A 120,427-nucleotide genomic window follows, 5' to 3' on the forward strand; every position below is an offset into this window, starting at 1 on the left:
ACCAGGCCTAGTGATTCCAACACCCCAAGTCGGTTTTCCCTCACTGTGGAATTTTTCCGAATAAACGCTGAAATTGCAGGCTTATGTGGATACGCTTACCCCAGCGTGATGCGACGCATTCAAGCGCGGCTTAGCCTTTCTTCTCTTCTATCGACTGCGCTCTGGCTCGTCTGAATTTCAAATAGGTTTTGTGGGTGAAAAACGTGTGCGTTCAGTCAGGCACTCCCAAATCTGTTTGGCTAAGGTTATGTAACAACAGAGCTGAGACATGCCCGGAGGAGAGGTAAATCGCGCACGATGCGTTCACACGCATTGCCTCTCAATGCAAATGCTAAGAAGAGAGGCGCATCAGTGATACACATGACTGCTTTGACAGCAGAATGCTGGAGCTGCCATGTGTGTGTGCCGGGGTGTCTTTGCATATTTCAGACATGTGCACTGCTTGTGTCAGGGCTTTTTAGGCTTTAGAGGTGGTTATGGCCGGGTTGGTATGAGAGATAGGTAACACTTTACAATAAGGTGTCATTTGGTAACGCTAGGTAATGCATTAACTAACATGAACGAACAATGAACAATACATTTATTGCACTGTTTATTCTGTTTAGTCATTAAATGTTTGTTCATGGTATTTCACAGTATATTAATGTTAACAAACACAACTTGTAATTTTAATAATGCATTGGTAAATGCTAAAATTAACATTAACTAAGAAAAATAAATGCTGTTGAAGTATTGTTTATTCTTAGTTCATGTTAACTAATGTAGTTAACTAATATTAACTAATGAACCCAGGGTTCGTACAAGGTGCTTAAAGTACTTGAATTAGACTTTTTGAAATTGAAGGCCTGGAGAACCCTTGAAAACTAATTAATTGATTAATTAATATTGAAAAAATAATATTGAAAGGCAATGTATCTCCAAAATAAATATTTTAATTTTGCCAATTAGCACTTAGCACTAATCTTTTCACTCAAAGTACACTCAATTCAAAAAACTTTAATAAACAACTTGTTTTTTTGCTTATTTTAGCCAATGTCAGAAAACAATCGAGATCGAGACTTTAAATCGCATATCATGAATCATTTGATGCAAATTGGAACTTTGCGTATTGCAAAACATTTGTTGCAGATTGGGACTTCAATTTGCGTATCGAAAATCATTTGATTTAGTTCAGAACAATTTGTGAGTCATTTCGCGTATTGAATGATTCAAATTAAATGATTCGTGATTTGAAGTTCCGATCTAAATCAAATAATTTCGCGATACGCAACGTAAGTCAAATGATTCGCGATCCGCACTCCGAGTCCTGATCTGAAATGATGGTTTGCGAATGATTGTTCAGATCAGGACTTCAAAACGTGGATTGCAAATCATTTGATTTTTTATCAGTATATTTTTATTTATCTATTTGTCTTTTTTTTGAATTTGAAATAGAAGGCATAAGTGAGATCTCTGAATGAAGTCCTTGAAAAGTAGTACTTGAAAAGTATTTGAAAGTCCTGGAATTTAATTTTACAGTATCTGTATGAACACTGTGAACCTCATTGTGAAGTGTTACCAAGAGATCTGTAATGTCAGTGCTGTTTGACACTATATGGAAACACAATATGTGACCCTGGACCACAAAACCAGTCGCTGGGGTATATTTGTAGCAATAGCCAAAAATACATTGTATGGGTCAAAACTATAGATTTTTCTTTTATGCAAAAAAATATATATATCAAAACTTTTTGATTAGTAATATGCATTAGTAAGAGCTTCATTTGGACAACTTCAAAGGTGATTTTCTCAATATTTTGATTTTTTTGCACCCTCAGATTCCATATATTCAAATAGTCATATCTCGGCCAAATATTGTCCTATACTAACGAACCATGCATCAGTGGAAAGCTTGTTTATTCAACTTTCAGATGATGTATAAAGCTCAATTTCAACAAATTGATCCTTATGACTGGTTTTGTGGTCCTTATTATTTTCACAATAATAAGTACAGTTACAATAAATACAATGAGATATACATTGCATTAAAATGATGATTGCTTTGCAGTAGACAAATATGTATATCAAAATATTTTCATATACAGTATACAGACCTATTTATAATGTGTGAATGAAATAAAAATAATTGTGTTCAGACAACATGTTGTTTGTAATATTAATTTGTCATTAATTTGTCATTGTAGATTCAAAAAAGTAGATTAACTGGGAAAAATGTATTATTAATCCTTTTTAATATTCACAAAAAGTTTTTATTTTATTTTATTTTAATTTGTATACAGATGAAAAGCAATGGCTTAAGAGCTTAATTAAGAACTTACTTTACTTTAGTAAGCTCTAGTACTTTGGCCTTGGACCTCACTTTAAAAATATTTCATTTAAATGCATATTCAATGTGTATTCTGATGTTTAAAGTGCATGGAATATATGAATCTAAATGTTAGTCTTTTTAAATGTGCTGCAGTCTTCTGATTTACATATTATAGTGTAAATTAAGTCCTTTATAGATTCTATACTACTCTACAATGTGCCACTTAGATGCTACTAAAATGAATAATTCAAGTGATTTCAATAGCAACAGTAATTAAAGTTGTAATGTGCACTATGGTTTCCACTCTTAAAACCTCACATGTGCAGTAAAGGTCATTTGTGTGGTAACTATGTTGGAAATTAGCCATCATGTAACTTAAACCTAATATTTTCTGCCTTAGAGAAACTTCATAAGCCATGGCTTTTAAAGAAAAGATTGACTGGTGGGGATTTACAGAGCTGCCGAGCAACTCTTGCTTAATTACAATGCTTGTCTTGGGCAAATACTCCTGTATGGCACATTGAATGTCAGACTGCTAATTTGACATTCTGTCATGAGGGTTTGTCCACTAATGTCTGTTCTGCAGGTTAAGCTGAATGGAAAGTTCGGCAGAGCGGATCAGTCAGGTCCAGACAACCGCCCTGTTTTTTTGTGTTGTAGGTTGTGTATATCACAAAGTACAAGGTACTGATAAATAGCTGCAACCTGACGGTGATGTATGCATTTAATATCTCACTGTTGTCATGGTGTTTTTTTCAGTCCAGACTATTTACGAGAGCGTGTAGTGTTGAAGAACGCTTACCCAGCGGGCCGAGTGTGCCCACGTTGTGTTTTATGCGTGTGCTGTGTATGCAAGTATATGCCAGCACACAGTGTAGTGAATGTTTGTGTTTGTGTGGGTGTCTCTTCTCTGTTTTGCCCACACATCTTTGCAGACAGACAGCCCAGTGCAGCGCAGCCGTCTTTGACAGACTCATAAATACGGGCTCAGGGAGAAGGCAGCAAACTCAATTTGTTTTCCGAGCAGAAACCTTCAAACCACCTTTCGCTGTCACCACACTGAGAGGGATTATGAGTTTCCTTCAGCGTTCCCTCCCTCACCCAGGCTCTGTCGTCCTGGAGCCTGCATCCACTGATATGTGATCAGGATGATTTACCAGACATCTACAGCAAAAACGCTGTTTTCCTGAGTCAGTTTGCATAATTTATGAAAATCTATGGTGGACAGAAGTAAAGGTGGGTGCTGTGTTTTAATGTGTGACTGTATAATGTGAACCTTAGGATTATAGGTGCCTGTGAGTCTAACAACTACACAATGGAGTATTTGGTCATATTTTTATTTATTGTGTAAGTTCATCTGTACCATGTAACCACACCATTAAAGGATTAATTTACTTCCAGGATAAAAATGTCCTGATAATTTACTCACCTGATGTCATCCAAGATGTTCATGTCTTTCTTCAGTCGAAAAGAAATTAAGGTTTTTGAGGAAAACATTCCAGGATTTTTCGCCATATAGTGGACTTGAGTTGGGATCAGCGGGATGAAAGTCCAAATTGCAATTTTAGTGCAGCTTCAAAGGGCTCTACATGATCCCAGCTCCAGAATAACGGCGTTCTCTAGCGAAACAATCAGTAATTTTCTAAAAAAACAAATAAAATGTACAAACTTTTTTTAACCACAAATGATCGTCTTGCACCAGCTTGACTTTGCGCATTACGTAATAATGTTGGAAAGGTCACACATGACGTAGGCAGAAGCACCGAACCCAGTGTTTATAAGCAAAAAAGGTAAAACAATGATGTCAGATGATTTTGAAGTTGGAAGAAAAAAATGAGATGGAATTTTTCACTCTACCATACATTTTTGAATCGAAGTACACAGACAAATAACTAACCGTGTAGCATGACCTTTCCAGTGTGCTTATGAAATGTATGAAGTCGCAGACATGCATTGCAGCTAGCTTGTGGTTAAAAAGTATATAAATGTTTAATTTTTTAGAAAACGACCAATCGTTTTTAAGATAAGACCCTTATTTCTCAGCTGGGATCGTGTAGAGCACTTTGAAGCTGCATTAAAACTGCAGTTTGGACTTTCAACCCATTGATCCCCATTGAAGTCCGCTATATGGAGAAACATCCTGGAATGTTTTCCTCAATAACCTTAATTTCTTTTTGACTGAAGAAAGAAAGACATGAACATCTTGGAAGACATGGGGTTGAGTAGATTACCAGGAAATCTTAATTCTGGAGTTATCTAATACTAACTAAATATGTTTAATGCTGTTGTTTTTGTAAAGCATGATTCACCCAAAAATTAAAAGATGTAAATTAATTTGCTTCTTTATCAGAACAGATTTGCAGAATTTAGTGCCATGTCACTTGCTCACTAATGGATCATCTGCAATGAATGGATGCAATGAATGACAGTCCAAACAGTTGATAAAAACATTACAATAATCCATAAGTAATGAAGAAACAAATCCATGATTGAGGAGTTTTAACTTTAAACCATTGCGTCAGGCCAAAATACAAGTCTGTCCATAATGATGATTCTTCCTGTGAAAAAGTCCATCTTCTGGACTTTTTCTGTTGTCCTCTCACATCAACATCACCAACATATTTGTTTAGAACTGTTTTGGACTGTTTTCACATTTTTTTGATTGGTGCATATATTTCTCTCCTGTTGCAGATGAAACACCTTTTTCACTGGAGAAAGCAATATTATGGATAGAGAACTTGTATTTTTTGGCCAAAAGCAATGGTTTAAAGTTAAAGATGACTTAATAATGGATTTGTTTGTCAAATGCAGCTTCACAACACATTAATTCAATTAGAGTCGTGTTGATTACTTGTGGATTATTGTGATCTTTTTATCAGCTGTTTGGACTCTCATTCTGATGGCAAACATTCACTAGAGCAGGGGTCACCAAACTTGTTCCTGGAGGGCTGGTGTCCTGCAGAGTTTACCTCCAACTTTCCTCAACACACTTGCCTTCAAGTATACCTAGTAAGACCTTGATTAGCTGGTTCAGGTGTGTTTGATTAGGGTTGGAGCTAAACTCTGCAGGGACACCGGCCCTCCAGGACCGGATCTGGTGACCCCTGCACTAGAGGGTCCATTGGTGAGCAAGTGATGTAATGCTAAATTTCTCCAAATCTATTCTGATGAACAAACAAACTCCTCTATATCTTGGATGGCCTGAGGGTGGGTACAGCTATTCATGAAAAGAACTGGCTTATAGGAGTCATTTGTTTCTGGACTGAACTATTGTACACTGGTTGTGCTGTGTATTTTTAATGCCTTAAGAAGCACAGACTCTTATGAATTATTTGGTCATGAAAATACTAGTTGAGCTGTATGAGGACCACTGGAAATATGATTCTTGGTGTTGTTTTTCAGTACACGTTTTCATGCAGCCACTGAAAATCAATTTTGGGATTATAACTGGATTGGCTATTTTCCAACAGTAAAGCCATTTGCATTTTTTATGGTAGAATTTAACAGTCATTGAAGCTCAGTAAGTGAAATGCTGTCATTCATAAAAAGGTTAATGTTAGCATTCCAACCAATGGTCCATCCATCATAGTCAGTCAAACAAGGCCACATGAAGTTGGTGATGGCATCAGATGTCTGGATCCATAGCCTTTGTCAGTGACAATATCATTCAGTCTTTAGAATTGAGAGGCTCGATAGAGATCTGAAGCCGTGAGTAACCATTCTAGATCATATAACAAAGGGTAAATGAGATCACAAGACTTATCTACAATGTCATCTGGGCTGTTCAAGAAATATTCCCAGCCTTTTCATGCTACAGTTACATAATCTTTCAGAGTACGTGTGAGGAAACAAAAGATGGAGTTTTCCCTGAAAGTAAAGTTAAATGTGCTATGAAGTCACAGGGCTGGTTGATCCAGAAGGACAGGAACAGAGCATACTGTATGCAGAAAATAGGACATACATCCATGTTCATTTTGAAAGATGATTATGAGCTGTATACACCACTGTCCAAAAGATTTTTTTTTTGTAAAAGAAATGTATACTTCAATTCAGCAGGGATGCATTCATTTATTCAGAAGTGACAGTAAAACAAAAATTATAAAGATTTATATTCGAGAAAAATTTCTGATCATGTGGCACTGATGACTGGAGTAATGTCTTCTGAAAATTCAGCTTTGCATTACAGGAATTAATTACATTTTGAAAACATAATAAAATAATAATAAAAAACATTTATTGTAAATTGTTAAAATATTTAACAATATTACTGATTTGACTATTTTTTTTGTCAAATAAATGTAGTGAGCATAAAATATTTTTTTTCCCCCAAAACATCTAAAATTTGTATATTTTGTACAGTGTTTAAATATTTTCTGTCAACAATAGGGCTGCCCTTTAGTAGAGGCTTGGTCGACCAAAATTTCATTAGTTGCTTAGTCCACAGGAAGGGGCGAAGTCACACATCGACCTCAAATGTGGTTTTTCATGTGACAGATGCATGTAGTAGCAACTTTACATGGCCACTCAATCTGATGTTAACCTAGAAAAATGTGCACTATAGAAGCTTCTGTGCAGAGTGTAGAAGCTGAATAGTACTGCATGACAGAAGGAGGTGCCATTGCGGTCTCTTGTCCTTAAAATACTCCGTCATTTTTGGTCATACAGATAAGAGTAATACATCTTTTGAATCTGTAAAGACTCTATGTTTATTTGTGTGCACTCTCAATAACAACAAAACGTTGGGCTTTCTGCCATCTCGATCTCTGTAAACTTGAGCACGAAACATCGGAACTCTGTATATACTTGCCTTACAGACATGAAAAATATATCTATAGAGAGTGAAATGTCTACTTTTAAATGTACCGAATTCTAATAGAAAACAAATATTCTTATGTAATTCGTATGAAACGTCCATACAGGCTCATCACTACTGCAGAGATGACGAGTCAGTGTCACCGACTTCATCTTTTAAACCGAAAACAAAGAAAGTCACACAAAAAGGAAAAAGAAAAAAAATAAACATTTTGCTTCTTAAATGAATTTATCTAATTTTATGTTTCACAAATAAATAAATAACTACTCATTTAGAAAAATGCAACGATGTTTTTTGAAACACCAGCTCAGTATTAGATTATAACATACTGTACTGTATCTCAATCTGAACAGAGGGTCTGTCGAAGGAGGGTAATTCTGTGCCTGAATAGATGCTTCAGGCTATTCACGTGTACCGTGATATCCAGAGAGAATCCGTAACGTCACGCTCTCATTATCAAATCGCATTCCGTCCGCAGCGTATCACCTGCGGTCACACTGGGCCTTTAGAATAAATCAAAGACAAAAAGAGAGAAAGTGCTAGCGAGAATGAAAAGGAGGTAACAGGTACTGTCATCAAAGAGTCCCCCCGGGCTCCTCTGGGGAAATCAGAGTCCAGATCCCACTGTGGAAGATGGTACAGTGTGTCTTGACTGGGTTTGTCTCTAATGAGGTGCCACAGGCCTGACTCCACCTGTGCCTACAGTAAGAAGGGGGGCTTCATTACTAGGGTTAAGCGTTAGCTAGTAAGAAGTCCATTTCTGAGTTAACCTCCTCTTACAGACACCTCTTTGATATGCCACCCAGAGGCAAAGAATTCGGCAAGCGCAGCGGTGCTCTTTGGTGTCTGGCATCGCAATGCGGGGCGCATGCAGATCCAATGGAATATTAAGTTTGCTTGCAGAGGTGCCACGTCATAAGGATGCTAATATAGATGCTAATGCAGGAGAGATTGTCCTTAAGGGCTTTGAGATGAACCTTTCTTGTGTCTGAAATAAAATGATGAATTATGCAGTGGCTATTAGGAGTCATTTTAATGGACCTCCATTTTAATGAAGCCCCTTCAGTGCAGCAATGTGGTATGCAAAATTATGACTTACGACTCATTTGTGTTTTTAGCGTTTGAGTACAAATGTACTGGGATATGGGGATTGTCTTGGATCTCTCAATCCTACTCACTACTGTACCATATTCTCACACTCTCATAACATGGGTGGGAGCGCAAGTGGCCAAGACTTGCTTTGAACCAGCTGATCAAACATGGCTTATAAGAGTAAGTCTGTAATTTAGGTGGGGGATTTGTTGAAGTGGCCTGAAGCACAGCCGTCTGAGCACCTCTGAAGTCTCTGCAGTCATCTGATGGTCTCTCTAAACCAACACGGGCAGTCTGGTCTACACCACTTTTAAGGGGAAAGACGTGTTTCACATGCCAGTTTTAATCTTTGGTCTGGTCTTTCCCATGGACAATTTTCAGGGTTTCTGTTGGTCTTAATGAGTTGTCGTTCCAAACCCGCAAGACCTTTGTTCACCTTCAGAACACAAATTAATATTTTTGATGAAATTCGAGAGCTTTCTGACCGTGCATAGACAGCAACACAAATGACATGTTCAAGGCACAGAAAGGTAGTAAGGACATTGTTAAAACAGTCCATGTGACATCAGTGGTTCAGCTGTAATTTTATGAAGCTACGAGAATACCTTTTATGTGCAAATAAAACAAAAATAATGACTTTATTAAACAATTCTTCTATTTCATGTCAGTCTTAACACAATGCATATGTGCGGTGCTGCTAATGCAGGAGCCAAATCTCTTAATTTATGTTCCAAAGATAAACAAAGGTCTTACATGTTTGAAACTAGATTTTTGGGTGAACTATCCCTTTAAGGTCTTACGTTGGAGCAGAATGTCTTAAAAGTAATAGAATAAAATGTTCCAAATATCATCTATAAATATCCTTAAATCATGAGATATTTACTTGAGATGGAAATGACAAAGTTTTATTTTATTTTATTTATTTATTTTAGATCAATTGAATTAAGTGATTTTAACCCTCTGGAGTCTGAGGGTTTTTTGGGGGCCTGGAGAAGTTTTGACATGCCCTGATATATTTGCTTTTTTAAGGCCTTTTTAAAGCTTAAAACAAATATCTGTCAATGGGGTATAAAAACGTGATCTCACTTTGAATCACGTTCTTGGTTTAATCATAAACTCACTTTATTTCAAGTATCTTTATTCAAGAATTTTTAGACATTTGCACTAGAAAACATAACTTTTTTTGTGTCACCAGAAGGTACAATAAAAGTTAATTCATTCTAGTGGTTGGAAGCAAAGCTACCCAAGCTATAAGCTATTTTTTAAATGGATAAAAGCTGTATTTTCAAGCTATTAAAAAATGTTAATAAAAGAAGTACATTTGGAGACCAGATCATATTAACGTTTTGGGTTGCATTTAATTTATTCATTTTTTCCTTTATATTTGGTCTTAAAAAGCTGCAGATACCCTGTTATGTTATATATATATGTGTGTGTGTGTGTGTGTATATACATACATACTCTCACATAAAATCTTTATTGTATTTTTACATTAACAAAGTGAATAATAAGCTATTCTGTGTATAAATCTCATCAGTTTAGTGTTTTAACTGTTTTACATTAATTCCAAAATAATAACTCAAGGCAGTAACAATTTAAACAATATATTTTATTTATAAACTGATACTCAGCTGTTCTTTTTCATAATAAACTTATTTTTTGGTTCAGAAAGTCATCAGAGCTTGGTAAACACTATCCACAAATGTACTTTTCATTTCAACAAGCTGATTGCTCAACAAAAGAAACCCCACAAATTGTTTTCAGGCCATTTGAAGTCTGATTTTGACTTGACAAAGTGGTGATATGTATGTCAGTTGTTTGCTTCCTTTTTTAAAATTAGTCTTCCCATTATAATGTTGATTCAGACTGATTCGCGAATGTGGAACGCACACGAGAGGTGGGATTTTTTTGCATCAACCAATCACAGCCGAGCATAACATATCACATCCAATCAAAGTCCCTTTAAGGCAAGTCATTTCACTCGGTGGCCATCCTTGAAAGGCCTCTCGGGCAGGCAAGTGCAGCCCATATCTCTTTGAATGGGGAAACATCAAATTCTCCAAAACCGTTCACCAAGCTTACAATTAAATTTCATATTTGAAATCCCCAATGAAATCTGACATGAACTGCCTCATAAATATTGTTCCTTACGCTCCAATAGCATTAAAAAAGCTTATTTTTCAGGCGAGATCAGCCAGTGCGCATGCGCTGAGTGCACGTCTCAGAATGCTGACTGTTTCTATAGCAACCAGGACTTCTAACGGCAACTGCAGTGATGCGCTGACTTTACTTATCAACGATTGGCTCTTTCATTAAGAAGGCAGGGCTTCACAGCCATAATGAGCGTTGCATCTTTTTCCATTCAAAACTATACGAGTGACAAGCGTTGGGTATTCTGTAGTCTTTGATCCAATCATATTGAGTGTCTCTTCTTTTCCCCATTCATTCTCAATTACTCCCCACCAAACTCAACGCACGCTTTAGGGGTCTGTTAAAACTTAAAGGAGAAGTCCACTTCCAAAACAAAGATTCACATATAATGTACTCACCCCCTTGTCATCCAAGATGTTCATGTCTTTCTTTCTTCAGTAGTAAAGAAATTATGTTTTTTGAGGAATACATTTAAGCTTTTTTTCTTCACATAATGGACTCCAAAATGCAATTTAAATGCGGCTTTAAACAATCTCTAATGCGGTTGTAAACGATCCCAGCTGAGAAGGAATCTAGCGTTATCTAGTGTAACAATTGGTTATTTTCATAAAAATAATACAATTTATATATATGAATCTTTGTTTTGGAAGTGGACTTCTCCTTTAAGGGGCTTAGGGGAGGCAAAAGAGATCTGAATGAAATAAGAGAGAGATTAAATAACTTAATGTTATTGTACTTACTGAATTTCTTTCTAATTTACAGAGAAAATGTATATTACATTTAACAAGGCAATATCAAGGGTTTAAGTTTATTTATTTGGCACATACATTTACATACATCTGATGTAATGCAGTGAAATGTTTTTTTTTTTTTTTTTTCAGTAGTTCCTCGTCCCACAGTGAAACAACAAACAGAAACTGTAGACTTTTATAGTAATACAGTGTGAGTAACTTTAATATATGACTCTATGCATAAACAATTATGTTTGTTTGGCTTTTATTTGTTTAGCTTATTGAATTGTTTTATATTGCAATTTATGGTATCTAATGTTTACCTTTTATTGTTTACCAGTGTTTTCAACAGGGTTATTTAATCAAAGCGCATTCATAGCATGCATGTAAAAAATTATGGTAGGAGTTATTAACTTTTCGAATCTACGATTTTTTACAGCATCTCCACGTGCCGTAATTTTGTTTGTCTCATCTCCCACTGATTTGTGGCCATTTTATCTTCCCTCTTTTCCCCCTCCTGTTTGTTTTCCCTCTCCTGCTCACTTTGTTTTGCCTGAGCTTCCGTGTGTTAAATATCCCCCATGGATTAAACCTCCCAGTATGTGTGTGTGTCTGCTTGGATAACTGGATGTGGGTGTATGCTGTAGGCCTTTATAGATGGCTCTCCTGGGAGTCTTTATACCCTACCAATGTGGTTTAGTGGGAGGTGTGTAGCCCGTCGCAGCGCTATAGTGGAATAGAGGTTTCGGGAACGGGTGAGTCACTAGCACAACATTACTCCAGTGTCTATACAATCCATCACAAGACACTGCCGCCCCCCTGGAGCAACAGCCACAGTCATGATACCTGAGTCACTGAGACGAGGGAAAGCGGGAGATGGAAATGACAGGACTGGGAATGAGAAACTGTTGCTGTTCGTCATTCATCTGACTGGCTCGAGGAATTTAGCTGGCCTTGTGTATATGCGGATGATTTGATGCAGAGAGGCTAGTAAACAAGAGAGATGCTAGACAAGATCGCAATTACATGCCAGATGATGTGAATGTGTGTGATGTGCATTGAACTGGTGCATTGATCTTCTTTGTGATGTTTCAGAAGCTTGAAGCCTTGTAGTATCCCAACTCAATTACTTTCACAGCCTTAGTCCTCTTTGTTGTGTGCAGCCACATCTGCGGGACAGTGTTTGTGTGTGCAGTGCTGTTACTGAGGTCTGGGCTGCTTGAGCTGCTGTAGGGGGTCACAGAAGCCCACTCTAGTGCTGCACCCCATCTGCAGCAGATGCTACAACACAGACGCTTTTGTTTCATACACACAAACACATACACTAACAGTTTGCATTTTTGCAGCACATGCTTTCTTTAGTCCTCTTTTAGTTGCATTGTCCTCTGATATCATAACAAAATAGCACAAAAATAATTTAGATTAATTTTTTATTTTAGTAGAATAAATTTAGAATATTTGACATCAGTATGAGTATTGGCTAGAGTTTGAATATATAGTACGTCCCCATTACTACTAAAAAATTGTATCAAAATGTAAGCTTTTCTTAAGTTAGTTTAGTTGATAGTAGAAAAAATTCATAATATTGGACACTGGCTAGATTGTTGAATATAGGTGCTTCCATATAATGTAATATTAAAAAAGTGTATCAAAATGTGAGATTCTTAATTTATTTGTTTGCATTCATTTTTGTTCATTTTTATTTATTTTATCAATATTAGCTGGATTTTGATTATAGGTGCTTCCGTATTATATACTAGTATAAAAATAATGTGTCAGAATGTGAGATTCTTACATTTATTTGTTTTCATTCATTTTTATTTTATTTTATTTTTATTTATTTAATCACGATTGGCTAGAGTTTGAATATGGGGCCTCCAAAGCGATATACTAGTATCAGAAAATGTGTCAAAGTGTGAGATTCTTACATTTGTTTGTCTTAATTTTTTTATTTTAGTTTATTTTTATTTTTTTTATTAATATTGGCTAGATTTTGAATGTAGGTGCTTCCATGTTTACATTTCGTAATTTAGCAGATGCTTTCATCCAAAGCAATAAAATCATGTAAAAATAAGAGATTTGTTTATTTTAGTTTCTTTTTTATTTATTTTATCAATATTGGCTAGTTTACTTCCTTATTATATGCCAATATCACAAAATTGTGTAATTTATTTCATTTATTTGTTTGTTTTTATTCATTTTTGTTTATTTTAGTTTATTTTTATTTATTTTATCGATGTTGGCTTGATTTTGAATGTATTATATATATTATTTATTTATTATTTTGCTTATAGGTGCTTTCATATTACATAATAGTATTAAATTTTTGGTCAAATTTTTGTCAACTTTTGACAAAGTTCTTACATTTTTGTTTGTTTGCATTCATTTTTGGTCATTTTATTTATTTATTTTTTTATTTGATCAATATTGGCTAGATTTTAAATATAGGTGCTTCCATTTTATATACTAGTATCAAACGTGTATTAAAATGTGAGGTTCTTGCATTTATTTAATTGTCTGTTTTTATTCATCTTTGTTTATTTTTATTTATTTTATTAATATTGGCTAGATTTTGACTTGGTGCCGTCCTCACATTTACCGCTAACAAAAAATGACAAAATGCATTCATTCATTCATTCATTTATTTGAGTTTATTGTATTATAATGCATTTGAAATATTGTCCATATAGGTGCATTCCTGTTATAAACCTGTATACCACTATCAAAATAGTACCAAAACATGAGATTCTTACCCTATTTATTTATTTATTCTTGTAGAATAGAATATGTAAATATGTAAGTATGTAATATTGGCCATTATAGTCGTATAGTATAGTATTGGCCAGAATTTGAATGTCCATGATGTTTCCATTTAATACTATGACTATGACTATTTCCTTTTAATATAATGATTGTATTTTTCCATACAGGATTGCATTAAAAAGCAAATATCGAAGCAGATCCCTTTTAATTTGAATTAGATTTTATTTTAAAATAACAGCCTACATCAAGCATTATATTCTGGTATTGTCACAGGATTTTTGTGTAAATGTCTTGTAGGAGGGGGGCTGATTTTTCTGCAGTTAACACACCAGTGGATTCAGTTCATGAAAGAATCTCCATTGAGAGACTTTTAGGTACCCGTGACCACCCTCACAGATGGGGCCCATAAATATCAACCTCCACACACCGAGCTGCTTGCCAACAAGTCACTTGTTAAGTAAATGCATAAGCAGCCAATCAGTGCACATGTTCACATATGCTGCATTGAAATAAACCAAAGGCCACAAGCTCAATGATTTATGTACATAAATATCACATTGCTGCACAGTTAGAATAGATCCATGAGGAAAGATTCAGTGGCTTTTGACCTCAACAGGTCAAGTTCAGAGGTGCTAGAGATGCTGCACTCCAATTATTTCCATGCCTGCAGGGAACATGAAAACACACGCACCTGTTTTCAGCAGGACGCCATCAGTCCTTCCATTTTCCTGTTTAGTAACAGTGGGCGGCTAGTGGATTGTTTTCCTGCGCCCACCTACTACCTTCATCCGCCTTTTCCCAGCATCCCTGGGAGGCCACCGTTGATGAAGTCATGTGGAATGAGTGAGTCACTGTCTGCATGTGCGTGTAGGTACACAATGCCATTTAGTCTGGAGGGGGTTGTATCAATGCACACTATACAGTTTACTTTTTACAACAAAGATCTTTACTGCATGTTCATCCTACTTGCTGTGACCAAGTTACATCACAATGTTTTGTGTGTGTGTATGTGATATTTTTTTTAGAAAGGATGTTTTAAGGAAGTGTTTTTCAATCCCAACACTACACGTTTTGAATGTCTTCTTTGTCAGATGTACATATTTCATGTCCTGGAGTTTATTCTGAGCTGAGGAGTTGAGTCAGGTGTGTTTAATGAGGAAGACATACAAAATGTACACTATTGGGGGTCCTCCAGAACCAGGGTTGAGAAACGTTGTTTTAAGGTATTGATGTAATTCCTTATTCTTGATGTAATGCCTTGTGTTCTACTAAGGTCAAAATTCATGTAAGTGTACTTACCAAATACTTATTTCTTTTCCTTGAAATTATTAGCGATGCATAATATGTGACCCTGGACCACAAAACCAGTCGTAAGCCCTGCTGAAAAAAAAACAGCATATGCTGGTAGGTATGTTTTGATGCTGGTTTAAGCTGGTCCTTTGCTGGTTTATGCTGGTCCTTGACCAGCAACATGACCAGGTAAGACCAGCATAAACCAGCAAAAGACCAGCTTCAAAACATACTTAACCAGCTTCCCAGCATCAAAACATACCTACCAGAATATGCTGTTTTTTTCACCAGGGAGGTTCTGAATCATCTGAAAGCTGAATAAATAAGCTTTTGTTAGGATAGGACAATATTTAGTCGAGATACAATTAACTAGATAAAAAAGTTCATCAAGACAAACTTTCGGTTGGCTTGAGAAAGCCCAGCTTAAAAGTTTAAAGCAGTTGTAAAAGCCTGAAGTGTGAAAATTTAGATAGATGGATTACATATATTGTTGCTAGCATGTTTTTAGAACGATTAACAAGTTGTTAGCATGTTGCTAGCGTGTTTTTAGCATGATTAGCAGGTTGCTAGCATGATCAGTGACCTCTATTTATAGTACATTGAAGAATGATCATATTACTTTTTACATACGCCATATGACCTGTAAATGCGAAAAAGCTGTTTCCATTTCAGTTTTGTGAAATATTCCTTTTTCGAATTGCCTGAAAAACCACCTCATGGTAAAGTAAGTAAAAACTTGTTTGCGATATATGGGAGTTTTTGTGAAATTGACTCATTTCCATTAGGCATATTTTCAATTCGCAATTACATTTGCGCATCTTGAAGGGTAATGGAAATGCAGCTAATGACACAGTCTAGAACTTCATTAAAAATAAAGTTCATCCACTCTTTATGACTCCTTATGTTGGGATCAGAAGGAAAGCAATGCGAAGACTGTTTTTTCACAACTTGGCACTGCACAGCGTCTTGTTGTCTTCGGAGCCATTTTTAATGTTATGCATTCTGCACAGACCTGCGTTTGCCATTCTTGTTGTTTATTCGTGAATTGGTGGGCGGGGCGAAACAGTGATGTAGAAGCAGGCGTTGATCTTCAGTGGAGGCGGTGTTTAGCCACACTATTATGTCATAAAGTGGCACATTCCACAACCTAACATTTTGGCAGATTGGCTTCAATATTAGCCTTTCTTTAGACTAACAAGAAAGTTTTGAGCTCTGAAACTTGCATGATGTTTTTATAGTACAGCGACCTCTTATGTGCCAAAAAATCATTGATTTCTTAATTCATGACCCCTTTAAATGCATTACACGTTTGCTTGTAAACATACCCAGTGCAATAGGAAACAGAGCAAAATGGTAGTCAAGTGAAAGACTCTTGGTGTGTTTGAGCGGATTCCTTGTGTAATGGGCCATACTTGTGGTCTGTAGGCTGTTGAGCCGTTGTAGGGTCTCCCTTGGGTCTGATGATTGGCTGCTGTAGTTTCTCCTGTATGGTGCTGTCAATATAGCAGAAAGGGAAGCTTTGACATTGATGGGTGCGTAGTCGGCCCAATCAGGGGTAATTGCAGTTTTTGTGCATCCGTGGGCAACCCGTATGGAGTCTTTGAGCACTGTGAGTCACTATGTGCAGCGTGCAGGAAGCACAATATACAGGAAATCATTTTGTTGCTTCTGAGAGACCAATCACTCTAAAAATAGACAATTAATTACCAGTGTGAAATGGAATTGTGTTTATTGTTCACAGTGATTATGCCACTGATTAGGCCACGTGGTTATTAGCATTTTTGCATGAGTACAATACATTGAAATTGAATATCAGCCAGAAAGTATTTTTTGCAATGTTCATTCTTAATGGCAGGATTCTCTGTTTTTGTGTGTGGCGGGCGGCTCATCAGTCTGTCTTTGTCAGAGGCACACTGGAGTGAGTTGAGATCTGCGGAGCACACGTTTAGCGAGGCTCATGGAAGAGGGGTTTCTCTTTGAAGAACACAGGATTTGGAGCATTTAGATGACTGTTGTGATGGCAGAGGAATATCAAAAACAAGGGAAGAGAGAAGGAAGTGAATAAGTGAAGCTGCATGACAACAGGCTCAGGGGGAGTGGGCCTTTTCGGGAACACGTAGTGCTTTGAGAAAGCTCTTGTCTGTCAGTAGTGAAGAGAGAAGGGAGAAGAGGGAAAAGAGAGAGGGAAGTTTATGTGCCTTGAATTACTTAATGCAATAAACCAGGACTAGAAAGCCTTTCTGCCTCCATTGCTTTCAGACTCTGGTAAAGCAATGATGCATTCAGAAGGCATCCTATCTAACTTTGATTTAATGGAGATTGTCAGAGTTCATCACTTTAGTTTCCTCCATCCTCATATCCCATTCCTCTCTGTCTCCTTCTCATAAACTTACTCATGCTTGTTGAGAAGACCTGCATATATTCGGTTTTAGATGCTGGTTTGCTGGTGCTTCAATAGCTGCATTAATATTACCCTTCAAATTGCGCAAATTGAAATTGCAAATGGAAAACATACCCAATGGAAAAGCATCAAATTTCACAAAAACTCCAATGTATCGCAAAAACAGTTTTAATGCTTGCATGAGGCAGTTTGAAAAAGGAATATTTTGCGAAACTGCAATAGAAAGGTTTGGGGTTTTTTTACATTTATAGCTCACTTGGCATATGTAAAAGTGACATGATGTTTCTTTAATGTACTATAACCTCCAAAAAATGGATATATACGTGGCCGCTTATAAGTATAAAGGGCTTTCCTTGCCAGTAATGCTTGAATAACCCTTTATTTACACTGCACACATGTGTGGTGCATTATGCCTCCGACACAGCCACCAGACCTGATTGTGGCCACTCTAGTCAATTCTTCAGCTTTCCAGCATATTTTGCATGTTTAAACCCTTTCCAGCAATGACTGTATGATGTTGAGATCCATCTTTTCACACTGAAGACAATTGTGGGACTCAAACACAGCCATTAAGAAAGGTTAAAACATTTACTGATACTCCAGAAGGAAACACAATGCAGGTAATTTACTACCATGAGAACCGAAGCAGTAGCTCAACACAGGCTGCGGATGCAGCAACCGGTTGATAAGCCTGTTCTTTTGTCAAAGATAAACTCCAGAACACCTACATTAACCTGTGTTGTGGCCTAAGAGCTGCCCAAGAAACACACTCATATCTATGCTTCACACACCGACTGCATGACTGGACGCAGAGATACAGCGCTCGGCATCTTTATCTGTGTAAAAGAGCTACTATGCAACCTATAACACAGCATTTACTGTATGGCTATTGCCAATTTCACTGCCAGCTCTATAAAATGTATATAGTCCAAACAGTTCCGTTCAGACTGATCTATCTGTCAGTTATAGTATACAGTTTATAGCATACACTAATGTTTGAATGTGTGGTGTCAGATTATATTTATTTGTACTGAAAGAAATACATACTTCTTTTCAGCAAGGGTGCATTAAATTGATCAAAAATGACAGTAAGGACATTTATAATGTTATAGAAACTTTCCGTTTCAAATAAAAGCTGTTCTTTCCTAAAATTCTGAAAAAAGAGTGATACCGAATTGTGAAGCTTTTCATTGGCCAACTTAGTGTTTCTAAAAGGACCTAAATCTGATTTACTGTTTGCTAAAAAACTTTGTTACTTCACCATTCTCATATTTCTAGTTTACCATGAAAAAGATTCACAGACTGAGTGGAAAATGCTGCATTTCTTCACTAGGAAGTGCCAACAAACTACTGCTATAGTAGCCAAGTTAACTAGTGTTTTTACAGTACATTTCCGAGTTGTAATTTCATGGCACATTTAATAGCTCTACTCCCACCTGCTAAATTCAACATTATTCCAGCTTTAGTATCACTTCATTTATCTCTCACTTTATCACAGGGTCTCTATTCTCATATCTGTCAAAAGTGTTCACACTGTATGAGCATAGAATAGAATAGAATAGAATGATCTGGTATTCACAGAAGGCTCCTCTGCATTATTGGCACATATAGTAAGTGAATGAACCCCTGCTGTGTATCTGAGTGACATGAACATTGCTGGAAATAAATGGATGTGGACTATAAAAATAGTCACTTACATGCATTTTTCTTCAATTCCCATGCTGCCTCTGCACATTTGTATCCACATCGCTGAATAAAATATTATCTGTCTTCTCATGGGATTCACCTTGCAACAGGCCAGTAGTTCTGTCTGGTTCAGAGGCGACTTGGTTATAGAGAAGACTAGGGGTACGGACAATCAGACAGTAATGAGATGCTGTGGGACAATCTTGCTTACATTGTGGACTGATTAGGGCAGTGTTGAATACTAACAAGGGAGTCAAATAACATAATTAATGTCACTGCAGCATAGGAGAATCCGTCAGGTTTAAATTAGACCTTGGGTTATGATGTTGTGACATACTAAAATACAGACTACAGTAGCCAATGACAAATGTTTACTCGTTCTGGTCCGACTGAGTCCTCTGGCCTTGGTGAGCTGAGTATATGTACTGTAGCCTCTTTGAAGTGGCTGAGCAGGTCTGTGTGACTGTTATTTGCCTTGAGTGGTGTCTTATTACTGACTCAGAGCCTCTCATCTGCTGCTCAGGAATCATGCCTGCTTACTGGACACAAATTACACAGCCATACAAACACTTTTGAAGGAGAGAGTTTTCTGGTTAGAATTAGATGGAAAGTAAGTAAAGAGAAACTTGGAACTTAGTCAAAACTGTAGTTTATAAGTCAAGTTCATGCAACTAGGGCTAATTAAAAAGTTAATTTAAAGGGTACCTTTTATGCAAAATTCACTTTTACATGTACGTGTGTTGGCAGTGTGTGTACATCACCACCCTATAAAGATTAAAGTCCACCCACCCCCTTTTTTCCCTTAAATCATAAGCGCTGTCTCAGAAGCAGATACAGATACAGATTACAGCTATAGACCTTATTCAGTCCAGAGCAGAGAGTGATTTTCTGCCTTTATTTTATTCTTTAGGTCATATCAACAGCACTGACAGCAGTAGAGGTACTGTATTTTACGCTGCTGTCACTTAATACACAGATCTAATGTAAACATGCAATTTCTTTTCCGGCTGTTTAGCTTCACAGACATAACCAACTGTGTTTTTGTAACTTATGTGTGTTTTTAACATAAGCTTATGTGTATTTGACAGTTTAAGTACAATACGACATTAAAAAGAGCTTAATTTAGTACTTACATGCCGTGTGACAGCCACTTTCTGCAGAAAACCGTGTATAAGAAGTTGAAACTGATATGGCTTTAAGCTAGCAATCAAATTAATTATGATGTTTTGATTAATTATTCTAAAACAGCTGTTCAACAATATTCAATCAGCAGTCTTTAACATACCTTATTTTACGTTTCACAAAAGAAAGGTTTGAAACATTGAAACACACCAAACATTGCACCCTGCACCAACACCAACCATCAAGCCAGGAAGGAGGAATCTACGGAGGGAGTGGCGTGCCGGCAGTGCTGGGTATAGAAAGCACCAGGGAGGAACCGTGCAACCTCCCCAGGGTTACCCAGGCTGGTACCGACTTCCACCTCTCTGCAATGGTTCCCCACTTCCTTCCAGCAAACTAGGGCCTGCATGGGAGTGCCTAGTTTTAGCTAATTTATTTCAAAGACATTTTAAGTTACACTTTAAAGAGGATACCCATTTTATGGACAACGGATGACAGTGCTCTTAAGAGACTAGTTTCTCTTCCCCGACATGCCGTAGGCGAAGGGGGAGAGACTATGTGTCACACAAGAGGCATATTTTACCGCTCTATTTATTGCAATGATTGTATGGATAATAGAGTTTTAACTGGTTTACATGTTTTCGTAAGTCCATTTTATTGGTGCAACATAATGGTGAGTAATGATGACAGAATACCTTTTTTTTTTTTGGGTGAACTATTCCTTTACTCTTATTTTTATTATTTTTATCTTTTTTTTTTTTTTTTGTTAAATGATACTGTAAATAAGAAACTAAATCTGCCACCAGGTGGCGATAATTGTTTTTGAGTCATTCATTCAATCATTTGATTCGTTCAAATGGCTGATTCATTTAGGAATGAAGTATATGGCTCTCTTTACAAATGGGCCTTTGAATCATTGATTCACATGATTCGTTCAAAACGCAGATTCTTTCAGAAAGTAAACACCATTGTGTTGCTCTGAGATGTGCAACAATTCTGCAATGGCTTCAAAGGTAATATGTTCTCAGCAAAATTGAGCAAAAACACATAAAATAAAAATAAAACAATATCAGCTTGTGATAGATCGGGACAAAATCAGCACTTGTGTCATATTGCTCTTGCTGCCCGTGTGATATGTGATATACATAAATATGAGACAAAACACATACAAGGCATTTTTTGTACCAATATCTAGTCAACTATATGAAATTGCATTAAAATATTTTAATCATGTTATTTTTTCATAACTAATTAATTAACACGTTAACCTGACAGCCCTAGTTTAAACACATGATTTCAGAGTGATAGTCATGATAATCAAAACCAAACAGATGTTTTTTGACAGAGTATCTGATGTACGAGCTATAAAGGCATGGCCTTGTTTTGGAAAAGGGGGTGGGGAGCAGCAACTCATTTGCATTTAAAGAGCCATGCACGAAAACAGCGTGTTTCTGCTTTCACACAAAATTGGCATTTATAAAAAAGATATAATAAATAATCTGTGGGGTATTTTGAGCTGAAACTTCACAGACTCACTCTGAGGACACCTGAGACTTATATTACATATTGTACAAAGCAGCATAATAGGTGCACTTTAATATTTCTTCGAATATTATTTATATAATAAATATTTTAAATAAAATGCTTGTTAATTAATTAAATGGTTCACAATAAATAATATTTGAATAAATAATATTTTCTAAAAAGACCTAAAATATAAGATGATTTAAAATATTACATTATTTTGGAAGGCATGTAAATCATTGAATAGACATGTCAATATATTGCTTTTTTATTTTTTTAATTATTGCCTTTAAATTATCTATCACAGGCTTATATATATATATACCCTGGACCCTGGACCACAAAACCAGTCTTAAGTCGCTGGGGTATATTTGTAGCAATAGCCAAAAATACATTGTATGGGTCAAAATTATTGATTTTTCTATTATGCCAAAAATCATTGGGATATTAAGTAAAGATTATGTTCCATGAAGATATTTTGTAAAATTCCTACTGTAAATATATCAAAACGTAATTTTTGATTAGTAATATGCATTGTTAAGAACTTCATTTGGACAACTTTAAAGGTGATTTTCTCAGTATTTAGATTTTTTTGCACCCTCCGATTTCAGATTTTCAAATAGTTGTATCTCTTCCAATTATTGTCCTATTTATGACCAGTTTTGTGGTCCAGGGTCACACACACACACACATATATATATATATAGTGTCACATGATTATTGCAATACAATAATTTGGTGCTCAAGATTTTCTTGACATGTCCTATTATTATCAATGTTGAAAACAGTTGTGCTACTTAATCTTTTTGTGAAAAAAAGCAAAATGTTTTTAGGATTCTTTGAGTAAAAAGTTTAAAAAAACAGAAATTAAATAGAAATGTTTTATACCAATGTAAAAGTCGTTACTGTCACTTTAAAAATTAAACTAATTCATTCATTAACATGATTCACAGGTCTGATTTTAATATTCTTCTGCTATAATTTTCTCTTTCTTCACCTGACACATGGTGCAACCTTCTGGCTTTAGTGAAGAAAAAAAAGCCGAATGTGAAAACAGCATTCAGCATGAATCATAAAATTCTCATCCTTTACATTTCAATCAGCACAAACATCACACACAGTCCGGAAGCATTAGAATCAGGCTCCCTGCTGCTCCCTCCACGGAGCTAGAGTTTATTTCACTCTAGTTCTGTGAATGTAGGAGAAAGAGGGGGTCGAAAGGCACGCAGACGGAGAGATGGCAGGTGCTTCTCCTCACCCCTGGCCCCTCTCCTGCAGGGCTCTGCTCTTTGAGGATTCCGTCACTTAAAAGAGCAGCTGTCTCATTCCCCTCGTGCGCCCCACTGCATGATCTCACTAACAATCTCTGCTGATCATTCCTTATCGCATCCACCTTTTAAGCTTTTTTGTCAAGACCTTCCTGTGTTTATTCAGAATTAAATCATATCAGCCTAATTTAAGGTTGTGAACAGCTCCCATCACTGTTACGTTACTGTTTCTCTTCCTCCATTCAAGGAGCTCAGAATACCAGAGACGGCAATCACATTCCATTTTCGGAAGTAAATAATAAAATCTAATCAGCCAAGAGACAATAAGTGCTAAGTAGTACCATGGCAAGATGGTCTTTTTACTTTAATAGAAATCATTATCCCATTTCCATGTCCGAGTGAAAAATATAAAAAGGTGATTCGCAACATTGTAATATTGTATTACGTGATTTTATTTTTTAATTCTGCAAGTGTGAATAAATGGCTGTTCATGAAGTACATTAGCTAAATAGTTTGGAGAATGTGTGTAAGACAAGCATTCCACAGCACATTAAACACTCATAAATACACATTTGACTCTCATGAATCCCCACCCATGACTAAGTCATGTCAGCTGTTATTGATCAGTTTTCATATAGTTTCACAGTGTGACTACACAGATAAAAGCCTGAGCAACTCTTTCACATCCCACTCCCTGCATTGTTTATTTGATTTTGCATGAGTGAGTTCAAATACAATTAGATTAGAGTCTAGACTGATAGACATATTAAGTCCTTTGATGGTCAACTGACTGTGTCGCCGCCAAACAAAACATATTTAGCATATCTAATTCAATTTGATGGGCCTTTTGCTCCACTGAGTGAGTTTAATCAGAGCAGGTGCCTCACTGAAATAATGAAGGCATTTCTTCATCAAACATTTACCAGGAAGTTTGCAATAGAGTTACATGGACAAAGAACAAAGAAACTAAAGAACACGGAACAGATGTTGCAGGTCCTAATTCTATCATTCTGCATCGCTTCTGCCCCAAACTCATTTTTGTTTTTCTCATACTTTTTAAACACGTTTTATTCATGATAGTAGACAAGTGATCAGAATTGCACTGCTGTTATCTTTCAATTCATGTGTATTATTATTAATAATTAATAATAAATAATAAATAAATAAATATTTGTAATACATTGTGATTGTGTTTTCTTGATCTTTATTATTCTTAACAACAACAATAAAATTATTATTGTGTTGTTGTTGTTATTAGGATTTATTATCATTTATTATTAGATTCATTTACTAAAATAGTAATTAATAGTAAATAATTTACTACTCCTACTAGTACTACAGATACTACTACTAATTATTATTGCTATTATTATTATTATTATTATTATTATTATTGTTTTTATATAGGAAAGTAAAATGTACTTTATTTATATCATATGCATATTATTAATTAATAATAAATTATTATTATAGCAATAATTATTATGATTAATTACTTTAATAATAAATCAGTAAATATTTTAATATATTGTTTTTATTTATTTACTTATGTTTTTATTTATGCATTATTTCTAACACCAAAAGTGTTATTATTGTGTTGTAATTAGGATTTATTATATTAATTTATTAGTACTACTTTAATACTAAAAAGTAAATAGTAATTAATAGTAAAAATTTAACTGCTATTACTACTAATTATTAATATTAATTATTGTTGTTGTTAATATATAGGAAAATAAAATGTATAAAATTATATTATAAAATTATAAATTTAATTATAAAATTATAAATGTATAAAATAATAATTAATTATATATGATAATAATAATTATTATTATAATAATGGTGATGATTAATTACTTTAGTAACAATAAAATGTAGCTTTTGTAGTTTTAATATGTAGCTTTTTATTTATGTATTTAATATATTGTGTTTTTTATTTATTTATTATTTTTAACAACAAAATTATTATTGTTTTTGTTATTACGATAAGTTATAATAATTTATTAGTAGTACTTTACAACTAAAAAGTAAATAGTAATTAATAGTAATTTTTTTCACAATTACTACTACTATTAATTATTATTAATAGTTATTATTATTATTATTATTATATAGGAAAATAAAATGCATGTTATTTATATTGTGCATATTTTTAATTAAAAATATATGATTATAATAATAATTATAAAAAATAATTATGATAATGAATTACTTTAGTTATAATAAATCAGTAAATATATTGTTTTTTATTTATGTAGATTTTATTTAATATATAATGTTTTATTTATTCATTGTTTCTAACAACAAAATAAGTAATTGTAATAAGTGATTTGTACTACTTTACTACTAAAAAGTAAATAGTAATTAATTATTAATAGTTAATAATTATTGTTATTATTGTTATTGTGTAGCAAAATAAAATATATCATATGCACACTGGCAAAGCCACGTTGGCCATTTGTCTGATCACTGGCAGACACAGAGTGGGAAACCTGTATAAAAAAATGCTATATTTTTACAATTAAGTTTGATTATGCTAGTAGTGTGCTTTCACTTAAAATCATGATTTAAAGACCTAAACAGAGTCCTTCTCACATTCCACCAGTTGGTGTTAAAGTCCGCCATTTTAACCACTCCCCAGTGGAGACTCATCAGTCATTCTTACAAACGCACATGCTTGATACATGGCAGCAATCAATGTCTTCTCGTTTTTACGGTGAATCAGTGCCGGGTTGTGGACCTATAGGGGGCCAGTCAGGGCGCAGACACAGTGCTGTTGGCCTGCAATATTGGCATTGTGAGCGCTCCTGAATAGGGCCATCTGCCCGGTGCCTGCTGATGGCTGTCTTGGCTGGTTGTTCTTGAACAATAAGGACATGAGGACTGGCTTTGTGGCCAGGCGTCAGGCTGGACAATAGGGGAGCGGGGAGGAATAGAGGCAAGCTAGCAGAGGCCCAGTCTGCAGGCACACTCTGTAAACACTCATTCTAATAAGCCCCTCATAGACAGATTATCACGGCAGGCGAGAACAATGTCAACAATGCTAATTATCCGAAGATGTATGCACCAAACATTCACAGTTGTCTTCCTGGAGACGTACGTACATACAGCACACACAGACAGAGCGCAAACTATCTCCAGCTAATTACTACACCCACATTAATGGATGCCATAAATTTGCACAGACGCAAAACAGAAAGGTCATTTATCAATCATAGAACAATTGTTTGTCAGATACTGGGGATCAGATGGTGATCTGACGTCAGGTTCAGTTGTCTTTACACAAGTGGTTAGCAGTGACATCAGGGTCCAAAATTAACCATTCATATACTGTATATATAGGAACATGTCTTCTAAAATCCTGTTGGGAATATGCTTTATACTTTAAACTGGGGGTACTGGGACTGGAGTGTCAACTGCCTGAATCTGCGTGCTGGCTATGGCTGTATGTCTTTGCTGCTGAATTATGAATGTGTAAGAGATTAATTTTTCATCGATCTCTTAGCGGGAGCCTTAGGCGGCAGGGGAGGAGTCACAGTCATGTGACAGTGGTGACAGTGGTTGACTCATTTCTAATTGATGTGGGTGTTTGGCAGCTCCTATAGACAGATAGCAGGGTCATTGAGTAGGTGGGGTTTGGATTTCAAACCATTTGGAACGTGGAATTATTACCATTTGGAATTTGAATTTGTGGTTGGAACATAGAATTAGTGGTTGCCACAATTAACTAATTATAAGAAGTTGAACTGTTTACACTTCAATCATTATAATTGGCTATGATGATTATAATGATTACAACCAAGCAGACAAGACTTTGGAATATGTAGTGACATTATTTAGTGATTTTTCTTTTCATTTCTTGAGGAAATTAAAAGCTTGAAGAAAAAATGCTTGAAGAAAAAAAAAAATGCAAAAATTGTACCTCATTGAAGCAGTACCCTGAAACCAAATAATCACATTGATGGCTCAATCGGAATTAACCGTTTAACTGTCACTCCCATTTTTGAACACAGACATAAAAATTCACTATCCAGACTTAAATTGCAATAATTTATGAATGAAAACATTTTGTAGTATGATTTTGATGTACATTTTCCATGGTAATGCAATGTCTGATTTTAAAATGGCTGTCAAAGGATGAATTTTTAGATTTTAAGTTTTTAACTGATATATAATTTCTTATGATTTCTAAATTGTGATAGGGAAAAAGGCAAAGGTCAGAACTCTTCTCTTTCTTAAGTTGCACTCTTGACATATATTAATCTATTACTTTTCGTACATAATTTGTAACACAAAAATATGGTAAAATATCTATTTAGGAGACCCTTTCAACGATGTATGGTTTGTCATGATTAGATTAGGATTTATTTGTAATATGGTGGAGTAAACTTAGGCATCCCACAGAGGGGACGGTGACAGTTAAAGGGTTAAAAAAAAACATTCATGTAAACACTTTAATCAACTAAGCGTGATCCAAATTAAATTTTGATCAGATTACACTCAAAAAAAATTTGCTGAGTCAACTTAAAATAATTTGTTACCCTGCTGCCTTAACATTTTACGTTTTTTGAACTCAAAAAAGTTTAGTCAACATGAAATGTTAAGTTGTACTAAGTGACAACTTAGACATTTATGTTGACTAAACTTAAAATTTTAAGGCAGCGGGGTAACAAATTATTTTAAGTTGAAACCATCAATCAGAATAATTTTGTTCTGATTAAAACAAATGGTGTCCAGGTAAACTAACTATAGGGACACCTTTGTACCTAATTAGAGGGATAGAATTCTGTCATTAATTACTCAACCTCATGTCGTTCCAAACCCATAAGGCTGTTGTTCATCTTCAGAACACAAATTATGATATTTTTTATAAAATCCAAGAGCTTTCTGACCTTGCATAGACAGCAACACAACTGCCACGTTCAAGGCCCAGAAAGGCAGTAAGGACATCGTTAAAAATAGCCTATGTGATATCAGTGGTTCGATCTTAATTTGAAGAGGTTACGAGAATACTTTTTGTGCACAAAGAAAACAAAAATAATGACTTTGCCTCAATCTTTGCCTCCCGTTCACGAGCACACACATGCGTCACAACGCTCTTGTGAATGTGCATTTCGAAGACTGACACGGAAGAGAAGAAATTGTTAAATAAAGTTATTTTTGTTGTCTTTGCGCACAAAAAGTATTCTCGTAGCTTCATAACATATTTTAATGATGTCCTTACTACCTTTCTGGGCCTTGAATGTGTCAGTTGTGCTGCTGTCTATGCAAGGATAGCTCTTGGATTTTATCAAAAAAAATAATAATTCTGAAGATGAATGAAGGTCTTACAGGTTTGGAACGACATAAGGGTGAGTAATTAATAACAGAATTTTCATTTTTGGATGAAGTAACCCTTTGATTATATATGTTAATTTTCATGATTTTCCTCTTTGCACCTATTTGATTTATTCAGAACAATAAAGTCAGTTCAATTGATTTTAAAACTTTAATTTAATTAAAAGTCAATCAGGGAGTGTTCAACTTGTTTGGAATGTGTAGGTTGCATAAAAAATGGCATGCAGTACCCACAAAAGATATTTTTATTTCAGAAATAAGTGTCGGGGGAAATTATGGACTATAATGATTTTCGTCATAGTCATTGTGCCAGTTTAAGGTGACAATCACCGGCACAAATCCTGTAGTAAATTGTATATAAATCCCATTTGTTCCTCTCTGGGGGGCCCGGCCTGCTTGACTCTTAGGAGTGTGCTTGTTATGCAGAATATAGAAAGCATATTTGTAAAAAGAAGAATAAAATGAAAACATTACAGTCTATTTTAAAGGGAACTCCAGGTAATAAGACTTGCATGGCTTAATATAATGTAAATGATGTAGTAGAAAACCTGTGAAAGACAAAAATTCATTGTTTTATACATATTTTGGACTATGGGGGGCGCCATTATTTCGATGACGTCAAATGGTTGCACTTGGTGAGCTACTGGCGCTACCTGTTGCTATTTTTAACTTTGAAAATAATATAGTGATACAATGCCACATTGTGTGGCTTTTGGTTGTAATTGTCAGTTAACGGGCAACAAGAGAAGCTATGTAAATCTTCACTGCTTTCCTAGTTATAAGAAAAGGAGAAAAGAATGGGAAGATGCCTGTGGACGAATAAAACTTCCTAAAGACCCACGTCTTTGTTCTCTCCACTTTAGCCCTGATACCTTTCAGACTTTTAGTAGCTACTACACAGCTACTGAAAGAGCTTACAAATGGCAGAGACAAGAAACGCTAGATGCCATCCTGGCAGGATCTAAACATGCCGACACTCGTCATGACACCGCAACCACTAAAGGAGTTTCTCAGCGCAGATTCTACTCGATATCAGGGGGCGTTTAGACTCCTTGTGGGGAAAAATCAATGGTACGGCATTTGGTGTAAGTCTACGCTTATGTTAATCGCCACCTGTAAGCTCTTTCAGTAGCTGTGGTCACTGCATCAGTATTTTATTTTATTTTAGTTGCGTTGTAGTAAAAATAGTGACAGGTAGCGCCAGTAGCTCATCGAGTGCCACCATTTTACATCATCGAAATAATGGCGCCCCCTATAGTCCAAAATATGTATATTTTGTGAAGGGTTCTTGGGGAGAATAATTTACAGTCACTGACCAAACTCACCAACCACAAACATTATTCCTTGCCCACTCACACAAAAACATACACACATATTTTGTAAGCACCTTGTTCTCCAGTGGCTAATAACCAGACATCAAGCAACATCAAGTGCAATTAGGATGACTGACAGATGCCAATAGCCTCTTGTCTGGCATTTCAGTTTAATTAATTCCATTGTTTAATCAAGCACAAGATTTAATCTTTGGACTTCAGTTGTACTTTTAATGAAAGGTGGAGGTCCAGAACGGCCACATGCTTTAGAGAGGCTTGTTGCTTTGATTAGATCATGATTACAGCCCATCGAGCACAAAGAAAAAAATCACGCCAAGAGAACAAACTTTAATGGCACTTTGTAAACAGCGTGCAGGTCTGGCCTGCTTTGACTATTGACGAGTTGACTGTGTTGTCATTATGTTGTCAAGCTGCCATGGTGAAAAAGCATGTCCCCTTTTAGTGGTGTGTAAGTGAGCAAAATGTGTATTCCCAGAATAGACATGAACCTCCAACGTATATAGAGCCGTTTGCTCACACTGTGACTCTAATTATTGCCATTTGCTGAAACTATGAGGTTCTGACCAATGCATGTGTGCCTTTTTCTCCTCCGCTGACCCAAAATGCTTTTAACATACAATCGCTTTTATTGTACTTCTGGCACATTTTTTATTTTATTTTATTTTATTTTATTGTATTTTATTTTATTTTATTTTATTTTATTTTATTTTATTTTATTTTATTTTATCCACTTTAAAATTGTTGTTTAAAATGGCTGAATGAGTGTTTTGAAGTTACAGAGAATAAATAAATTCATTAATTACATAATCTTTCTTTGTTGTTGTTGAAGTACAGTAAACTTACTAACCACATCTTTTAGATGTTAAAGAAGATGGTAAACAGTAAAATCAAGTATTATAGAAATATGAAAATAATAATAATAATAATAATTATTATTATTATTATTATTATTATTATATTTAATCATATATATATATATATATATATATATATAAAAATTATTATTATTATTATTATTATTATAGCATGGTATAATAATAATTATTTTTATTTTTATTGTTAGATCATGCAATAATAATAATAATAATAATAATTGTAACTGTATTATTATTATTATGGCATAACAACATCAATAATAATAACAAGTATTATTATTATTTTATCATATAATAATATATAGTATAAATAATAATAATAGTTATTATTATTATTCTTGTTGTTGTTGTTAGATCATGCCATAATAATAATAATAATAATAATAATAATAATAATAATAATAATAATACAGTTACAATTATTCTTTATAACACAGTTACAAATAATAATTATTAATACAGTTACTTGATTTTACTGGTAAACAGTAAAATCAAGTATTATAGAAATATGAAAATAATAATAATAATAATTATTATAATTATATTTAATTATATATAATGTATATATAATTATAATTATTATTATAATAGCAAGGTATAATAATAATAATTATTATTTTTATTGTTAGATCATGCAATAATAATAATAATAAGAATAATAATTAATTAATTAATAATAATAATAATAATAATAATTATTATTATTATTATTATTATTATTAAATCATGGTTTAAATAATAACAACAACAACAATAATAATAATAATAATAATTGTAACTGTATTATTATTATTATTATTATTATTATTATTATTATGGCATAACAACAACAACAACAATAATAAGTATTATTATTATTTTATCATATAATAATATATGGTATAAATAATAATAATAGTTATTATTATTATTATTCTTGTTGTTGTTGTTGTTAGATCATGCCATAATAATAATAATAATAATAATAATAATAATAATACAGTTACAATTATTATTATTAATATTATTATTATTATTTCATATTTAGAACATGGCATAAGAACTATTATCATATTTCATATTTACTTCATGATATAATAATAATAATAATAATTATTATTATTATTATTATTATTATTATTATTATTATTTTATATTTAGAGCATGGCATAACAATTATATATATATATATATATTATTATTATTATTATTATTATTTGTTTTTATTCATATTTAGAACATGGCATAATAATAGTTTTTAGTGTTCTTTAGTTTTGTTCATGCTTTCATTATTTATTTTTGGGCATCTTTTCAAATGCCTTAAATCTGTAGATATTTTATCCACGTTTCGTAAATATGAATGATTATGTATAAAACGATGATCTAATAACCATTACAATATTTAGGTATTTAGGTATTTACTGTTAAACATAATAAATGATTTGAGATGTGTTGGAAATGACGATGTGGTGAGACCATAATAAGTCCAGTCAGTTTATCCAGTACAAAAGCGTGCACTTGAATCACATTTGATAGTGTCAGTGTTGTCATAGTGCGGCTGTGTACAGTATCGTCTGCAGCAAGCACAAGCCCTTGTCTCTGTATATAGGACATCTCTGATCCCAGTGTGATTTGCAGACAGCAGAGGGGAGCAATGGCACTGTAACTGTGGTAAAGGGAGCGCTGGCTCTCTGTTTCTCAGCTGGAGTGATCTCCCACTGCGGAGCGCTGGAGGAGGCCTGAGAGGCAGGCAGCAGCGGCCCACTGTGAGGCTGCCTTACAAGGAAACATTCACTAAAAAGGCCTGTCAGTCTCCACTTTAACAGAATAACTTAGAGAATGTCACAGTGTGTGAACGGATGTTAGCTTTATAATTTTGTAGATACATTCCACCCACACATACTGACATTTTGTCGTTTTTAAAATCACAAGACGCAAAAACTGACAACACGAACAGCACAATGGCAGTTGGTAAAATCAGATTTGTTGGAAACTTACTGAAAGAAGATGGTTTTATTTTGGGCTATTCATATATACGTTCATACGTGTGGGTGATCCATAAACTATTATCATTATGCCCCTGAGCAAGGCATTTAACCTCTGGTTTCTCCTAGTGGATTGTCGCTGTAATAACTGTACTGTAAATTGCTTTTGATTAAAATGTCAGTTAAATAACAGTGTTCTCGCTAAAATACATTAATGCACAGAAGCCATCTTCTCTAGGGCACCACACATACCTGACACTCTGAAGATACTTAACGTTTCAGGATTCAGAAACGACTACAGAGGGATTTACTGCTGCTTTATGACATGGAAAATGAAATTTTAAAATGGGAGAGGAAAATAATTTTTGCAGAACGGGCGGTTTCATAGCTGCTGACCTAGATAAGCTCTTATTTTTGACATCTGAGGAAGTTTGTGCATAGGCAACAAAATTAGACCCTGTGAAGTTTTACTGTAGAGAAACAACGCCACCTTGTGGTCACAATGAATTGTTAAACGTTTATGTACTGGAAACATCATACTGTAATTTTGTCAAAAATATTGTTTTTTATGTGTGAAAACCAATGATGTTTTTCAACTGAGGGACTGGTGAGCTCTGTTTGTGTGAGTTTGTGTCTGCATGCGTGAGCATGTTTCGTTTTACACCACTCTCCATCTGTTTTATTGTAGCTGTCTTGTCCTGTTTTGCAGCATCTTCTGCTGATCTGGAAGATAATTATGCCCTGAGGAATGATTGAGGTAAATCTTTGTTATACCCATGCTTCCCTGAGGATCTTTGCTGTTACAAAACACACGCCATCCAAAATCCACACAGGTAACAATGTCCCGATGTGCAGATATGTACTCAGTGTTTTTTCTCATTAAGAAAGCTGCAAACATGAAATCAGCAGTACTCCTGAGAAAAAGTTTAAAGTCAAGATTTTCAAAACAGGGGTGGCCCTTGATAAAATTTTTATTTGGCCTTCTATGCCATAACACAAGAGGAGAGGGAAAACAGAAGGGAAAATAACATGCCATTGAAGCTATCTTCAATTATAATTTAGATTTTTTTTTTTTACATTTTTTATTTTTACATTAAAAAAAAAAAAAAAAACAATGTTTAATTTCATGAAAAAAAATAAAATAAGAAAAATTCATTTAAATGTATGGAATCCCGTTTCCGCCACTGAATAAAAAAATAAAAAAGTTAATTGCCACTTTTTAATTCAGACTTTATTTCTTGCAATGTTTTAATTTACACTTAGGAATTCTGACTCTTTTTCTTAGAATTGTGAGATATCAACTCGCAATAGCGAGTTATAAAGTAAGAATTGTCAAATATAAACTCACCATTATGAGAAATAAAGACAATTCTGGTAAATAAAGTCAGAATTGCGAGATATAAACTTACAATTCTACCTTTTTTTCTCAGAGTTGTGAGTTTATGTCTCACAAGTCTGACTTTATAACATGTAATTGCAAGTCAGAATTACAAAAGATCAGAATTGTGAGAAAAAAAGCCAGAATTGTGGGATACAAACTAGCATTTGTGAGGAAAAAAACTATTTCTCGCAATTGTAATATCGTGCAATTCTGAGAAAAAAAGTCTAAATTGTGAGTTTATGTCTCGCAATTCTAACTTCATTTCTCACAGTTGCGAGTTTTTATTTCACAATTCTGAGAAAAAGTCACTTTTTTTAATTCAGTGAAGTGGGCCTCCATGTAAATTTAATTTAAATATGAAAATTGATTTAATGTTTTGTTCGATAATTTCATTTTTAAAATATTGAATCTGTTTAATATAATATAATAATTTTGTTTGACTTTTGTCTCTTCATATTAAAAAGCTTGGGCACCTCAGGTTTAAAGATACCAGTCATATCAGTAGCCTAATTTAAAAAAAAAAAATAATAATTATAATGAATCATGATCCATTTTGTGAGAGATGGGGGGGGGATGGGCGGTTACTATGATTTATGTGTTTTTTAGCATTTTAATTTAGATAAGAGATAAGAGTTTAATTATTTTGACATGTTATTAATTTAGAATGTCATACGCCCCTTAGAAATTTGCTGAGGCCCCTTAGTGTGCCCTGGCCCCCTGGATGAGAACCACTGGAATAGGTTGTATAGTTTTACGTTGTAGATTTATTAATTTTTGTTACACTCTTTAAAAATGCTGGGCTAAAAACAACCCAGTGCTGGGTGAAATTTGGACAAACCCAACGATTAGGCTATTTTGGTTCAGCGTTTGGGTTAAATGTTTAACCCCGCCTCCAGGGTAGTTTTAACTCAACTATTACATAAAATGACTATATCTCTTGCTTAAAATGAACCCAAAATAGGCTGGAAATGAACCTTTATTAATATGTTCAATAAATTAACTTTTATGAAACATTTTTAAATTACTTATGAATGTTCACCTTTTAAATATTGCTGATGCTTCTAGTAATTATGTGTCTGATTTTTAATTTACAGCCTATTTTGGGTTCACTGTAAGCCAGCCATATAGTAATTTTTAATTAAAACTACCCAGAAGGTTGGGTTTAAGGAAAACTTCAATTCCAGAACAACAATTTACAAATAATTTACTCACCCCCAAGATGTTCATGTAAGAAATTGTGTTTTTTGAGAAAAGCATTTCAGGATTTTTCTCCATATAATGGACTTTATTGGTGCCCCGATTTTGAACTTCCAAAATATAGTTTAAATGCAGCTTCAAAGGGCTCTAAATGATCCCAGCCAAGGAAGAAGGGCCTTATCCGCGGAACGTAGGAAGAACTACAGACCCAGTGTTTACAAAGCGAACACGCAAAGACTAAGGAAGTGCAAGTAAGTCAAACGCTGTTTACAAACAAAAAGGTACAACGATGTCGGACGATTCCGAAGTTGTAGGAGAAAATAAGATGGAGTTTTTCGCCATACTCGACCTTTTTGAGCCAGAGTACACAGACGATGAACTTAGACGTGATTCGTTGCGTCATGGACGCGCATCCCAGAGCCTGTGCTACACAAGCTTTTGTGCTTAAAAATTATTTTTTGAAAAAAAAGACAGATCGTTTCGCTAGATAAGACCCTTCTTCCTCAGCTGGGATCATTTAGAACCCTTTGAAGCTGCATTTAAACTGCATTTTGGAAGTTCAAAATTGGGGCACCAATGAAGTCCATTATATGGAGAAAAATCCTAACATGCTTTCCTCAAAACCATAATTTCTTTACGACTGAAGACAGAAAGACATGAACATCTTGGATGACAAGGCAGTGAGTACATTTTTTGTTAATTGTTGTTTTGGAAGTGAACTTCTCCTTTAAACATTTAACCCAACTGCTGGGTCAAAACAACCCAATCACTGGGTTGGATGCAGGGATATATTTAACTGCTGAATACACCTTTAAGTGCACAAAAATATGTTTTAGTAGAGACTGTTGTGGTGTTTTAATTGGGGATAAAGCTGTGAGTAACCTGCGGGATGTTACTGAAGAAAACAAGAAGAAAGCATAGTTGGTGGTAGATTTTTACCGTTACCATAGACTCTGAACCCCGAAGCCTTCAAAAGCCCAAAGCACCGCTGAGAACCAAGCTCTTCTGCTGCTTATTAATATAAACACATGATTCATCTGTGTGAAGGAAATGTAAAACAGGTCGAAGAGCTATTTACTGAACGTGTCTTCGTGAACAGTCATATTTTATAGAAGCAACTTCAAAGAGTTATATTTTTCAGGTCATCAGCAAGATCGAAACATTGAACAAGGCTGTGTGTCCTTCAGGCAGATCAGAATGTGCTGGAGAGGCACTAATTGAGCAAAATAATACAATTAAGGCTAAATCCACCATTAACAAGGTGTTCAAGGTTGCTTACTCTGTGCAGAATTGACTCTTGGCTGGAGACCGTTATCATGCTGATTTAAAAGGAGCAGCATGTTAACGAGCAATCAATTATTACCCTCAAAGTGAGGATGTGTGTGTTTGGCAGGGGTGCAGGCATGGTGAAGGGTTAATGCATTTAAATTTACTAGAACCCACTGGGGTGCCAATGCAGGAAATGTCAGTGGGCGCAACAGAATTCGCAGATTTGTCGCCTTCGTTTAGATGATTTTATTGAGCTAACCTAGCCTGTACAGTCATGTACACAGAACATCCAGTTCTGCCTGGAGGTTTTTTAGACAACTAGTGTAACACAGTTGTTTGTTGGTTTACCAGGTAGCCTAATTTTGACTCATTCTTTACTGTGGTTTCTTTCAGCCTAGGTTTTTAGCCAGCAGGTGTCACCCTGCAGCATTTCTTGAGACCTCACGGTTGAAGAGATATTTCACCCAAAAATCTTTCTAATCTGTCTCTGATCTGTCATAATTTACCCTTATGTCATTCCAAAACTTTGAGTTTCTTCTGTGGAACAAACATCAAAAACAAATTAAATTCACACACGAAAAATAGGCCAAACTGCTCACATGAATTTATTGTCCAGAGGCCACTAACAAAGTGCAATGGTGCAAAGTGTGCAAAATGTTTTCGGGCTTGACCCATCATCAGTGCCATGTTTCCAAACACAACTTTAATATCCATTCAGTGAAGTGGTTCTAAACAAGGCGTCTGGGGCCCTGTAACATCTATGGGGGCCTCAAGATGACATAAAATGAGTTCACTTCCAGAACGAAAATTTACAGATATTGTACTTACCTCCTTGTCATCCAAGATGTTCATGTCTTTCTTTCTTCAGTCGATAAGAAATTATGTTTCTTGAGGAAAACATCTAAGAAATTATCTCCATATAGTGGATTTCAATGGTGCCCACGAATTTGAACTTCCAAAATGCAGTTCAAATGCAGCTTCAAAGGGCTCTAAACAATCCCAGCCGAGGAAGAAGCGTCTTATCTAGTAAAAACGATTGGTCATTTTGTAAACAAATTGACAGTTTATATACTTTTTAACTTCAAACGCTTATCTTGTCTAGGTCTGCGTGAACTGTTTTTTTTCCGGTTCAAGACAGTTAGGGTATGTCGAAAAACTCTAATCTAGTTTTCTTCCCCAACTTCAAAATCATCCTATATCGCTTCAAGAAGTACCGACTCAGTGTTTACAAAGTAAACATGCAAAGAAGATCAAACGCCCTTTACAAAAAAAAGGTAAAACAGTGATGTAGGATGATTTTAAAGTTGAGTTTTTTGACATATCCTAACTCTCTTAACCCAGATTACACAGACTACACATGTGCACCGCAGAGACGAGACAAGACGAGCATTTGAGGTTGAAAAGTATATAAATTGTCAGTTTGTTCCAATCGTTTCGCTAGATAAGACAATTCTTCCTCGACTGGGATCGTTTAGAGCCCTTTAAAGCTGCATTTAAACTGCATTTTGGAAGCTCAAACTTGGGGGCACCATACATATCCATTATATGGAGAAAAATCCTGACATGTTTTCCTCAAAAAACACAATATCTTTACAACTGAAGAAATAAAGACATGAACATCTTGGATGACAAGGGGGTGAGTACATTATCTGTTAAAAAAAATCTGGAAGTGAACTACTCCTTTAAGGCAAAACAAGCATTACATCTTATTTTAATTCATTCCCTTAACAACTCTTTCTTTTTCTGTATAGAATTATAAAAATGTCATTTCTAGACCTGGAAAAGCCATAAAAGTTAATAAAAATATAAAAACGGTTTTATGAATGTGCAGTTTTCTAGTTATGCCATGATCTAAAATGTTTAGGTGAGTAGAAAATACTTAAAGGAGAAGTCCACTTCCAGAACAACAATTTACAAATAATTCACTCACCCCCTTGTCATCCAAGATGTTCATGTCTTTCTTTCTTCATTCGTAAAGAAATAATGTTTTTTGAGGAAAACATTTCAGCATTTTTCTCCGTAAAATGGACTGATATGGTGCCCCGATTTTGAACTTCCAAAATGCAGTTTAAATACGGTTTCAAACGATCCCAAATGCGGTTGTAAACAATCCCAGCCGAGGAATAAGGGTCTTATCTAGCAAAACGATCGGTTAATTTCATTTTAAAAAATACAATTTTTATACTTTTTGATGTCAAACACTATGAGAAAAAGAAAAAAGTCTATTTATTAAAGCAAGTATGAATCTCATCAAGTTTGTATTTTTAAGCATTTTAGATTTATTCTGGAATAATAACTCAAGGCAGTAACAATTTAAACATTGTGTTTAAACACAATATGTTTTTTCTTTGTGAACTTATGTTCATCTATTCTTTTAGTAGTTAACTTATTACTATTTTTCAAATTTTTCAGATCATCAGTCATCAAAGCCGGTAAATACTGGCCACAGAAACAGAGATTTATTTTAAATTTTACCAAGCTGATTACTCATTAAAAACTCCCACAGATGTTTTCATGCCATTTTAAGTCTTACTTTGATGTAACAAAGTGGCTACATCTAAGTGTGAGTTGTTTACATACTTTTTAAAAAAGAGTCTTCCCATTAACACCATTATATTGTTCATTGTTCATGGATGAATGCAGAATCCACAAAAACACAAGAGGCGGAAGTTATTCCTATCACAGCCAATCATAACCAGTCATATCCATTCATATCGTGATGGACACATTATCACCTCTCACATGACTTTCCCCCATTCATTCTCAATTACCCCCCAACAAACTCACTGCATGCCTTTAAGGGGTCTGTTAAAACTCAGGAGAGGAGAGAGATGCGGACTCCGGCTGTAACTTTACCTGCTGGTGTTATTGTTGGACAAGGTGTCACTGTTTAATGTATTAATCTAATATTTGCGTTATTTTTGTACTACAAATTTTTCTCTCATCCAGTATTTTGAGGAGACACTGCCTCCCTTGTCTTCTCAGAGGAAACACCCTTGCCTTAATTAATATCTGTAAAAGTAATAGGACCTTTGAATGTTGAACCACTTCTTTAGTGAACTATTCCTTTCTAATGCAATGTAATTACTTGGCACAAGCACGAAATTAGAAATGGTTCAAAGTAAGGATCGGAGGATTGGGGTGCCTGTGATAATGAGGAGGAATGACATTTGGTAGATGTAGGGTTTAGGTTAATGACTGTAGTCAGGATTCTTCTTCTGCTATTCATCATTTTAATGGTTTCTCTGTAGCCAGTTATGATCAGATCCATTATAAGCAGACGCGTTAATAAATAACAATGAAATCAGATTTGTGTGTGAAAGTAGATAAACCGGCTTGAGAAAATAGTGAATAGTGGGTTAAAAGACACTGAAAGTCACTAGAGCTACAATGGGAGTAGTTCTTTTTTTTAGTTTATCACATTTATCTTGCAGAAGCTGTTCAGAAGATTTGGTTTCTGCTGATCATAAAGCGCATTTTGAACCCTGAGACTCGTTTGCATTGCAGGACAGTGAACACTTTTGTCAAGAGAAATCTATCCTGCTGTGCTCTTTGCTTTTTTGATTACTTGTTTGCATTCATTTTTAAAGAAGTGAATGCTTAAGTGCAGTATCCAGCTACACCTCTGTCTGTTATCTCTGCAATCACAGTAATGCCCTCCCTCTCGAAGCAGCAAAATGCATCACTAAGAAAGACAGTCTTTTGCCCTTTCAGTTCTTTGTAAGTGTCTACACAAAAAGAGTGTGAGAGAAAGAAAGCGAGTCAGTGGATCAGAAAGAAGTTGAGGCTGGTGTATTATTTCACTCGTGACACTTCAAATGAATGCAGATGGAGGTTGGGTAAAATTACAACAAAGTGTGGGTGTCCCTTTTTTCTCAGGTCTGTGACTGATATGTGGATAAGATGTATAACAATGAGCCTGCTGGTCCTGACATTCTCTTTCTTTCTAAAAAAAATGGTCTTTGTCAATCAAATGCGTGCTGGTCAGAGCCATGGCACAGTGGTAGTGCACATGCTCAGGGTTATAGTGCTCCTGTGGGGATGCAGCTCTGGAAGATGCTATCTAAAAAAAATAAAAAATAGAACCATTTTCAATGTTATCTTGTGCTTCCATGTTCCAAAAGTGTGATCAGGTAGCAACCTGCCATGCGCATCCTTAAAGGAGAAGTCCACTTCCAAAACAAAGATTCACATATAATGTACTCACCCACTTGTCATCCAAGATGTTCATGTCTTTCTTTCTTCAGTCAGAAAGAAATTATATTTTTTTGAGGAAAACGTTTCTGCATTTTTCTCCATATAATGGACTGCTATGGTGCCCCGATTTTGAACTTCCAAAATGCAGTTTAAATGCGGCTTCAAACGATCCCAAATACGGTTGTAAACGATCCCAGCCGAGAGTCTTATCTAGCAAAGCGATCAGTTATTTTCATTAAAAAAAAAAAACAATTTAAATACTTTTTAATGTCAAACCTTCATCTTGCTTTTCTCTCCCTGAACTCTGTGTATTCTGACTCAAGACAGTTAGGGTATGTCGAAAAAGTCCAATCGTATTTTCTCCGTCAACTTCAGAAATCAGTTCAAAATCATCCTACATCACTGCAGAAGTACCGACCCAGTTTTTGCAAAGTGAACAAAGAAGATCAAACAGCGATATAGACGATTTTGAAGTTGAAGGAGAACATGAGATGGGAGTTTTTCGACAAACCCTAACTGTCATGAAGCGGAAAAAACAGGCCAGGCAGAGCAAGACAAGACAAGCGTTTGGCATTAAAAAGTATATAAATTGTATTATTTTTTGAATGTAAATGTTACACTAGATAAGACCCTTCTTTCTCGCCTGGCATCCTTTACAACCGTATTTGGGATGGTTTATGGGTTAAAGCTGTATTTAAACTGCATTTTGGAAGTTCAAAATCGGGCACCATATCAGTCCATTATATGGAGAAAAATGCTGAAATGTTTTAGTGAACAATTCATTTCAGTGTATACATTTTTAAACCAAGCAAAAATGCAAAAAAGTGACCAGAACATATCAAAAAGTATATAAAAGGTTTGTATAAAAAAGGTAAAACTTAAACATGGTAATGTGTAGATTCTGACTTTTAACTTTTTCTAAATACAATTTTAATGTTATGATAGCGATACTTTTTGGAAATTGCATTCATAGTGCACTCATCTCAGAACGGTCTGTGTTTACGAATCATCTGCACACTTCTTTGTTCACTCTCAAGGGGATGCTGGTAAAAAGATGGAGATGGGTGTGACTGGGTTCCCATGATTCCATTTATTCTAGCTGGTATATAGAAGAGCCTCAGGCATCTACTGCATTCATGAATTGCTGCTCGGTAGACAGCCTCTGATTCTTATTGATGTCATGAAAGAAGCGTGAGAGCATCAGCCGTCCATTAATGTCTCTTTAACACAGCCTGTGAACATGAGTGAATGCGTCAGACAAGTAATACCATTGATCTGCTCTCATACACTTGAGGTCCAGCAACAACCCAACAACCACCCTACTCAGGCATCTGACTTTGTACCTCATGAGAAATAATTGTATGTCATTACTATTTTTAAGTATTTTGTATTTTATTTATTTCATCGTTTAGAAACTAAATCTGTATTTTTTTCAGGGTGGACCCAAATTATCCAGAAACCACCACATAGAAACACACCTAAATCCCTTAGAACCCACAACACTGTGATGATGACTTTTGCATGAGCAAGCACTGCACTGTTCTTCAAATGTAAAAATGCACTATCAGGTTATTGTGTTTTAAAGTCTGGGTGTCTAAATGTGCACTTAAAGAAATTTGATAGGCCAGTCTCATGCACTGCATCGGGTGCTAATGTGACTTCCTGTATAATGATATGGGAAACCAATATATAAGACCATTTTGTGTAATCTCAGATCTCTATTTGGTCATGTTTGATATTAGGGCTGCATCAGAATGACTTTGTGAAAACAGTTTTCTTTAATGGCATAAATCTGTTGATGTGAATTTGAATGTATAAATCATCTTTTAATTCTGGCTAATTTTTGTGTGAGTGTATGTGTACCTGGTATTTATCACGTTATGGGGACCAAATGTCCCCACAAGGAAAAGTAATACCAGTAAATTTTGACCTTGTGGTGACATTTTTTAGGTCCCCATGAGGAAACAAGTTTATAAATCATACAGAATATATATATTTTTTTTTTTTTCAGAAAGTGAAAGTGTGCACAGTCCCCTGTGACGGGTAGGTTTAGGTGTAGGGTAGGTGTAGGGTGATATAAAATACAGTTTGTACAGTATAAAAACCATTACGCCTATGGAATGTCCCCATAAAACATGGAAACACAACATGTGTGTGTGTGTGTATGTGGTGACTCTGGTCTTGTTTTTATATCCTGGTGAGGACCTAAACCTGAATACACACAGACTCATGAGGACTAAATTGAGGTCCCCATAGGGAAACAAGCTTATAAATCATATAGAATGAGTTTTTTTTTTTTTAAGGGGATAGAAAATACAGTGTGGACAGTATAAAAACCATTGCGCTTATCGAGAGTCCCCACAAGAATAATAAACCAGACGTGTATGTGTCTGTGTCACTATTGCAATTTTTTTTTCAGATAATTTGATAAAAAAATAAAAAAATTCAAGTCGTTATATGTAAAAAATATAATAATGTTTTTGAAATCAGTTTTAAAATTAGATCTAATTTTTAATTTTTTATAAGAATTTATTTTTAATTGATATAATATATATATATATATATATATATATATATACAGTAGTCAACATTTGAAGTGGATCAAAACCTTTCATCAAAGTTGTTCTTAAACCAAAACTATACCCGTTCTTGTCTTAGGACAACTTTAACTTTAACTTTTTTGATCCACATCAAATGTTGACTACTATATATATAATCTAGCAGAAAAAAATACCTTATTGTTAAGATCTAGTTGGTAGAGTAATGTGAAAACTTGATCAATTATTCACTTAATAAATGAAAACCATAGGAGTGACGTGAACCGCCAGATGGCGCTGTTGCCAAACGAAATAAATGTCTTCTTTCCTCCCATTTGCAGGCAGCTTTCACCTTGGATTCTCTCTGTGTAAATTAAAATATACATCATATGAGCATTCAAAACTTCCTCAGTCTTCACAAAAGCTGTGAGTGATACTGTAACGCGATAATGTAGCCGAGGTCTACATTAATGACAATTGTTGACTGTGTTGATAATTACTTTTTAAGGTACACACTTGCTTCTTATATGAATATATAGATAGACATATGAAGAGTTCAGATGCAAAACCAGCTAAAAGCCATCTCGGTCAAAAATGAGATAATGATACTAAGTGAATGCTCCTGATACATATTATACGTCCATCAAATACTTTTACTTCAAACTCACTAAATTCCAGCTTCAGCCCAATCAGAAGTACCAGTACTTCCATAGAAACCTATACAAAGTAGCCAGAAAGAAATGCTAATTGTAAAGAAATACGTCAGATGGATTTAGAGGCTTTTGCATCTGAACTCTTCATATATTATCTTTATTTTATAATCGGTGTTGTTATTACTTTCTTCTAAGTTGTCTCGGTGTGATTTTGTGTAAATTATGAACCTGCCATCTGTGCAGGTGTTCCAAGGTATAGACTGTATATCATTTGTGGTTATTACTGTGAACCTTAAATCTAACAAGTTAACATTATGCCCTATAGCAGAGGTTCACAGCTTCATCCAAGCTCACATCAAAGTCTAAGTAAATATAGAGATGTGGTCATATCACTCCATCTTCCCATAATCAGTATATATAATCTCCCACCACACAAAAGCCATATCAGTGTATAACTATATCATGTTAATCTTATAATTTAGATTTTTACCTATCATAAGTACTTGTATTTGATAATAAAATGTGTTTTGTTAAACTATAGTTAATTTGTTTTACCTGTTCAAATCTCTTTAATAACTAGTCGGGTAAATGTAAAATGTAAATGTAGTTGCAGTTGCAATTCTCAACATTGTCATCAAAAAACTTGAATTTAACTTAATAGTTCAAAACATGTTCAATCTAAACCTGTTCAGTCAAATCCACTCGAGGGATTTCCAAACTGGGGTCAGCGGAAAATTTCAGGAAGTTTACAATATTTATTGTAAAACATATTGATTTGAAATATTAAAAGGATAGTTCACCCAAAAATGAGAGAGTGGCATTCAAGCGGATGATGTAGGATGTAGGCGTAGTGTAAGCTCTGATGAGAATATACTAGTCTCATAAGATCCAAGTTTTGTTTACAGCAAAGGAAAACAAGTCCCCTCTTGACTTTTTCCTCTGACCTTTTTTTTTGTTAACAAATCCTCATTTTACACTTTACACACTATTCCTGACTGGTGTTTTGTTTAGTTCTCTCCTCTGTGCTTCTGCGTATTCGCCAGCATATCACTGTATTCGCCTACATACTACATCATCCGCTGGAACGCTGTTGTAAAGTTGTAAATATGGATATTCTTCTTATACAAATGTATTACTTTGTTCCAGAAGGCCTGGAGCCATGTGGAGACTTTTTATTATGGATGGATGCACTTTATTGGACTTCAAAATCTCAACACCCCATTCACTGCCATTATAAAGCTTGAAAGAGTCAGGACATTTTTTTATATCACTCCAACTGTGTTCATCTGAGAGAAGAAAGTCATATACACCTAGAATGGCTTAAAGGGTGAGTAAATCATGGGGTAAGTTTCATTTCTGGGGGAACTATCCCTTTAAAAATTATTTGTGATTATTAATAACATTTCCAGAAAATTATTTTAATAATTTGGCTTTAGAATTATACAATTTTTTTTTTTATTTATTAATTCTTTCTTTCTGTAAAACATACCTGACAAAAACGTACCTGTGGGAACTTTTTCGCAAGACACGAAATACATACCAATAAGTACATTTCACTGCAGGTAAAACAGCAAGAAGTTGTAATCATTTTCATACACAGTTATGATTACAGCTCCATATGTTTTGTTTTCCGGGCATAACATGGTTGCTTGATAGCTCAGCCGGCACTGAATTGGACTTTGGATGCGGAATCCTTGGGTATGAATCCTGTGAAAAACATGATTCACTAAATCGGCAATTGCGTTATTACTTATGTTTATATTATCGGGTAGGTTTAGGTGTAGTGCAGATAGTATGTTATTTTAAAATGTCACAGAGCATTAGAGTTATAGTGCCACTCAACGGACAAAACCAACATCACATAAAAACTATTTTAGCGTCACTCAGTGGACATTTCACATTGAATATGTCACAAAACGTACATGGTGGTGCTTATTTTGTGTCTTGTGAAAAAGTTCCCACAGGTATGTTTTCGTCATGAAATCAGGTTGTTTTTTCCCCACACAGTGCACATTAATTTTACAATATATTAACTGCCTAATAGCTTAGGAAGTCAGTTCTAAAGAGAATAATTATATTTGGGGGTCCTTCCTTGGCAACAAAAAGTTTGCAAAGCCCTGCCATGTAAGTGGGATTTACATAAGGCACCTCAAATAACCTTCACCAGCAGCCTTCCATCTATTCTCCATGTGTAAGCATTGTTGTGATTGACACGTGTTTGTTAATGATTATTCCATGTTTCCATTGCTGTACCTTGGTGAGCTAATAATAATAATTCTCGGAACGTGCCACAGTAGCCTATATAGGCCTGTTTGCTCCCTTAAGCTAATCCCTCCTGAAAAAGAGTTCCGCTCTACAGCAAACTGCGCGCCTGCCTCCCTCCCTCCTTCTCTCTTGCAACAGGACTGACATGAGGGAACACATCCCATTAGCCGCCTACGCTCGCTCTTCTCCTCATGGATAAACCAGCTGCACACCACCTTCAGTGCACCCCCAAACAATGGCACTCAGAAGGCACATTCTTCTCTATTCATATGTTCTGTAGCCTCCTAACACCGGCCGTACGTTTTTCCATTCTCCGCATAATCATTATTCAATATTGCCGGGCTTCCTCCGGACTGCACGGGCAAAGCCTAAACAAGTCCTGTCATATGACGGCTTAAGTCCCGCTTATCATACACTTTCCCTCAGACTGTCATGGTTGGAGGAACTGAGACTAAAGCCAAACACCATTTCCAGTAAAGCCAATAGATCCCGGAGAGAGTAGGAGGACGTTATAATTGAGCTAAGGCTGAGCAGAAATATGATCTCCGCTGTAACACTATCTTCCTAAAGTACAATGCGGCGATATAAGAGATTGTTGTCATCAGAGGAGGCAATTAAACATAAAGAGAAGAAAAGAAATAGGTGAATTGAACTACGGTATACAGTATATACCACTTCAATGTCAGTCGGCGGAATCGGTGGAATCAAAGCTCCCCTGGGAGGAAGCCGACTCCACTTCAAATGCCGGTTTCGGCTGGTACAGTATATGGGCCTGGCATTAGGTCCCTCTTAAAGGAGTAGTTCATTTAAAAATAAACATGGCGCAAACCTGTATGAAATTCTTTCTTGTGCAAAACATAAAATCAGCTGTTTTTATTTCTTTGTTTTGATACGATGAAAGTCAATATGGTCCAAAACTGTCAAGCTCCAAAAAGGGCTTACATGGCAGTTTAAATATGTGACCTGGGACCACAAGTATATTTGTAACAATAGCCAACAAAACATTGTATAGGTCAAAATTGTTGATTTTTCTTTTGTGAGGATATTAAGTAAAGATCATGTTGCATAAAGATATTTTCCTACCATAAATATATCAAAACCTAATTTTTTATTAGTAATATGCACGACTAAGAACTTCATTTGGACAACTCTAAAGGCATTTTTCTCATATTTTTGATTTTTTTTTTTTTTTTTGGCACCCTCAGATTCCAGATTTTCAAATAGTTGTATCTCAGCCAAATATTCTCCTATCCTAACAATACATATTACATCAATTGAAAGCTTATTCAGCTTTCAGATCATGTATAAATCTCAGTTTCAAAAAATTGACCCTTATGACTAGTTTTGTGGTCCAGGGTCACATATTTGGGTTTGGTAAGCTTGATTGATTAATTGATTTAAATGTTTTTGAATATTGCTCACCAAGGCTGCATTTTTTTTCATTTCATCAAATCAGTTTTGGCGAATGCAAACAACATAAATATTGATAAGAAGCGCAACATCCAGCTAGGCAAAAAAAGTTTATTTTAACGTCCAATTCTCGCTATTAACAACCCATTAACTATGGCTTTTGCCTCAATAAACTCCTAATTTGCTGCTTATTAATAGCTAGTAAGGTAGTTGTTAAGTTTAGGTATTGGGTAGGATTAGGAATGTAGAATATGGCCATGCAGAACATGTGCTTTATGATTACTAATAAACAACCAATATGTTAACCCTTTGAGCGGTACGGTCCCACATATGGGATTCTATTTTCTGTGCCCCTGGGAGTACGGTCCCACATATGGGATTTAGAACGTTCGGTGACGTCACGCAACTGCCAAATTCAAACTGTGTTTTCGCGCGTTGGCTGGCGCTGAGCCTGAGAGAGACGCTTGCTGCACTTGTCATATAATCACAATTGAGCAGTGTTTTCAACGACTTAACGTTTATTTTAGGTTTCAGGAATTTAAATACACATAAGTACTAGTAAAACAATACATTTAGAGTTTGTAAAATACACAAGGATGTCTATGGAAGCAGCAATAACAATCCATTTAAGTATAATTTGCCGACGTGTTTGATTTATATCAGATACACATAATGTAAGTAATGATATAATTCACTCCAGTCCTTTTCCAGTTCACCAGCTACTTACTTGCATGTATTTCGGGAGAAACTTGTGAATTTACGTGCTGTAAATCCGGCTGACAGAACTCTCTGAACGGCAGCGCAAACCAACATGGCGGCGCCCATCTCACGTTATAGATCACGATCCAGATCATTTATAAAGGTTTTAAAATGGCAAAATACACTCACTTACAAGTATTCGTGAATCGGAATATCAGATAGTTGAAGACATGGTAAGCAAGTGTGTGAATATTTTGAATAAAAAAGGAAAAACGAAATAAAAACGATACATCTGTCATACAGCGCTATAGTGGCTGCGGTGTCAATCATGACGCGTTGCCATGGAAACAATAAAGTGAACGTTCTAAAATAACGGTCGCCTAAAAAAAACCTAACTCTGGGGGGTCAGATAGAATATTTTAAACTCACCAGTGATTAATAATAGACCAATTATATGCTTGTAAACATTCAGAATGTGGGCGCATCATGGTTGCAGAAAACCCAGGAGAGAATTACACAGATATGGTAAAAAATAGCTTGATTTAAATATCTTGATTATAGATTATATTGATTAGATGTAATTTTCAAAAATGTTCTCCGCGTATTACAAGAGCTTGTCACCCAGCAATAAGCACTGTTATTCAACAAAACTGACGTTAGATAGTGGGATAGTCTTACAGATCTGAAACAGGGATGAAGTTTTTTTTTTTTTGTGGTGGCAAAAAATGATGGTTTTCAAGTAGTGGTCTATTGATAGTACGTCCGTTTAAACGTCTGCGTTTATCGTCTTTGATGACAGTATTCTATAAAAGTTAATTGCATTCTGATTTTGACATCAAAAGGCACACATATTTTTTTTTTCTCGTTTTACATGGACTTGTACCCAGTTACCTCTACTTGTTTCCAGTGTTTTTCTGCAACCATTAAGCAGCTGCAAGTAACGTAACTGTGACGTCTACTCCAAATTGGTCTATAGGCATGCTAATAAGCAACTAGTTACGTGTTAAAATTGGTCTCTTTACTTAAGTGTTACCGAAAAACATGCTATCTACTTGAGGGAAGACATCTTTCTGTATTGTAAAGGTAATGTTAATTAAAAAAAAGTTGGCCTACACATTTTTTAAATTTTAATTTAGTGTAAATCTAGTGTATTTTTAAACTTACAAATTATTGTACAAAAATTGGTTAACCAGGACACCTTTTATGCACACATTTAACTGCAGAAATTACATACACTGTGGTGCAGTACAAATATTTTGAGACTGGCCCTTATTTCTGTCCTTTATTTTCCTTCCAAGGAAGTTGGCAACCCTAGCTGTGAGTTTTGTGTCAGTAGGCCGTAGCAACTGGTCAAATGTCCTTGTTATTGTGAAACACTACGTTCTTATGTGTTGTTATTTAAATCAAATTATCAGGATCCAAGCTTTTAAGCAGGCACACATGCTCCATAGAAACCAAAAACAGGAGTGTATTATGATTTAGGCCGATCCCTTCTTTACAAAGTCTTTTTTTCAGGATTACCAAAGCCGTGGCCTGATTGAGAGAAAAATGCTAACATGTATGGGCAGGCGGTCTGACCCCTCCGCTGATTTCTGGGCACACACAGGTGTGGTGATATACAGGAAACTATCCAACGCTGAACAAAAGACCCAAATGCAACCCCAAGGCACAAATGCATTGGCATTCAGGAGCACATTGTTGTCGTTCACCGTCCGTGGCTGACAAACCTGCAATGTAGCTTTCAAATAACTTAAGTGTTGCACTATTTACCCCCCGTGTTTATACAGAACGAATGCATAATTCTTAATTATTATTAATAAGTTGTTCCCTGGTGGTCTTAAACGGCAAACAATGCAACAATGAAAGGCACGTACAGGATATCAGCCGTTTTAAAGCACCGTACAATTACGATTATCACGATGGGAAACAATCAAACTTGTCGAGAGCTTTTAATACCCCGTTCTTTGTTGACGCTTCCTGCTGGTCACCCAGTCCCATTGCTGGGACACGTTTGCATAGAGCGCCACCCTTATCGGGGCCTATCTACCAAAGGCGGCCTGAGCCCAGCGAGTGACAGCAGGAGCACGTACAGTGGAGGGCAGATAAAGGCGGTGCTGTTTAAATAAAGAACGGCGGCAGTAAAGTGGGCTCGGAGGAAGGCCGCATTCTACCTCTAGTACAATGGAATCATTCTTCAGACCTGGGGACAGAATAATATTGCCCTTCTGAAGCGGGTGGCACAGGAAAAGAGGGAGCCTCGAGGGAGTTACCCAAAACTTTCTGGCTTTATTTACAGCCGTCCGGTCACTGACGTACCGCTGGCACCCATGGGAGCGCTGCAGAATCAAAAGCGCTGCACGACAAAACACCCTGGCTTCAGATAATGGGCCTTGACTCTGGAATTCATTTCTCAAGGCCTTGCAAGTGTGGCTGCCTCGACCGAGGAATTGTTGTGCTGCAACAGGAACTTTTGATGGATTTACGGCTATGTGACGTGTGTTAGCTTAATGATTGATTTAGAGTTTTATTGAGGAGCACAATGGCTAAGCTGAAGATGTCCTTGTAGGCTTGTGTGAATTCATTTTAACACAATAAATCTGGTTTTCAGGGGTGACGATGGCAGTTCTGGACTCTGACCAATGGATGGCGCTTATCCCTCAGAAAGTTACTTATCACTTCACTAGCTGAAAAGTAAGTAGCTGTGTGATAAATTTCTAACCATAGATGAGAATCAGCTTGGGGGGGCGTATACATTATACATATTAGTGTGTATGAGTGTGTGCCATATGTGATTAATAGTTTACTGTAAGACTGTGACTAATCAATTTACAATAAACGTTAATGCACAAACCTACAGAAAGAGATAAGCAGCAAATAGACAAGAATCTTTCCATGTAAATCCATGTTGTCATTTTGGTCAACATTCTGAACTGTATTTGTCATGATTTTTACCAGATCGTTACCACCCTTTCCTGTTCCAAAAAAGGCAAGTCTAAGTTCTAAGTCTCTCCGTTTTTTTGAATTATGGAGATTGTATTTTTTTTTTTTTTTTTTACCACCTCAGGTGTCTTGCTCTCTCCGAGCCAGAGGTGAAAATGAATGCTGGTAGTTCAGTGGGGGTGTGAAACTGTTTCCTCACACTGATAATGAATTCTGCCCCATAGTGATTAAAAGAGCTTCTGAATACCCAGATGATTTCTGCATGTGTTTTACACTCAGTTTCGATAATGAATGTGATGATCTAAGGCTGCCTTTCCAAGGCTTTTTCCCCCCCAAGAACAAGATTCATAATATTTGAGTACTGCTGTATCTGCTGTTCTACATTTCATTGTAGCCTCAGATGATTCTGGGCTCAGATTCAGCCTGTTTCGGACTATATTAAACCTTTAGGCAACATTTTACAATAAAGTTGCATTCATCAGTGTTACTTAATTATTAGGTATCAGTAAGTATGACCTAACAATGAACATCAACATTTAAATGGATAGTTCACCCAAAAATGATCAGTCATTAAATACTCACCCTCATGTTGTTCCAAAACCGTAAGCCCTTCGATCATCTTCAGAGGACAAATTAAGATATCCTGATGAAATCTGACAGCTTTCTGACCCTGCATAGACACAGAAGACTGACACAAAGAAGAAATTGTTGAAAAAGGTTGTTATTTTTGTTTTCTTTGCACACAAAAAGTATTCTTGTAGCTTCATAACATTACGTTGAACCAGTGATGTCACATGGACTATTTTAACAATGTCGACTACTAGTCGACTATTAGTCCTCCATTTATTAATAAACCATATAAACCATAATGATACCTTTAATTGCCTACATAGTCTAATAAGCACTAAAGTGCACGCAAAAAAGCCACAGCATGCCAGCAGATATAAAAATTATGAATGTGTCAGGGAAAAACAGCAAGGAGACGTTTTACGCATTAACGTTTTAATAACCTATTGATAAACTAGTGCTTTCTTTGTTTTCGGTGACTGACTCATTATTTTTTCAGTAGTGGATGCGCCTGTATGCATATTTCATATGGATTACATGAACTGAGAATGTTTGTCTTCTATTTAAATTGGTTCATTAAAAGTAGACATTTCACTCTCTATAGACATGGTTTTCATGTCTGTAATTGAGAGTTTCGAAGCACTCAAGTTCACAGAGACCAAAACGGCAGAAAGCGTATCCTGTTTGCTTTAATTATTTTACAAAAGCACAATGTTTAGTTGTTATTGCAAATGTACACAAATAAACATAGATTCTTTACAGATTCAAAAGATGTATTACTTTAATTGTATGACTAAAATGACAGAGAATTTTAAGTGAAAGTAACCGCACTGGCGCCTCCATCTGTCATGCACTGAGCGTGCTACTGTTCAGCTTCCACACTCCGCACAGACACTTCAATAGCGCACATTTTTCAAGGTTAACATTAGACCGAGCTGCCATGTAAAGTTGCTACTACATACAGTCATGTGAAAAAGTTAGGACACCCTATTGAATTTCATAGTTTTCTGTATCAGGACATAATAAAAAATTATCTGGTCCTTGGCAGGTCTTAAAATTTGAAAAATAAATCCTCAGATCAACATCATCACATGACATATCACACAGTGTCATTATTTATTTAACAAAAATACAGCCAATAGGGAAAGGCCATGTGTGACAAAGTTAGGACACACTATGAGTCAGTTGCCTGCAGAACCACTTTAAGCAGCAATAACTTGAAGCATTCATTTTCTGTGTGACTTTATCAGTCTCTCACACCGTTCCGGAGGAATTTGGACCACTCTACTTTTCAGCGTTGCGCCAGTTTATTGAGGTTTGTGGCCATTTGCTTATGCACAGCTCTCACCACAGCATTTGAGTCAGAATGAGCTTTGGACATGGACTGGGCTATTGCTACACCTTGATTCTTTTCTTTTCAGCCATTCTGTTGTAGATTTGCTGGTGTGCTTGGGATCATTGTCCTGCTGCATGACCCAATTTTGGCCCAACTTTAGATGTCGGACAGATGCCCTCGCATTTGACTCTAGAATACTTTGACATATAGAGGAGTTCATGGCCAACTCAATGACTGTGAGGTGCCCAGGTCCTGTGGCTACAAAACAAGCCCAAAATGATCAGCCCTCCTCCAGCATGTTTGTCTTTTGGTATGAGGTGTTTGTGTTGACATGCTCTTTAGGTTTTCACCAAACTTGGCGCTGTGCATTATGGCCAAACATCTCCACATCGGTCTCGTCTGTTCAAAGGATATTATTCTAGAAGACTTGTGTTTTGTTCAGATGCAACTTTGCAGACCTAAACTGTGCAGCAATGTTTTAGATAGAAGATGCTTTCTTCTGCCAAGCCTTCCAAACATGCCATTTTGTCCCATATTTTTCTAATGGTATTGTCATGAACTTTATCATTTAACATGTTAACTGAGGCCTGTAGAGTCTGAGGTGTAGTTCTTGGGTTGTCTGCCATTTTCTCTGAACTTTACATGGTCTGATCTTGGGGTGAATTTTCTGGGACGTCCACTTCTGGAAGGAGAGGTGTCTGTTTTAAATGTCTTCCACTTGTGAATAAACTTCAAATTGTTTGGAAATGGCCGTATTACTCTTCTCAGATTGATGGCAGCAACAATTGCTTCTCTAAGATGATTGCTGATGTCTTACCTTCTTGGCATTGTGTTAACACACACCTGAAGGCTCCAGACCAGCAAACTGTCAAAGCTTATGCTTTTATAGAGGCGCTCAGACTTGCTGATGATCAGTTAATCAAAAGTATTTGATTAGCAGTGCTTGACTGTTATTTACCCTCTTAATTCCAATGTTAACAGTAAGGGCGTCCTAACTTTGTCACACATGGCTTTTCCATTTTGGATTTATTTTGGTTCAGTAAATAATGACAGGGTGTAATTTGTCATGTGTTGTTGTTCATCTGAGGTTTTATTTTCAAAATTTTAAGACCAGCCAAGGACCAGTTTTTTTTAATGACGTCCTGATACATGAAACCATGGAATTCAATCGGGTGTCCTAACTTTTTCACATGACTGTATAGCTTTCAGATGAAAAGCCATATTTGAGGTAGATGAATGATAGGTGAGCGTTTGGATGTCCTGCCCGATGTATACTGTGTTACCACATTTAGTCAACTATTAGGGGGCAGCCCTAGTCCTTACTACCTTTCTGGGCCTTGAAAATTTCAGTTGCATTACTGTCTATGCAGGGTCAAAAATCTCTTGGATTTCATAAAAAATATCTTAATTTGTGTTCTGAGGCTGAACGAAGGTCTTATGAGTTTGGAACGTGAAAGTGAGTAATTAATGACAGAATTTTTATGTCTTTAACTATAATTGTTCATTGATAAACCATATTGCTGTAAGGCTAGACCACAGCAGATGTAGCAATAAAGCATGTTAGCTATATAATCTTTGGAAGAGGCAGACTATTCCTGGTAGTAACCAGGCTCTAGTTTTGTTCAGGGACTGTTAATCACCTCTTGTACGTTTTTTTTTTAGCCAAGCTTCCTTGACGCAACATCATGTGCAGTTGATGTAGCTTCAGTCCCTCTCCATGCATCCATTTCTGCAGTTACTACAGCGCAGCATGCCATTAACATACCACTGCCATGACAAAGCACTAATTATTATTCTTAGACTACAGTTAATGAACCCAGCTGCAACCCACTATAGCGCCTAACCCACCTATCACCACCAAATAACTTCATCCAGCACCGATCTTTCCACATAATGGTCTGTGGAATTAGAGACAGAACTGCGTTTGCACAGTTGGTTTAATGTGTTACACTGTGTTTCTCTCCGGTCACCTTTTCCACTACAGCCCCTCGCCGCCACTGCCGCCGCCCTCCGTAACCCCTTTACTCCATATACAGGCTGCACCTTCTGTGGAGCGTCTCAGGTTTTTGAGATCAGGTTACGTGTCATTAACAGTGTCTCTGTGGGCCAATTCAAGCAAGTAATTAGCAAGGGAACGTGCATTCCCATGGTGATGAGGCACAAGCCATCTCGCAAACACACTCGGCCCGGAGCCCTGCATCTGAGGCTGATCTTGAGTGTGTGTAAGCCTCAAATAAAAACAATAGGAATTGAATTTCGAAGCATTTAAAATAGTCCCCCCTACAGGAGAGGGGGTGCTCAGCTGTTCCCTAGTAAATTGAGAGAGAGAGAGAGAGAGAGAGAGAGATCAAGGTTCAGTTGGCTTGTCAGGCCTGTGGCCCTGTAATCCCCAAAGACGACTGCCACTTTTGTCCACTTCTATAAATACTTCCTCAGGCACCCCTTTATCACTTTACCATCACTTTTCTCAACACATCAGAATCACAAACTGCCTCCTTCACCATCTCTTTTCTGTTTGCGTCTCTTGGTTTGTTCATCCGAGTATGCCGGTCATGTTTTTGCGCAAAATGAAGAGTAGGACGCGGGAATTCTGTCTGGGTAACACATCCAGGGCCGAGAACAATAATAGCCCTGCCTGAAAATACAAGAGGCAAAATAACAGCAGTGGTTTCCATTACAAAGGCCATGGATGGAAGAGAGGCCTGCTGCTTTGAAGGACTATTCAGGAGAGGCGAGTTCCACACAGATCGGGTTGCCTTAATTTAGGCCCTACCTGGAAAGGGAGGAGGGTCGAAGTCTCGTTTGATGTGACAGGCAATGGCCATTCTTGTCCCACCCAAAGCCACACATCACACCTGCCCGCATGGCATCACGTAGGACCACTTTATTTTCCAGCCCAGCTTTCTGACTTGTGATGGTCACGGTGCATTCATTACATTGCTGTAGTGGAACTCAGCATCACTTAACTTTTTCTATTTTGAGTAATATTCTAAAAATATTAAAAAATAGAATATGAAAAAATAGAATTGTGAGATACAAAGACGGAATTGTGAGAAGAAAAACAATTGCAATATAAACTAAAATTGTGAGAAAAACGTCAGAATTGCGAGATACAAACTGGAACTGTGAGAAAAAAGTCAGATTTGGAAGATACGACCTGGAATTGTGAGAAAAAAGTCAGAATTGCAAGATAAAAACAAGGAATTGTGAGAAAAAAATAGTCAGAATTGCAAGATACAAACACTGAACTGTGAGGGGAAAAAAGTCAGAACTGAGAGATACAAACTCGGAATTGTGAGAAAAAAGTCAGAATTGCCAGATACAAGCATGGAATTTTGAGGGAAAAAAAGTCAGAATTGCGAGATATAAACTCGAATTGTGAGAAAAAAAGTCAGAATTGTGAAATACAAACTCGGAATTGCAAGAAAAAAGTCAGAATTGCGAGATACAAACTCGGAATTGTGAGAAAACTAGTCAGAACTGAGAGATAAAAACAAGGAATTGTGAGAAAAAAGTGAGAATTGCGAGATAAAAACAAGAAATTGTGAGGAAAAAAAAGTCAGAATTGTGAGATGCAAACTCTGAATTGTGACGAAAAAATAGTCAGAATTGTGAGATACAAACACTGAACTGTGAGGAAAAATTAGAATTGTAAAATATAAACACAGAACTGTAAAAAAAAAGAAAGAAAAAAAAGTCACAATAAAAGTTCCGATACAAAATCGGAATTGTAAAAAAAATTGTCAGAACTGAGAGATACAAACTCGGAATTTCAAGAAAAAAAGTTGGAATTGTGAGAAAAAAGTGAGAATTGCGAGATAAAAACAAGGAATTGTGAGGAAAAAAAGTCAGAATTGCGAGATGCAAACTCTGAATTGTGACGAAAAAATAGTCAGAATTGCGAGATACAAACACTGAACTGTGAGGAAAAATTAGAATTGTAAAATATAAACACAGAACTGTAAAAAAAAAAAAAAAGAAAAAAAAAAGTCACAATAAAAGTTCCGATACAAAATCGGAAATGTAAAAAAAATTGTCAGAACTGAGAGATACAAACTCGGAATTTCAAGAAAAAAAGTTGGAATTGTGAGAAAAAAGTCAGAATTGCAACATACAAACATGGAATTGTGAGAAAAAAGTAAAAATTGCAAGATACAAACTCAAAAAAATACTCTGAATTGTGAGATACAAACACGTATTTTGTGAGAAATTGTGAGAAAAAGTCATTTTTATTCAGTGGCAGAAACAGGCTTCCATAATATACAAATTACATTTTCAGAATCATTAAACTGGTATCAAAGTTCTTTAAAACCCTTTGAAACCAATATCAATACTAAGAATACATTTCTGAAAACTTTCCATGTATTTTGAAAAGATCCTATTATTGGACACTCTTATATGTCATTGACCCATATGCAACTGACCTTGGAGACCACAATCTATACGGGATGTCGTGTCTGGCCCGACACCCTGTGAATGCTAACAGAAGGGTAGCAGGCACCTCAGTTAAGTGCATTCCCAGAAGTCTGACCTTTGTCATCTCCGGCAACAACAAATCCCAGCTTGACCTTTGCTGATAAAGTGACTGTGCCTAGACTACAAGAGGAGACAGAGAGAAAGCTAGAAATATGAAAAGGAGTGTGTGAGGCTCCTTGACCCTGTATTCCATGGAGCCAACAGTGGCCTGGCTTGTGTTGCAGCACCAAAGAGTGTAATTCAGAGTGAAGGGACGGTCCAAACCACAGCGACGCCCTGAGGTGCACGCAGGGGTGCGGGATTAGCACTCTGTTGGGGCTCCCGAGCCAAAAAGATGGTCTGATAAGATACAGGGGGTCTTGCAAGGGGCCTCACGTTGAATAAAAGGAAGACGGGGCTATCCAGTATCCGTTTTCCATTCAGCTTTAAGAGATAGACTGTGTAATGAGCCATGTCTCATCTTGAGTTATCTTGTGTTCTTAGACTTTCACTACTTCAGCTACTTATTTGGATACAGTGCACAGTTCACAACAAGGGCAGTTCACACGAAAGCTCTGCCGCAGAACACAGGGCTATATTTACAATGGCTCATATAAATAGCTTCCAAATCCTGTGGATGTTTAATCTCTTTTGATATAAAGCATTTTACTTTGTGCTAGAAATAGAACTTGGAGAATAAGACATAAATCAAGTGTAATCTGATTCCTGATTTAAAGGATTAGTTCACTTCCAAAATAAAAATTTACTGATAATTTACTCACCCCCATCTCATCCAAGATGTTCATGTCTTTCTTTCTTTTAAGGTTTTAAGGAAATTAAGGTTTTTGAGGAAAACATTCCAGGATTTTTCTTCATATAGTGGACTTCAATGGGGATTGCACTAGCTATGCGATGTGCGTCTGCAACTTCACGCATTGCATCATCCGTAATCATGTTGGAAAGGTCATGCGCGGTTAGTTCTTCATCTGTGTACCCCAGTTTAAAAAGGTAGGGTAGGGCGAAAAACAAATTTTCTCAAAAACTTCAAAATCATCCAACATCATTGTTTTACCTTTTTTTTGGAAAGGGCTATTAACTTTCCACCTACATCTCCCATGACCTTTCCAACATGACTATGTGCGTGAAGTCGAGCTAGTGTAAGACGAGCATTTGTGGTTAAAAAGTATACACATTTTTAATAATGACCTTCATTTCTTTTTGACTGAAGAAAGAAAGACACATCTTGGATGACATGGGGGTGAGTAAATTAGCAGGAATGTTTTATTCTGGAAGTGAACTAATCCTTTAATGACTCTTATGAGTCAGATCTCAAGAGATAGTTCAAAACCACAAGTTACCGGTTTGAATCAATGTGACAAATCCTTCACTGAATTGAATCCATCAGAGCAGTTGCTAAATCAACATCCAATTCACCTACTGAACTGCATGTCATTATTATTTTTAGTGCTGTCTATCAAAAAGAACAAATATCAGAGTTTTTTGTTATCAATATGCATGCGTACATATGAATACACATATTCAAAGGTCCCTTCAACTTTCTGTGAACCACTACTTCAGTTCTGAAAGCCACGACTGTGAAACTCCAGTACTGCTTATCATAAACTGCAGCCTTGTTCAATCGGCTCATATCAATTGGCCGGGTGGAGAAAAAAGGGCTGCGTTTCCATTCCAGTCGCACATTGTTTTGTCTGGCAATGTTTATTTAGATGTAAATCAGCCAGCAAAAGTGTTACATCCTGCCAGTGTATGGAGGGTGGGACTGCTGGCCCTCCAAGGAGGAAACTGGCTTGAAGAGATTGGGACCCTCGGAATGTCCGAGACGGAGTGCCATATTGCAGCTGAGGTGACATCACTCTTTCTCTCTGAGTTTAGCATCAAAGTCAGGGCATCCTGGGTGTTGCACGGTTTCAGCTCCTCTCAACACCTCCTGGCCCGGGCCAGTATGGTGCTTTTGTGATTGCGCTGATTATTGTATTTTTGTAAGCAACCACAATCACTGTACCACACAGTACTGCGTCTAAAGATGTTTGGAAAGGTGCACACCCCAGGGTCCATAAGGAACATGCTGAATTTCCTTGCCGCCTTATCAACTGACTTCCACCCAGCCTTCATCAAAAGATCTAATTTAGATCAAATTAGAACTTGTTTTTTTCCAGTCAAACTCAGAAGATTGGAAGGGCGGGAAAGAGGAATCGAGGGGCGGAAACTGTTCGTGTGGGAGAGTTCTGAGAACTATGATTAGAGGTATGAGAAATATGATTGAAAGAACAGGGTGTGGAGTATATTGTGGATTGAACTGCCATCACATTAATCACTGTGGCTGTACAGAAAAACCCATGACCACATGAGAAATGAAACACTTGGGTCTTTGTTCTTGGTGTCTTTGTTTATAATATTTGTTTGATTTCTTACAGGAGAAGACAAAAGGCTTAAAGATATTGCTATTCCCAGGAAAGTGGAAAATAACGTACATAATTCTCGAACTGCAAGCTGATTTTACGTTCTTTATGTCTGTAACCTTGACCTGACAGTTATATAGGCCCCTGGGTGATTTCCTCAGTGTAATTAGCAATTTGCTCCACTTCTGCTGTTGCTGAAATCATGTCAAGCCATCAGTAGACATATTATCCACCTGTTTATGACAAACCAACTAGATGATGTCATTTCTATATGTGAGAGCTGTGATCACAAACATCTAAAGCAGACACAGAAAGACTGTCACCCTACATATAGAGGTGACAGTTTTGCACTTTGTGCGCATGTAAAAAAAGATGGTGACAAACAAGCATCCTCCTCTCTCATCTCATCACTGCTTTTATATTACTATTGACTCGTAAAAAATTTTACATTTTGAGCCTACTTTCAGTGGTTCCTCAGAGAGTCGGACAACAGTGTGTTTTGATGCTTTAGTGCTGGGACCCCCAAATACGTCACCTTAAGACTGAACCATTGAAGAACATGAAAGTAAAGATATTTAAAGGAAGAGAGGATAAACTTCTTCATCTGGTTTTGATGAGATGTTAGCAGAGGTATAAGGTCAGATAAGAAACCTGCACCCATCATGATACGCACAGATTACCTCTGTCATTTTTAAGACATCCATGTCAAATGCAGTATTCTGTTTCCTCAAACCTTATTGAAACCACATGCTTAGATGTTCCCTCGTAGGTTACTGATGTTTTAAGGCCATCAGATAAGCAGAAAGATTTACTGCTATTTTTAGTGTTTTTGTCTAGAATGGAATACTGCTGCTTATAAAGGTATAAAAGAACTTTTCAGATAGTGTGCTACATTGTTGTCACATGACCTCATTAGCTCGCAAAAATTCATATCCTCCTGACTACCAGGGAAAAAATTTTGGTGAATATAGTATGTTTCAAAGTCATTAAATTGTTTAGTGCATAAGAAAAAAATGGAAAAATAACATTTTTGAAAAATATTTTATTCATATGTTATGTCCTCTGTAGAGGACACCAGGACTTTAAAAAGTCCTGTTTTTTTTTTAAAGACATGAAAAGGCAAAAACTGTGGGATTTTTGTTTTATTCACAAATCAATTTTTTATTTTTTACACATAGATAAAGATGATTCCTAACTATGTGATATAACAGAATGGTTTGATATATGCAAAATGTGTAAAATGCCCATTATATTCAATGTATCTATAAAGTGTATCTAATGTGTTTTTGGGGCAAGATATAATAAAAAAATAAGTGCAATAATGGGAGTAATAATTGGCAAGATTTTCACAATATCTAATATTTCATAAGATTATTGATATATAATTTCTTTTACCTATATTCACTTGTTGTGTCTCCCAAAATGTATAATAAACATGCTTTAAGTCCTGGTGTCCTCTACAGCGGACATATGTGATCCTGGACCACAAAACCAGTCATAAGTCGCACGGGTATATTTGTAGCAATAGCCAACAATATATTGTATGGGTCAAAATGATCGATTTTTCTTTTATGCCAAAAATTGGAAAATGTTCTATGAAGATATTTTGTAAATTTCCTACCATGAATATATTAAAACTTAATTTTTAATTTGTAATATGCATTGCTAAGAACTTTATTTGGACAACTTTAAAGACGATTTTCTAAATATTTTACAAACCATACATCAATGGAAAGCTTATTTATTCATCTTTCAGATGATGTATAAATCTCAATTTCAAAAAATTGACCCTTATAACTGGTTTTGTGGTCCAGGGTCACATATATAAAAAATTGATGTCCTGTTTCATAACAGAAAGTCATATTTTGATTTAAAACCTCATAACATTATCCTGAGATGTTGATTCATGACAAACAACTTGAAAATTAGTCAGATTTTAATGATTAAATATTATCATTTATAAACATTTCCATAAGGGTGTTACATTTAAGCACTAAATTAATGTCAGCCTTTTTTAAAGACCAAGGAGAGGGAATGATCATGAAATGATCACGAAACTTTCAAACATTTGGTATCTCTGAAAAGCCCTGAATGTGCTCTTTACAGGACAGTCAGATTTAAAACTGTCATGTAAGGTCTGAAAAAATAAGGACAAAACTGTTTAGCTGGTAGTCAGGAGGACGTATGTGACCCTGGACCACAAAACCAGTCATAAGGGTCAGTTTTTTGAAATTGAGATTTATACATCATCTGAAAGCTGAAATATGTAAGCTTTCCATTGATGTATGGTTTGTTAGGATAGGACAATATATGGCTGAGATACAACTATTTGAAAATCTGGAATCTGAGGGTGCAAAAAAAAAAAAAATCAAAATATTGAGAAAATCACCTTTAAAGTTGTCCTCATGAAGTTCTTAGCTATGCATATTAGTGATCAAAAATAAAGTCTTTTATATACTATTTTACTTAATATCCTAATAATTTTTGGCATAAAAGAAAAATCAATAATTTTGACCCATACAATGTATTTTTGGCTATTGCTACAAATCTACCTGTGCTACCTATGACTGGTTTTATGGTCCAGGGTCACATTTAAACGTTATTAATACAAAATAATTTTCTTATTTCAAAGTTATGACTCAATAATGTGTGAAAAAGAAAAACTATAGTTTGGCAGACGAACAAAATAAGTGGGTCAAGAACATTTTTCCACAATTATACTACTACTAAAGCCTAACATATTAATTTCCCAAAAGCTAATATGATATTGAATACCTTCTTTGTCCTGTCACGAAAGTAAGGGGTCAAATGAATCATTCAGGCATTTGGGCATTGTAGGTTTCTTGAAAGATTTACAGAAAATGATTGAGTGGAGTTTTGGCGGTTTATTTAACGAATCACGCGCTTCCTGAAGTTGGCGCTAAGTGTGAGGTAATGCCTGCACGAGCCAAGCACACCTGCATTCGCGCGTCAGGCGCGCGCGCGGTAAAGGTGAAAGAGGAAGTGCTGAGGCGACAGAGTCCGTGGTTTAACCTTTAAAAAAATAATAAATGAATGAATGACATCATCCACCCGCAACTATCGCTGACTGGCAGCTTCCTGCACCGCACAGTCGCCTCTACAGAACGAGCATTACCACAACGCAAAGACTAACAGCGTTCTTATTCTGCCCTTCACAGGCTTCCGTAGACATTTCCCCCTATTCTCCAGTAGTCTGCGGCTCTGCCATCTGTGGTGAGAAGTACCCGTGGGCAGCTATATTATCAAAGCCATGGAGCAGATCAATAATATTCAGGTGGTTCCGTGCACCAGCTCGAACTATCTGAGACCGTTTAGGGTGCATTATAACCAGGTGAGTCGCTATAGTTTAATCGCACGTTATCTTCTGTCAGTGATGCGGTCACACCTCATCATTTTCCTGTCAGCAGCCCAACCCCCATTCATTCTGTCATTGCTTTTATCGACCAACATTCCGTCTAATGTTTCACAATGACAATAATGTACATTGCGTCATTTACGATGACAAACGATGTATTTCAGGGAAAATGCTGATTTCGTGTATTGTCATCTTAGCTTGACTAGCAAGACGCTATTAAGCTATAGACAGGAAAGCAGCCACTTTCCCTCGAGCACATGCTTTACATTACAAGCAGCACAGCTGGCTTAGCAAAGCTTTATTAAAAGCCTGATGCACACAATATTGTACGGTTAGAGGAAACGCGATCTTGGACTAAACATAATAGAAACATGCTAAAACATATGTTACTGTATCTATCTTATCATCTATCTATCTATCTATCTATCTAAACATTTATATATGTATGTGTCTATGTATGTGTGTGAATATATATATTTTTTTAAATATAAAGTTTTAAAATAAATATTTTTATTATATATATATATATATATATATAATATAAAGCAAGACACAATTTTGTTTTTGATAGTCATGGATAAAGTCTAAAATGGATTTTTTTAAAAATAAGGTAATATAAATACTTATTTGCTTATTTAAAAAAAAAAAAAAAACTTAAAATGAAAGGTGTTGTGTATATTAGCAAGGCACATTTTTTTCATAGTCATGGGTTAAGGCAATTACTAGGGAAAACTCTCTATTAAAACATTTTTCAAGAAAATTCATTAAGTGGCATCCTTCAGCTAGAATTTTTTTTTTTTTTTTTTTGGCATAGCACAATGTTGATAGCAAAACAGTCCTCTGTGGTAGCTGTGCAGTCGGGTGGTGAACAGGTGTTTTGTATCATAGCTGTTACTCTCTCTATTTCATTGTTGATTTTAGCATAGCTAGAATGCTACAGTATCAACCAATCAGGCGGCAACAATGAAATTGTTTTTTTTGCATTATCCAAAAGCTAAACATTCAACACGTCATCACAACACGTCAGGAAAAAATACAAAAACGCCATACAAGGTCATTTTTTGTGCATACATTTGAATTATAATTTTAATGTAATCTTTTAAACACTCTCTGTGTTTACTTTGTGACCCTGACCCTGGTTTTATCTCCTAACATGTTTGGGAATTGCATTCCTTTTTTTATTTCTATGAACAGAGTGATAGCAAAAAACCCACGCCAGCACATTTGTAGACCTTGCAATTATATTCCGATAGCCTGCGGGTATGGTTTAATCTTTTAACCTGTTGATACTGACTTTTTAGCGTGCATCCCCGTCCTTTTCTGTGGAACTCTGGTAGCAAATATGTCAACACATCCATAGTGTTTTCCTGAGTTGATGTCATTTTTCCTTCTGTTGTATTGGCATGCATTAAATCCTTTGTGTTTTTTTGCAGGGCACCTGTGGGTGTTTCCTCTTTGATTGTTCTCCTCAAGCTGTGTGTTGCATTTTTCAGTGTAATACTTCCTCTTGCAATAGTTTGACAAGCAGACCCTGGGTCCAAATCATGCATGAGGTGTCTTAGTCATCCACATCCGCTGCTCTGTGCGGGCATGGATGGAATGTACGGTACTTTCTGTCCAGATTCTCTTGCTGTTAGATTAAGTCTTGTAATGTAAAAGGTAAATTAAAGCACATTTAGAGGCCCTGCTCAGCAGCTTATTTAATTTTAATCATGCTGTTTTAACATTTTAACGTGATTTCTAGGTTGGCGTGGTGCTGGCATATTTATGTTATCTAAATCTGGTTTTGGTCTAGATTTCGATTAAACTTTTTTCCAGTCTCTGTTTTAAAAATAAAGGTTCCAGAAGGAGGGTTTCACGGTGGTGCCATTTAGGAATTATTCAGGGTTCTTCAAAGAACCTTTCAGAGAGAGAACTTTTTTTTTTTCTTAGTGTAAAGAACATTTTAATAATAAAATAATAATAAATCTAAATTTTTCCATTATAACATTACATTACAGTGATGCCAATAAAAAAAAGTCAGGTCTCAGCTTGTACTTGGACTCAGCTGAGCTGGTCTTGACAACACTGTTTGGCACCCTAAAGTATCCTGTAATTTTGTACATGCTTTTCCAGTTAAGTAATTTCAAGTCCAACTTGTAAATAAATATATATTGTATAATAAATTATAATTATATTAAAATTATATTTGTGTTAATGTTTACCAAGTAATATGCAGTAGGCATGTACTTGATAATAGTTTCGGCTTGTCATTTGTGACCCTGTACCATATAACCGGTCATAAGTTTTGCCAAAAATCATTAGGATATTAATTAAAAAGGATATTTTGTAAATTTCCTAACGTTAATATATCAAAACATAATTTTTGATTAGTAATATGCATTGCTAAGAACTTCATTTGGACAATTTTAAGGTGATTTATTTTTTATTTTATTTTATTTTATTTTTTTGCACCCTCAGATTCCAGATTTTCAAATACAGTAGGTCAAATTTGTGTGGCGTATAAATCTCAATTTCACAAAATTGACCCTTATGACTTTGTGGTCACATTTTTGTTTTGTTTTGATTTTTTACAGTCCAGACAGTACTTTCCCTGATTATTGGTAAAACTTTCCCAGTTTGGTTAGATTTATACGCGCAAGCACATTTGTATGCCCAAAATACATGCCACTTACTTCAAACCAATTTCTTTGTTGGAGTTGCTGAGGAGTACTCTACCCTGTAAAAATCTGATAATGTTTGGCGAGCTCTCTTTGGAAGGATTTTATTCACCGAGTGTTGATAAAACACTTAAGCATGTCTATTTGTTGTAAAAAGGCAGGATTCCGCTATGAAATTGATGCTGTGGTAGGTCATACTAATGCATGCCATTTGAATAGATTTGCTTTGTGCTAGAAATACTGCATAGGTCGATTAGAGTGAGGAAGAAAATGTTTAGGCCAGTCAGTTCATGGATGTAATTCATGTTAATAATTAGAAAGTGTTGTTAGGATTGCAAGTGTATGAATTCAGGCTAGCAGAATAGAGTAATTAGGCCTTAATTGTCCCGCTTTTCCATTACGAATGATCGTAGGAGGTCTTAAATGCATTAAAAGTGAGCATTTTAAAGTGCAGGTCAGAAAACAGCAGACACTTTTTCAGGTGCAACTGAAGATAAGTGCAATCTATGCACCCACACCTCCAGCCTTTGCCTCTGTGAAGGAAGTTGAGTTTTTTCAGCACCAGCCGCATCACTGAGTCACAGCGCTTTGCCACCCACACAGCCCTGCTGCCATGTAGCAGTAGATGAATGCTGCCAATCCATCCCGCCACCTGTACTTTCAAATATTGCCACCGCCCAGCACACATCTCACCTTGGCACCACCCCTTTTGTTAATTTTTCAGTGACTGTCAGTACAGTACATTATGCCACTTTCTGTCCTGAAAAGTTTGTTCTGCATCGACTTAAAGGGTTAGGTCACTCAAAAATGAAAATTCTGTCATTAATTAATCAACCTGATGTAGTTATAGACTAGGGGTGTGCGATATTGGCCAAAAGTGAAATCTCGATATTTTCTGGGATTTTATCGATAATGATAATTAGATGATATTTTGCTGAGTCTGTTATTGTGCTGGTATCTTAAGGACTACAGTGGACAGCTGACTCCTGATTTTTTAATAATCTTCATATTCTATGTGGTCAGTTCACAGCAGTGATAGAAATTAATCTTTTCCAATAAGTTTTATGGTCATTTTTACCTTTATAAAACCTTTTTTTTTTTTTTTTTTTTTTTCTAAAAGTGTGCATCATCTTTAAAATCAAATTTCTACATTTGAGCTGATATTTTAAACATAAAACATTAAAAACTGAGGTTTGAAATTATTTAAAAAATGAAAAGATACTTTAAATGTGAAATTGAAACTGGCAGTAGGTGGCAGCAAGTCACTGTTAAGTGAAGTCATTGCGATTGAACCAAATTAATTAAATGGTTGATTCATTCAGGAAGAAACAGTCATGTTGCTCAGAGATGCACATCAGTGCTGTGGCTGTGATTTTTGTTGGCGAAATAGAGCAAAAACATGAAAAATGTTTCTGTCTAAAACGTAGGTCTCTTAATATTAACTTAGTTATTGAACTGTTATATCATAACATCAATATCATATTTGCAATCATGCTGACTTTTGGAGAAAAAAACAGCCCTCTTAGTGTGATATTGATTACCTGTATGAAATGATATAAATATATACAATTTATTCCCCCATATCTCACAGAAGCACAACAGGAGCATTTAAAAGCTGCGTCTGTCAGCTGCGGATCCTTAATATATCTGCTCATAGAACTCATCCGCTGACAGGCGCAGCTTTCACGCGCTCCCGTTGTGCTTCTGTGTGAACGCTCGGTGAGGAGCGTGAAGCACTGATCATTGTAGCCAATCACAGTCATATCTGTTGAGCCTGTGAACACTATGGCCAATCAACGATGTTTAAAATATAGCACTCAAATGTGAGCAGGAAATGGATGTTTTTAAATTTTCAGTACCGAAGTCGGTACTTTAATTGTGCAGAATGCACTCTAAATGCGTACATGCATTGGTTTAATTTAACTTACTAGACTTCATCACGTAATGAATGTATGCACTTTGTAGGTGTGTTTTGTTAGGTTTTCACGATATACTCGATAATGTCAAATCGCACAATGTTAAAACATCAATTGCGATGTTATCGCAGACGATACATATCGCACACCCCTATTAGACCCAAAAGACCTTCATTCATCTTCAGAACACAAATAAGAGAATTTTGATGAAATCCAAGAGCTTTCTAACCCTGCATAGACAACAATGCAACTGAAACATTGAAACCGCCCAGAAAGGTAGTAAGACATTGTTAAAAGTCCATGTGACATCAGTGGTTAAACCATAATTTTATGAAGCTATGAGAATACTCAAATGAAAACAAAAATGACGACTTCACACAACAATTTCTTCTCTTCCATGTCAGTCTTGATGCACATTCATGACAGTACCACGACGCAGTGAAAGCTGACACAGAAAAGAAGTTGTTGTTTTCTGTTTCTTTGTGCACAAATAGAATTCTTGTAGCTACATAAAATTGCAGTTGAACCACTGATGTCACATGGACAATTTTAACGATGTTCTTACTACCTTTCTAGGCCTTGAACGTGTCCATTGTGTTGCTGTCTATGCAAGGTCAGAAAGCTCTGGGATTTCATCAAAAATATCTTGATTTGTGTTTCGAAGATGAACTTAGGTCTTACAGGTTTGGAACGACATGAGGGTGAGTAATTAATGACAATATTCATTTTGGGGTGAACTATCCGTTAAATATATTGATATCAGTGGTTCCATGAAGAACCTCTTACATCCATGGAAGCTTTCGTTCCACAAAAGGTTCTTTATAGTGGAAAGAGTTCTTTAGATTATTAAAATATTCTTTACACTAAGAAAAGTTGTTTTAGTTGTTTCTGAGTCAAAACAGAGCACAGAAGAGGGTTGAGTCTAAGACAAGACTAATACTGGAAGAGGGTCTAACCGAGTCCAAATACTCCATGAGTCCATGATAAAACCAAGACTGTGAAAATGTGGTCTGGTCTCAAGGACTACAACACTGGCACCAAATGATTTTGTTACTGTCCCTTACACATAATCTGTTATGGCAGCTTCTTATATCTCAGGTACATTAGTCATCGAGTGCTCTCCCGTTGGATTCACCTCCAGCAGATTAAGCCTTAATTAATTAGTAGAGTGGTTGGATAATGAAATTTAGCCTGAGCCGGTTTCCAGTGTTGTTCTCGTGCGAAGCACAGAGTCCCGAGAACCAGCAGCTGAGCCAACATGGTCAACTGCTCCAGCTGCCAGGCTACTGCTTTAGCAGCAGGGGTCTTGGCTAGGAAAGGGGGGTATCAAAGGAGAGTGTATTGGGGAGAGGGGGGGTGTTGGATTAAAGCAGGGGTTGGTGGGCAGACAACAGTGTGCACTGGGTGGGGAAGAACAGATGAGGAACAATAGGGGCAGGAACGCTGGAGTGAGCAGAAGGGTGAGGAGGCCATGGGAAACGTGTGGCGGCCATCGCCCCAGCACCAGGCCACTGGGCGCGCTCAATAGACACAGGAAATGGGATTTACGTGAGGCAGATGTGCGCGAGAGAGGTAATGAATGCATTAGAGCCCAATGAGCAAGAAAAAGGTGAGAGCGACCGATGTGCGCTTCCCATGAAAGCCGTTAGCCCTAGCCTCTGTATAGACCACCTCTCTTTAGACCGCTTTACAGAAACACTCTAAAACAATGAGAGCGCAAGCAGATGAAAAGAGAAAGAAAGGCTCTTGAGGCTTAAGTACTCTTTGTCGCCCAAGGCTGGCCTGTCATCTTGCATTGCGTGGTAAGTGTGTCGCAGTGTAGCTTAGTACTTATCGACTGTTTCCAAACCCATAACACAACTGATGACAGGACACTGTCACTTTCCCAAGACTGCGTGGCCCCTATATCACCATTGACATCCTCTCTTTGACAGATGTTGGTTTTGTATGGTGAGAATCTGGAAGTGACTGCACCGAAGAACATTTTCCCACTGCATGGCACAGCCGCAATCTTGTGGCTAGAGGTTTTCAGCCGCAATTCAGGGCATTGTATTTATGTCCTGTATATCATTTCCCTGTGAGATTGTGGATTGTTCATAGGAACAATGATGTGTGCTTTGAAAAGTTCATAAATCAGTTGCATAGTGGAGGATATAATGTATGCTGCTGTCTTCGCTTACATGTTGGAGTTGTTTTCTGATGCTTGTTTTTTCCCTAGTGAAAGTTACGAGTTTTTTTTTTTTTTTTTTTTTTTAATATAAAAATTAATTAACTCAATTAATACAGACAATGAATATACTTCTTTTATTAAAGCATGTCTTGGATTTCTGAATTAAATTTTTATTTGAATTTCTAAATGTCCTACTAATAACCAAGTCATCTTTTTTTAACAAAAAAAATAAATAAATAAAAATAAAAAATTGGTGTTTTAAGAAAAAAAGTCATAAATTATTGCAACCATCATGCAAAGGGAAAACAACATAAAACAGGAAATTACATAATAGAGAGGATTCCAGTTCACTTCTAGAATAAAAAATTCTCAATACTTTACTATTAAAACTGTTTATTTATTAACTATTAAAAAACTTTAAAACACTGAAAGAGATTTTATGTAATAATAATTTAAAAACTTAATATATATATATGTATTTGTTCAATTTGAGGTCAAGATTTTACATATACCTTGCAGATTCTGCAAATTGTTATTAATTTTACCAAAATAAGAGGGATCATACAAAATTCATGTTTTTTTTTTTATATTTATATTGCCCTGAATAAGAGATTTCACATAAAATACGTTTACATATAGTCCACAAGAGAAAATAATAGAATTTATAAAAATGACCCTGTTCAAAAGTTTATATATGCTTGAGTCTGTGTTTGTCAGGCACTGTGTTGTTACCTGAATGATCCAAAGCTGTGTTTTTGTTTGTTTGTTTATTTGTTTGTTTGTTTTTTTAATGATAGCTTTTCAAGAGTCTCATTTGTCAGTTAAACTGCCCGGTGTTCTTCAGAAAAATACTTCCGGTCCCACAGATTCTTTGGTTTTTCAGCATTTTCATGTATTTGAACCCTTTCCAACATTGACTGTATGATTTTGACACTGAGTGCAACTAAGGGACTCATATGCAACTGTTAATCAGAAGGTTCAAAAGCTCACTGATGTTCCAGAAGGAAACACATTGTATTAAGACACGGGGGGTGAAAACTTTTAGAATTTGAAGATCAGGGTAAATTTAACTTATTTTGTCTTCTGGGAAACATGTAAGTATCTTCTGTAGCTTCTGAAGGGCAGTACTAAATGAAAAAAAATATGATATTTAGGCAAAATAAAAAATAAAAAAGTACACATCTTCTGTTCAAATGTTTTCGTCCCCCGCTCTTAATGCATCGTTTTGAGTCCCTCAGTGTCGAATGATCTCAAAATCATACAGTCATTTTTGAAAGGGTTCGAATACACAAAAATGCTGAAAACCCAAAGAGTGCTTTTTTTGTATGATTCCTCTTATTTTGGTAAAATAATGAACATTTTGCAGATTCTGCAAGGTGTATATAAACTTTTGACTTCAACTGTATTTATGTATTTTTAAACATTGTATATTTCTTTTTTTCTAAACCATACAAAACCACTATGAGTATATTTCCACTATTATTATGATTTTGCATTTAACCAGTTTTTCCCTTATACTTTTTTGTGGACACAAATATTGATATTAGCTGCGTTTCCATCACAGATTTACACAAAATTTTGGCAATATTTTATAAATGTTTATAAAAAGTATTGTGAATGACGGCATTTCCATTAACCAATGTTATGCAACTAAAACGTAATTTCCTCCTGTCACAATAAGTTGTGGCAATGGATTTTGATTGATTTTGATTATATTAAATCGAAGGAGGCATACGCGTATATATCTTTACAGAAGCAGCACAGAGAGCCACTTCAAATGTCTTTGGCACAGCTGGTATCAACAGAGGTACTGACTAGAGTGGCCGTGATCAGCTCCAGCAGCCACATTGAAGCCGTAACGCGCCACAAATGTGTGCAGCTTAAATGGTCTAAACATTAAAGGAGAAGTCCACTTCCAAAACAAAAGATTCACATATACTGTACTCACCCCCTTGACATCCAAGATGTTCATGTCTTTCTTTCTTCAGTCGTAAAGAAATTATGTTTTTTGAGGAAAACATTTCAGCATTTTTCTCCATATAATGGACTGATATGGTGCCCAGATTTTAAACTTCCAAAATGCAGTTTAAATGCAGCTTCAAACGATCCCAAATGCGGTTGTAAATGATCCCAGCCGAGAAAGAAGGGTCTTATCTAGCGTTACGATTGGTTATTTTCATAAAATTAATACAATTTATATACTTTTTAATGCCAAACGCTCATCTTGTTTTACTCTGTCTGGACTTTTTTTTTTTCCGGTTCATGACAGTTAGGGTATGTCGAAAATCTCATGTTCTCCCTCAAATTCAAAATCATCCTATATCACTGTTTTACCTTTTTTTTGTTAAGGGTGTTTGATCTTCTTTGCATGTTCACTTTGCAAAGACTAGGTCAGAGCTTCTGCAGTGATTTTGATTTTGAAATGATTTTTGAAGTTGAGGGAGAAAATACAATCTGAGACCCTAACTGTCTTGAGCCAGAATACACAGTTCAGAGAGAGCAAGCAAGACTAGCGTTTGAGAAAAAAAGTATATAAATTCCATTATTTTTATGAAAATAACCAATCGTTTCGCTACATAAGACCCTTCTTCCTCACCTGGGATCGTTTACAGCCGCATTTGGGATTGTTTGAAGCTCCATTTAAACTGCATTTTGGAAGTTCAAAATCAGGGCACCATTTCAGTCCATTATATGGAGAAAAATGCTGAAATGTTTTCCTCAAGAAACATAATTTCTTTATGACTGAAGAAAGAAAGACATGAACATCTTGGATGACAAGGGGGTGAGTACATTATATGTGAATCTTTGTTTTGGAAGTGGACTTCTCCTTAAGGCAAGGAAAGCCCCTTATACTTGAGAACAGTGTGAAAAACCACCTCATGAGAGCATAAAAACCTTTTTGCAATATATGGGAGTTTTTGCGCAATTGACGCAATTCCATTAGGCATAATTTCAATTCGCCATTTCATTTTGCACAATTTGAAGGGTAATGGAAACGCAGCTACAGACATTAAATTTAGAAAAGCCTTTCTTAGTCTTCCATATCGTAAGAACCAAACAAGTTTATTTTATCCTCAGTCAACTGGCAGTGTAATCAAGGACCTTTATTTGCCTCCCCAACAGTAGGTATTTGTAATTTAATGGTTGCAGGAACTTGTAGCCCCAGGCTCAGAGGCATGAGCGCTACTTAAGCCCAGCATGGGGCTTGAAGGGGGTTGGAGGGGGCAATTTGGGGAGGTAAGCTCACACCTGTGGGATGGAGGGGCAGAAGGAGAGTGGGGTCGATGAGGGGTGGAGGGCGCGGAGAAAGCAGATGGAGACACAGAGGTTGAGCTCCCTCTGTTCTCCCATCTCTTTCATCCCTACCCCTGTGCTCTGAAGCGCAAGAACTGGAAAAAGAAGCAGCAACACAAAGCCTTTTCAATTGGGTTTAAACACTGGACACGTCTGAATTTGCTCTTAAAGTGAGAAAGATGACAGACGAAGATGAGCAAGAGATGATGGTTACATCTGAGAGGCTGGAGAAAAGAATCTTCCATAAAATGTTTTAAAATGCTTGTTTTGTCACTTGTGTTTTTTTTTGTAGTAATTTATGGTCGTCCCAGTGAGCTGTGAGGGTAATCAGCATGTGTCCACGTCAGAGGGTGTGGTTTTGTTGTTTACACAGAAAGCGTTTTGTTTTGGTGGGTTTGTTTACTTTGTTTGTTTCGATGTAATGACGTCTTGGTGTTTACCTTTGAGATCTGAAGTATGGTTGAGGACTCAATTAACCTTTGTACCCTTTGCGGGCTGGTGGCGCATAATTGCTTTCCCAAAGAAACGTAGCTTTCATTTTAAGCACCAGTAGTAAATATCGAATCATGTTTGGCTGGTGTTCAGGTTTTAGAAGAAAATGAATGGGCAAGTGCGGTAAACAAGCACGTGATTTAAAAATAATGACTCCTTTTGCTCATTATCCTTTGTATTTCACACCAACACACCCTACCGGATCCAGACAGCATCTTTCTTACTATGAATATCAGCAGGGCTTGGCATATGATATCCTGGTGGGAATAATGTGCGATGAGGGCTTTAAATCTTGGGAAGTTGAACAGCACATGGTGGGAATTAAAGGCCTTGATTGTAAATGGCAGCGTGACGGCAATTGAATTCTCAGCAGCTGTCGGGGTCACAGCATTATAAACTGCAAGCTGATGATAATTAGACTTTAAGCATGCAAAAGAACAAGACCCGTCGCTCCTCCCTATTCAACTCATAAGCCTTTATTGCGAGTAGGACCGAGGGGGCACAATAATTTCAAGGCCCTGCATCTCCTTCCATTCCCTGTAATCTGTGTTGTAATCCATGTCGCTTGTGATTCCCAGGGTCCCAAAAGGCTTTTCTTGTTGACCTAGAGAGTGGCCCTGATAATGAAGGACCCCCACCATCTGTGTGCAAGACCAGGGACCCTAAACACCCTCGGCCACACAAAATAGACCTGTAGGGGGCAAACCATAAAAGCAGCAAGAACCTCACCAGGGCTTCTGGAGGCAATAAAATTGAATGATGAATTATTAATATTTCTAGTGGACACTTTGGTTTTTGCTATCTTTTTAAAGGATTAGTTCACTGCCAGAATAAAACTTACTTTACTCACCCCCGTCATTCTTCAATTGAAAAGAAATTATGGTTTTTAAGGAAAGCATTTCAGGACTTTTCTCCATGTAGTGGATTAATGAGTTGAAGGTACAAATTGCAGTTTTAATGCAGCTTGAAGGGGCTCTACACAATCCAAGTCAAGGAATAAGGGTCTTATCTGGAGAAACGAGTGCTCATTTTCTAAAAAAAAATACAAATTTATATAATTTTTAGCCACAAATGCTTGTCTAGCCTGATTTACCAAAGTTCATGCATAATGTAGGCAGAAATACCAGCTCAGTGTTTACAAAGCGAATGTGCAATGAAAGTCAAACGCACTTTACAAAAAAGGTTAAACAACGTCAGACAATTTTGAAGTTGGAAGAGAAAACAAGATGGAGTTTTTGGCCCTGCCCTACCTTTTTGAACCAAGTACACAGATGAAGAACTAACCACACATGTAACCTTTCCAACGTGATTACGTAATGTGTGAAGTCATAAACGTGCATCAAAGAGCTAGTGCAAGATGAGCATTTGTGGTTATATGTATATACGTTTTTATTTTATAAAATTTTTATTTTTTTTAATTACCGATCATTTTGCTAGATAAGACCCTTATTCTTCAGCTGGGATCATGTAGAGCTGCATAGAAACTGCGATTTAGACCTTTAGCTCATTGATCCCCATTAAAGTACATGAAGAAAAGTCCTGGAATGTTTTCCTCAAAAAGGTTGTTTGATTGTTCTGTTGCAACTTCACACAAATCTCATTTATCATCTAATTTTTTCATTGGTTCTTTGCAAGTTTGAATTTTGCAATCCTTTAGGGCTGCCCCTAATAGTCGACTAACTGTTAGTACATGAGAAGAGGCTTGGTCGACCAAAATTATATTAGTCGCAGAAAAAAAATTCCACAGGAAGTGCCAAAGTCACGCAGTCTGTGACAGACTGATTGTTAACGGCTAGACTTTGTGGTAGTATAGTACATTGAGCTGGACATCCAAACACTCACTTATCATTCATGGACCTGAAATGTGGCTTTTCATCTGAAAGATGTATATAGCAACTTTACATGGCAGCTCAGTCTAATGTTAACCTGGAAAAATGTGTGCTACTGAAGCATCTGTGCGGAGTGTGGAAGCTGAACAGTAGTGCGCTCACTGTATGACAGATGGACACTTGTAGACACTTAATCTTAAAATACTCTGTCATTTTTGGTCATACAGATAATAGTAATACATCTTTTGAATCTGTAAAGGCTCTACATTTATTTGTGTGCACACACAATAACAATGAAACATTGCGCTTTTGTAAAATAATTAAAGCAAACAGAATACGCTTTCTGCTGTCTCGGTCTTTGTGAGCTTGAACTTGAGCACGAAACTTTGAAACTCTATATACTTGCTGCACAGACATGAAAAATACATTTATAGAGAGTGAAATGTCTAATTTCAACCAAATCAAATGGAAAACAAATATTCAATAAAAAATAAGATTATGTCATCTGTATGAAACTTGCATACAGGCACATCACTACTGCAGAGATGACGAGTCGGTGTTGTCGACTTCATCTTTTAAGCCACAAACAAAGAAAATGCTACTTTAACAATAAATTATTAAAACGTTAATGCTGTTGCTGTTTTTCCGTGACATATTAATAATCATCATATTTGGCGGTGTGCTGTGGCAAGCTTTTTTTTTGCGTCGACTTGAGAGCTTATTAGGCTATGTAGGCAATTAAAGACTCATTATTATGATTTATGTGGTTTATTAATAAACGAGCGAATAATAGTCAACTGATGCTTAAAATGAACGACTACTAGTTGACCAGAAAAATCTTTAGTTGAGGGCAGCCCCAGAATCTATGTACTCCTGTAACCTTTTAGCCCTGGCGAAGGCCTGTGTGCTGAAACATGTTGGCAAAATAAAATTCCCTTTTTTAAATTACATCCTTTCTTTGTTCTGACCCCTTGACATCACATCTGTTGCTGGTATTGTCCAAATATACATGGTTTCCTCAAAAACCTAATTTCTTTTCGACTGAAGAAAGAAAGATGTTGAGATGACATGGGGTTGAGTCAGTTAACAGGGAATTTTTATTCTGGAAGTGAACTAATCCTTTAAAGTGATAGTTCACCCAAAATTAAATTTTAGTCATTATTTACTCAGTCTGTGTTTTAATGCAGTATGACCCATGTCTTTTTCAGACCACAAAAGGAGAAAGTCGGAAAAACAGTTCTGCTCACACTTGTCCGTGTAATTGCAGTGAATAGCCACCAGCTTCAAGCTTTAAAAACAAAAGATAGTTGATTCAAATTCTGGCAAGAACACAGACAGATGTTGACTTAATGTTGTGCGTTATAATGTACTTCCTTGTACTACAACATGCTGTACCATAAAAACCAAGTGGTGCAGTCAAACATGTACCACATTTCTCTAGTGAATTGAAGCCTATAGCCATCCACTAAACCAGAATTACTTGTACCTCACAATCATTTATTCAACACAGTCATTTGACCTTGGGTTTAACAGTATACATTATGAGCCAGTAGCATTATCTCTTTATGTACCTGGATTTAACTTGCAGATAATATACAGTATTATACATACTATTATATGCTAATAAATGTTATATACTCATATAAATGCTGTAAAAGTAGATTGCTAAATGAAAGTTTATAGCTAATTCAATCTCTCATGTTAAAAGACCTTGTTGTGGTGTTTTATGCTGTGTTGTACTATTAAAATAAATAAATAAATACATTTTATTTAAAAGAAAAAAAAAAACTTCCTTTAATTCCTTTAACAGCCATAAGTTTAGTAGTTATTGAGTTTGGATGTTGTCTGGCTCTCTAAAATCTCTTATTTCCCTACCTCTGTTTAAATGAGATGCTTTGCATAATCTCAGAAAGCAAGATCAAGAACTTACAGTCGAAAATAAATAACTCTTAAAAAGTCTTTTATTGCGAAATATTGTTCTTTCCCATTCCAATGGCATATTACTCCCAGTGCCTGTATGTTTACAGTAAATGCATTTTCTCAACAGATGTTAGCATCTGTTTACCTGCTTCAATCTGTTGCTTATATCTCACATGGTATGTAAAGGCTTGTGGTGTTTGCATACTATTTATTCAACTGCAGAGTTTATCTGCAGATGAGATTGTGAGCATTTGGTTCACCACTTTGAAATCAAGGCCATTTCTAGCGGAATGAATTGAAGAAACTGTACTGAAATTGAAACATGTTATGAATTAGTCCATTACAGATTTCATCTTTTTGACCCTTTAGACTTATTATACTCATCTCACACATGTGATATCAGTCTTTCATTATTTTATTTTTTTTTACTTTGTTGGAATTGAATGGATTTGTGAAATTAGTAGCCAGCCATTACCAATAAAGTGTCATCTAGAAGAAACAGCCCTCATAAAAGACTTCATGATGATGCAGCATGTGGGCTTCATGAGCTTAGCCACGTTTATAGTTGACCGTTGACTGGCCCAACTGGCTTATCTGTTATTTCAAGTTTTTTTTAACACATTTATCTCAGAAATAGTTAGTATTTCTATGACAGCACTAGTATTACAAAGAGGCTGAAATTCCTGCTCAATTTTTTTTAATATATTTTAGGATGTTATGGCAGTTATTTTGTAGACAATAGACCTGGTGTTTGTGGTATGTGCATCATTGTCTGTAGAGCAACAAACATCTTAAAGCTCTTACTCTTTGCTCTTGTGTCTTTTTCTCCCCTGAAGGAGCTCAATTTGAAGCACTTTCGGTTTTTTGGGCTTGTCTTCGAGGTGCATGAACTTGTATAGCCTCTCCCTTTCTGTGCTCTCTCGAGTTGCTGGTGATGGTTGGTTTAATATTGGTGTTCAGACAAACACTAAGGGTTTGCGTTCATGGAATGTAAATGTTCAAGCTTCTCAGTAAACTGCGGGTCGTCTCTTCTTCAGAAACTGTAGATGGCATCATTCCTTATGACCCAAAGAATGCTCAGTTAATAGTAGCGTAAAGATTTTCGTTTGACAATCTAAAACTCAGCACGTCTCCCTCCACTCATTAACATACCCACTTTCGCCTCCACAAGTATGCACTCAAGTATACACTTGTCATGAAAAGGCACTTTTTATCCCCACTTGTCTGACCCTGCGGGATAGATTGAAGAATTTAGCACCTACACAAAAATGCTTGGTTCACCGTGACGTGATTAGGGAAGCGGGCACACACCTCTTTCCTGACCTGGGTGTTTTTCTTTTTGAAAGGTGAGCAGCATCTCTTTTGCAGTGTAGAAGTCCAAAGTTTTCAAATATTGTTTTAGTTTTAAGTGAAACTTTAATTTTGTTCTTTGCTGAAAAGTCTTGGTCATGGAAAACATGGAATAATTGGAAATTTATTAAAAATTGCTTCAACTTTCAGTTTTTAACATAGCTGCAATCTTTTTCAAGCGCTTTAAGGCATGTAAGCACAAATGAAAAAAGACATTATTTAGCAAGCCTGTAACTACCTAAATTACTGGTTCAAAAAAAAGGCATTTTTAGCAGATCCACTTAATTTACCATAGAAATATGATGTTTTTTTAACATTTATGACTGTTATAATGCCAGTTGTGGTCTGATCTTCATAAAACTTTGCATGCTTGTTTTGAATCACCTGTCGCGTATGCTCACCAGGTTTCGTGAAGTTTTGAGTTTTCCTTTAGGCTTTATAGGATTTTTTTTTTTTTTTTTTTTAGAGGACTTTTCTAAACGAGCCCGTTATAGCTTTCCAAAGGGTAAAGGGGTCTGCATTGTGTTTTTTTTTCCAGGACTAGTTCGCAAAAGTAGGTTTTTAACCTTCTCAGTCGGTCAACAAACGATTTAATTGACAGCAGTGGTTCTAGAGGCATAGTTGTCTGAAATGAGGAGTTCTATCATATGATACGAATATCGCATGTATGTGTGAAAAACTGTGCAATGTGTAATCATTTACTCCTTTTAAAAATTCTATATCGCCCCCAGTAATCAATTTCTTTTTAATTTCTCACAGACCTTTAAGGCCGTGAGTCAAATAGGCCCACAGAGTTTCATTCCGATCGGCCCTCGTTAACCTTGTCTAATAGGTGCTCAAAGTTCATCAGCCAATGGCAGCCATGTTTTTTTAAGATACTTCAATGCACTTTGGACCAAGACTTTCATGATTTTCATGTTGATGGGACAATTGGTTACATAGGTATAGCCATTTTAGCCATTTATTTTTGGGTTTATGTTATAGCCATTTATTTTTACATTTTCCCCCCTCTTACAGCACCACCAAATGGCAAAGTTCCATGATTTTTGTCCTGTGACCTGAGATTGAGCTCTTACATAAGTGTTCTGAGTTTGGCGATGCTATCTCATTCCGTTCAGAAATTATAGGCATTTTACTAAAAGTGGCCATGTCCCTTTTGAACGTTTTGGCGACGATGAGTCAAAAGTTCAACTTTTTTTTTGATAATTTTTGATATTCACTCTCCAGAGAATCTTTCTGCATTGTTCGGATTCCAATCGGGCAAAAAAAAAAAAACTAGGACTAGTTAGCAAAAATAGGTTTTTCAAAAAAAAATAAAAAATACCCGAAAATTTCACCAGGCTCATGATTGAATTTGAGGCATGTGTTTTTGTCTGGTGTGAACCAAGGATTCCAACGACATAAGACTCTTGAGCCTGCGACTGATGGTTTAGGAGTTGTGAGTGATTTCGTACAATTACGTACTTTTGATTGCTGTAGCGCCCCCGTCAGGCCGATTGGGGCGAGCCTTGGTGACGTTGTAGACAGTGTGAGTACTACCATCCCTCCAAGTTTCAAGTCTCTACGACTTAAAGAAACACTCCACTTTTTTTGAAAATAGGCTCATTTTCCAACTCCCCTACGTGAAACTGATTGTGCAGACCAAACCTTAAAAGAAACGTTCATTGTCCAACTCCCCTAGAGTTAAACAGTTGAGTTTTACCGTTTTCGAATCCATTCAGCCGATCTCCGGGTCTAGCGGTAGCACTTTTAGCATAGCTTAGCATAGGTCATTGAATCTGATTAGACCATTAGCATCTCACTTAAAAAATGACAAAGAGTTTTAATATTTTTCCTATTTAAAACTTGACCCTTCTGTAGTTACATTGTGTACAAAGACGGACAAAAAACAAAAAGGTGCGATTTTCTGGGTTGATATGGCTAAGAACTATACTCTCATTTTGGCGTAATAATCAAGGAACTTTGCTGCCGTACCATGGGTGCAGCAGGCGCAATGATATTATGCAGGCGTCAACTCTGCATCTACACGAACTTAGTGCCGGTCACTTTCAGGCACTGCGTAATATCATTGCGCCTGCTGCACCCATGGTACGGCGGCAAAGTTCCTTGATTATTTAGCCGGAATGAGAGTATAGTTCCTAGCTATATCGACCTAGAAAATCGCCACTTTTCATTTTTACAGAAGAGTCAAGTTTTAAATAGGAAAAATATCGAAACTCTTTCATCATTTTTAAGCAAGATGCTAACAGTCTAATCGGATTCAATGATCAATGCTAAGCTATGCTAAAAGTGCTACCGCCAGACCCGGAGATTGGCTGAATGGATTCGAAAACTGTAAAACTCAACTGTTTAACTCTAGGGGAGTTGGACAATGAGCGTTCCTTTAAGGTTTGGTCTGCACAATCAGTTTCACGTAGAGATTGCTGATCCTTGGCCATCCTAACAATGGCTACGTGCTTGAAACCCTAAATATACAGTTTGCTCCAAAATATTTCAGCAGCTAGATATCTTGCTTGCAAGTATCATCTGATTTGTGAGTGAATCGCAGATCAGTGTAAATCATTCATTATAGCAAATCTTTAAAGTTATTTTTCAAATCTTTAAACAAATCACAAATGACTGGAAATTCATTAGCCAAAAGGATGCAGTCATTTCTGAACACTGACATTTCTTTCATGTCACAAAGCAGCAGATGCTTGAGTATGAAGATGAAGGACCCTTTCAAGCATTTAACTAACTGCTCTTGGATTAATGGAGCAGCTCTGACACCATACCGAGCTACAAGACTGAAGTTTGTTCCGCTCTCTCAGTCTTCCCTCCAAAATAGCCACGTTTTGGAGCCAAAAGATACAGGTCATTAGCACGAAAAGCGGCATTGCCCAAAGCAAACATGACCCCGTCGGATCCACTGACCGTGCTTGGTATGCAGGTTCACTTTCCACACTCTCGTTTTACACTGGTGCCTCAGGTAACTGATGACTGTTTCCATTAATGGAGCTTTGCTTCTTATTAACAGATCAGACCTGCAACCATGATTAGGTAGGTCACGCTTAAGCTGTTCAACTGGAAAAAGGTGCTGCATTTTTTAAATAGCACAGTGTCTGTTCATTGAGAGGTGTAATGAAGACTTTGATGATTTCTGGCTTTGTGCTTGTGACCGTACATCTAGTTTATACAACAACCAGGCAGACGGCACTTAGATATTGAATATTAAAGGGATAGTTCACCCCAAAATTCTGTCACTAATTACTGTCATTAATTACTCACTCTAATGTCGTTCCACAGCTATAAGACCTTTGTTCATCTTCAGAACAAAAAGTATTCTCGTAACTTCATAACATTAAGGTTGAAACACTAATGTCACATAGGCTGTTTTAATGATGTTCTTACTACTTTTCTTGAAAGTGATAGTTGCGTTGCTGTCTATGCAAGGTCAGAAGGCTCTCAGATTTTTATAAAAATGTCTTAATTTGTGTTCTGAAGAAGAACCAAGGTCTTACTGGTTTGAAATGACATGAGTGTGAGTGATTAATGATAGAATTTTCATTTTTGGTTGAACTATCCCTGTAAAAACTCAATTCCACATAAAAAAAGTGACTGTCACTTTAAAGGTTTAACTAGGCCACAGTGAAATTACACATGAAAGTGAGTAAATACAAAAAAAAGTTATGATTTTAAAATCATTTATTGTATAACAATATATTTTCACTTGCATACATTTTATTTATTTGATTATTCAATAAATTGTTTATAATGAGCATCACTACAAATTGTGAATGTTGTCTCATGATTCTGCCTGTTATCATGAGCCTTTAGCTGTTGAAGGATCTCATAGCAGCCCTACAAGATGCCGCTTTTGCTGAGCTATGCTTAATTTTTCAAAGTTCGAGTGATGTGCTAATTCACTCTTTTATGGCGAATGAATAGTTACTGTGGGTGTTAGCATAAAAAGAGGCCATGAAAAGAAAATTACTCATTTCCAAAATCTTCTCCTTATTATAAAGGCTGTAGGCTACTTGTTCACAATTATGACACATGATCTAGTATGTGTTGAGACAAATATCGGCGGTAAAGTCTCTGAGTTAAGCATGTTCTGAATATTATCCGAGTGGTTCTGTTTGGTAAAAAATATGATAGAGGATCTGCAGAGAACAGAATTCTGTGATGCCAAGCATCTTACAGGGCGTATAACATTAGATCACCTTGATGCACAACTGTGGGTTGAGTGTTTAGTCAGTTTCCATCCCAAACTACAAGCTGAACTGCTGGTATAAAGAAAAGACAATATGTTTTACAAGTCTACATAGATTAAACATGAGGTGATGCCCCTTTAAATAGAGTACAAGCACACACACTAGACCAGTCCCCCATCGTCTTGAGTAACACCAAGAACCTTTTTGACAAACATGTCCGTTCTTGTGCAATTCACGTCTCTCAGAATCCCTGTCTTCAGGCACTGTGATGATCAAAAGTGCTAGAGGTTTATAAAAGGGTGAGTGAGACACTTAGTACTGTACATGCACTGTACACAAAACATAAGCCTGGGCTGTTACTACTAACCTTTTAAGAGCTACACACCCTTTCCCATTATTGCTGTGGTGTTTTGACAACTCAGATACACAAACCTACTTGTCTAGCTTGAATCCAAAAGTTGAGGTTTAATGTTTAAGTTTAAATGACATCTCATTAATCTTGGTAGATTTTATTAAATGAGATCTTTGATGTCAACATGTTCTTTGTTATAGCAATCCAGAATGTTTTTTTCTTTTGGCTTAAAACTACAACAGCAGTTATTAGTGTTATTAGTATTAAACGACTTTTTATGCCTTTCACTAAACTTTTCATGCATGAGAGATCTGTGACTAATTGCTTTTTTTTATATCATTTTGGGATGGATGACATATCTGGTTGCCTAGCAACTACTCTTACAAACCTGGGAAATTCTAACTTTCACATGATAGAAGTTACCACATGAAAAAAAAATCAGTATTTAACATTTTAAATGAAACTTTCAGAAATCTTCTCATGAGCCACTTTTCCAGTGGAACTGAGATTTCTTTACAAGTCATCTTTGGACATTGATTTTAAAAGTTTGCAATAGTTGAATTCAGATTTCTTCTTAAATATTCAGGTTGTCTGTCTGTTTTTGTTTGTTTGCTCATTTTACATATTTACCTTAATTATATTGTTAGAGAAATTATATAATATTTTAATTGTGCTTTTTTCACAGAATGGAACAAAGAAGTCCTGGGACTTTATGCAAACCCATGATAGGTGAGGATGTCTTACTGTTTCTTTAAGCAGCAATATAATTTTAGAAGTAAACATTCTCTGTCTTATTTTGAATATGGTTTATTTAGTTACTGTCTTTGACTGTATCTCTTTCCTTTTGGAGTGTACCTAACAAGGCTCTATGCTTACTTTTCTTTTTAGAAGCACTTGTGCTCCTAACTTAATACATTTAGGAGCACAGTCAAAATTTTAGGAGCACCTTCTAATCAATAATCAAAAAATCTGATCAACAATTAGCCTTGCCATTACGAGGTAATATTTAACTCCCTAAAGTGATTTACAGGGGAATTGTTTTTACCTTTGCAATGGCATTTTTCTAGCTTTATTAAAAGTTTGTCATCTTTTATGTCAAATTTAAAAAATAAATTATGTTCTATAAGTGTTTTAAATATAATAAGAACAAGAATAAGAACTAGTCGAATAAGAATAAGTTACCAATCATGTTAACAAAATTTATTTGTACTACAGAGGTGGCACAGAAGAACACAAAAGTGTCTTGTAGGTGTATTTTCATGTTTAATGAGGCTCAGAGGTGGCATGAGTGCAATCAAATTCATAAATTCATGTTGAGATTAATGTTTTTAATATAAAATTTTGAATATAGAAATATTGCATCATTTAAATTACTGAAAAGATACTTTAAAAATTAAACTAAAACTGCCAGTAGGTGGTGGCAATTCACTGATTTAATTACGGAATCATTCATTCATTTGATTCATTTTAACAGCTGATTCGTTCAGGAATAAAGCAAGTGACTGTCTTTTATGAATGGGAAATTGAATCACTGGCTCACTAGATTCATTTAAAAATGCATGTTCATTCATAAACGAAACACAACTGTGTTTGAATGAAGATGTGCGGTGGCTCAGTTGTGACTTGTTTCAAACTATTTTTGATGACAAAATATTAACTTGTTTATTTAACTGTTGTATTAAATCAAAATCTCATTTATAAACTCCCTTAAAAATCATTCAAATCTGTCACTCATCTTAGTTCATTGCAATCTCACAAAGTTCCATTATAATCAACAAAGCTCTCTACACTGCACAATGAATCTCTTATTTACACTGTCTGTACACTTTATGAAAGGATTTGTGAGATATGTCTGTGATACATTACTCAACGTTGCAAAAACATGTAGAAACCTTTGAAGCTCCCCTCAGCACAAACACAAATATGCTGATCAGGTCAGTCGCACTGCGGCTCCTAAATATTTTTTCATAGTCGCGCACAGTAATTTTCAGTCGCAAATCGTCTCCTTAGACTTATAATGTTCTGTCTGCATTCTGAGCACTTTTGAGTTATTGATCGTCAAAGTTTTCACTTCTTTTCACAACAAAGAACCATTTTTGTTTTCTAAAAAAAAGGCCTAAAATGTACAAAGCTTACCAAAGAAACATCACATAATGTAAGTTGTCCCCAAATAAATTCTGAGGTGACGAAATGTGTCTAAAATGGTCGCATTGTAGAGCCGTGCCTAACTGGTACATTCTGCCTTTTGAGAAATGAAGATTTTGTTTTCCTGTTGGTCTATCTAACCATATTCATATATCAGAAAGATGTCCGCTGCATTTTTTAAACATAATACTTCAAGGTGGCTGTAAACCTGGAAGAATTAGAGGTTTTTGAGGCTGGAATGTCTCACCAAGTGCAACGATAGGAAATTCTCCCCTGCCAGAGAAGTCTTTGTGTGCACATCTTGATCTCCATTCAGTTCTGTTTTTAGTAGGTTCAGGTAGGCGTTTGCGCCCCTCCACCTGTCTTCAGTGCACTCGCTGATCCCTGACCAGGTTTGAAGTGTCCAAAAGAGAGGCAAAAGCAGTTAAACTTCAGATCTGTTTCCCACACAACCTCTTCCCACCGACCCAAAGCAGTTTTTGGGTCATTACACACCTAAGAGCAGCCTCTTTGTACCTCTCCAGTTGTCAACTGCTGCCCTGAGATCACGGGTGACCTTTCATACAGGGTTCATTAAAGCTATCGGTGAGGATTGAGTACCTCTGTGGACCGTGTGTCAATACTGCCAGATGCTTTTATTTTCTCATGGACATGTATGGAGATTCAATCATTCTCAGCAAGAAGAACAAAGCAGCTACAAAGTCTCTGGCCAATAGTATAGAAAGAGTTACAGCACATTCCTATATTTGGTTTCTTAAGAAGGCCTTTGTTCTTCGGTGAGGAGCGTCTGGACCACGTCTGTGAACCAAAACATGATTTCTGTGGGCCTGTAACAGGACAAGTCATTTATCTGACCTTAGTAAATTGAGGAAATGACGGTCAATCAGAATGGCTATGTGGACCTGGATTTTGGACCACTAGCAGAACTTGAATGGCAACGGGAAGAACAAAAACTCAAATGAAAAGATTGTCACAATATCATACCACAATATCCAGTCTGTTCTGGACAAGGTGCATGGACAAAACAGAGTGGGAGCTGAAGAAGACTCCCACTCCCCACTCTAACCAAGGAGGTTTCGTTGTATCCTGGGTGATTCATATTGTCAAAGTTGAAAAATTATTTGAATGTGTGTTTGTGGTTTTATTTCGTAGTGACAAACATTACCATTCAAAAGTTTGAGGCCAGTAAGATGCTTTTGTTCAGCAAGGACACATTAAAATGATTTCCAAGTAGTGCTGCAAAATGATTAGTCTCAATTAATCGATTCAAAATAAAAGTTTGTTAACATACTATATGTGTGTTGTGTATATTTATTGTTTATATAAATACACACACACACACACACACACATATATATAGATTAATCACAACTAACTGTTTTGTAGCTAGATGTATTTCCATTACAGATTTGTGCAAAACTTTTGTGATATTTTATTAATGTTGATTTAAAAAAAAAACTATTGCGAAATGAGTTTCCATTAACCAATGTTATGTGACTAAAACGCAATTTTTTCGGTAGGTTTACGTATATAACAGTCATCACTCTAGCCATAATTTTATTTGAAGGAGACATTGGCATCTACACTACCGTTCAAAAGTTTGGGGTTTTTACAATATAAAATAATGTTTTTTTATTTTAACATACTTTAAAATAGAATTTATTCCTGTGATGAAAAGCTGAATTTTTATCAGCTGTTACTCCAGTCTTAAGTGTCACATGATCCTTCAGAAATCATTCTAATATGCGGATTTATTATTAGAATGATCAATGTTGGATAATATCAACAGTTGTGCTGACAAATATTTTTTGGAACCTGTGATTTTTTTTTTTTTTTTTTTTTTTCAGGATTCTTTCATGAATAACAAGTTTAAAAAGTACAGTGTTTATTCAAAATATAAATATTTTATAACAATGTAAATTATTTATTATTAACTTTTAATAAACTTTTAATTATTAACTTAATACATCCTTGGTGAATAAGAGTATTAATTTCTTAAAAAAAAAAAAAGAAAAGAAACAATAAAAACGTACTGACCCCAAACTTTTGAATGGTAGTGTATCTTTAGTGACATTGTCATAAAGAATGACCATGTGATATTTTACATACACCAGAAGACCTGTATTGCCTAAGAAACCACCTCATTGGAGTGTAAAAAACATTCTTGTGATATATTTGAGTTTTTTACGTGTTTCCGTTGGCCGTATTTTCAGTTCGCGATTTTAATTTGCGTAATTTGAAGGGTAATGGAAATGCAGCCAGTAAAGACATTTATTACGCTTCAAAAGATTTCTGTTTCAAACAAATGCTAATTTAAACTTTCTGTTCATCTAAAAATCCCTAAGAAATCAGTTTTCCCAAAAGCGATAAAAAAAAAATTAAACACTGATAGTATAATAATAATAATAATAATAATAATAATAATAATAAAATGTTTCTTGAGCAGCAAATCAGCATATTAGAATGATTTCTGAAGAAGCATGAAGACTGGAGTAATGCCGTTACAGGAGTAAATTCAACTGTGCAGATATTTTCAAATAGAAAATTATTTTTTCACATTTTAATAATATTTTACAATATTACTGTCTTTACTGTATTTTGATGTAGTAAATGCTGCCTTGGTGAGCATAAACATCTTACCAAATCTTACCAACCTCAAACTTTGTGTATGTGCATGCACTTGTTAAAATATTTGATGCTGCCATTTGACTTACTCATTGTTTTGTTGCACTGTTTGGTGGATTGATGAATGAGGTGATTTGCAGTTGAAAGGTAAAGCCATTAAAAGCAGCATCTGTTCAGGTCATTAGTGCCACTGCTACAGTCTATTGAGAGCTCTGCTGAGAGATAACGAGTTGGTGGCCATTGTCTTTGTGAGGACTTTAAAAAGTGCTGATGAGTGTTAATATTGTTTGTGTATGTGATGTGATGTGCATCAGTGTATGGGATGTGAGTAATTCTTACAGTGTCCAGCACCGGTCCTCTGTTTTCGTTCCTGCTGTTCCCGTTGCATCGCATTCTGCGGCGAGAGCAAAACACCCTAATGGACAGCATGCTTAACGGTGTGTGACACGTCCTTCGTGACTTCGTCAGTATTTTCAGGGTGGAGAGGTGAAGCGGCGAGGAGCGCGCCATTCAGACATGCCTCGGCTCGCCAGGGCACTGGCCTGTCAGCTGCACAGTTTTGAAGGGTTGACCCAGACTGCACTCTTCATTCAGGACAGTCCACAGCTCATCATCACTGAAGATAAAGGGAGGATCTTAACTTTTTTTTTTTTTTCGAACTGGTTGAATATACGTTTCCAGATGATAGCGCTTCCTACCAGAAGTCTGTGTATGATCAGAGTCATATCAATTCAGGAGCTTCTTCATATTTGAAGAAGCTCTAACAGTTTTGGTTAATGATTTTGCCCTCCAAAACAATTTTGGCCGAAACCAGAAATGATATTTTTCTTGTTTTTCTGTTCTTGTCTGAATATTTCATTACGGACATTTTGCCGCATCACTTTGAAGATTAACTGTAAGCAACAAAGGTGATCTAAGTATAAAATACGGAAAATTAGCATCCAGAATTGATAAGTTGAACCAAAATGCTACCAAAATACCTTATTGTACATGCCTTCACTAAGACTCTATTATTTCTATGTATAGCCATGTAAAAAACTATTTCAGAAGAGAACAAATGCTTGTATGTGAATGCATATTGTGGGTAAGATTCAGAAGTGTGTGCACGTTTACATTCAGGCAGTGTGGTAATCTCTGGCACGCATTCACCATGGGAAAGGCAGGGCAGGGCTTCCTGCCTCTACAGACATATCCGTTTTCCCCACTCAAAGAGCCGTCTCTCTCCATTGCCATCGAAACAATCACACTAATACAAAGTATTATAGCATATAATGATCTGAGGCCTGTGACAATCAACAAATCTTGCACTCTAAAGGTGCGGTCACATTTACGGCCATTTGCTGAATTTTCCAGGTGAAATCTAGTCATTTCAATAGGGCGCTGTTGAACAATTGGGAATTTCACGTGAAGGGCGAAAGATTTGCCCAAACAGATTTTCGCTCCTGGTTCAGGTTGCCCACGCATTTTCCATGTTGACCAGTATGAAGGTGCTTGTTTTTAAAGTGACTTCTGTGATTCATATATTGCCTTACATTTGCTATACACAATATTTTGCCGAAATTTCATTAATGTGTCCGCACCTTACAGGAATAGATCACCCCAAAAAGATACAGATCACTTGATCACCAATGGATCCTCCGCAGTGAATTGGTGCCGTCAGAATGAGAGTCCAAAGAACTGATGAAAACATCACAGTAATCCACAAGTAATCCATACAACTCCAGTCCATCAGTTAAAGAGAAAAGCATTGTGTTTACAGGAAATGAATCCAGTATTATGACATTTTTAACTTCAAACTGTTGTTTCCAGCTAAAATATGAGTCCTCCATCCATAATATTGCTTTTCTCCAAGAAAAATATTGTTTAAGAGAAGTATGCATAAATTAAGCTTCAAGCGAAAACAGTGCGAAGACAATAGGGGATAATATTGAGGAATTGTTATTATAGATTATGGACTCGGGAAATCGGTTCAACACTGCAGCTGGAATTGCTTGCCAGGTCAATGCCGACCAGGTTGTACCTACTACTAAGATCCATCACTAGAAGTTCAATTAATACAGCCGATTGACTAAATAAATTTGACTTTCAGCCTATTATCAATGCACAACAAGATGGGATGATGCGGAGACTCTCAATGTGAAATCGGTTCAACACTGCAGCTGGAATTGCTTGCCAGTTCAATGCTGAACAGTGTTATATGTATTATCAAGATCCATCTCTAGAAGTTCAGTTAATACAACCAGTTGACTAAATTTGATTTTCAGCCTGTTATCAATGCACAACAAGATAGGATAATGCGGAGACTGTCAATAAGGAATCGGTTCAGCACTGCAGCTGGAATTGCTTGATCCATCTCCAGAAGTTTAATTAATACAGCCGATTAACTAAATAAATCTGACTTTGAGCCTATTATCAATGTGGAATGGGTTCAACACTGTGGCTGGAATAGCTTGCCAGTTCAGTGCTGAACAGGGTTATACTTAAAACCTAAGTTCAATTAATATAAGTAAATTTGACTTTCAGCTTATTATCAATGATTTGTCTATTTAAAATCTCTCATAAATGCTTGAGACAGATGTTATGTCAGGTACGTGTTGGCTTGTTTGAAGAGTGGGGGAAGATGTTGCTTGTGTGAGTGTGAATATGCTGTACAGAAACAATCTGTCCTCTGACCTCATGCCATGCTGAGCTATTAGCTTGCTTTCAGCCCACTGAGGCCTGGCTATCCCAGTATGCTTCAGTGGATAAATCCTATTATACAGAGATCTCTAAGACACAGGGATTTATTCTCTTCTTCTTAGGGCATTATGTTCAGTCTCAAACTGAGATAAAGTGAAAAGCCAAGACCACATCCAAGGTGTTAATCCAGGGTGATTTGTTGGGGCTTGATGGAGCAAGGGTGTCCATGTGCCTCGCTCTCTCTCACACACATGCTCACATTCACTTTCTCTCTTTATGGCTAAGCTTAGATGAGTTGTTGGATCAGTTGTGTTGTTGCTCCGGCACGACTGGATGCATTATCAGGAAGCAAAGATATCCATTGTTGAGTACTGATCAAACTGGAACCGCTTCTCTAAATGCCATCTCAACTTCTAAATGCCTTGTTCTTCCCTCTTTCCTTTCCAGTGTCTCTGTGCTGATTTTCAACACCACCTCACACTGTTTCATCCTGGTCAAGCAGTTCCGCCCAGGTAACGCCCTGCAGTCCTTAATAATTCCTGATGTTTTTCCATACTTGAGTCTTTGAGTTTGATGGATTTTAGTTGTAATCTTTTTTTCCACCAATTTAATGACTGTTTTGTACAGCTTGTTTTTCCTACACTACCGGTCAAAAGTTTTTGAACAGTAAAGCCTGCATTTATTTGACGCAAAGTACATTTGGATACTTTGGATTGAATAAATTCAGGCTTGGTGAGCAAAGACACTTCTTTTAAAAAACATGAAAAATCTTACTGTTCAAAACTTTTGACTGGTAGTAAACTTCCCTTAGACCTTTAGAAGGTTTAAGGCTGTAAGGTTTTTCAGTTAGATATCAGAGTTGTGACTCACTTTTACTTAACGAGTTGGAATTTGAATTGCATTTCAGTAAATTCCACTCCCTGCATTCTATTTAAAAGAAACCACACCACTAATGAAATTCTGCTTCTTTAAATTTGAATTCCAATGCTGCAACTGTTTATTCTGATTTTGAATTTAAAAACAATTCTCAATTCAATTGTGAATTTTACACTTCCTTGTTAGAAAAGCCCTCAAAAAAAAACATTTTTCAAGAAAGCTAATGTGTGAGGCATTTTACACTAAACTAATATTTCCTGTTTGTTTTGTATCTGTCTGAATTGTCTTGCTAACCTATACTCCCCCTCACCCTACACAACCCAGGCGCCTGTGTGGGACAGATACATTCAATACTTCCCGAAAATCTTCTTTTAATGTTATTCTTACTTTGGATTTGTAGCATGATTTGACAGCAGAACAACAGCTTGACACACATATTGATTTCACAAAAACTCACATTCAAGCATTCTCTCACATACTTCATTAATAAAGTATCTTGTTACAAAGTGACGTACAACACGCAGATCCCTCTATTATTTCTACTTGAAAGAGATGATGAAATATCTTTTGTTGTGCTGCAGATTTTACAAACATCTGATACGCAACAGATATCGGGTGCCGTTTTATAACTGCTGTTAGAGAGTGTTGCTATGTTGAAATGTTTGCTTAAGAATAACATGGATGATAGACATTTCTTTTCTGGTAAAACAAACAGTTTTGAACCTTGCCACATCCACTCAGGTAATTTCTTCTTAAACGTGTTGCACTTTCTATGACTTTTCAAGCTTTTTTTATCTGGTCTAGTGACCTTGTATCATATAGTGATTTCTAAATGAAACGTTTAATGTTTAGATTACACAACAAAGGCACATATTGACATAATTCAATGTAGAAAGCCCTAAAAGACTCGGCATCTAAAACAATAACAATGTCATAATGGAACATTTTTCATGTCGATGGTCGTCGTGCAAACAGAGCATTTTTCAGTGCTCTCTGAGAAGCTTTGGCCCCGCGCTACACTGTTACACTATTGTTCTATACATGCTCGCCAGGGACGGCGCCCTGCTTCTCAGAATGGAAGGAAAGCCTTGCATTGAAAGAGAGACGTCTTTCTACAGGTTTTTTTTTTCCTTTTCTGTAGTCTTCAAACAATGCTTGAAATGAAAAGGCAGGCCTTGTGCAGGGAAACATAAGAACAAGTCTTCTCAAGGATGGCTTTTCTTTAAGTGAGCTCTCAGTCGGTCCCAAACGTACAGTACAGTACATTCGTCTGAAGGGCGTAGTACTTAAAGATCTGGGTGTAGATATCTGGAAGGTTGTAGGTTCAAACCCATGTGTGGTGAACCATAGGTTCATCTCAGGGTTATTAGCTTTAACTAAAGCTAAAACCATTTTTAAAAAAGTCATTAACTAAAATAAAATATAAAAACTTTTACTTATTTACTATAGAAGTTTTTCTCACATTTTTTTCTAAACCATATAAAAGCAACTTGAACACAAATATTTATATTTATACATTTCTGGGAGCTTTTGGGTGCCCTCGTTGACCCCTCTGCAACTTGTTCTCAAACACATACTTGTACCTACATGATGTTTGAGACCTCATCAATCAAAGTGCTTATGTACTCAGATGTTTCCTCATTTATCTTTGTGTTTGAAAGCACTCTTGAACGATGAGTGACACGTCTCATTTCTCCGCAGCTGTATACATGAGCGAATGGGAGCGGAGCAAACCGAAACCCCTGCAACCTGCGGAGGAAGAGTCAGCGGAAGCCGCACCAGCAGAACCTAAAGTCCCGGAAGAGGACAAAGCAGGAGAGACGAGCGAAGATACATCAAGCCACCAACCTCCTGCTTCGGCGGGTGTGACCTACGAGCTGTGCGCAGGATTGGTGGACAAACCCAACCTCTCTCTGGAAGAGATTGCCAGGCAGGAAGTACTGGAAGAGTGCGGCTATGATGTGCCAGTCACCAAGCTGAGAAAGATCACATCCTACAGGTGAGAACCTATGTGAAATTTCTGATCCTATGGTAAGTTCATGGGTGCAATTTATAGAAAGTATTTACATATCAGCTCATGTGACTCAAAGTCAAAATCTATTAGCGTGATGTAGTGATAGTTCACCCAAAAATGAAAATGACCCCATGATTTTTTCACCCTCAAGCCATCCTAGGTGTATATGACTTTCTTCTTTGAGACAAATACAATCAGAGTTATTTAAAAAAAAAATGTCCTGGCTCTTCCAAGCTTTATAATGGTAGTGAATGGGTGTTGAGATTTTGAAGTCCAATCAAGTGCATCCATCCATTATAAAATATGCTCCACATGGCTCCAGGGAGTTATGAAGTAAAACTTGTGTTTTTGTGAAATATCCATATTTAAAACTTGATAAACCATAATCTCTAGCTTCCACTAACTATCATACACGTTCACGAGAGAGTGGCGTTCCAGCTGATGACGTAGGCCTATCGTAAACTCATGTTAATCTCATGAGAACCAAGTTTTGTTTACAAGTGCACAGAAAGCAAAGTTTCCTTTGTTTAGCAAAGGAAAACCAGTCTACTCTTGGCTTATATCGACACCATTTTTCTTCACAGATCCTGGTTTTGTACTTCTAATTCGCGACCGGTGTTTTGTTTTGCTTTCTCCTCTGTGCTTCCGCATTTGTCACTTCTCACTGGAGTTTACACTACATCTACGTCCTGGAAACACCACTCTCTTGTGAACAACAGTCAGTGGAAGCTAGAGATTATGGTTTACAAAGTTTTAAATATGGGTATTTTTCTTACAAAAATCCATCGATTTGCTTCAGAAGGCCTTTATTAACTGTCTGGAGTACTTTTATGATTAATGGACTCACTTGATTGGACTTCTATTGGAATACTGAGCAATACCACCCATTCACTTCCATTATAAAGCTTGGAAGAGCCAGAACATTTATTAATATAACTCTGATTGTATTTGTCTGAAAGAAGAAAGGCATATACACCTAGTTTTTATTTTTGGGTGAACTATCCCTTTAAGAAATTACATTTTAGTAAGTTTGGTTAAAGGTTATTTCTTGCTTTGGTGTCAGGTGTCATGTATCTTGGTGATGTCAGTGGGTATAAAACACTGAAAGCTGCTGCTTGTGCTAATAATGGATGTGGGAATGTTATTCTGGAAATTTAGCAGCTTTCAAGTGTGAAAGTGGCTAATAATAATACAAGCAGGCTTGTCAGTGATACGCTGATAATGAAACAAGTCATGAGGTTTATACAGACTTGTTTATTTTCTTTATTTCTGGAATACTTGATTCTGATTAGTCAATCTTAGCTTTCTAGAGTAAATTAGTTTTGTAAAGTGACCCAGTCATTAACACAAAATAAACCCCTTCAGGATGATTTATTTTGCGATTAATGACAGGCAGACTATATATATTTATCGTTTACATATATTACATATATTACATAGTAGTACTTATTATACTACTGTTACTATAAGTACGCTGGGTTTTTTATGTTTTTATTCAGCAAAGAGGCTTTGATTTTCATCAGTCAGAGAGGAGACTGACAGTAAAGATATTTATAATGTTACAAAAGATTTTTTTTAAATAAATGCTGTTTCTTTATTTTCTATTTGAATTTCCTCATTTTTTTCTACCCTGAACTTATTTCACAGAAATAAGAACAACCATTTTTAACATTATTACAGGGATAGTTCACCCAAAAATGTATAATAACTCACCCTCATGTTGTTTTAAACCCGTAAGACCTTTATTCATCTTCAGAACACAAATTAAGATATTTTTTTTATGAAGTCTGAGAGCTTTCTGACCCTGCATAGACCGCTACCATGTTCAAGGCCCAGAAATGTTGTCAGGACATTGTTAAAATAGTCACTGCGACATCAGTGGTTCAACCGTAATTTTATGAAGCAACAAGAATACTTTTGTGCGCAAAGACAACAAAAATAGCAACTTTATTCAACAATTTCTCATAGTTTCATAAAATTACATTTGAACCACAGATGTCATATGGACTATTTTAATGATGTCCTTACTACTTTTCTGGGCCTTGAACATGTCAGTTGTGTTGCTGTCTAAGCAGGGTCAGAAAGCTCTCGGATTTCATCAAAAATATCTTAATTTGTGTTCTGAAGATGAATAAAGTTCTTATGGGTTTGGAACAACATGAGGGTGACGAATGAATTTTAATTTTTTGGTGAACCTCTTTAATTTAAAAAAAGCACCAAATCGGCATATTAGAATGATTTGTGAAGGATCATGTGACACTAAAGACTAGAGTAATGGCTGCTGAAAATGCAGCTTTGCGTTTTATAATATATATTAAAATAAAAATCTTATTTGAAATTGTAATAATATTTCACAATATTATTGTTTTTATTGTATGTTTGATCAAATAAATGCAGCCTTGGATGCCATAAGACTTCTATCAAAATCATGTAAAAAACTAAAAAAAAAACACACATTTTTGACGGGTGGTGTATGGAGTGTGTTATAGAGGAATGTCACGTCTGGTAGTGACACATCATGACTGACATACGTGTTTTATCTTAACTGTTTTTTTGTTTCCCAATTTAATATTTAACCATCATCTCCATCATTATTACCCCTAAACCCCCCAGAGTAAAGAACCTCAGATAAAGCATTCAGGGGAATACTTGTCCCAATCTCCTCTGTAAAGGAAGAAGAAACAGTGCCGCATTATGCTCTTATCAGTCTTCATTGACGAGACTGTCGTAAACCCCTGCCCCCTCACACCTGCCAGAGTCACACACCTGCCTGTCTGTGTGTGTGTGAGTCTGCAACATCTGCCTGTTGCTGTTTATTGTGATCCGTGCCACAGTTTTCCCTGATTAGCTAAAATACCATCCTCCTCCCAAATGCACATGCTGACTGCACCATAATAAACACCTGTGGACCTCACACTGCACCTGTTGCTTTTATGGACTGGGTAGACATAAAGGAATGCAGAGAGATGATGGCCTTCTTCGGTTTGATTGTGTCACACAGTGAAATTGTCCTTTTTCCAGTTTTAGTAATTAGAAGCAAGAGGATGAGAAAATTGTCCATATGTGCATTTATGTGAACCACTAGACCACAGCACCAACCAGTTTGTTTTTAGAAATAAGACTTTTATGGCATAATATAACATAGGTGTCTTGAAATATGTAGTAGAAAACCCATGAAAGATTTATGTTATTTAAAAAATCCACATTGTTTTATACATATATTGGACTATGGGGGGCGCCATTATTTCGGTGACGTGAAATGGTTGCACTCTGTGATTTACTGGCGCTACCTGGCGCTATTTTTACATCAGAATACACAACTCGGAAAATATTTTTTTCCATATTTACAATTAGATGGACTAACTGTTTCCTAAACTTTCTCTTAAAGAGAGTTTAAAACCATATTCTTCTGTGTTGAGACATTTTTAAATGGGAATTTCTTGCAGATTTAATAGAAGACCGTATCTTCTGGGCCCTTAATAGCTCTAGGCGGGTTTCAGAATTGTTCATTTGTCATATCTTGTCTGTGTTCTTCATGAGTGGGTGTCAGCATAGACCCCATTCTTTATTGGTGACAGACACAGAGGAGTCCTGGAGATTCTCTTGAAATTCGTCCGCTCAGATGTAGTTTTTGCAAGGCACCCATTGTGGTTAGTTTAAACTCATTCTAGAAACGGATTGCTGGGGCTTGTTCCATTTTTACCTCCTCGGGCCATCATCCATCACTTCGATGGTGCATCACGGCCTTGTAATTTTCTTCCATATTTCATGAGCTCATTTCAAAAAATCTGTTTCAGACTATAAAATACTAGGACAAGAAAGGGCTTTTGGAAGCTTCCCATCTCTAATGCTCTGAGGGTGTCAGGGGAGATCTCCATGGTGACGTCTCCATGACAGAGTCTCAGGTGAGGTAACGCCTCAGTCACAGTGGCGCTTACCAGATGCTGCTGCATTGTGTTGTTGTCCATTAAGGTATGAGAGGTCTTTCTCCATGCCTTCAGGTCCTTATAGTAGACCTCTGTGCCCCTGCCTAATCTAGCCATTTCACAATAAAGCCAGTGAGCTGCTTGAGTGGTGGATATTTCCACATCTATAAATCCCTGATTTTTTTTTTTTTCATTCATTACTTAATGGATGGGATTTTTTTCATAAGTAAGTGCTTTGAATGGCAGTTAGTGCACTTGCTGCCATCTGGGTACCACCCTTAGGCAGCTAGTTTATAGGTTGGTAATAAACATACAAGTACAGTACAGTTCCTATCGAGCTGAATTGGGAAAGACAGAAATTCACTAAGCTGTTTGCAGAAGTTACATTTCAGTGACATTTCAAAACAGGAGTACAATTTGACAACAACAGTAACAGACAACTAGTAACAGTTTGGCAAGAAAATGTAGCTTCTTAGCTCAAATTATATTAGAAATGTTAGCTGTTTGTAAAGGTTATATTTCAAGTTGGAAATGAAAGCCAATAACAGTGTATTTAGCATTAGCATTTAGCAAAAATGTGGCTTCTTTGGCTTAAATCATGTGACAATGTACTACCCTGGTGAAAAAAACAGCATATGCTGGTAGGTATGTTTTGATGATGGAATGCTGGTTAGGTAGGTTTTGATGATGGTTTATGCTGGTCCTTTGCTGGTCATGTTGCTGGTCAAGGACCAGCATAAACCAGCATCAAAACCTACCAAACCAGCATTCCAGCATCAAAGCATGCCTACCAGCATATGCTGTTTTTTCACCAGGGTAAGCTACCCTTAAGAAAATTAACCATGGTTTTACTAATGGTTACAAATAAAACCAAAAAAACATGGATACTTTAGTTAAACCATGGTAACCACAAATCAAGCATGGTTTACATTAACTGTAGTTTAACCATGGTATTTGTAGTAAAACTGTGGTTATACAAATGGTTATCAATATGCCAGAAAAACATGGTTATTACACTTTTACTATGATAAAACCATAGTTAATTTTTATATATTTGTCAAGGTAATATTCCAATAATTAATCTAGCAAAAATTCGTCTTTGGCTTAAATCATGTGAAAATGTACTATTTATCAAGGTTATATTCCAATAACATTTTAAGTCAGAAATAAAAGCTAATAACAGTGAATTTAGCATTTGTATTTAGCAAAAATGTGGGTTCTTTAGCTTAAATCATGTTAAAATGTGCTAAGCTATTTATCAAAGTTTTCAATAATATCACAAATCAGGAATACACTCTAAAATAGTGTATTTGACATTAATATTTGACAAAACTAAAGCTTCTTTAGGTTAAATGATGTTAAAAATGTGCTATTTGTCAAGGTTACATTTAAGATCAGGAATAAAATAAACTACAGTTGTATTTAGCATTAGCATTTAGCAACAGTTTGGCTTCTTTAGCTCAGATAATGTTAAAGGTTCATGAAACCCCAGACTACTTTTTCTGAGATTTGAGCAGAGGTGTTTGTGTTGCACATCATATATGACACTGTTAGCGTCCATTAATTTTAATTGTTGGAGAAAACTGGTTAATTTTGAGCTTTTTTGCTCTATTTTCATCTTCCGGGTTTAAAATCTACATTGTGCTGACATCACAGTTTGTGACGTGGCAACGGGCTATAGGGCTATAGGGTTTCATGACCCCTTAAAAATGTAACGTTACTAAGCTGTTTGTCAAGCTTACATTTCAAGTCAGAAAGAAAAGCTAACTTCAGTGTATTCAGTATCATTTGAAGTCAGAAATGAAAGCTAATAACATTGTATTTAGCATTAGCATTTAGCAAAAATGTGACTTCTTTGGCTTAAATCGTGTGAAACTGTACTAAATTATTTGTCAAGGTTACATTCCAATAACATTTGAAGTCAGGGATACACTCTAGCAACAACTGTATTTGACATTAATATTTAACAATGTGACTTCTTTAGCTTAAATCATGCTAAAACTGTGCTGTTTGTCAAGCTTACATTTCATGTCAGAAATAAAATCTTAATTAAAGTTGTATTTAGCATTAGCATTTAACAGTTTGGCTTCTTTAGCTCAAATCATGCTAAAAAGTACTAAGCTCTTTGTCAGGGTTGCAGATTGATAACATTTGAAATCAGAAATAAATCTAACAGTTGTGTTTAGCATTACAATTTTGCTCAAAATGTTCAAAACAGAACATTCATAGTTCATATCTGCATCTCTAGGTTTCTGTATTCTCATGTTGCTCTTTTTGGCTTGTCATTATCGAGCGTCCTGAGTCCATTGTGCTTTCCTCCCCCACAGGTCAGGAGTCGGAGTGACCGGATCGAAGCAGACCATGTTCTACGCGGAGGTGTCCGATGAGAATCGCGTCGGAGAGGGAGGAGGTAAACCCCAAGAGGGCGAATTGATCGAGGTGGTCAAAGTTCCCCTTCACGAAGCCATGACCTTCGCCTTTGATGAAAGCATCCCGAAAACGATGGGTGTCATTTTTAGCTTCATCTGGTTCCACAGCAACATGTCTCCGAAGTACAAGATCTCCACCAACGTGTAACGTAACGGTTCCAAGCCATCCAGACATACAAGTCATTGCGTACATTTTTATATATAGTAATCAAAATGGTCACTAACTGTTAATTATTTTGCTATTTCTTACACTTCGATCTGTTTGTTGTGGTTCTAGCTATTGTCTTATTTCAAACTGAAGCAGCACTTGGTGTGCCAGAGGTTTATTGTGAGTTTGTTTTGTGTAACTGAATGCTTTGTTTTTAACATGCCAGGAATTTCAGCCAGCCATTTGAAATCACACCACGGCCCTTAAAGACTTTGTAATGCTGATCTGTTCCACTCTGATTTGAGAGGGTAAGATCTGAAACAGCGTGTTGATATACCATCAGAGAGAGAATCTCAGTCCCGGATCGTTCGTGATTGAAGCTGTACTTTGGTCAGAAAGTGAGACCTCTAGCCATATTCCCGCCAATTTTGCAGGCAGGCCGTTTAGAAGAATGACATACATTTTTAAATATAACTAAGCAAGTAAATAATCATAAAATTAAAGGGATAGTTCACCCAAAAATATCACATTGTGATACTCTTGTAAACGCACGGCGAAGACTGACACGGAAAAGAAGAAATTGTTGAATAAAGTTATTTTTGTTCTCGCAGCTTCATAATATTAAAGGAGAAGTCCACTTCCAGAACAACAATTTACAAATAATTTACTCACCCCCTTGTCATTCAAGATGTTCATGTCTTTCTGTCTTCAGTCGTGAAGAAATTGTTTTTTGAGGAAAACATTTCAGGATTTTTTTCCATATAATGGACTTCATTGGTGCCTCGATTTTGAACTTCCAAAATGCAGTTTAAATGCAGCTTCAAATCTAGCAAAACGATTGGTAATTTTTTTCGGCACAGGCTCTGGGGTGCGTGTTTACGTACTATTGAATCACGTCGAAAGGTCATGCGGAACTACAGACCCAGTGTTTACAAAGCGAACGCACAAAGACTAAGAAAGCACAAGTAAGGTACAACAAAAAGGTACAATAATGTCAGACAATTGTGAATTTGTTGGGGAAAATAAAATGGAGTTTTTCGACATACTCTTCTTTTTTTAGCCAGAGTACACAGACGATGAACTCAGACATGATTCGTAGTAGTGATGGGAAGTTCGGATCATTTTACCGACTCTGACCATTGAGTCTCGTTCAGCAAAATGAATGAATCTCGAGTCATTTTGTTCATTTTAGCAAAATCAGCATCACTAATTCCAGTACAGAACCTAATAGGATGTTGCGCATGCACGACTGAACGAATCACTCCCCGAGTCACATTAAAGATTTGTTCAAAATGAAAGAATCGTTCAAGAACAACCCGTGAATGTGCATCCCAGAGCCTGTGCAACATGAGCTTTTGTGCTTAAAAAGTACACAAATTTTTATTTTTCGAAAACAATGACCGATCGTTTCGCTAGATAAGACCCTCCTTCCTCAGCTGCGATCATTTAGAGCCCTTTGAAGCCACATTTAAACTACATTTTGGAAGTTCAAAATAGGGGCACCAATGAAGTCCATTATATGGAAAAAAAATCCTGAAATGCTTTCCTCAAAAAACAATTTCTTCACGACTGAAGACAGAAAGACATGAACATCTTGGATGACAAGGGGTTGAGTAAAGTATTTCTAAATTGTTGTTCTGGAAGTGGACTTCTCCTTTAAGGTTGAACCACTGGTGTCACATGGACTATTTTAACGATGTCCTTGCTACTTTTCTGAGCCTTGAACATGTCAGTGCTGTCTATGAAGGGTCAGAAAGCTCTCGGATAACATCAGAAATATCTTGATTTGTGTTCTGACGAAGAACGAAGGTCTCACGGGTTTGGAACGACGTGAGGGTGAGTAGTTAATGACAAAATTGTCATTTTTGTGCGAACTATCCCTTTAATGTGAATTATGTGAACAACACACAGGCAGCTACACTAATGAGAAAACTTAAGAGCCACTTCTTATAAAACAATCATTGACAAAGAAAAACAATTTCATATATCTCAGGTCCAAAGCTGACTTTGGCACATTCAGGGTTAGTGATGATGCTGAAAAATACTGAGATGTTTTTTATTGCCGCTTAACGTTAAGTTGATCTTCTGAGTGTGTGTTTTGCACAGAATTTATTTATGAAATATCTACTACAAAAACCTAAAGTGTGAGTACAGTGCTAGTGCTACAGGTTTAAAGCTGCTTTGCCATAATCATAATCATAACTCTAATGTCGTTCTGAATTCTTTCAGAACTTACGGAATAGACTACATTAGGGGTGCATGAGCTTGCCTGCTGAAGTTAAAATAGAAATTAATATTTTCCAAATACCACGTAGTGTCAGAGGACTGGTACCTCCTAAAGTCACAGCAACAAAAACTAGTGGCTTTCTGAAATCCCTTAAATACGATACTTGAAAATCATTTGTAATACCTGTGCGGTTTACTGTATGAATATATAGGGTGATGACTATAAATGCTTGAATATAATCAGTATACCTTCAGTTTTCTCCAAGATACCTCCAAAACTTTGAGAGGCTGCTTGCAACTTTTTATTAAGGTGAGCTGAAGCTTTCTGAATCAGATTGTCGCTCTGTTGTAGTTTAGTTCAGATTCTCTAATGCACAAAGCGTTCACTAGTTTCATTTCAATCGATCAATTAATCAGTCGATAGTTTTTTCTATATCTTGCTTAATTATTTTGTGAAGGATATTGAAGTGCACAAACGTGTTCTTGTCATGACGACTATCACTACAATGTTAAATAATATTGTCAGCTGATTGGAGCATTTTCCTTTGTCCTATCACTGTACTCTGTAGTCTATATTCTATTGTGATTGAGTGTTATAACTTTATCGCTACATATGCTCAATGTGCAAATTCACAAATTACCATGTTCGTATAATCAGTCGAAACGAGTGGAAAAAGACAAAGAGGTTTGGTTTGGTCCACAATGGGAGTGTTTTTAACTTCAAGCACTCCTTTTAAAGTATGCAAATGAGACATTTAAGAATTATGCATTTGTTTTGGAAGTATTATTTCATATCACAATGCCTCATATATAATTTCCTCATTTTCGTAATCTCTTCTTATGAAATAAACTTTGAACTTGTTTGAGTGTTTTGTACGTTTATCTCAGGATAGGGCTTGATTTCTTTTCAAAATGAATAAATTGTTGATTTCTTGTCATGTGCCACTGTTACTAATGCTTGATTTTCAGACTCAGTATTTCAAGAGAGGTGTTCACTACTGTATTTATATCTCTTTTTTTTTTTTTTTTTTTTTGATCTCACAACATTTGTTTACTGATTGTTTTCATTTATGGCACCTCGAATGAATATATATATATTTCAAATATATATATATATATATACAATTAAGTATCTTTTGACATTTGAAAATATATATATATATTTCAAAAATGAAATATTGCATGTGCACTCTGTATTACATTGATCTGCATTCAGTTTAAATGAATAAAAAGGTTACTGCCTTAGGTCACAGAGTCTCTACTTGTGTTAATTTTAGTAGGCATCCATCCAAAATTATTATTCATATGCAAAATTGTAAAGTGGTGTAATGACGTTGCTTTGCATTATATTTGTTGAATGAAGTCCAGAACTTGTTTCTTACTAACTTTGGGGTGCTGATTCTAAAAATAGTGCATGTTTTGCTTTAGCATGTCACACTTTCTCACAAAATATGTGCATTTTGAAGAAATTAACCATTTTTAATAGGGGTGTAGCGGTTCAAATTACTTACGGATCAGTTTGTATCGCGGTTATAGAGTCACTGTTTCAGTATAGTTTGGAATGTGCTGTGTTTACGGAAAAAGGACTATACTATCAAAAATAAAGAAAATAAGAACGGGCAATCTAATATCAAGCAAAAGCATAAATAAAAGTAATAGAGTAAAGATACAAATAAAATGAACAGTGCTTTTCAGGTAGGTCTAATATTTTTGAAAGCCCGTTTCTGCTGCTGAATAAAAAAAAATAAAAAAGGTAATTGTGACTTTTTTGGTCACAATTCTTTTTTTCTCGCAATTGCGAGTTTAGATCTCAATCTGATATAAACTCACAATTCTGACTTTTTTTCTCAAAATTGTGGTATTGTGGGAAATAAAGTCAGACTTGCATGATATAAACTCACGATAGTGAGTTATAGTCAGAATTCCAAGATATAAACTTACAGTTGAGACTTTTTTTCTCAGAACTGTTTATATCTCAAAATTGAGAATTTTTCTCAGAATTGCAAGTTAAGTCAAAATTTTGAGATGTAAACTTGCAATTCTGAGAACATATCAGTCTTTTTTCTCCTCAAAATTGGACGTTATTACTCACAACTGCGAGTTTATATCTCACAACTCGGAGAAGAAAAGTCAGAATTGCAAGATCTACGGTAAAATTGCAATTGCAAGAAATAAAGTCAAAATTGGGACTCTTTCTCGCAGTTATTATGCATGCTATTAACACTTGTGTAATGACGGGATAAATGACTGGTCATATTTGAGCATACGGCAATCGCATTGAACAAAGTTTGCAAAGAGTGACTGGTTTTTTCAAGTACAACTTCATTTTTAGTGCCACATAAAAATACAAGATTATGAAATTAATGTCGTAATATTTTGAGAAAAAAAGTCAAAATTACAAGAATAATGTTGAAATATTTTGAGAATAATCACAAGAATACAGTCAAAAGCACAAAACTTATTGCTATTGGGTGGCTGGTGCACTACAAATAATGAATGTATTCGAAAATGTGAAATATTATTTCCAAGCATATTGTCCATGCGTGTATATGACACATGGTATGATTTCTGCTAGTAATCCCACATATATTCAAATCAGTTGCCAGGCCACCAGAAGTTCTCCCGGTGCGTCTAATTCTGGTCATTTGCATGTGCAGTATAGGCTATGTTATAACTTAAATCTCGTAATTGCTTAACTTAATTCTCATGATTTTGACTTTATTCTCAAAATATTTTGACTTTATTCTCGTGTTGCTACGACTTTATTCTCGTAATTTTTACTTTTTTTCTCAAAATGTTTTGACTTTATTCTCGTGTTGCTACGACTTTATTCTCGTAATTTTTACTTTTTTTCTCAAAATGTTTTGACTTTATTCTTGTGTTGCTACGACTTTATTCTCGTAATTTTGACTTTTTTTCTAGAAATATTTTGACTTTATTCTTGTGTTGCTATGACTTTTCTTGTAATTTTTACTTTTTTCTCAAAATATTTTGACTTTATTCTCGTGTTGCTACAATGTTATTCTCATAATTTTGACTTTTTTTCTAGAAATATTTTGACTTTATTCTCATATTGCTACGACTTTATTCTCATAATTTTCCTTTTTTTCTCAAAATATTGTGACTTTATTCCTGTATTGCTACTTTATTCTGGTAATTGACTTTTTTTCTCAAAATATTTTGACTTTATTCTCATATTGCTACAACTTTATTTTCGTAATTTTGACTTTATTCTCAAAATATTGACTTTATCATCATAATACTGACTTTATCCTCATAATGCTGAATTTACTCTCAAAATATTTTGACTTTATTCTTGTAGTGATATGACTGTATTCTCATAACTAATTTTTTTCTCAAAATATTTTGACTATTCTCGTAGTGATATGACTTTATTCTCATAACTGTAATTTTTTTCTCAAAATATTTTGACTTCTCGGAGTGATAGGATTTTATTCTCATAACTGTAATTTTTTTCTCAAAATATTTTGAGTATTCTCATAGTGATATGACTTTATTCTCATAACTGTAATTTTTTTCTCAAAATATTTTGACTATTCTCGGAGTGATAGGATTTTATTCTCATAACTGTAATTTTTTTCTCAAAATATTTTGACTATTCTCGGAGTGATATGACTTTATTCTCATAACTTTAATTTTTTCTCAAAATATTTTGTCTATTCTCGTAGTGATATGACTGTATTCTCATAACTGTAATTTTTTCTCAAAATATGTTGACTTTATTCTTGTGTTGCTAAGACTTTATTCTTGTAATTTTGACTTTATTCTCAGAATATTTAATTTACTTGTAATTTTTTAGAAACCATATCACAGATGCCTTCTCAGATTTAAGTTGAGTCATGGTGCAAGTGCATGCCAAACTGTGGGTGGAGAACGGTACAGTTTTTTTAGGTGATCCAGTATTATCTTTTAATCATCAGAAAATCTGCCACAATACCTAATTCCTGTCTTCCTTTCAACTAGGTTACAACTGTTTGTTCAATTCAGCCAATTGTTTTCTTGATTTTTCTTTTTTTCTTTTATCTTGAATACTTCTTTTTATCATTAAAACCTACATTTTTGACATTTTGACTGCTTGTTATTTTGGAAGTGCATTCAATAAATTAAAAAAATAAAAAAAAATCATTCTTATTTTGAAAAAAACAGAACAAAACAAAACAAAAAACCTATGTGATGGAAAGCTGGCAGAGTTATTTTTGATTTTGCATTGTAAAATTAGATAACATTAGGCCTTTGTTGCAATTTTATTTTATTTATTAATTTATTTTTTAAGATGCAGGGCTGTAATACATTGAAAGAGTGGGGAGATCCACTCCACTTGCCCTCGTGTCACTCTCCTTTCTCTGGTCCCCCGCATTACCACACCTTTTGGTTGCAATGTGGCTTTCACGTGCCAAACGAGCGTGATGTTTTCATTCAAGCTGAGGGACAATTCGTCAAGTCCTTCTCATCCAGAGCTCTCTAGGGATCAGAGTGAGCTCTTCGTTATGTAGAGCTTCGAGAGGAGTTGAGTTGTCAAGGTAATGTTTGTTTTCGTCTCTGCTCTTTTTAGGCACATTGGTAATCATTAGACAGCCTTACTGACGGATGTCCGGGCCGAGGGATTGTGGAGGAGGGACAGGTGGTTGGGTGAGGGGGGTCACAAATAATAGCATTAAGTAACTGAGTGCAACTACCACGACTTTGCTATAGCAACCGCACGCCTCACAACAAGACACACAATGAGTGTGATCTGTGAGGCAGGGGAGAGGAGAAGACATGGCAAGGGCACTTAAGCATGTTTTCTATGCTTCTTGATTTACTGATGGCTTTGTTCAGATGACCCAGAAAAGGGCTTGTGCACTGTACGCAGACGGAATACATTATCAATACAAAACAATCGCTCATTTGTCAGCTGTACTAAGCCCCCTTTTTTTTGGCTTTTCTTGTCATGCGTTTAATGTAATGAACCGGCAGCCGCTCTAGAGATGCGATGATTATTATTTTATAGCACACCCTAAAGGGATTAGCTTGCTAATAGAAATTAATAGCGGGGGCGGGACAAATTTACATGAAGATTTTGCCTCGGTTGTGTTTCTTTTAGGTGAATTTTTTCATCATTAACCCTGTGATGCCTGACATGAAATAAAAGATAAATGTAATTAGTTTAAAATGGTACCATTTTTGAAATTTTATACAAAATATTAAAAAGTTAGAATGTCTGTTTTTGTTGACTTTTGTTGACATATTTGATATATCAGTCTTTTATGGCATATACAGTTGTCAAATCTCAAATGTTTACATATACTTTGCAGAATTTGCAAAATGTTAAAGGATGCAAACTTCACTTTTTCATGTTGTTTGAACATTAATGTGTGTTGGCGGAGTATGTAAAAATCTACCCTATAATGATAAAAATCCATGCAATGATTTTTAATTAATCTGTAAAAATAATATCCCCTTTTTCAAATCGAGCCGTTCTCAGATGCCTGTCGGTGTTACGTCACACAGACAGAGGCCGCTCCCACGATAGTTGATTGACATGAGCGTCTTACCTCAGATCAGCTGTAACAGTCCGACCTCCATTTTTTCAATGCCGGACCAGGGATGTAAGTTAGACAAGAATTGAGCAATTGAGGTGTTGTGTTGATGGATGTAATAATGAACATAGTGGTCGTCATTTACTCCCGACATCTGAGGCTCTGAAGATGCAGTAGATTATGTTTGTTTGTGAAGGGAATGCGCCTCCCGATCTAAATAAATGCGTCTATGTTCACGCAAATCATTCATGATCCAGCTTCACCTACACCAGAAGTGAGTATAAGGTTTTTTTTTATGAATCTCTGCAATCACCTTTCCTCATAACGTGCTAGTTAGCAAGTTTCGTGGCTAAATGCGCGGGGCGAGTAGAGCTCATTTGCATTTAAAGGAACAGTCCCTCAGAAAGGGATGATTTTTGCAGAGCTGATTTTGACAAGGTAAAAAAGGTGTTGTTTTACACAACCATTGAGAATTTTTAACCAAAGTATATTATAGACTATTCATTAAGACCCTAAAGAATCACATCAACTTGTGGAAAATGGGCATCCGATGACCCCTTTAATTATTTTACCATAATATATACAATATACAAAATGCATGTTATTTTTTATTTAGTACTGACCCAAATAAGATATTTTACATAATAGATGTTTACATATAGTCCACAAGAAAAAAAAAAATAGTTGAATTTATAAAAATAACCACGTTCAAAAGTTTAGATACACTTGATTATTAATACTGTGTTGTTGTTATTGTTGTTGTTTAGTGATAGTTGTTCATTAGTCCCTTGTTTGTCCTGAGAAGATTCAAACACTCACTGATGCTCCAGAAGGAAAAACAATGCATTAAGAGTCGGGGGGTGAAAACTTTTGAACAGAATGAAGATGTGTACAATTTTCTTATTTTGTCTACATATCTTTTTTTTTTCACCCCCTTAATGCATTGTGTTTTCATCAGTGAGTGTTTGAACCTTCCGTAATAGTTGCATTTGAATCCCTCAGTTGTCCTCAGTGTCAAAAGATGGATCTTATAATCATACAGTCATTGTTGGAAAGGGTTAAAATACACAAAAATACTAAAAAAACAGAATTTGTCGGACTTGAAGGATTTTTTTCTGAAGAACAGCAGTTTAACTGTTCAGGACAAATAAGGGACTCATGAACAACTATCACTAAACCAAAAAAATAAATAAATAAATAAATAAAACAGCTGTGGATCATTCAGGTAACAACACTGTATTAAGAATCAAGCATATGTAAACTTTTGAACTGTAATTTTTATTAATTCAACTATGATGTCTTGTGAATTATATGTAAATGTCTTTCATGTGAAATATCTTATTCAGGCAAGTACTAAATAAAAAATAACATGCATTTTGTATGATCCCTCCAATTTTGGTAAAATAATCAACATTCTGCAGATTCTTCAAGGTGTATGTAAACTTTTGACCTCATCTGTATATAGGCCTAGTATGATATAGTGAGTGTGGAGCTTATACTTGAGGGGAAAAAAACAACAACTCATTTTTATTTAATGGACCAAACTGAGCAAAAATATGCATTCTGGTGTAGTTGCTGATATTTATATTGCCAAAAAGGTGAAATTCTGAAATTCTGTAGCTTGTAATGTCAATCAGTGAGATATTTATAACAGCATTGCAAACTGTTTTCATAAAAAGCATATAAATGTCAATTACCATCACTCTATATCTCCCAATAATAAGACTACATCTTATGATTGTTAAATGCTTAGATGTATAATTAAAGCTCTATAGATTTTTATTACAGGGGGCAAAACGTACTGTGTACTGTGTACAATGTACTGTACTCGCGTTTTACCATGACTTTTCTAAAAAAAAAAAAACTGTTGTATAAATATTCAAGTAAACTTAAAGTCCAGTTTAGGTTCAGTCCAGTTAATAATGATCTTGAAATATGAACAACAACCTGAAGGTGGTTTAAAATAAAAGTCTATTTACTTGATTAAAATAAATAAATAAATATGATCAGATGACAGAAGGCATGGAGAACAACATTTTTTTCAGTTTTAATAATGTTGATCATTTAGAGCACTTTGAAGTTTGCATTTCAAATCTGATATGATAAGGCAACCATATTGACATAACATGACCAGTTAAATCCCATTCAGTTTGTCTAAGTGGGCCTTTTGGTACCGAAAACCGTCCCTCACAGAATAAGTAAACATGGTTGTCTGCATTTAGAGTATTTGTACCGGCTATTTATGAGCGAATTATTCTTATTAATTTCAATGAGTCATTTTCCTTCACTAAAGTCTCTTTTTCCCTTTTGAAGCATGTGATTACTTTGGTGGCTTTTCTTTCATTTAAAAACCCACTGAATGATTCACTGAGTCCAAAAAAGACAACAAATGAGACATTTAATTCCTGAATGAAATAGGCATCTAGTTCCTGAATTATCTAATAATCATTTGACCTCTGTGTCTCCATGCAAGGTGGTTTTAAAGAAACAGTTCACCTAAAAATGAACATTCTGATATCATTTACTCACCCTCATATTGTATGGCTTTATTTTTGTTTGGAGATTGTATAACATTCTCCAAGATATCTTCTTTTGTGTAATGGGGGGGAGGGGTGGGATGTGGAATCATACTGGTTAGGAACAACATAAGGGTGAGTAACCTAAATAATGACAGAATTTTTATTTTTGGCTGAATTATCCCTTTAACGCTAGTCTATGCTTAATGGATTCTGAATATTCCAGATGTTGTCTTTTTTTTCCCGCAGCGAGAGACTCACTTTACAATAAAAATGATGTGTGGGAGGCAGAGTTGTGCTGCTTTGTGTTTTGTGCTGACCTCATCATTTTTTCTATTTGTCAAGTATAAAATACAACTCTGATTTTATGTCAATTTATTGTAATTGTGTAATTGTTTCTCATCATTTTGACTTTATTTCTCAGTGTAACTCAAACATCATTAGACAATTACAGTACTTTTTTTTTTATCTTTTTGCTGTAAGGCAGAAACAGACTTCCATAGAAACCTGTGTTGTGAGCAAACATCACTAGCGGATTCAGTCAGTTATGCATTTTATATTTTCATATAATTTGAGTATATAACTTTGACTCTAGTTCACCTGTTAATATAGGCCTATCTGCTGAGCTTTCAGTAATAGTATGTGGAAATGTGTAGAAAAGCTCAGTTACTTGGGGCAAGCTCTTTGCACAATTCTCTTATCTAGGAAGCTCTGGGTTTTGTTTTCCATTACAACCAGTTACAAAATCTTTCTATTATTCCATATCTTAACTTAAGGGCTGACTTGTAAGGAGTTGTTCACTTTTATTGTTATTCTTCACTGTCAGTACATTCATAAATCATCTACATGAAGGAAAATGTAACAACACAATGTTCTCGATGAGGAGGTGAGGTCAGCTTTTCAGCTCACGCTGAGCGGCAGCTTCTAAATTTCATGCAGGTTCCGATGTTTCCCTCCCCTGAAGGAAAGGGCACTTCCATTTCCCTGAAGTCCTGATCTGTCATCACTCCCCCATCCTGCTCCACACACCGAGCGCAGCTGATAAGATTCACTGTTGATAATGCAAGCTTAATGCATTAATGGCACTGCTGAATGTTTATATGAACTTGCCCCATCTTGATGCCAACCACTGGCTCCCTCTAATGTGCCGACTTTGCTTCTAGCTGTAGCTTACGGCAGGACTGATTTGCTGTAAGCTTCAGCTGGGAATACCCAGACATCCTCCGGGAGCTCTGTCACGCCAGGCAGGAGGGTGATTAATTAAGGCATGTTGTTTTCTGTTTTGGGCCTTAAAGGTAGAACGATAGCCCTTATTGTTACTTATATGTGAGCCACAGATATATCATATTAACTTACAGCTCACTGAGTTTATTTGCAGAGCTGACGTGATTTTTATGTATCACCGTTACACATGTATCCCTTTGAAAGCCACCATGGAACATTTACCGTGAGAAAGTGCATAAACTGAAACATTTCTAACATTTGGTGTGAATCTGTCTATCAGTTTAATTTCTGATACATTATCGTTTTTGGCTGTTCTGCCAATGCAAGACAACATGTACCCATTTTTCCACTACTCATAAAAAAAACCCTTACCCCTGCAATAGCAAACTGTAAACAGATTTTCTTCCTAAAAGTTTTTTTAATAACAGCAAACAACATATCTCACAACTACGATGGCATTTTAGTGCCACATTGAAAATAAAAAAAAAGTGAAATTACGAGATTAAAGTCGTATTATTTTGAGAATAAAGTCAAAATTACAAGAAAAAAATCTAAATGTTTTGAGAATAAAAACAAAATGTTTCGAGAATATAGTCAAAATATTTCGAGGATAAAGCTGAAATGTTTCAAAAATAAAGTTGAAATTACAAGTCAGAGTTTTGGGAATAAAGTAAAAATATTTTGAAAATAAAGTAAAAAGTACAAGAATAAAGTCGAAATGTTTCGAGTATAAAGTCAAAATTACAGGAATAATGTCAAAATGTTTTGAGAATAAAGTAAAAATATTTTGAGAATAAAGTAAAAAGTACAAGAATAAAGTCGAAATGATTCGAGTATAAAGTCAAAATTACAGGAATAAAGTCAAAATGTTTCGAGAATAAAGTCAAAATATTTTGAGAATAAAGTAAAAAGTACAAGAATAAAGTCTACGTATTTTAAGAATAAAGCCGAAATTACAAGAATAAAGTTACATTTTTTTGAGAATAAGTTGAATTTACGAGAATAAAGTTGAAATTTTTCAAGAATAAAGTCAAAATGTTTTGAAAATAAAGTAAAAATATTTCAAGAATAGAGTCAAAATGTTTTGAGAATAAAGTCAAAATGTTTCTAGAATAAATAAGAAATTATGAGAATAAAGTAAAAATGTTTCAAGAATAAAGTCTATATGTTTCGAGAATAAATTAAAAATTACGAGAATAAAGTCAAAATGTTTCAAGAATAAAGTCAGAATGTTTCAAGAATAGTAGAAATGTTTCGAGAATAGTCAAAATATTTTGAGAATAAATTACGTAAAATACAGTTGAAAATTTTCGATAATAAAATCGAAATTACGAGAATATAGTCAAAAAAATGTTGAGAATAGTCAAAATTGCGAGAATTAAATGGTAGCAATTAAAGTTATAATGTTTTTAGAATATAGCCTACAACAATTTCAAGAACAGTTGCAAGAAAAAAAAAACAGATTTTAAAAGGGAGTCTAATTGATTTTTTTATTAAGGGGTAAAGATGGAATACAATTTGAAAGCTTATTTAGCATATAGAATCTAAAATTTGATACTATACTTCAGGGCTTTATTTTTAATCCCGTTGTAATAAAAATATTTTTGGGCTGAAATAGTGTGTAATACTGACAGAATTATCAAATATATAAAAATGCTAACATGCAAAACTGGCAGCATTGTGTCATGTAGCCCTGCCCACATTGAAATCTCATTGGACTGAAGTAGCATCAAACATGGACAGGGACATGCGTCTAGAATTGGATTTTCTACGACAAAATCTTAAAGTTACATAAGGAATACCAATAAAACCACTGAATCGTCAGGGAATACTTTACACAAAAATACAAGGTTCTTGTTCTAACGGTTAACAGAGAGAAACTTTTCTGATTGGTTGTGTTATTGTAACTGATTGCGTCACGCCACCGCCCCCTTTTCGCGTTCGGCGTGGACAAACTGCCCGCCGCTGGAGCCTCTTTGCATCGCTCTGTGTGTGTGATAATGGTGATGAATTTGTTTACATATATTTTTGACTTAATGGGAATTTTATGTCATACGTTCAGCATTCATTTCACTTGCTTAATAACTGCAAAAATGTCAATAATTAGAAGACTGGCTCAGTTCACAGTTCAGCAAATTGTGTAGCTGTGAATGTGTAGATGACACTACAGCCAAGGTGAGCTGCCAGGTCCAATACTTATAATCAGTGCACATGTGATTGCAGGTGTCAGAGGATTGTCCTCCCTTCCTGTTATTTCCTCCCAAGGCAAACCACTCAAACATAGCCTGTGGCATGAAATCTTCAGGTTGTCTTTTTATAGTTATAGCTCCATTTAACCATCTGTCAGTGTCTAAAGAGTTATTATCTAACCATATAATCAAAGTATTTTGCATCTGTGCATCAAAGCTGCAAATTCTTTAGTATGGTATTTGGGTCTTTGGAATAATAATCATATTTAGTGTCAGTTTTCATGGCATCATCATGCTTTGCCTGCTATGAAGTCATTATTCGAACTGTCCTGCTGAGACTAGTCCTGGTTTCCAGTAATTCCTGCTTTCACTTTCACTCTTCCAGTGCCTCAGGGCAGGGCACTCTGAATCTGACATGTAAGTGATCATTTGTTTCCTCTTTCAAGCTACACCAGCTTCTGAGCATCTCATGATCAGCATGTGGGTTTGTGTTACAGATAAGGGCTTCTTTTTCCACCGCCCCTGGCTATGGATCACCCACACTGACGTGCTCGTGTTCAGATCTTCCTTAAGTATTTTGAGTTTGCTCCACACTGTAAGCGAAGCTCCTTGGGGTGTATCGCATTAAAGTGGATGCTGTGAGTTCCTGGATTGAGGTACAGTACATACAGATGTTTTCATTGCAGACCTGAAGGCTGAGCTTCTTGGAAGGGGTAGATTTTATGAATCGTGACTTGACTTCCAATCCACCTACAGCATTCCTCAAAAATTCTGTAGTACAACCAGCGCTGCATGAAAAACTTGTTGCCAGGGAACGAGATGGTAACAGGTCATGGAACACCCCCTCAGGGTTTTGTTCAATGAGATGCAAGTCTTCCTGTCTGTCTGTTTGCCTCTCAGAGCATTTGCTAACCTTCAGTGTATCGTCTTAAGGGCTATGGTAGTATTCTTCATCAACTAAACATCTAGACAGCTAGACATTTTTACTCATTTATCAGTACACATCACGTCAATGGCATAATGCACATATATTAACTTGTTCATCAATCCATTAAAAATGCAATAATGAGCATGTTCTTTATTTCTGAATTAAAATGAATTGTAATGTTGTTTGGGGTGCTGCTTATAGAACTGTTATTTGAGCCTTTTTTTCTTTTTTAAACTATAAAAGTTTTAACTATATGAAACCAAAATGAATACAAATAAGACAAATGTTTTAAAAAGATTTGTCGTTTTTTATTTGTGAATACACTAATTTGACATTGTCTCAATACCTGGAAAAAAAAAAAAAAAAAAAGCATGTAAGCCGGTTTCTGCCACAAAATAAAATATAAAATAAAATAAAATAAAATAATGTTTTAGAAGATTTGTCCTTTTTTATTGTGAATACCCTAATTTGACATTGTCTCAATATTTGGAAAAAAGAAAAAATATATATATGTAAGCCTGTTTCTGCCACAAAATAAAATAAAATAAAAAAATAAAACTATGTTTGGAAGATTTGTCCTTTTTTATTGTGAATACCCTAATTTGACATTGTCTCAATATTTGGAAAAAAAGAAAAAAGAAAGAAAGAAAAAAAAAAATACGTAAGCCTGTTTCTGCCACAAAATAAAATAGAAATAAAATAAAATAAAATGTTTTAGAAGATTTGTCCTTTTTTATTATTGTGAATACCCTAATTTGACACTGATGATTTTTTCCAATATTTGGAAAAAAGAAAGAAAGAAAAAAATAAGTATGTAAGCCTGTTTCTGCCACAAAATAAAATAAAATAAAATAAAATAAAATAAAGTTTTAGAAGATTTGTCGTTTTTTTATTGTGAATACCCTAATTTGACATTGTCTCAATATTTGGAAAAAAGAAAAAAATATACGTAAGCCTGTTTCTGCCACAAAATGAAATAAAATAAAATAAAATAAAATAAAATAAAATAATGTTTTAGAAGATTTGTCCTTTTTTATTGTGAATACCCTAATTTGACATTGTCTCAATATTTGGAAAAAAAGAAAAAAAATATATGCAAGCCTGTTTCTGCCACAAAATAAAATAAAATAAAATAAAATAAAAATAATGTTTTAGAAGATTTGTCACTTTTTATTGTGAATACCTTAATTTGACATTTTCTCAATATCTGGAAAAAAGAAAGAAAAAAAAAACAGAATATGTAAGCCTGTTTCCGCCACAAAACAAAGCAAAATAAAATTAAAATTAAAAAAAAAAAAAAAAAAATTTATTTCCTTATCTTATTGGGCAAACAAACTTCCGTAGTAAAAAAGTTAGTTAGCGTAATGTAATGTTTGCAGGTAATGAGAAACCCTACCATACACCACACAAGCCCATCACAACCTGATGTTTCCACTATGTCACTACTGATGATGAAATAGTAATGAGCTCCTCTTACGCGTCATAGCTCCCAAATTCGTCCAGAGTTTTGCTGAGCACTTTCATATGTAACCCGACACATGGACCTCTTACAGCTCGCCCATTGTGCTTTAGCGTGAGAGGCCATCTGTGCAGCTGGCTATGGGTGCCTACTCCCTTTCTCAGAACACTCCCAGGTGTGACCGCCCCTTTGAAGAGCAGGGAGCATTGTGCCCACCTCTGGAGTTATGACTGGCAAACAAAGAGCAGGAGGACACACAATATGATTCCAACACACTGTCCATCTGTATGCTAATGAGAAATGGTGTGCACAAGGGGGCAGTGAAACAGGACACGGCTGCCCACTCTGTGTCCTGAGAGCCTTTTGGCTTGGAAATAGTGGTCACCTAACATGGCGTGGTCAACAGGTGTCGAATTTTTTGCTTTGTTTTTGAAAAATGAAGCACACCTCTGTGAAGGAATCTCATGGATGATGGCATCATAATACTCTTAAAGGGATAGTTCACCCAAAAATGAAAATTCTGTCATTAATTACTCACCCTCATGTCGTTTCAAACCTGTAAGACCTATTCTGTAGCATCTACTGCATCAAATAATCGTTGTGTCATTGTTATGCAGTCACGTCCTGGTCATTGTCGTTTACTAAGGGGTCACTGGGGTGACAGGAATGATGCATGTTTCGATTCCGAGTGAGCCGGCTGTGAGAACACAAGGTCCTCTCTGCTTATCGTAGACATTGTAGATATTTATGAGGCTTCGCTGACTACACTCCCCTGCTGCTCTGTCTCCTAACAAAGTCTGCTTCTTTCTCTCCTTGTCTTTTTCTGCAGTGATAGGCAAGAAAAAAGTTCTGATTCCACAGTCTTCACTGTGTACTCTTAGACTCGGTGAACCCTCTTTGAACCAGTGGACGGATGTGGGGCTTGGAATGGAGCAGAATAAAAATAAGCAAACAGGGGAGTCACCATTCCGACTCTGTTGTAGGATATCCTGGATGAGTGCATGTCGCTGCTGTTTTTGGGCAGCTGAAGCATGTAGAGTTCGATATGCTCAGCTCTTGTGAGATTCAGAAGCTAGTGTGTGATGTCATGAACAGGACGGACATCCTGGACATTTCTAACCCAAATATAGCCATTTTACATATGGACAAAATACTCTTCTTAAGTGGAAGCTTACATTCTAAAAAATGCTGAGTTAAAAACAACTTGGGTTATTTGGCAACCCAACGCTGGGTAAATACTGGACAGAAAACGTGCTGGGTTATTTTGACCCAGCTGGTTGGGTTAAATGTTTTTACCAAACAAGCTGGGTTATTTTAAGTCAACTAGTGTTTAAAAATGATCATATTGCTGATTTAAAATGTACTAGAACTTATAAAAACACACAGAATTACAGCAACAGCAATAATCAAAAGATGAACATTTGTTTTAAGCACAAACACACTAATATACAAGACAAATTGAATTTATTTGGGTGAATACATACATTTAAAGTCATTTAACAAGCATTTTAGACATGAAATATGTAACATTTAAAAGTAGAATTTTAATTTTAGTGTATTCAACCATTCTCTGTAATTGCTTTTTACCGAAATAGCACTAATTTTCATGCTGGTGTGACACTGAAATCTGAGCCGGTGAAGGGCTGATGTTTGCGGGGGTAACTGCGATCTTCAGACTGTGGCCTTGCGCTTCACTCGTAGCTGAAAGATGCCGTGACTGACTCCAAAGACTGCCCACACTGTAAAAAATAAAAAACATAATTTGTTGAGTCAGCTTAAAATAATTTGTTACCCTGCTGCCTTAAAATTTTAAGTTCAGTCAACTAAAATAAGTTTAGTCAACTTGAAATGTTAAGTTGTACTAAGTAACAACTTAGATATTTGTGTTTGCTAAACTTAACAGATGGGTAAGTAACCCAGCTGCCTTAAAATTTTAAGTTGATTCAACTCAAATATCTAAGTTGTCACTTAGTATAATTTAACATTTCAAGTTGAATAAACTTTTTTTGAGTTGATTGAACTTAAAATTTTACAGGTTACAAATTATTTTAAGTTGACTCAACAAATTGTTTTTTACAGTGCATAAACAAACAGTACTGACATTAGAGAACATTATTTTAAGATGAAACTCAGTACAATATCGAATAAAATCCATTTATTTTATGCAAGGCAAAGCGCGATTCTGCTAATCAACCGCAGCTGACTTACATCTCGTTCTTGTATGTTGCGTAAAATAATAAAATTTACAGCACAGTAAAGACTTTATAAATGAAATAAAATGTATACAAACCTTTATTTCGCTGAAGAAGTGCAAATCGTCTGCGCTGAGGACTCAAAAAGCCTGCGCTCTGATTGACTGTAACTCAGCAGCTGGGTTGTTTCATTATAGACAGGCTTAACCCAGCGGTTGGGTAGAAAAAAATAACCCAGCGTTAAAAACGACCCAGAAACTTACAGAAAAACTACCTAGCACCTTGGTAAAAAAAAAAATATATATATATATATATATATATATATTAAAAATAACCCAATAAAATTACCCAACAAGTTGCTCCCAGCATTTGGGTTTAAAAGAAATAACCCATCATTTGTAGAGTGTAGTTGCCTATGTAAGACTGAAACGACCCTGAAATGATTAGGAAATGATCCAGATAGCATGATACTCTCAGAAATCTATTGTTTAGAATGCATAAATAGCACAGCTGAAATATAGTAGATGAAAATGAATAGAAGTGAGTTGTAAATATGGGTTGGGAATGGGATATACAAAATACTCGAAAATAAGGGATATGGACAATAAATAGATATGTGTCCCCCTTGAATTAATTTGACAACAAAAGAATCCTCTGCGCAGATGTATTATGTCTTTAATGACACAAATAGCATAGGCATGTCCCTGCACTCTGCCCTCTTCAAAGACCCACATGAAACGTGGGTGAAGAGTCTCTTGATTACGCACAACTCATCAACATTCTCAAGTGGGCTCTAATTATATATTGTTAGCATAATTTATCATCAATTGCTGCTGCTCCTCATTAAACATGTCCAGGGTGAATGTGATGAATTGTTTTGAAACAAATGTGCAGCCACATTGTGCACATTATTATGTATAAAATACATTTGAATATTACTAATATAAATAACGCATTTGGGTATGTGTATTATTTGGGTATATTTTTTGAAATGCATACAAACTTATTTAACCAAATCTACAATTTTATACAATATACAATTTTTTTTAGATAAAATTTAAATGAAATCTGTCTGTCTGTCTATGTATCTGTCCATCCGTCTTTCTGTCTGTCTATAGTCAAGTCAAGTCAAGTCGCCTTTATTTATATACCGCCTTTAACAATACAGAATTGTGACAAGGCGGCTGTAAAGTATTAAATAGGAAATAGTACATCAACAATGCAAAAGGGCAACAATAAACACTCAATTTTCAGGTAAAGGTAGTTAATCAAATACAATAAAATAAAATACAATATCGTGTGAAGAGAAAGTGTCCCCAACTAACCAAGCCAGAGGCTATATTTCTGTCTGCTTCTGTCCGTCTGTCCATTCTTCCTTCCGTCCTTCTTTTATCTATCTATCTGTCTCTCTGTCTGTCTGTCTGTCCATCCTTCCACTAATCCATCCATCCATCCATCATCCATCTATCTATCTATCTATCTATCTATCTATCTATCTATCTATCTATCTATCTGTCTGTCTGTCTGTCTTTCTATGTATCCGTCCATCTGTCTTGCTGTCTGTCTCTGTCCGTCCGTCCATCCATCCATCCATCCATCCATCCATCCATCCATCCATCCATCCATCCTTCTTCTATCTATCTATCTATCTATCTATCTATCTATCTATCTATCTGTCTGTCTGTCTGTCTGTCTGTCTGTCTGTCTCTCTGTCTGTCTCTCTATCTGTCTGTCTTTCAATGTATCCGTCCATCTGTCTTGCTGTCTGTCT

The 120,427-nt window shown here is 35.8% G+C and overlaps 1 protein-coding gene across 2 annotated transcripts; it reads left to right on the plus strand.

Moving 5' to 3' along the window:
• The first annotated feature begins 53,076 nt into the window (after window positions 1-53,076).
• Window positions 53,077-103,853, plus strand: nudt14 (nudix (nucleoside diphosphate linked moiety X)-type motif 14). Of its 2 annotated transcripts, XM_051138061.1 has the most exons (6): window positions 53,077-53,092; window positions 63,168-63,340; window positions 84,226-84,269; window positions 91,437-91,501; window positions 93,567-93,864; window positions 100,133-103,853. In XM_051138061.1, the coding sequence occupies exons 2-6, from the start codon at window positions 63,260-63,262 to the stop codon at window positions 100,380-100,382; spliced, it is 738 nt and encodes a 245-aa protein (XP_050994018.1). In that variant the 5' UTR covers window positions 53,077-53,092; window positions 63,168-63,259; the 3' UTR covers window positions 100,383-103,853. The 2 variants fall into 2 exon arrangements, with proteins under 2 accessions (XP_050994018.1, XP_050994017.1); XM_051138060.1 differs by lacking the exon at window positions 53,077-53,092 and having other exon boundaries at window positions 63,078-63,340.
• Window positions 103,854-120,427: the final 16,574 nt, after the last annotated feature.

Source organism: Labeo rohita, chromosome 20, assembly GCF_022985175.1.
Source record: "Labeo rohita strain BAU-BD-2019 chromosome 20, IGBB_LRoh.1.0, whole genome shotgun sequence".
In the NCBI taxonomy this organism is placed as follows: domain Eukaryota; kingdom Metazoa; phylum Chordata; class Actinopteri; order Cypriniformes; family Cyprinidae; genus Labeo; species Labeo rohita.

What these genes read in the sequence shown, in the direction of transcription:
- nudt14 (XM_051138061.1), top strand. Translation starts at nt 63,260, where the DNA reads ATGGAGCAGATCAATAATATTCAGGTGGTTCCGTGCACCAGCTCGAAC. An exon ending in TTAGGGTGCATTATAACCAG is followed by an intron (nt 63,341 to 84,225) that starts GTGAGTCGCTAT and finishes CTTTTTTCACAG; the next exon opens with AATGGAACAAAGAAGTCCTG. An exon ending in TTTATGCAAACCCATGATAG is followed by an intron (nt 84,270 to 91,436) that starts GTGAGGATGTCT and finishes TTTCCTTTCCAG; the next exon opens with TGTCTCTGTGCTGATTTTCA.